General features: G+C 48.1%; 2 protein-coding genes across 5 annotated transcripts; both read left to right on the forward strand.

The window, feature by feature from the left end:
• The first annotated feature begins 35,535 nt into the window (after positions 1-35,535).
• Positions 35,536-91,210, forward strand: LOC119955266 (transcription factor Spi-C-like). Of its 4 annotated transcripts, none has more exons than XM_038781319.1 (6): positions 35,536-35,554; positions 85,053-85,085; positions 85,215-85,338; positions 85,436-85,533; positions 89,838-89,949; positions 90,613-91,210. In XM_038781319.1, the coding sequence occupies exons 2-6, from the start codon at positions 85,083-85,085 to the stop codon at positions 91,005-91,007; spliced, it is 732 nt and encodes a 243-aa protein (XP_038637247.1). In that variant the 5' UTR covers positions 35,536-35,554; positions 85,053-85,082; the 3' UTR covers positions 91,008-91,210. The 4 variants fall into 4 exon arrangements, with proteins under 4 accessions (XP_038637247.1, XP_038637246.1, XP_038637245.1 ...); XM_038781318.1 differs by lacking the exon at positions 35,536-35,554 and adding an exon at positions 61,339-61,356; XM_038781317.1 differs by lacking the exon at positions 35,536-35,554 and adding an exon at positions 84,666-84,894.
• Positions 91,211-95,900: 4,690 nt separating this feature from the next.
• On the forward strand, positions 95,901-121,038 carry LOC119955171 (transcription factor Spi-C-like). The gene is made up of 5 exons (XM_038781145.1): positions 95,901-95,969; positions 99,332-99,425; positions 113,271-113,383; positions 120,403-120,517; positions 120,624-121,038. The coding sequence occupies exons 2-5, from the start codon at positions 99,362-99,364 to the stop codon at positions 120,935-120,937; spliced, it is 606 nt and encodes a 201-aa protein (XP_038637073.1). The 5' UTR covers positions 95,901-95,969; positions 99,332-99,361; the 3' UTR covers positions 120,938-121,038.
• Positions 121,039-121,896: the final 858 nt, after the last annotated feature.

The following is a 121,896-nucleotide window of genomic DNA, read 5'->3' on the forward strand; positions in this document are numbered from 1 at the left end:
GAGTTTGAATTTGAGAAAGGCAGCCCCAGCAGCCGTTGTGGGCAGTGCTGGAATTGGACTGGTGCACCTGTAAATCCCAGCCTTGCGTGGTGGGAACCAGGATCACAACTGCTTAACCAACCCAACCCCTCTCCCTCATCCCTACTCCCCACTCCCTAACCCCACTCTCCCTCCCTCACCCCCTAAATACCCCCTCCCTGACCCCACTCCCCCTCTCTCCCCCCTCCTCCCTCGCTCTGCATACGTCACCCCCATCCACTCTCTCTTGCACCCCATCTCCATCACCTCCAATCCTCCACTCAGCATCCCTAATCCCCTTACCTCTCCCCATGCCCACTCCCTCACCCACCTCATTACCCCCACATCCTCTATCCCTCACTCTCCTCATTCCCCCTCCTTAACCCCTATTCCCCCTCCGTCACCAGGGCTGTGACCACTTTAGGCTTCCCAAACTACCAAATCTTTGATAAGGATCAAGAGATTGGTCATGCAAAGCTAAATTCTTTAAGAATATCTTAGAGTAAAGGGCACATGAGAAGAGGGAGAGGGCACATTTTGAGTGAGACTCTGTCCAAGTGAGTATATTTGGACATTTGGATCAAAGTGGGAATTTAGTGCAGAGGGGTTCTTTTGCTTTTTGCTTTCTAACTTTTTCACTCTTCAGAAAGTGGTCTTGCTCGAGCTGCAGGAGTAACTAGTTGTTTGCTTCGTATCTGGTGAGTGTCTCGTAAGTGTTTAAGGTTTATTCTGTTCCTAAGCCTTAAGAAATATAGGGAATCTTCTTCTGTAAGTTGAAAATATATTTTAAAAACCTTAAATTAGAAACAAATTTAATTAAGTAATTATTTAAAATGTATAACAGGACATGTGATGTGTCAAGAGTGCAGCATGTGGGGGTTCCAGGATAACATCATGATCCAGGGCAAACAGGTCTGCAGTCAGTATTTGCAGCTTGAGGAACTTTGACTCAGAGCCATTGACTGGAGGCTGATCAGCAGACTCTGCGACACATCAGTGAGGGAGATACTTACCTGGACGCTTTGTTTCAAGTGGCAGTCACATCCCTTAGTATGAGATTTTATGGTTTGAAAAGTGGTCAGAGATAGGAGGCTGTGACTGTGAGTGAGGCAGATGTAGTCGTAATTGATAGTGCATCAGCAAGTGAACCCAGAAGGCAGGAGTGCAGTAGTGTCAGCCTTTGCAATTTTCCAACAGGTTTAATGTTCTCTCAGTTGTTGGATGAGAGTAGGGTATGCAGGGTGGATGAGCTGATTGGCCATGGTGCCGTGATACAGGAAGCCATTCAAGTAGTGCGGGCACATAAGAATGTAATGGTAGTAGGGTACAGTATAGTGAGAGGGATAGACACTAATCTTTGCAGCTAAGAGGCAGAGTCCAGATGACTGTGTGGCCTGCCCGATGCCAGGGATTCTGGACATCTCTGGGCTGGAGAGGAACTTGCAGTGGAAGAGGGAGGATCTCGTCATGATTCATCTAGGTACCGATGACATAGGTAGAATGAGGAAAGCTGTTTTGAATAGAGAGTTTGAAGAGCTTGGCATGAAATTAAACAACAGAATCTCCAAGGTTATAACTCTGGATTATTACCTGAGCCGCGTGCAAATTAGCATAGGAAATATACAAGATGGAATAAGGACAATAGCAAGAAACGATCTTGGATCAGAAGATGCAGAATCCATACAGTAGCTGTAATGTGGGACGGAGAATAATGAGGGCATGTAAAAAAGGCAGTACTTTAATCATAGGGGGCTTTAACCTTTGGTGGGTTGGGGAAATCAAATTGGGAAAGGTATCCGCGTGTATTCAGGATGGTTTTCTAGAATAATATGCTGTGGGTCAAGTAGGCAATTTTTGATCTACTAATGTGTAATGAGGCAGGTCTAATAAACAATCTCAGAGTAAAAGAACCTTAGAAAAAAGTGACCATAACTTGGTACAATTTAGCATTCAGTTTGAGAGTGAGAAACCTGGGCCAGGAACAACTGTGCTAAACTCAAATAAGGGTAAAAATAAAGGAATGAGGGTAGAATTAGCAAAAGTGGACTGGGAAAGGAGTTTAGTAGAAAAGACAGTTGATCGGCAGTGGCAAAGGTTTATGAAAATAGTGCATGACTCATAGAAAAAATATATCTCAATGAGGAAGAAGTATTCTAAGAATGGGATAAATCAACCATGGTTAACCAAAGATTAAACTGAAAGAGAAAAATCATACAATGTGGAAAAAGATTAGTGGTAAGCCAGAGGATTGGGAAAGTTTTAAAAACCAACAAATGATGAGCAAAGCAAAGATGGAGCAAATAATCTAGGAGGGTAAACTGGCAAGCAATATAAAATCAGCCAGTAAGAGCTTCTTTAAATATATAAAAAGGAAGAGGGAGGCCAAAGTGAACATAGGCCCCTTTAGAGAATGAGACTGGAAATAATAATGGTGAACCAGGAAATGACAGATGGGTTAAATAATTACTTTGCACCAGTTTTGAAGGTAGAAGACACTAGTAGCATTCCAAAAATACAAATTAATCAAGAGGCAAAAGGGGGAGGGAGGAAATAAATAGAATAACTATCACTAGAGGAGAGGTACGAGGGAAAAATGAATGGGGCTAAAGGCTGATAAGTCCCCTGGACCTGATGAGATGTATCCTAGGAATTAGCTAGAGAGATAGTGGATGCACTTGTTGTAACCTTCCAAGAATCCTTAACTTCTGGAAAAGTCCCTGAGATTGGAAACCTGCTAATGTTACACCCTTAATCAAAAAGGGAGGGAGACAAAAAAAATTAACTATCGGCTAGTTAGCTTACCGGTAAGTGGAAAGATTTTAAGAGTCCAATATAAAGGAGGTAATAGCAGAACATTAAGAAGTGCATAATATAATCAAGCAGAGCATTATGAATGAGAAATCACGTCTGACAAATTTATTACAATTTTTTGAGATGGTAATGAGCAGGATAGATGAAGGGGAATCAGTAGATGTGATCTACATGGACAAAAGGCTAGTGGTAGTATATTTATAAGAAGTTTGATTTATTTGAACTTAGACTGTCTGTAATAACCCCTCCAATCAAATATCACACCAGGTTCTAGAGACACAACCATACAGCAAAAAGAACACTTCAAAAGATGAACTCAGACAGTTTATTAACCTTTAAAAAGGAAGCAAGTCAGAAAGATAAAAATCAAAGTATCAATTAGCAGTAGTTAGTAGTCATGAACAGTAAAAGGAAAAATATTTAACTTTAACAATTGAACAGACCATCCTCTCAGACCAGATTATGAATTGATGGATCTGAAAACATCGATAACATCTAACACCAACAGCTCTCAACACCTCTTCTCTGTGAACAATGTTCTCTCCACCTTTCTCTATCCAAAATGGCTTCTTGAGACATCATTTCGATACCATAAAAATGTTGAAAGCCCACCTTAGCCAATTATTGGAAAAAGCCATTTGAATTGAATTGAATTGCATTTGACTTATTGTCACGTGTACTGAGGTAGTGAAAAGTATTGTTCTGCGTACAGCCAAGGCAGATTGTTCCATACATGAAAAAACATAGGATATACATCAATACACAATGTAAATACATAGACACAGGCATCGGGTGAAGCATACAGTGTAGTACTACTCAGTAGAGAAGATGTATGAAGAGATTAATTCAGTCTATAAGAGTGTCATTCAGGAGTCTGGTAACAGCAGGGAAAAATGTTTTTGAATCTGTTAGTGTGTGTTCTTAGTCCTTTGAATCTCCTGCCTGATGGAAAAAGTTGGAAGACAGAATAACCTGGGTGGAAGGGGTCTTTGATTATACTGCCTAAGGCAGCGGGAGGTGCAGACAGAGTCAGTGGATGGGAGGCGGGCTCACATAATGTACTGGGCTGTGTTCACGACTCTCTGTAGTTTCTTACAGTCTTGGACCGAGCAGTTGCCAAGTAGGCTGTGATGCAGCCAGATAGGCGGCTGCATTGTCCGTTCCTGAGACCAAGGGAGTGGTTCTCTTGCTGCGTTTTGCTGAAGTGAGAGCACACCACGGCCGGAGGATCCCAGGATAACCCTCCAGCAGGCCTCCCAGCAGCTTCAGTGCCTCGCAGGATTCACCCAAGTCCCGCGTGATGTCAGAGTTAGAACTCCGCCCGAATGGGGGCAGGACCAAACTGCGCTCCCAGAAGTAGATCGTAAATCTACTTATGATCTACCTGCTCGATATCCACTGTCCTCCCTCAATTCTCTGGCCTCCACTGGGAGGCTGTAGTCTGGGGCCATTTAGCACTGGTCCACACGTGGACTAGGCGGAACAGCCTAGGGTGGGGGTCCTGGAAGGGAGAGGCTGTAAGGGTGCTTGGGGGGTGTGGTGATAGGAGTGGGAGCACTGCCATTGGTGCAGAGCATTGGTTTCCCATTGGCTCTGGCTGGTCATGTGCCTCTCATCTGATTGGCTGAGACTAGTCATGTGACTTCTCACCAATTGGTCGAGAGGCAAGTAGACCCCGCCGCCGAGGCGGGGTATAAGTACCCAGGTTTCCAAGCGGTCGGCCTTTCTCTGTAGTCGACCACCGGGCTAACAACTAGCTGATTAAAGCCACAGTTTGGATCTTCATCGTGTCTCGCGTCCAATTGATGGTACATCAGGGGGGTCTGTTGAGGGGGCAGCCCGGGGACCCCATTGTGGGGTGTCCTCACTTGAGGGGTTTGGGGCAGTGTCCATGTGTGTGGGGTGTGACCTTGCTCATGGGTGGGGATGTGGGGGACCCACAGGTCACTTAGAGATCCCGCACCCAATCTCTAAGTTCAGCTCCCCAGTGCTAAAAAAAATTCTAAGGCTGGATCCTTCCACCCCACCCGCTACAGGATCGTCATGGGCGGGACAAGGAACATGTAACGGTCCATTGACCTCAGGCGGGAATTTCTGGTCGCCGGACAGGCGGGGCCGGAGAATCCCATCCTAAGTGTGGGCTAAACCAGCGAGAAACTCCCCTGAACCCAATAAAAGTGACTAAGTGTCGCACGTCCGGTGGCGCTCGCGAATGGAGCGGGCATGTCAAGAAGAGGCTCCTGCCGGCCCGCACTATTTCAGGCATTTCCGGGGGTTCCCCATTGTTTTATCTACGCCAAATTCCTTTGACCTTTGGGGCCTGAGGGACAGGCACCGGGTCAGGCCGGTTTGGAGCCGTTGAGGAGCCCCACGGGAGTGGCAGGCAGCCAGAGCGGAGGCATCGAACCTAAAGTGAGAGGCGTGGGAAGAGCTTAACACGAGGCGAGGCAGTCAAGGCGGCAGGCCCAAACCCAGGACGCAGAATGTAGAGGGGGAGTAGAGCACATAGGGTGGCTCCTGCTGAAAATGGATTTTTGAGAAGTTTGATGTCCGGTCCCAGGAAGAAATTTGTTGATTTTTAAAAAATTATTATTTATTTATTTTAGTATTGAAGAAAGAAGGAAAAAAATAATAAGTTGTTAAATGATGCGAAAAGCAGCTGGGAAGAAGGGGGGGGAAATTATGCGGGTTCGCCGTCGAATGAGAGGACCAGCAAAAGCGCTGACCAGATGGCGGATGTCGGACCACTTGGTGGGGCTGGACTGCTTCCGGTGGAAAAGATGACCGAGGTGATGTCTGTGATGGCTGTGGAGCTGGAGAAGCGGTTTGCGAGGCACATGGAGCCGTTGAAGAAGGAGATGGTGGTCGCACTGAAATCATTGGTGGAGGAGGCAATCGCCTCGGCGAGGGGTAGCTGTGGCAAAGACATCGACTGAGGCGAGAGAACAAGATGAAAAGCTGAAGGAAGTGGAGGAAGCCATGTCGCAGCACAGCGACCAGCCCATCTCGATGGGGGAGCTGGCTGCGGAGGGTGGTGGAGGTCAACAGAGGGCTCCGAGCAAAGCTTGAAGATTTGGAGAACCGCTCGACACGGCAAAATCTGAGAATTGTGGGCTTGCCCGAAGGGACAGAGGGCTCAATGCCAACAGAGCACTTTGCTAAGATGCTGAAGGGTGGGAATTTACTGAGAATCCCTGAGAATCCTCGCAGTTCTCTTTCAGAGAAGATGTCAAACCAGGGCCCTATCTGTCATCGCAGATGGATTCCTGCTCAAAATATCCCACTATACCAGTGGAAGTAGAGTATGGCAGTTATCCCGGAGTCTGAGTCAATATTTATCCCACAACCAGTAGCACTAAAAGCAAATAACTTTTAATAATCTTTATTATCACAAGTAGGCTTACTTAACACTGCAATGAAGTTACTGTGAAAAACCCCTATTCACCACATTCCGGTGCCTGTTTGGGTGCACCGAGGGAGAATTTAGAATGTCCAAATTACCCAGCAGCACGTCTTTCGGGGCTTGTGGGAGGAAACCAGAGCACCCGGAGGAAACCTGCGCAGACACGAGGAGAACGTGCAGACTCCACACAGACAGTGACCCAAGCCGGGAATCAAACCTGGGACCCTGGAGCTGTGAAGAAACAGTGCTACCCACTGTGCTACCTGTTATTTATGGTAGCTTCTTGTGCACAAATTGCCAGTCACATTTCTATATTGCAAAAGAGGGTTAGGTACGTTTTGGCGCAGCCATTTGGGCGCGGCCGTTGTGGCGCCGGACGTTTTGGCGCCGGACGTTTTGGCCATAATAACATTTCTTCATTTGTAAATTAGCCTCAGTTGAGTTGGCTGCTGGTGCGGGTCCGCTGTCACAAGTGTTTCGTTCTATCACCATCTTTTTATATATTTTTTAACTAAACCAATTCACGCCAAATTCGCTGCGCCCAATTGTCCCATGGCGTCCAAACGACTGCGTCCAAAACGGCCGCGCCCAATTGTCCCATACCGTGCAAAAGATACCACACTTCAAAACTATTTCATTGTCATAACAAGGCCAGTGAAAAGAGCAATGCGATAATGAATAGATAAATTGCTTTTGGTGATGTTAGACCAGGGATAATTTGTAGGCCACCCTGAGGCAGTGAAACTATCTCAGTGCAAGTGTTTCTTTTCTATTTTGTTAATTTTGATGCTGGTTGTAGTAACTTGGCTTCATCAGTTAGGTACAAACAACAAATGTTTATTTACATAACATGCTATATAACTAATGAGGCCTCGATGCTGCCAGTCTGCCTCATGGATCGACCTGAGCAGTAGCCTGTGCTCTGCTTGATGGTTCCGTGCGCTAACTACCGATTAAATGAGCGGGTAAATAGATTTTAAAACACAGCAGACAAATATTGTGCCCCAGATGTTGCCCAGTGTAAGGTGAGTCAAGGGTTACATGATTCAGCAACTCCTAAAACAGAAAAGATAAAAACTGAGAAAATGAGTTCTTCAATTTGAGCAGGAAATGAAACTTGTTAACTCAGCGAAGGAACCTGCATGTGCTGGCATGAGTGGAATACATGACTGTGCATTTATTCACTTAATAAGCATACACTGATATTATGAAGACATTTTATTTGCCCTTGCACTTGTCGATAGCACAGAAGAACAGCAAGAAGAATGTGGCTCTCTGGTTCAGCTAGACCCTGACTCTCTTTACCAAGCCAATTCAATCTTGCTCTCCCAATTCCCAGCATAGAATCATTCCTCTGAGGAGCCATTATTTTGAAGAAGGTGTCCTGGACCAATGTTTATCCTTCAATCAACATCACCATTGCTCTTTGTGGAATTTTGCTATTCCAATTAAGTGCTTTTGAAGTGTTTTAATGTACGAAGTACATCAGCCAATTTATGTTCCCTCAAACAGCAAAACAATGATCACTGGATAATCTGGATTATTCCAACGGGAGTCCAAGTGCCGACGCCGGAGTGAAAACCGGAGTGTTTTACTCCGGCGTCGGCGCCCGTTCCCAGACCCCTATTCTCCCCCCTCCATGGGGCTAGCAGGGGCGTTGCATGATTTATGGGGCAGGGCCTTGGTGTGGCCTCAGAGACCTGGCGCCGCATAAAAGACGCAGTGCCTTGGGTCCCGTGCATGTGCAGTTGGGCCGGCGCCAACTAGTGCATGCGTGGTAACCTCAAGGAGTGCTCTGGCCCCTCACCAATATGGTGCCGGGGTTCTGGGGCCGGCCGTGGAAGGAAGTAGGTCCTGGGGGGGGAGAGGCTGGCCCGCCGATCGGTGAACCCCAATTGCGGGCTAGGCCCCATCGGAGCCCCCCCTTGGAACAGAGCACCCCCCCCCCAACAGGCCACCCCCCAAGCCTTCGCGACGAGTACCCGCCGGCAGTGACCAGGTGTCTACTTCAATAATGCTCACATTATTGGAACTTAGAACATAGAACAGCACAGAACAGGCCTTTCGGCCCTCGATGTTGTGCCGAGCAATGATCACCCTACTCAAACCCACGTATCCACCCGTAACCCAACAACCCCCCCCCCCCCCCCCCCCCCCCCCCCCCCCTTAACCTTACTTTTTAGGACACTACGGGCAATTTAGCATGGCCAATCCACCTAACCCGCACATCTTTGGAGTGGGACTTGAATCCAAAAGTTTCAGGCCCCTGGTGAGTACAGTACCCACTGAGCCATGACAAAGAGCCTCAATGAATTAGAATTCCACAGGAGTGCTTGAGCTCTGAGCCAGCGAGGTGGGGTACAGCCTTGGCAAATAATCAATCACTTAGACACCCACATTCCACCTCTGAACAGGGCTGGATTGCGGCATCCTTTAAAATGAAGTAATATGTGGCAGGTATTTGGACCAGGAACATTCATAGAAACAGAAGTATAGGAGGGGGCCATTCAGCCACTCGAGACTGTTCCACCATTCAGTTAAATCATGGATAATATGTATATTAGTCCCATTTATCTGTCTTGGCTCCACTTCCCTTAACACCCTTAACGAACAAAACATTATCAAGGTCAGATTAAGGTTCTGCTCCTTTATTCTGGACTCTCTCCCCCCCCCACCCCTACTCCCCCCCCCCCCCCCCCCCACATCTCCACCCTGCCACACTGACCAGAGACAAGTTTCTCTCTAGCTCTCCAATCAAATTGTTAAATTATCATAGAGTCACAGAGCCATAGAAATGGACCCAGGAAACTGAAGCCTCCATCCTGCACCATCTCTTCAGCCACACACTCATCTCTATCCTTATATTCCTATACTCACAATTAGGCCACACCAGGAGTAATCCAGAGATTACAATCTTTGAGGGCCTGCTTTTCAATCTGTTACCTAGCTCCTTAAATTCTTGTTGAAGGACTTCATCCCTCTTTCCACCTATGTCGTTGATACCAATGTGAACTACGACCTCTGACTGTTTACCCTCCCCCTTCAGAGTGCCCTGCAGCTGTTCAGTGACATCCTTGACTCTCACACCAGGGAGGCAACACACCATCCTGGAATCACATCTGTGACTGCAGAAACACCTGCATCCCCTTACTCTTGGGTCTCGTACTACTATTGCTCTTCCACTCTTACTCCTCCTCCCTTGTGCAGCTGAGCCACCCACAGTGCCGTGAACTTGGCTCTGGCTGCACTGTCCAGCAGAACCATCTCTCTCACTGTTTTCCAACACAGAAAAAATGGTTTTTGAGTGAGAGGCTTTTCTGACCACCTGTCTGTCTCCCTTCTTCTGACTAGTGATCAAGCATTCCCTCGCTGACTACACTTCCTTAAGCTGTAGGATGACCAATTCTAAAAATATGCAATCTACGAGCCACTCAGCATTGTGAATGCATCGCTGTGCCTCCAGCCGATGCTCAAGCTCCGAAACCCTGCTCTTACGTTCGGCAAAATGGTGGCACTTCCTGCAAATGTAGTCTTCCAGACTGCAAGAAGTGCCTAAGAGTTTCCACATAATGCAAGTTGTGTAGGACACGGGACTGAGCTCCCCAGTCATACTTTTTAGTAGAAAAGACTCTTACGTTAAATTTATGCCAAGTAGAAAATAATTTAAGTTGCCTTTTTTTAAAGGCTACAACTCTTACTTTTCTGTAATGCAGCTTTAAAGTTCAGTAAACAACTTACCAATCAGTGCTCGCCCTTGTGCTGATGGTACTTTTGAAAAATTGACGTTAGGCTTTTGAAATCCGGTGCCACCGAGTGTCTGGAGTCTGGATTGCTCTGCTCAGCCCCGCTGCTCCCTCACAGGTCAGCTACGGAGTGCTGCTGCCTCACAGCAGCTGAAATACACACCAAATAACTAGCCTCTACCCCTGTATCAGGGCAAGACCACTTTCCAAAGATGAAAACATTAGGTAACAAAGAAGCCAAAGAGCACCTTTTCCACTCTGCACCAAATTCCCAGTTTGCTCCAAATTCCCAAAGTAATCACTCGGACTGTGTCTCACTCAGGATGTGCTCTCTCTCAATTTCTCAAGTACCTCTTACTCTGCTCAATAAACATCCTAATTAGACAACCCCTTAATATTTGATATCCAGTGGAATGCAAGCCTAGTCATTGTAATCTGTCCTCATAATTGAACCCATTTCTCCTCAGTATTATTCTGGTGAACTTGCGGTGCACCCCCTCCAAGCTGATGGAACAAAATCTTTTCCTGTTTGGAAATAGAAAGCTTCATTAGGAACTATATGGCCACATAGGTCCTGACAATGAATGGTGCTTTGGAACTGAGTACAGTCAAACGTGCTGTAAAAGCCTTCTGGGGTTGATGAACAGGTCTGATGAACTGGTCCTAAATCCCTTCCTTGATATGTTGGTGCACGCCCAATTAGCTAATATTTTAAAAGTCCTCTGATGCTGCCTGAAAGGAGCCAGTGGTATGCATTCAGGAGAGTGACATTGCATTGTCTCTGGAATAGAGGTGGACTGCAGGTCTGGAGCAGGCATTTTGAACAGCTCCCTTCTTCACCCCTTTGAGGACTGCCTCATTTGTATTTACAGAGCTGGGGGCCAAATGCAGACTTTAGACTCTGGTCAGCTTGACCGCCTCATGTAGCTCCTCTTCATTCTCCACTTCTTTTTATCCTCGACTGAGGAACAGGGTATATCCCACACTACAACATCCCTGGTTTCCAATTCAAAAAGTTTTGCTAAAACTGTACCAGGCACTATTTAAACCAGTGTTCTTCAAACTTTTTTTCCAGCGACCTCCACCCCCATTTTTACCAACCGGGCAACCTTCACGACCCAATCCGGCCGACCTTCACGACCCAAGCAGGCTGACCTTCGCGACCCACGCTGGCTGATCTGCCTGATCCACCATTTTCTCTTACCTTGTTTGCTGCTGACAAAAATGGAGGAAATGTTTTTGGCTTCCTTTGGCCCTCGTACACGCTCCTCCAATGAAACCTGTTGGATGAAGGTGAAGCCTTCCTGTATCGGAAATTATGGAGTCTCCATCTGTCCAAAGTTCTGCACTTTTTTCCGGTAAAATTTTATCAAATAAACCCCCCCCCCCCGGAACTTGTAAAAAAAATAAATAAAATGAATGAAAAAAATAAAAATTGAATGAATAAAATAAATGAATAAAATTAATAAAACCTCCCCGAACTTGTAAAACAAAAAGCTGCGACCGTTTTTAAAAAAAGCGGCTGCACTGCGCATGCGTGCCTGATCATCGGTGTGCATAGCTTTGTGCATGCGTGCCGATGATCCGGCACGCTTGCGCAGTGCAGCTGCATTTTTTTTTTACATGTTTGCGGCCGTTTTGAAGGCCGCTTGCAGCTGCCGTTATTAACAGCTGGCTGCTGCGCACAGATTTGCGCAATCGGGAGCGCCGCGACAGACGGCTCCGTGACCCTCCCACGGGTCGCGGCCCCGAGTTTGACAATGCCTGATTTAAACCTTACCTGGAATACTGTGAACAGTTTTGGTCCCCTTATCTATGGAAAGATATATTGACATTGGAGGCAGTCCAGAGAAATTCCATTCGGTTAATCCCGGGTGTGGAGGAATTTTCTTATGAGGAGGGGTTAAGTAGGTTGGGTCTGTACTCATTGGAGTTTAGAAGAATAAGTGGTGAGACATATGGAATTCTCAGGGGGTTTGATAAGGTAGATGCTGAGAGGTTGTTTCCTCTTATGGGAGAGTCTAGGGCCAGAGGTCCTCATCTCAGAGTAAGAGTCAGAGATGAGGAGGATTTTCTTATCTCAGAGGGTGGTGAATATGTGGAAATTGTTACCACAAATGGCCTTACAGGTTAGGTCATGAAGTATGTTCAAGGCTGAGATAGACAGATTTTTAATAAATAAAGGGAATCAAGAGTTCTGGGAATAAGGTTGGAAAGTGGAGTTGAGGATTATATCAGATCAATCATGATTTCAATGAATGGTGAAGCAGACTTGATGGACCAAGTGACCTACTTCTGCTCCTATGCCTTATGGTCTTATGATAAAAACCCTGGCACCATGAATAATGCTGAACCCAGTGAGCTGAGCTAAGTTAAGATGGCAGAAACCAAAAAACAAATACCATGACTCTTCAGTATAAAATTAGGAAGTAACAGATAAAGGTCACCATTAACTCCATTTTTATCTGTGGTGAATCATCAAGCAACTCTGATGCTCTTTTAAATGTCAGCTGTGTTTCGGTAGATAGTTCGCACTCTTGCCTCCGAGTCAGAATGTTGTGGGTTCAAATCCCTCTCCAGTGACTTGGGCACAAAATCCAGGCTGGCATTCCCAGTGCAGTATAAAAGCAAATTACTGCGGATGCTGGAATCTGAAACCAAAAGAGAAAATGCTGGAAATTCTCAGCAGGTCTGGCAGCATCTGTAGGGAGAGAAAGGAGCCAACGTTTTGAGTCCAGATGACCCTTTGTCAAAGCTAAAAGACATAGAAAGTGAGAGATATGTATAATGTGGGGTGAGGGAATGAAAGATGAGTCCTAGCCACAGAAACCAAGGGAAAATAGTGCTAATGCCAGTCCCCAGAGAGAATAAATAGTGTGAATGCCCAAACAGCAGAGAAACTAAAAGCAGAGGGTAAACTGTGACAGGTGGGGGGGGGGGGGGAAGCAAAGGAGAGGAAAGATAAGGAGAAGGGGGATAAAATAGGGGGGGATTATATATAAAGAAAGACAAGAAAGGAATAAAAAGGTAAAAGACCGTTAAAATGAAATGGAATGAAAACAAAGGGGTCGAGATGGGGTAGAGCTAATCATCTGAAGTTGTTGAATTCAATGTTGAGACTCGGAAAGCTGTAGCGTGCCTAACTGGAAGATCAGATGCTGTCCCTCCAGTTGAGCTTCACTTGGACATTGCAGCAGGCCAAGGGCAGACATGTGGGCATAGGAGCAGGGTCTTGTGTTAAAATGGCAAGCAACGGGAAAGTCAAGGTCCTGAATCCGCACAGACCAAAGGTGCTCAGCAAAGCGATCACCCAGTCTACGTTTGGTCTCTCCGATATAGAGGAGACCATATTGGGAGCAGCGAATGCAATAGACCAAATTGAAAGAGGTGCAAGTGAAACACTGCTTAACCTGGAATGAGTGTTTTAGACCTGGGATGTTATGCATGGAAGAGGTAAAAGGGCAGGTGTTACACCTTCTGTGATTGCATGGGAAGGTGCCATGGGTGATGGGAGAGGTGTTGGGTATGGTGGAGGAATGGACTAGATTATCTCAGAGGGAACAGTCTCTTCAGAATGCTGACGGAGAGAGTGAGGGGAAGTTTCCCAGTGCAGTACTGTAGGAGTACAACATTGTCTGTGGTTCCATCTTTCAGATAAAATCAAGGCCCCATCTGCCCTCTCAGCTGGGCGTAAAAGATCTCATGGCACTATTTCAAAGACGAGGAGTGTTCTTCCTTTTTTTTTGCCCAATATTTATCCCTCAATCAACATCACCAAAATGATGATCTGGTCATTATCACAGTTCTGTTTGTGGGATCTTGCTGTGTGCAAATTGGCTGCCAAGTTTCCTACGTTACAATAGCAACTGTGCCCCAAATAAAGTACCTTTCCTTGACTGTGAGGAACCTTGTGATGATCTGAGATGTGAATGGTTCTCTTTAATGCAAGACTTTTTTATTCCTTTGATGCCAGATGTTAGAGAGCAGATTGTGTTTTCCATGCACTTGGGGGCAATCAGGTTGCTTCTGGTTATGCCCATGCAATGGTCTCTTCAGATACATGGTGTATGACTAATACACAGGGGGTGGACTGAGGTAAAGAGAGAGGACAGTCATATCCTTCCATGTGGTGATACAATAGCCGAGTGACTATAGAGCTAGAACAGCAACTAAGAACTCATGACTTCATATCACACCATGATAAGAAATGATTTATAACCCACTGATGTGGCATCTATGGGTTTTAACACTGCATTTGGTAAAATGTCTCATAATAGGCTTACCAGTAAAGTCACAGCCCATGGAATGAAAGGGATAGTTGCACTAAATTCAATAAATCCAGTGATTTATGCACTTGGGCCATGAGTATTGCCAGATTATTGTAAACAAAAACCCTTACAGAGTCATTAAGATCCTTCAGAAAAGGCCAGCCATTACCAAGTTTGATGTCTTGTGGCTAGGACTACTTAATGTCTGAAGAGACAAATGGTAAGGTAGGGATGGCCAGAAAGGATAAATTGTTCTTTGTCTCCCATCCTGCCTTTAGCTCTACAGGTCATTTGAAGGGTGCTTTCCAACACCCAGAAAGCTCTCTGGCCACCAACAAGACACATTGCAACAAAACTCTGTTCCAACTTACATATCCCTGTGCCAGACCCTGTTGTGGACAGAAATGCAACAGAGGTTGCAACAGCATTGTACTAACACTGTACTGTGGGTATATACTGGATGGTGTTTCGCTAACACGGTACCGTGGGTATAGTACTGGACTATATTAAACTAACACTGTACTTTGGGTGTGGTACTGGACAATGTTATACTAACACTCTACTGTGGGCATAGTACTGGACTGAGTTACACGAACACTATGCTGTGGGTATAGTACTGGACTGTGTTACACTAACACTGTGGTGTGGGTAAGGTACTGGACTGTGTTAAACTAACACTGTACTGTGTGTGGTATTGCACTGAGTTATACTAACACTGTACTGGGTAAGGTCCTGGATTGTGTTAGACAAACACTACTGTGTGCACGGCCCTGGACTGTGTTAGACTAATACTGTACTGTGGGTGTGTAACTGGACTGTATTATATTAACACTGCTATGGGTAAGGTACTGGAATTTGTTATACTATCACTACTGTGGATACGGCACTGAACTATGCTACACTAATACTGTATCGTGGGTGTGGTACTGGACTGCGTTATACTAACACTGTAAAATGGGTGTGGTACTGGACTGTGAAATACTAACACTGTAATGTGGGTAAAGTACTGGACTTGGTTAACTAATACTGCATTGTTGCTATGGTACTGGGCTGTATTATACAAACACTGTATTGTGGGTATGGTACTGGATTGTGTCATATTAACACACTACTGTGGGTATGGTACTGGGCTGTGTTATACTAACACTGTATTGTTGGCATGGTACTGGATTTTGTTACACTAACACTACTGTGGGTGTGGTTCTGGACTGTATTATATGAACACTGTACTGTGGGTACAGGACTGGACTGTGTTATACTGTTAGTATAACTACTAACACTACTGTGGTTATAGTGCTGGACCTTGTTACAGTAACACTGTGGTGTTGGTGTGGTACTGGACTGTGTTCCACTAACACTGTATTGTGGGTATAGTGCTGGACTGTGTTACACTAACACTGCTGCTGTGGGTATGGTGTTGACTGTGTTACTCTAATACTGTATTGTGGGTAAGGTACTGGACTGTGTTGTATTAACACTGTTCTGGGTAAGGTACTGCACTGTGTTAGACTAACACTACTGTGGGTATTGTATTGGACTGAGTTACAATACACTATGCTGTGGGTATAGTACTGGACTGTGTTACAAAACACTGTGCTGTGGGTATAGTACTGGACTGTGTTACACAAACACTATGCTGTGGGTATAGTACTGGACTGTGTTACACAAACACTATGCTGTGGTTGTGGCACTGACTTTGTTACTCTAATATTGTATTGTGGGTAAGGTACTGGACTATGTTATACTAACACTGTACTGGGTAAGGTCCGGACTGTGTTCGACACTGTACTGTGAGCATGGTACAGGACTGTGTTAGACTAATACTGTACTGTGGGTGTGAGACAGTACCGTGTTATACTGACACTGTGCTGTGGGTAAGGTACTAGAATGTGTTATACTAACACTATTGTGGGTACAGTATTGGACTGTGTTACACTAACACTATGCTGTGGTTATAATACTGGACTGTGTTACACTAACACTGTACTGTGGTTGGGTACTGCACTGTGTTAGACTAACACTGTACTGTGGGTATTGTACTGCACTGTGTTAGACTAACACTGTACTGTGGGTATTGTACTGCACTGTGTTAGACGAACACTGCACTGTGGTTATGGTACTGGATAGTGTTACAATAACAGTGTTGTGGGTATTGTACTGGACTGAGTTACACTAATACTGTACTGTGGTTGGGTACTGCACTGTGTTAGACTAACACTGTACTGTGGGTATTGTACTGGACTGTGTTACACTAACACTGTACTGTGGTTGGGTACTGCACTGTGTTAGACTAACACTGTACTGTGAGTATTGTACTGGACTGAGTTACACTAACACTGTACTGTGGTTATGGTGCTGGATAGTGTTACAATAACACAGTGTTGTGGGTATTGTACTGGACTGAGTTACACTAACACTATACTTTGAGTATAGTACTGGACTGCGTTAGACTAACACTATTCTGTGTGTGGTACTGGACTGTGTTACACTAACACTGTGCTGTGGGTGTGGTGCTGACTGTTACTCTAATACTGTATTGTGGATAAGGTACTACACTGTGTTATACTAACACTGGACTGGGTAAGGTCCTGGACTGTGTTAGACTAACACTGTACTGTGGGCATGGTACTGGAATTTGTTAGACTAATACTGAACTGTGGGTGTGCAATTGTACCGTGTTATAAAAACACTGCTGTGGGTAAGGTACTGGAATGTATCATACTAACACTATGCTGTGGTGCTGGACTGTATTATACAAACACTGTATTGTGGGTATGGTACTGGATTATGTTATAAGAACATAAAAACTAGGAGCAGGAGTAGGCCATCTGGCCCCTCGAGCCTGCTCCGCCTTTCAATGAGATCATGGCTGATCTTTTGTGGACTCAGCTCCACTTTCTGGCCCGAACACCATAACCCTTAATCCCTTCATTCTTCAAAAAACTATCTATCTTTATCTTAAAAACATTTAATGAAGGAGCCTCAACTGCTTCACTGGGCAAAGATTTCCATAGATTCACAACCCTTTGGGTGAAGAAGTTCCTCCTAACCTCAGTCCTAAATCTACTTCCCCTTATTTTGAGACTATGCCCCCTAGCTCTGCATTCACCTGCCAGTGGAAACAACCTGCCTGCATCTATCCTATCTATTCCCTTCATAATTTTATATGTTTCTGTAAGATCCCCCTCATCCTTCTAAATTCCAATGAGTACAGTCCCAGTCTACTCAACCTCTCCTAGTAATCCAACCCCTTCAGCTCTGGGATTAACCTAGTGAATCTCCTCTGCACACCCTCCAGTGCCAGTAAGTCCTTTCTCAGGTAAGGAGACCAAAACTGAACATAATACTCCAGGTGTGGCCTCACTAACACCTTATACAATTGCAGCATAACCTCCCTAGTCTTAAACTCCATCCCTCTAGCAATGAAGGACAAAATTCCATTCGCCTTCTTAATCACCTGTTGCACCTGTGAACCAACTTTTTGCGACTCATGCACTAGCACACCCAGGTCTCTCTGCACAGCAGCATGTTTTAATATTTTATCATTTAAATAATAATCCCTTTTGCTGTTATTCCTACCAAAATAGATAACCTCACATTTGTCAACATTGTATTCCATCTGCCGGACCCTAGCCCATTCACTTAACCTATCCAAATCTCTCTGCAGACTTCCAGTATCCTCTGCACTTTTTGCTTTACCACTCATCTTAGTGTCGTCTGCAAACTTGGACCATTGCCCTTGGTCCCCAACTCCAAATCATCCATGTAAATTATGAACAGTTGTGGGCCCAACACTGATTCCTGAGGGACACCACTAGCTACTGATTGCCAACCAGAGAAACACCCATTAATCCCCACTCTTTGCTTTCTATTAATTAACCAATCCTCTATCCATGCTACTACTTTATCCTTAATGCCATGTATCTTTATCTTATGCAGTAACCTTTTGCGTGGCACCTTGTCAAAGGCTTTCTGGAAATCCAGATATACCACATCCATTGGTTCCCCATTATCTACCGCACTGGTAATGTCCTCAAAAAATTCCACTAAATTAGTTAGGCACGACCTGCCCTTTATGAACCCATGCTGCGTCTGCTCAATGGGACAATTTCCATCCAGATGCCTCGCTATTTCTTCCTTGATGATAGATTCCAGCATCTTCCCTACTACCGAAGTTAAGCTCACTGGCCTATAATTACCCGCTTTCTGCCTACCTTCTTTTTTAAAGTGGTGTCATGTTTGCTAATTTCCAATCCGCTGGGACCACCCCAGAGTCGAGTGAATTTTGGTAAATTATCACTAGTGCATTTGCAATTTCCCTAGCCATCTCTTTTAGCACTTTGGGATGCATTCCATCAGGGTCAGGAGACTTGTCTACCTTTAGCCCCATTAACTTATATTAACACACTACTGTGGGTATGGTACTGGACTGTGTTGTACTAACACTATACCATGGTTATGGTACTGGACTTTGTTACACTAACTCTGTGCTGTGGGTAAGGTACTGGACTGTGTTATACTAACTGTATTGTGGGAATGGTACTGGATTGTGTTACACTATCATTGCATTGTGGGTATGATACTGAACTGTGTTATGCTAAATCTGTATTGTGGTAGGGTATTGGACTGTGTTACACTAACACTTTGTTAAGAACATAAGAACTAGGAGCAGGAGTAGGTCATATGGCCCCCCAAGCCTGTCCCACCATTCAATGAGATCATGGCTGATCTTTTGTGGACTCAGCTCCACTTTCCGGCCTGAACACCATAACCCTTAATCCATTTATTCATCAAAAAACTATCTATAAGATAGGATATGAGGATATGCTACTTGACTGTGCCATACTAACACTACTGTGGATATGATACTGGACTGTGTTGCACTAAAACTGGGTTGTGGTATGGTACTGGATAGTGTTTTACTAACACTGTATTGTGAGTATGGTGCTTGACTGTGTAACACTAAGACTATGCTGTTGGTGGGGTACTGGACTGTGTTAAACTAATACTGTATTGTGGGTATGGTACTGGACTGTGTTATACTAACACTGTACTGTGTGTATGGAACTGGAACTAACAATGAAAGGAGGGTACTGTACTGGACTGTTTTATGCTAACATTATGCTTTGGGTAAGGTACTGGACTATGTTATACTAACGCTATACTGTGGGTATTGTACTGGACTGTGTTACACTAACATGTATGGTGGGTATTGTAGTGTTACAGTAACACTGTGCTGTAGGTGTGGTGCTCACTGTTACACTAATACTGTATTTTGGGAAAGTACTGGACTGTGTTATATTAACACTATACTGGTATGGTACTGTACTGTGTTAGACTAACACTGTACTGTGGGTAAAGCACTGGACTGTGTTGTACTAACACTGTATACTGGTATGGTACTGTACTGTGTTAGACTAACACTGTACTGTGGGTAAAGCACTGGACTGTGTTGTACTAACACTGTATAGTAGTATGGTACTGGACTGTGATAGACTAACACTGTACTGTGGGTAAAGCACTGGACTGTGTTGTACTAACACTGTATACTGGTATGGTACTGTACTGTGTTAGACTAACATTGTACTGTGGGTAAAGCACTGGACTGTGTTGTACTAACACTGTATAGTAGTATGGTACTGGACTGTGTTAGACTAACACTGTACTGTGGGTAAAGCACTGGACTGTGTTGTACTAACACTGTATACTGGTATGGTACTGGACTGTGATAGACTAACACTGTACTGTGGGTAAAGCACTGGACTGTGTTGTACTAACACTGTATAGTAGTATGGTACTGTACTGTGATAGACTAACACTGTACTGTGGGTAAAGCACTGGACTGTGTTGTACTAACACTGTATAGTAGTATGGTACTGTACTGTGATAGACTAACACTGTACTGTGGGTATGGTACTGGACTGTGATAGACTAACACTGTACTGTGGGTAAAGCACTGGACTGTGTTGTACTAACACTGTATAGTAGTATGGTACTGTACTGTGATAGACTAACACTGTACTGTGGGTAAAGCACTGGACTGTGTTGTACTAACACTGTATAGTAGTATGGTACTGTACTGTGATAGACTAACACTGTACTGTGGGTATGGTACTGGACTGTGATAGACTAACAGTCTATCATCGGAGGCCCCTCCCGTGAAGGAGTGCTTTTCCCTGCCCCACAGGCCGCTCCCCGACCCTTCGTGCAGAGTTCCCGCCGGCAGTGACCAGGTGTGAACGGCGCGGCGGGACTCTGCCATTTCCGTGCGGCCACTCGGCCCATACGGGCCGGAGAATCGGTGGCCCCACGACCAGCGGTGCGCCAAACGCGCTGGCGCAAATGGCGCCGATTCTCCACATCTCGGAGAATCGCACGCTGGTGTCGGGGCGGCGAGGCACGGTTGCGGCGATTCTCCAGCCCAGTACGGGGCTGGGAGAATCGCACCCCTATAGTTTTGTGTCGGGAAATATATTAGTTAAGACAAAGGTAGGTCCCTCACAGTTAGAAACAGGGGATTTTATAATGGGGGGCAAAGAAATAGCAGACCAAGTAAATACATACTTTCGTCCACAAAGGAGGACACAAATTACATACCAGAAATGTTGTGTAACACAGGGTTTAGTGAGAGGGATGAACTGAAGGAAATCCATATTAGTTGTGTAGAAAATGGTGTTGGGGAAATTGATGGGATTGAAGGCCGATAAATCCCCTGGACCTGATAATTTACATCCTGGAGTACTTAGAAATAGTGAATGCATTGGTAGTCATCTTCAAGATTCTATAGACTCTAGAACAGTTCCTCCAGATTGGAGGGTAGCTAATGTAACTCCACTATTTTAAAAAGGGGTAGAGGGAAACTGGGAATTACAGACAATCTGTCATTGGTAGTGGGGAAAATGCTAGAATCCCTTATAAAAGATTTAACAGCAGAGGACTCGGAAAACAGTATCGGACAGAGTCAACATGGATTTATGAATTGGAAATCATGCTTGATAAATCTACTGGAATTATTTGACAATGTAACTAGTAGAGGTGACGAAGGGGAGCCAGTGGATGTTGTTTACTTAGACTTTCAGAAGGCTTTTGACAAAGTCCCACGTAAGAGATTAGCATGTAAAATTGAAGAGCATGGGATTGGGGGAAATGTACTAAGATGCATAGAAAACTGGTTGGCAGACAGGAAACAAAAATTAAGAACAAATGGGTCTTTTTCCAAATGGCAAGCAGTGACTATTGTGTTTGTTTCTTTATACCTTACAAAGGAATCCACCAAACACTTGGACTTGTCCAAAGGAGAATCTTTTTTTGAGTCTCGTGTGGTAAGATAGCAATCTGATACAGAGCACGTTATCGTGGAGTCTGCTAACTACTCATCTGGAACTTGCACCTCAAACTGACCATTCACATGTATGTCTTATTACCCTCTCATCTTCTGAAGATGGCCGGGTGTGTTTCCCCTTATATGGGAGTCACAGGTTACATGCCCTTGGTCCAGAGACCGCATGGTGTGTCTCACCACCACCTGCTGGTTGGAGGTCGCACACCATCCATCTATGATCTAATCCAAAGGCATATTACCTATTACTGCACTAGTACTGCCCGGATCAGTAGATAGCAGAAGAATAACAGGAAAAGGCAGGGTGGTTGAAGATTCTAAAACTAGGAGAAATAGCCTATAAATTAGGGCTAGACCGTTCAGGAGAGATGTTAGGAAATATTTCTTCATGCAAAGGGTCTTAGAGGTTTGGAAGTCTCTTCCACAAACAGCAATTGTTAATTTTAAACCTGGGATGGATAAGCTGTAGGATTCTCCATCAGCAGGATCCTCCGCTTTGCTGGCAGCACACTCATACCTGTGGATTTCCCGACAATTTGGGGTGGCCACAATGGGAAACAACATTGGCCGGCTGTTGGGCCGGAGGATCTCGCTGCTGGCGGGGGCACCCTGTGCCAGAAAATGGGTCTGGTGGGATGGAGCATCCCGCCCAAGAGTTTTGTTAAACAAAGATATTTTTATTTATTTTTTCATTTTTAAAAATAAATTTAGTGTACACAATTCTTTTTTTTTCATTTAAGGGGCAATTTAGCATGGCCAAACCACCTACAAAGACCAAAGAACAAATAAAAGTACAACACAGGAACAGGCCCTTCGGCCCTCCAAGCCTGTGCCGACCATGCTGCCCATCTAAACTAAAATCCTGTACACTTCCTGGGTCTGTATCCCTCTATTACCATCCTATTCATGTATTTGTCAAGATGCCCCTGAAATGTCATTATCGTCCCTGCTTCCACCACCCCCTCTGGCAGCGAGTTCTAGGCACCCACTACCCTCTGTGTAAAAAACTTGCCTCGTACATCTCCTCTAAACCTTGCCCCTCGCACCTTAAACCTATTGTTAAACCTTCAACCTACCCTGCACATCTTTGGGTTGTGGGGGTGAGACTCACGCAGGCACTGGGAGAATGTGCAAACTCCACACGGACTGTGATTCAGGGCCAGGATCGAACGTGCGTCCTCGGCGCCATGAGGCAGCAGTGCTAACCACTGTGCCACCCTTGTTAAACAAAGATATTAAGGGATATGGGCCAAAGGGAGGTATATGGTTAGGCTACAGATCAGCCATGATCTCATTGAGTACTGCACGGATCAGTAGATAGCAGAAGAAGAAAGGGCAGGGTAGATCAGGATAAACTATTTCCATTGGTTGAAGATTCTAAAACTAGGGTTAGGGTTACCCCTGTTCCAATGTAAGAAGGAAAGACCATCACCTCCCTCCACCCAGCCTGGCCTACACATAATTGCAGTCCCATGTACTAGGGGTTGACATTTGATGCAATAACTGTAGCTTTAGTAACAGGCCCTGTGCCCGAGAAAAAAATACAGGAGAAAATAAAAGAACAATGGAATTGCTGTAACCATCAGAGCAGAGGTAGCACCTGTCACTCTTTGAACAACTGTTAATTCATGTTAAAAAAACTTCCACTTCTAAAACAAGAAGTATATTCCAATTGTCCAGCCTTCTTTTTTTTTTGTTCTGTTAGAGATAACTGTGTTTTACCACAATACATTTCACTTCTGCATTTTGAAAAATACCCTTCACTTTTTAACTGCCAAAATATCTTATCAATTGCAGTCTGAGTCCTCTGAGGGCCCATGCAAAAAGGGCCATTAAAGACACATTTTCTTACATTGTTCATTGTTATGGGGGGCAGGCAGGAAAGTGGAGTTAAGGCCACAGGTCAAATTAACCACAATATTGTTGAATGGCACAGCAGGCTTGAGGGGCGATAAGGCTTCGTTGTTCCTGATGCACTTATGCTCATCGAATTATAGAGCACTGGAGGCCATCTAGCCCATTGCACCTGTCCTGTCTCATTCCCCTGCTCTTTCCCCACAGTATTGGAGTTTTGGTTTCCTTTTTGAACATTTATCCAATTCCTTTTTGAAAGTTACTATTGGATCTGTGTGCACTGCCATTTCATTCAACGCATACCAGATCGTACCAACCCACTGTATGCAAAACTATCTCCTCATCCTCCAGCACCCTTCCCCTCAGTTTCTATTTCCAATTGCCTGTGTCCTGGTATACTCTCATTATTATTCATTCCTTGGTTATTTTTCACCAAAGCAGTTATTCATGTTATAGTTCCGTCAGCAACAAATCTTGTTTTTTCTTCTTTTTTTAAAATAAATTTAGAGTACCCAATTATTTTTCTTTCCAATTAAGGGGCAATTTAGCATGGCACATCTTTGGGTTGCAGGGATTAAACCCATGCATGCATGGGGAGAATTTTCAAACCATCAGACAGTGACCAGGGGCCAGGATCGAACCCGGGTCCTCAGCGCCGTAGGCAGCAGTGCTAACCACTGAACCACCGTGCCGCCTGTCAGCAACAACTCTTATCACAGAACAGCAGTGGCAAAGAATTGCGATAAGAGACTACAGCGTTCCTCATCTCTGCATTCCTCCAATTCTGACCTCTACGTAGGGATTGAGGATTCTGATGTCTGGCACCCCGCCACCCATCTGAGACCTCTCCTGTCTGTTTTGGGCCAACGTCTCCTGCGTGGACACAGAAAGGGCATTGTGAGCTGCGTGCTTCATTCATCGCAGGCGGGGGGGGGGGGGGGGGGGGGGGTGAGGGAATGGGGGGATGGGGGAGCAGGCGTGGGCAGCACTGCTGGACATGGATGGGCCAAGACACGGTATGGTGCTGGGCGAGGGTGCCAGGCATTGGAGAGGGGGGTGGGCAGGGATGGCGGGCAGGGCTGGTGCCACGGGGCCGATGCAAACCCAACCACGAGGCCCAGTGGAGGTCGTTGATCTTCTTACGGCACTGGGTGCCAGTCCTCCTGGTGATGCTCCATGAGTTGACGGCTGCTACCACCCAGGCGACACTGGCTGCCCTGTGGCTGATCCTCCGAGCCCCTCAGGAGAATAGGGCATCACGTCGGCACTCAACCCCATCCTACAATCTGGCCAGGTCGGCAGCCCCGAATCGTGGGGCTGGTCTCCTCGGTGACAGAGCTGTGTGGAGTCTGCTCTGCAGGATCAGTACAAGTCCAGCTCCCGCTTGTTGGCGGGGCATGGCGGGTGCGTTCCTGGTAATTCAGCCAGCAGGACCATCATTTTCGGAGAGAAGCCTGTGGGGCCTTGTTAAGCGGCCCAATTAATGTTTGATACTTGTGAAGGCTTCACCGGGTTGAGCGTTGGGAAGCTCACGTCAGTTCCCGCTCACTACTACATTTTGAAACTTTCCCATTAAGTCACATCCATAGTCTTCACTGTACAGCAAATCCAAGAAAAATGCAGAACCAAGCACTGTACATGGTCCTTTTTCAATTTCACAACAGCCTTTGATCTCTGTCAACATGAAGGATTATTCTCCACAAACTTGGCTTCCCTCAGAAATTTGTCACCATCCTCTGCCTACTCCACACTGACATACAAGCCATGATCCTCAGCAAATGAGCCATCACAGACTCTCACAGTGAAGAATGGAGCCAAGCAAGATTGTGTCATCACGCCAACCCAGCCAAACATCACGCCAACACACTTCTCCACCTTTCTCACTGTAATATTGCACCTCACCTCCAGCAAACTACCCACAGACATGGAGATAACCTACAGAACAGACAGGAAACTGTCCACCTATGCCACATGCAAACCATAGAGTCATAGAATCATTGAAACTCGATGGTTTGAAGCTGGTGTAGGTTTAACAGTTTTCTGTTTCCAACTGTCGTAATTAAATTTCAGAATGCAGGTCATTCTCAATTCATTCTTCGAAGCATTTATGAAAATGGACCTTTCGCGAAACACTTTGAAAATTAAGGTCCTCTTCCAACCAGCTCGTACAAGCAAACAGCTCCCCTCATTGATTAAGATCAATTTTGAGACACTGACCCATTTTTCGTATCTTGGGAGCCTTTTCTCGATGAAGGCAGACATAGATGACTAAATGCATCATCATCTCCCATGTGCCAGTTCAGCCTTCAGTCAACTGAGGACCAGGATCTCAAACTCAAGAAACGTCAAGCGATTCATTTTGGTAGGAAGAACGAGGAGAGTGAATGGATGGGATTTTCCAGCCTCCCATTGGTGGGATCTTCCAATCCTACCGAAGGCAACACCTCTCAGCGGGTAACCCAGAGGCAATAACGGCGAGCCAAGCAAAATGCCGTAGATATCGGCGGGACTGGAAAATCCCGCTGGTGGCCAATAGTGAGCCCCGTCCGTCACCGGAAAACAGGGGGCTGAAAAATCCAGCCCTTTAATATGAAATAAAGACTGCAATTCTAAAGGTGGTGCAGAAACATGAGGAACCTGGGTTAGATATGCATAAGTCATTAATGGTAGCCATGATGTGGAGATGCCGGCGTTGGACTGGGGTGAGCGCAGTAAGAAGTCTTACAACACCAGGTTAAAGTCCAACTGGTTTGTTTCAAACACAAGCTTTCGGAGCACTGCACCTTCCTCAGGTGAAATGAGGTTCACCTGAGGAAGGAGCAGTGCTCCGAAAGCTCATGTTTGAAACAAACCTGTTGGACTTTAACCTGGTGTTGTAAGACTTCTTACTGTCATTAATGGTGACAGGGCAGATTGAGAATGTGGCTAATAAAGCATACAGTATCCTCGCTTCATTAATAGGCGTTTAGAGTATTAAGGCTAAGAAGGGTGCTGTTGTGGTACACTTAGCTTTGATCACCACCATTTACATTCCCGTTGTCTTTTTGTCCACAACATCCTTGTCAATCTCCACCTACTGCTGACCCTCTATCCAGCCCCATTGCTCCACCCCAACCCCCCAACCCCCACAACAGTATAAATCTGACCCTATTTCCAGTTCGCTCTAGCTTTGACAAAGAATCGTCCCAGACTCAAAACGTTAGCTCCCTTCTCTCTCCACAGGTGGTGTCAGACCTGCTAAGAATGTCCGTTTGTCTGTTTTTGTTTCAGATCCCTTGCATCCGCAGTAATTTGCTTTTAATTTTGCTCCATAGGGATCTTGGTAGAAGCAGGAGATTCCCAGGATGAAATGGAAATGATTTAGGAATGTCTTCCAAGGAAGACTTCCTAAATGCATGTTGGGCAGTTTGCCGATCTGTTCCAAAACCTGTTCCAGCAGCAACGAATAAGATGCAGAAACGGGAAAGATAGAAAGAAAAGGGAGAGGAAAAAGAAAAATCAAGACACGGGGGGAACCATAGGAACGCGCAACCGGTGGGGGGGGAGAGGAGAAAAAGCTGTGAGACACAAAAAGGACAACGTGGGAGGGAGGGGAGAGAACCCCCCGCCCCGATCACAGAGGAGACACAGCCGAAGTTGACGGGGGAAGAAAAGAAAGGGGGGAGGAAGGGGAGAGAAAGGGGAAACCCCCCCACCCCCAGAAACTGACTAGTGGGCACACAGGAGGGGAGGAGGGGGTCAAGGAGGGGCAGGCTGGGGTGGGGAGCGTGAGGGACCACATGGCAAGCCAGAGGGCGGCAGAATGTAAATAGGGGAAATTAAGGGAAGGACACGACAAACCTTACTGTATAATACAGTAAATAAACACGGCCAACAATGTACATAACTTTATAAATTTTGAAAATGCTAATAAAAAGATTTAAAAAAAAAAAAATGTCCTCCAAGCATCCCTCAAGAAGTCAAACATCCCCTTCGACTCATGGGAGTCCCACTGGCTTGTGACTGACCAAAATGGAGGATTTCATTTGGGAAGGCAGAGAGCACATTGAGAGTCTTTGTCAGGAGCAGACAGAGGTGAATTTGGAACATTTAAAGGAGCGCACAAGCTCCAAAGTCATCATCTACACAACCCTTGAAGCACCATATTGCCTCACGTGTGGCAGAGGCTGCAGGTCACACATTGGTTATCAGCCATCTCAGAACCCGTCAAACCAGAGTGGAAGCAAGTCATCCTCAATCCCGAGGGACTGCTTAAGAAGAAGAAAAGGTAACCTCCAAACTTGACCAAAGTGACAATAATCCTTACTGCTCAAATCTCTCTTTAATGACAATAATCCTTCATTCCTGGGCACTTCCTAATGAATCTACACAACAGCTTTCCCCTGTCTTTGAATCTTTCTTTATTGTCCAGAGAGGAGTCCAAAATGAGAGGCATAAAGAAATATATTTTATTACATAAACTATAGACACAGCGCATTTCAGCTCCCAGCCGGGACTACTCATACTCGGCTCCCATCTGGGCCGGTTTTTATGCTGGAATCCATTTACACCACTGATGGGCCCCTGCCCACCCAGTGGGGAAAATCATATTCTACGAGGCTCACGGGAAGGCTAATTGGTCCACCCCCGTAGGTCTTGTGCAGGTTGCATGTGGCGAAAGTGCGAAAAGCACAGGGTCTTCAGGCTGTGGTTCCGCATTCCAAGTGTCCGCTTCGTGTTTTTGTCCCCGAGGATGAGATTTATGTCCTTAATTATGTTCAGGGTGACCGCTGGATTAAGGGTGCTGTTCTGTGGCAGGCCGGGCTGCCTTTGTATCGCGTGCAAGTGCGACGCCAACAGGTGAAGCACCACCGTAGACGACAAACTGGGAGCTGGCCCCTGTGGTAGAGTAGCTGCTCTGTACTCTTGTTCTGTTGCATTAAACCTTTTTCCTTTGATTCAACCTGTTTGGCTCGGTGTGGACTACTTTCCAGACCTTATAATAATAAGGTCCATAAACGCCAAGTCATCCAAAATTTTATGTGCTCTCTGCCTTCCCAAATGAAATCCTCCATTTTGGTCAGTCACAAGCCAGCGGGACTCCCATGAGGGATGCTTGGAGGACATTCTTTTATAAAAATCTTTTTATCTTGGTGCCAATTATGGAATAAATAAAATTGGAGATGGCCAAAAGGCAGAGATGGAGAAGCGTAGTGATCTCGGAGGGTTGTGGAGCTGGAGGCGATTACAGGGCTAGGGAGAGGCGAGGTAATGGAGGGGTTTGGAAACATTCTGAAAGCAAAACATTACCTAACTAGAAGCTAGTGTATGCCCGTGTATGCATAGGTTGACCAATAGGACACGGGCAGTTGAATTTTGGATGACTTGGTGTTTATGGACAACAGAGAGTAGAAGGCTGGCCAGGCAAGCATTGGAATAGTCAAGTCTGGAGCTGTCAGAGGGTTTCATGACCATACTGGCACGGTGTAAAGCAGCTGTCTTCAAAGCAGCAGTAAGATATTCCAGTGTTAATCTAGAATCAATGTCTGACTGGATTCTGGGTTTAAGTTAAATTTTCTACTCCAGAAATTTGAATTGTCACCTGACTCCTTTTGAATCAAAAGTGCTGTGCATCAACAGTGATGTGAATGCAGCTGCTGTGTACAATATGTGGTATTTGCCTACCCAGTTGGGCATCGATGTTAAATAAATCAGCAATGTTGCTTTTTAAGTGTCAGTGATAACGCTGTTGGTTGTAAATCAGAATATTTTGGGTCCAAGGCCCACTCTAGAGACATAAGCACAAGGTTAGGGCTGAAATTTCTATACGGTACTGTCGGAGTGCTGCTCTGTGGATGAGAGGATGTGGATGAGAGGTTAAACTGAGGCCCTGCCTGACCTTGCAGATCAATGTAAAAGATCCCAAAGCCCCATTCAAAGAAGGGCTTGGGAGTTCTCCTTGGTGTCCTATGTGTATTTCATCAACATCATTAAAACAAAATAGATAATCTGGCATTGTTGTTCATGGGAGCTTGCTGTGCGTAAACTGGCTGTCGCATTGCTTACCTTACACCAGTGATCACACTTCGAAAGGACTTCATTGACTTTAAAGTGCTTTGAAATTATTTGAGGTCTTGAAAGTTCTTTCTTAAATTCTGCAAGGGAAATAGCCCAGAACATTAGAAAAGAAACCATACAAACTCTTGCTGAATAATCAAAAGTGCTGCAGGTTTTGATTAAACGGTCTGAGTGTTGACAGCTTTAGTTAAATGCCTGAGGCTGTTGACAAGGAACAGCAATCCTTCAGTAAAAGAGGAAGCTGTTTAAAGAGAAGGGTTTGTACTTACTTGCTAATGTTCCAAAAACATACTGTGGGATTGTTTGGGAAGGTGAGCATTTATTGGGATGAACAGGTGTGGGGATTTCCATTAAACACCCCTACCTTTTGTTTGGTACTGTTAAAAAGGTGAAGCAGGAGAATCCCCTTCTGCCTAACTACTTCATCAGAATTGTTATGTCAAGAAAATCCACAACACATGATTACTATTTTGCCATTGTATTATTTTGCATTCTCACCCACCATCCTACACTGGTTCCTGTCTCAGTAATACCTTGATATTAAAATTCTTGCCTTGTCTTCAAATCCCTAGTGACTCGCCCCCTCCCAATCTCTGTGATCTCCTGCAGCCTAGCAACAGCCCCTTCCTCCCCACCGTCCCCACACTGGGTTGTCTGATTTAATTTTGCAACTTCTGTACCTTTGATCAGGTGCAACATCAAAGGTTAGCACACAAAATAAGAGCTTATGGTATAGAGGGTAACATATCAATCATGGCTGGAGAGCTCGCAGGAAGCAGAAAGTAGGGATGAATGGATCATTACCAGGTTGGCAGGACGTGATGACTGGTGTGCCACAGTGCTGGGGTCTATTTACAATTTATATCAATGATTTGGATGAAGGGGCTGAAGGATTTGCTGATGACACAAAGATAGGTAGGAAAGTAAATTGTGAAGAGGATATAAAGGGTCTATGAAGAGATTTAAATAGTTTAAATGAGTGGGGGAAAAGTTGGCAGGTGGAGTATAACGTGGAAAAACGTGAACTTGTTCACTTTGACAGGAAGTATAGAAAAGTAGTGCACCATTTAGATGGAGAGAGATTGCAGAACTCGGTGTAGAGAGGGATCTGAGTGCTTTGGTACACAAGTCACAAACATCAGAATGCAGTTTCAGCTGGTGATTAGGAAGACAAAGTTATGTGCTTAGCTACAATCGTACAGAATATTAGTGAGACCACGGGCGGAATTCTTCGTAGTGTTGCTGCCGGGATTGAATTGCGTGAGTATCGCCTTCCTGTTGGGGACGCTAATTCTGGAGCAATTCAGGACATGCTAACAGGCCGGAATTCTGCCCACGTGAAACTAGTGCAATTATTATTACTGCCAGCGTTGGATTGGCTGGGGCTGAATTTGTACTTGACAAGCTGAAGCTGCTTATAAGCACACCACTCCCCACACACTCTCTTCCAGCCAAGAAGATGGCACTGAGGAGAGCAGACCCGAGGTTCGCTGATGCAGGGTGGGCAGGAGGCTACCGTCCGTCGATGTTAACCATGCCTGGGCGGAGGTGGCAGAGGTACCGCGCACCATGGGTCCCAAGTGCATGGTTATACAGTGCCTGAAAAAGATGAACGACCTCCTTGGGTCAGTTCGGGTGAATCACCACCTCTGTACCCCTGGCATCACTCCATCCTTCACTCCTCAACATTACTTAGCTGTCTACTATGTACGTACTGTATACATTCCCTTTGCTGCAGAAAAATACTTTTCACTGTACTTTGGTACCCGTGCCAATAAATATCTATCAATATAACCCTACCCCCCCACTCCCCACATCACCTCCCTAGAGGCCAATCAAAACCCATTTGCCGGCATCTCCCTCACATCCCATCCTGCACCAAACCCCAACATCTGTATTGTTCTCTCTGGCCAGGTGCCTTGCCAAATACTCATGTAACTCGCATCCAAGTGTCTCATAATGTCCATTATCTGTCCCCCAGGAGAAGACGGCTCATAACCGACAGGAGTGGGAGAAGACTGGAAGGGAACCTCCGGACCTACGAATCTTGATTGCCGCCGAGCAGAAGGTGATAGAGTTAGCCAGGGAGGTGGGAGAGAGGACCATCTCCCAGGCAGAGGTCGGCATGGGTCAACAAAGTGAACCCCGAATGCATAGCAATGTGCCTATAGCAAGTGAGTCACACCTCTTTCCCACGCCATTCTTTCCCAAGATCTCACTATGTACCTTGCTTTGTTTTGCAAAATTGCCGTCAGAACATGCCGGCCTGTCCAAGGTACCCCGCCCCAAGCCACAACCCCAGCATACCCTGAAGGACCAGTCCGGTGACGACACTGACTTTTCAGCACTGCATTCACCTACATCCTCCACCATCACCGGGATTATCACCTCCGTGAGTCATATTAGTGAAGAGGCCCCAGGGACACTTCCTGGTGTGCATATTATACATGCTGAGATAGGAACCCCCAAGGGAGCGGGCAGTCAGAGGGCTGCCTGATCCCAGGAATTAGCTGTAGTCCAGACCGCTTTCTGATTCAGGAGATTATGCCGACAATGCACCATCATCACTGGATACCCAGGACAAAACCGACCTGGTGATGTCTGCAGTGGAAGCCTTGGTGAGAAAGTCACAGCCTTGGGTCAAGATGACCAAGGCTTGGGGCACACTGTGATGGCTCAGGCTCAGGACAGAGGAGCCTAGTCACAGGCAGCTATGTACTGGGCCCACATGACATTGTTGCGGCGCACCAGAGCTTGGCCAGACATAACGAGTGATGGCTGAGCGCATCAAGAGCATTGGCTCGGTGCTGACTGAGGGACATGACTGAGGTGCAGAGGGACATGACCCAGTCTCAGAGGGACATGACCGAGGTGCAGAGGGACATGACCCAGTCTCAGAGGGACATGACCGAGGTGCAGAGGGACATGACCCAGTCGCAGAGGGACATGACCGAGGTGCAGAGGGACATGACCCAGTTGCAGAGGAACATGACCGAGGTGCAGAGGGACATGATTCAGTCGCAGAGGGACATGACCGAGGTGCAGAGGGACATGACCGAGGCGCTAAGGGGCATGACTGAGGTGCAGAGGGACATGTTGCATTCGCTGAGGGACGTGTTCCAGTCTATGTGCTCCATGGCAGAGGGCATCGAGACCCTGATTGAGATGAGAACGGGCCTCTAGGACTGGTAGCAGCAGGTGATGGTGGAGCCTCCGGAGCTCACTCCAGCCTCACCTCCATTCAATGGAGTAGCCTGGGGGCTATCGAGCACCCTGAGGGAGGAGAAAGTGATGAGGCTCGGCCGGTGCCGCCTGCAGGGAAAGTGCTGGAACACCCCAGTTTTTCTGAATCCCCTCCCCATCTGACACTGGTGCATCTGGTGGGCAGCGGGCAGAACAGGATGGCATCTCTGCACCTTTGACACCCAACAGGCAACCAGGCAAGAAACACAGCAGGCCACCTCCACATCTGATGTGCTGTCTGGGGAAACACGTAGAAGGAGTGGTAGGCCATGTATGTTTAATAAGTTAGACACCAGTTAAGTTGGCATAGGTGCAGTGCATAGGTTAGAGGTAGGGGTCAGGGCACAATACTGTATATAGTCACAATTAAATCCATTTGCATTGAAATTTTGATCTGCCTCAATCCTCTGTCTGGTGTGAGGAACGGGCTGTGCTGGGTGTAGTGGGTGTGCCACGTGGGGGGGTGTGGTAAATTGGTGGTGCGGGATGTGGGTGTTGGAGGATGGAATGGGGCAGGGCCCCCTGGACAATCTGACATTCCACTGGGGGTCACCCTCAGAGGTGGCAGAGAATGGGGCCAGAGGTGTGAGGGCGCCATGTACGGTATCTTACCCAGTGACCCATCACTGCTCACCATCTCGATTACACGCAGTTAAATGCGCTCGCAATGGGACTTTGTTCCCAATTAGTTGAATCACGCCCATTACTTACAAAAGAATATAATTGCTTTGGAAACAGTTCAGAGAAGGTTCACTCAACTGATTCCTAGGATGAAGGGCTTAACTTGGAAATAAAGTTAGGACATATTGGGTGTATATTCGTTGGAGTTTAAAATAATGGGAGATGGGTGGCACGTGGTGCAGTGGTTAGCAGTGGGACTGCGGCGCTGAGCCTGCCCGCAGATCGGCTCTCCCCAGATTGGGGCGCTGACTGGGTCCGCTGCCGCCATGTTGAGTTCCCAACAAATAATAGCATGAGAGACCCACACCATAGGGAACTCGGCCGCTCAGGGATGGAGCATCGGGGAGAGGGCCTCAGGCAACATCCTGAGGTTGTCGATATGGCGTGTGGTGTACTCCTAGAGTACGCCACATTGGAGGGGGCGAAGCATCGTGAAAGCAGTGCCGCCCCTGAATTTGGCGTGAAAGTTGATTCTCTGGCTGATCACCTAACGCAATTTTGGCATCGGCGACTGGAGAATTCCTCTCATAAGATCCTGAGGGATCTTGACAGGGCTATGGGAGAGACTAGAGGTGCGATTTAATGGAAAAAAACAGAGACCTGTTTAGACATGTTTAGCAAGGTGTTTCCGACCCTTGCAGTGCCGAGAACGACACCCTATTAAATGGGACTCTGCTACATTTTCAGGCCTCGGTGAGGAACGCCTCGCCAAGAGCGCACTTAGACATGTTCAAGTGAGACTAACTACTCACTTGAAAATGCAAATCTGGATTGAGGGCACAATCCAGGTAGTAATGCATCACAAAGTCCTATTAGAGGCCTTTTGCGAGATTTAACGTCGATGCCGCGCCCCTGTCAGGCGCAATGAGGCCAGTAGATCACTCCCTAGAACTAGGAGGACACAGTTTAAAAATAAGGGGCCTTCTATTTAAGATGGATCAGAGGGTCATTAGTCTGTGGAATTCTCTTCCCCAGAGAACAGTGGAGGCTGGGTAATTGAACATTTTTAAGGATAAGTTAGATCACTGTCAGTGTGGAGTTTGCACATTCTCCCCGTGTCTGCATGGGTTTCACCCCCACAACCCAAAGATGTGCAGGTTAGGTGGATTGGCCACGCTAAATTGCCCCTTAATTGAAAAAAAAAAACCAATTGGGTACTAAATTTATTTTTTTTAAAGGATACGTTAGACAAATTAAGTGAGTCAAAGATTATTGGGGTAGATGGAAAGTGGAGTTGAGGCCCCCAATCAATAACCTGGGAGTTACCATTGATCAGGAACTGAACTGGACCAGCCATATTAATACTGTGACAACCAGGGCAGGTCAAAGGCTAGGAACCCAAAGGCAAGTCACTCATCTCCTGAACACCCCCCCGCCCCCCAAAGCCTGTCACCCATCTACAAGGCACAAGTCAGGAGTGTAATGGAATGCTCTCCACTTGCCTGGATAAGTGCAGCTCAAACAATACTCAAGAAGCTCAACACCATCCAGGACAAAGCAGCCTGCTTGATTGTTCCTCCTTCCACAAAGATTCAAACCCTCCACCACCGACGAACAGCTGCAGCCATGTGTACCATCTACAAGATGCACTGTAGTAACTCACCAAGGTTCCTTAGACAGCACCATCCAAACCCACGACCACTACCACCTAGAAGGACAAGAGCAGCAGATACCTGGGAACCCCACCACCTGAAGGTTTCCCTCCAAGTCACTCACCACCCTGACTTGGAAATATATCGCCATTCCTTCACGGTCGCTGGGGCAAACTCCTGGAACCCCTTCCCTTACAGCACTGTGAGTGTACCTACACCTCAGGGACTGAGCAATTCAAGAAGACAACTCATCACCATCTTCTGAAGGGCAATGGGCAATAAATGCTGACCTAACCAGCGATGCCCAAATCCCGTAAATGAATTTAAACATAGGCCAGCTGTGGCTTCCAGTTCCACTCCAGAAGCTTGAGCACAGATTCTAGACAGATGCACTCAGTATACTACTGGGTAAGTGCTGCTCTGTCAGATGTTCCGTCTTTTCAATGAGAAGTTAAATGGAGGCCCCAGCTGGGCCTGTCCGCCAGCAGTGGAATCTTCCAAAAACTGGAATCTCTTGTAACTATTGAATGTAAGATCTTTGAGAGGTATGTTTGTGAGAACTGAATTATTTGATTGAATGTTTTTTCTTTCATTATTACAATGTGGCATCATTGGCAAGGTGACATTTATTGCCCATCCCCTGAGAAAGGGGGTGGTGAGCTGCCTTCTTGAACTGCTGCAGTCCATGTGGTGTCGGTACACACATTGTGCTGCTAGGGAGGGAGTTCCAGGATTTTGACCCAGTGACAGTGAAGGAACGGCGATATATTTCCAAGACAGAATGGTGAGTGGCTTGGAGGGGAACCTCCAGGTGGTGATATTCCCATATGTCTGCTGCCCTTGTATTTTGAAGTGGTAGAGGTCACGAGTTTGGAATGTTCTGTCAACATGTAAAACAGACCTGCTGAGGCCTCACTCTCTGATGGGTTAGTTCACCAGTTGGGTTTTATAATAATCTGGCTGCTTTAATAGCCATTTTCCAGCACGGCCCAGAAATGAATTGAATATAATCTCACAATAGAGTTAAATGTGTAACATTGTCTAATAAGACAAATGTTGACAAGCTGAGTCGGGATACTGCTGGACGTGTGTTCAGGTTACTGCTCGCTCACCCACACCATGTCCCATACACTCACCACCCCCAGTGCTCACTGACTTACATTGGCCACCACTCCGGCAACATCTTGATTTTAAAATTCTCTTCCTCGTTTCTAAATCCCTCCATAGTCCTGCCCCACCCTATCCCTATAATTTCCTCCTCCCCCACAAGCCTCCAACATCTCTACACTGCTCCGATTCTGGCCTCCCAGATTTTAATGGTTCCACCTGTGGTGGCCGTGCCTTCAGTCGCCTGGGTCCGAGATTTGAAATTTCCTCCATAAACTTCTCCACCTCTCTTTCTTCATTTCAGTTGCTCCTTAAAACCGATCTCTTTGACCCAAGCTTTTGGTCACCTGAACTAATATCACCTTGTGTAACTTGGTTTCAAATTCTGTTTGATAACTCCTGCGACGTGCTTGGAGATGTTTTGCCAAGTCAAAGGTGCTCAATAGATGTAAGTAGTTGTTAATGTGATCGAACTGATTCCGTAACCTGCAATATTTACTCTTCTACCTATAATAATGTAGACTGTTAATAAAACCCACCATTGTGATTGGTTGCACAGCAACTACTGTGAAGTATGATACGCCCATGAGGGTCACAGAAAAATTCCCCATTCTCAAGACTCATCACCAGCAAATCCAATTGGCAATCTAAGAATAAACATTCGATTCTGCTCCGTCAGCAGAATGAAGCAGAACAAGAAACCAACATTCTTAGTACAAACTCAGAATTATCAGCCGTCAACAAAATAAAGCAGAAGAAAAGGGGTTACCTAAAAATAATATTTTGAGTGGACCCCTCCCAAACCAGCTCCAATGGCTGCGGTAAGGTTCAGCTGTGGCTCTGTGGGCAGCAACATTCATCCCCCCCCCACCCCGTGGATTTAAGTTCCATTCCGGACACTAGTGCGCAAAAACAGGTTCCAGTCATGTGAAACGGCAGCTCAATTTCCCTCTCCACAGATGTTGACTGACCTGCTGAGTATTTTTGGTCTTGATACCAGGTCCAGGGTCAGTATTGAGGGAGTGCTGCACTGTTAACAGTCATTGGTGCCATTTTTCAAAGGAGACATTGAATAATTCTTGTCTGCTCGTTCAAGTGGATGTAAAAGTCCCATGGCACTATTTGGCAAAGAATGCTGGAGTTCTCACTGGCCAATATTTGCCCCTCAATTAATGCCATCATCACATTACTGTGTGTGGGAGAAAATTGGCTACTGTGTATGGCAGCAAATTGGCTACTGTGTGTGGGATCAAATTGGCTACTGTGTGTGGCAGCAAATTGGCTACTGTGTGTGGGATCAAATTGGCTACTGTGTGTGGGATCAAATTGGCTACTGTGTGTGGCAGCAAATTGGCTACTGTGTGTGGGAGCAAATTGGCTACTGTGTGTGGGAGCAAATTGGCTACTGTGTGTGGGAGCAAATTGGCTACTGTGTGTGGGAGCAAATTGGCTACTGTGTGTGGGAGCAAATTGGCTACTGTGTGTGGCAGCAAATTGGCTACTGTGTGTGGGAGCAAATTGGCTACTGTGTGTGGGAGCAAATTGGCTACTGTGTGTGGGAGCAAATTGGCTACTGTGTGTGGGAGCAAATTGGCTACTGTGTGTGGGAGCAAATTGGCTACTGTGTGTGGGAGCAAATTGGCTACTGTGTGTGGCAGCAAATTGGCTACTGTGTGTGGCAGCAAATTGGCTACTGTGTGTGGGAGCAAATTGGCTACTGTGTGTGGCAGCAAATTGGCTACTGTGTGTGGCAGCAAATTGGCTACTGTGTGTGGCAGCAAATTGGCTACTGTGTGTGGCAGCAAATTGGCTACTGTGTGTGGGAGCAAATTGGCTACTGTGTGTGGCAGCAAATTGGCTACTGTGTGTGGGAGCAAATTGGCTACTGTGTGTGGGAGCAAATTGGCTACTGTGTGTGGGAGCAAATTGGCTACTGTGTGTGGGAGCAAATTGGCTACTGTGTGTGGGAGCAAGTTGGCTACTGTGTGTGGCAGCAAATTGGCTACTGTGTGTGGCAGCAAGTTGGCTGCTGTGTGGGAGCAAATTGGCTACTGTGTGTGGCAGCAAATTGGCTACTGTGTGTGGCAGCAAATTGGCTACTGTGTGTGGCAGCAAATTGGCTACTGTGTGTGGGAGCAAATTGGCTACTGTGTGTGGGAGCAAATTGGCTACTGTGTGTGGGATCAAATTGGCTACTGTGTGTGGCAGCAAATTGGCTACTGTGTGTGGCAGCAAATTGGCTGCTGTGTGTGGGAGAAAATTGGCTACTGTGTGTGGGAGAAAATTGGCTACTGTGTGTGGCAGCAAATTGGCTACTGTGTGTGGCAGCAAATTGGCTACTGTGTGTGGGAGCAAATTGGCTACTGTGTGTGGGAGCAAATTGGCTACTGTGTGTGAGAGCAAATTGGCTACTGTGTGTGGGAGCAAATTGGCTACTGTGTGTGGGAGCAAATTGGCTACTGTGTGTGGGAGTAAATTGGCTACTGTGTGTGGGAGCAAATTGGCTACTGTGTGTGGGAGCAAATTGGCTACTGTGTGTGGCAGCAAATTGGCTACTGTGTGTGGCAGGAAATTGGCTACTGTGTGTGGGAACAAATTGGCTACTGTGTGTGGCAGCAAATTGGCTACTGTGTGTGGGAGTAAATTGGCTACTGTGTGTGGGAGCAAATTGGCTACTGTGTGTGGGAGCAAATTGGCTACTGTGTGTGGGAGCAAATTGGCTACTGTGTGTGGGAGTAAATTGGCTACTGTGTGTGGGAGCAAATTGGCTGCTGCATTTCCGATATTACAATGACAACAATCCCAACAGAACACTGCCATGTTCTGAGGTTGTGGAAAGGTGCGATAGAAATATAAATCTGTCTGCCATTATGTGGTCATTTCTTTTTAAGGCAAACTTAAAAACCATTGAGATTTGACCTCTAATAACTCTTGGGTAGGTTTAAGTTATCATTGACCTGAAATGTTGAGGTGTCTGCATGATTTTACTCCTTCTCCATATTTTATACCCTAAATATTTACATATCATAGATTATCTACAGTGCTGAAGGAGGCCATTTGGCCCATCAAGTCTGCACCGATCCTTTGAAAGGCCAATCTACCTAGGCCCAATCCCCTGCGCTATTCCTACAACCCCACACTAAGGGGCAATTGATCATGGTCAATCCACCTAAACTGCGCATCTTTGGACTGGTGGAGGAAACCGGAGAACCCAGAGGAAACCCAAGCAGGCATGGGGAGAACGTGCAAACTCCACACAGTCACCCGAGGCCGGAATTTAACCCCTGTCCCTGGCGCTGTGAGGCAGCAGAACTAACCGCTGTGCCACCGTTCCGCCCAAATAATTCAAATAATACAGTGGGAGCAATTCCCACAGAATAGCAGGAGAGCCCCTAAATGAGGTTCACAGGGTGTGAACCAAATGAGCATATTTAAATAAGCAGTTAAAGATGCTCAGCCCGGTTCAAGAAGGCATCTTGCGGCTCCCAGGAATTCTCCACCCCCGCCGATACAGCATGAAGCCAGCAGGAATCATCAGCGATCTCCATCAATGGAGACCAGATATGATGACCATGTTGGGGGACGTGGATGACATGGTGCCCCAGGAGGCCTGGGCAGTGACTGGCACCCTGGCAGTTTGGCACTATCAGGGAGCCAAGGGGTACTGCCAAGGGACACTGTCACTGTGCCAAGCAGTACTGCCAAGGTGCCAAGAGACAATTCCATGGTGCCAAGAGACACTACCATGGTGCCAAGGGGTACTGCCAAGATGCCAAGAGACACTTGCAAGGTGTAAGGGGTATCGCCAAGGTGCCTAGAGACACTGCTGTGGTGCCAAGATATCAAGGGGCACTGCCAAGTTTTGGAACCTGAAAGGGGCATGGCCATGAAAGGATGAAATTGATGGGGGCCATGATTGAGGGAGAGCACGAGGGGTCTCAAGTAGGCTTACATTAACACTGTGATTAAGTTACTGTGAAACGCCCCTAGTCACCACATTCCTGTGGGTGGGGGGGGGGGCTTTACCAGGTGAAGGGGGTTGAGGGGGCATTCATGGGGGCACCCAAGGTTGGGGGGGAGGAGGGTTGAAAATGGGATGGGGGGCTGAAAAGGGAGGCAGTAAAGATTTGTGCCCTGATCTGCTCACCAGCAGGAACTGACTCAAATGTAACCTCAATGGAGCGAAACTCCCCACGGCCAAAAGAAATGTCAAATTGCTGCAGCCGGCAAGAAACACCCAGCTAAATGCGGCCAAAACGGACATAGATTGTTTTCCAGTTGAATCATGCCCCTACCATCACAATCATTGTACTGGACTACAACAATGTGTATGTAAAAGTGAATGTTGCCACAGCAACTTGGACTCTTTCGATCCCTGTTGGCTGGACAGCTAATATGGATCAGACTGGTGCTGACGGCTTTGGATTTGATCCCCTTTTTAGCGGGGGGGGGGGGGGGGGGGGGGGGAGGGGGGGAGGGGGGGGAGGGGGGGGGGGATTTGGAACCTGGCTCCTTGCCCTTCCTGTGGTGGGGTTTGTGGCATTGTGGAGCAAACCTGCCTTTGGGCAGAGAATTGAAGCAGATATGGGTATCTGATCCCTAACACCAGGTTCAGAACCTGGCGACAAGTTCAAAACCCACCTCATTATTAAAGATTCCTGGTGCTTGCATTTTCCTACATTTAAAAAAGAAATATTGGACGGTGAGTACCACTGGCAAGGACAACATTTGTTACCTATCCTAGCTGACCTTGAGAAGAATGGTGATGGGCCACCTTCTTGAAGAGTGGTAGTGTGTGTGTGGTAGAGTGTGTATGTTAGTGTGTGTTTGGTAGTGTGTGTGTGTGTGTGTGGAAGAGTGTGTGTGGTCATGTGTGTGTGTCAGTGTGTGTGTGGTAGAATGTGTGTGTGGTAGTAAGTGTGTGTTTTAGTGTGTGTGTGTGGTAGTGTGTGTGGTAGTGTGTGTGTGTGGTACTGTGTATGTGTGGGAGAGTGTGTGTGGTACAGTGTGTTTGTGGTACAGTGTGTGTGATACAGTGTGTGTGTGGTACAGTGTGTGTGATACAGTGTGTGTGATACAGTGTGTGTGTGGTACAGTGTGTGATACAGTGTGTGTGTGGTACAGTGTGTGTGATACAGTGTGTGCGTGGTACAGTGTGTGTGATACAGTGTGTGTGTGGTACAGTGTGTGTGATACAGAGTGTGTGTGGTAGAGTGTGTGCGGTAGTGTGTGTGTGTGGTAGAGTGTGTGTGTGTGGTAGAGTGTGTGTGTGTGTGGTAGAGTGTGTGTGTGTGGTACAGTGTGTGTGTGGTACAGTGTGTGTGTGGTACAGTGTTTGTGTGGTAGTGTGTGTGTGTGGTACAGTGTGTGTGTGTGGTAGTGTGTGTGTGTGGTAGAGTGAATGTGATGGCGCGGTGGCATGGTGGTTGGCGCTGTTGCTTCGCGACACTGGGGTCCCGGGTTTGGTTCCCGGCTTGGGTCGCTGTCTGTATGGGGTATGTGCGCTGTCCCCGTTTCCTCCATGGGTTTCCTCCGGCTGCTCCGGTTTCCTCCCGCGGGGGTGTGGGTTGGGGTGGATTGGCCATGCTGGGTTGTCCTTGCTGTCCGGAAGAGTTAGGGGTTGCGGTAAGGAAGGCTAATGGTATGTTGGCCTTCATTGCAAGAGGTTTCAAGCACAGGAGCAGGGCTGTATTGTTGCATTTATACAGTGCCTTGGTGAGGCCACACCTGGAATATGAGCCGCGATTCTCTGGTCTGGCGCCAGAGTGACGGCGCCGGCGCCAAAACGGGAGTACTTTACTCTGGCGCTGGTGCCGGATCCGAGACCCGATTCTCGAGTCCTGGGTGGTCCAGCACGGCATTGGAGCGGTCCACGCCGCTCCAGCTGCCGGTCTTGGCGTCGACCCGGCGCCACAGTGTCCGCACATGCGCAATTGGGCCGGCGCCAACTAGCGCATGCGCACTGGCCGTCATCCCCACGCCTGCCCCAACGCCAAATGGCGCAGGGATCCAGGAGTCCGCAGCCAGAGAGACCGGCTCGCCGATCGGTGGGCCCCGATCGCGGGCCAGGACACTACGGAGAGCCTCCCCAGGGTTGGACCCCTCCTCTTCCCCCCACAGGCCGCCCCCCGACCCTTCAACCCCGAGGTCCTGCCGGCCCAGAGCATGTAAGAACGGCACTGGCGGCACTCCGATTTTTTTGGACTGCCCATTTGCGGAGAATCGCTGCTCATATTCCAGGTGTGGCCTGGATCGCCCAGCACCATTCGCTCACGGCCGTTTTCACAGCGGGGGGAGAATCTCATCCCGGCGTCGGGGCAGCGTGGCGCGATTCGCACGCCGCCACGCCGATTCTCCCACCCGACGGAGGTCGGAGAATCCCGCCCATGGTGTATTTTTCTGAGGAAGGAGGTTCTTGTTCTCGAGGGAGTGCAGTGAAGGTTTACCAGACTGATTCCAGGGATGGCGAACTGTCATATGAGGAGATATTGACTAGGTTAGGATTGTTCTCGCTGGAGTTCAGAAGAATGAGAGGGGATCTCACAGAGACTTATAAAATTCTAACAGGGCTAGACAGGGTGGATGTAGGGAAGATATTCCCAATGGTGGGCGTGTCCAGAACCAGGGGTACAGCCTGAGGATTCAGGGTGAACCATTTTGGACAGAGATGAGGAGACATTCCTGCACCCAAAGAGTGGTGAGCCTGTGGAATTCATTACCACAGAAAGTAGTTGATGCTAAAACATTGAATATATTCAGGAGGTGGTTAGATATAGCACTTGGGGGGAATGAGATCAAAGGTTATGGGGAGAAAGCCGGATTAGGCTATTGAAGTGGATGAACAGCCATGATCATGATAAATGACGGAGCAGGCTCGAAGGGCCAAAAGGCCTCCTGCTCCAATCTTCTATGTATCTATGTACATGAGAGATTTGGCTATTCATTGTGTAAGGGATTTGATTATTCATTGTGTGAGGGATTCGGTTATTGATTGTGTGAGGGATTAGGCTATTGATTATGTGAGGGATTGGGTTATTTTTTTTTAAATTTAGAGTATCCAATTCATTTTGCCAATTAAGGGGCAATTTAGTGTGGCCAATCCATCTAGCCTGCACATCTTTGGGTTGTGGGGGCGAAACCCACGCAAACACGGGGAGAATGTGTAAACTCCACACAGACAGTGACCCAGAGCCGGGATCGAACTTGGGACCTCGGCGCCGTGAGGCAACAGGGCTAACCAACTGCGCCACCGTACTGCCCTAGGGGATTGGGTTATTGATTGTGTGAGGAATTTGGTTATTGATTGTGTGAGGGATTAGGCTATTGATTATGTGAGGATTGGGTTATTAATTGTATAAGGGGTTGGGTTATTGATAATGTGAGGGATTTGGTTAGTGATTGGGTGGGGGATTTGTTTAATCATTGTGTGAGAGATTTAGTATTGATTTTGAGAGGGATTTGATTTTTCATTATGTGAGGTATTTGGTTATTCATTGTGTATGGGATTTGTTTGTTCATTATGTGAGGGATTTAGTTTTGTTTGTGTGAGGTCTTTAGCCATTGATTGTGTGAGGGACTTGGCTATTCATTGCGCGTACAATTTGTTTTTTGATTGTGTGAGGGATTTGGTTATTGATTATGTGAAGGACTGGGATATTGATTATATAAGGGATTGTGTTATTGATTGTATAAGGGATTGGGTTATTGATTGTGTAAGGATGTGGGTTATTGATTAAGTGAGGGATTGGATTATTGATTATGTCAAGGATTTGGTTCGTGATTGGGTGAGGGATTTGATTATTCATGTGTGAAGGATTTGTCTCTTCATTGTATGAGGGATTGAGTTATTGATTCTGTGAGGGGTTTGTCTATTGATTATCTGAGGGATTGGGTTATTGATTATGTAAGAGACTGGGTTAGTGATTGTGTAAGGACTTGGGTTATTAAGTGAGTGATTGGATCATTGATTATGTAAGGGATTTGGTTATTGATTGTGTGAGGAAGGCATACTTCTCATTTTCCTCCTCCAAACTTTGACAATGTTTCCTTCTTCTAACAACCCATTCGTCTGTTCCACATCATTGCCTCAACTTTCAAGGTGCATGCCTTGTGCTGGGAATTGTAACATTTGCCAAATGATATGCGCACGACAGCTAATTTCCTGCCTCCTGAAATTGATAGGTGACTGATGCAAACTGACATTTAGTATGACAAAAGAGTATCCAGTTCTTGTGGTCACAGCACGCAAGAAATTTCATGGAAATAACAGGGTTTCTCCTAACTTTTCAGGCAACCAAGTTGTGAAGCGGGGTCTGTGGTAACAAAACATTTATCAGTTCTAGCTGTACAGGAACTGTGGAATGACAGCATTGGAATTACTAACTGAGTAAAGGCCTGAGAGCTTTTATCACTGAACTGTCGAAGACAAACGCTCCAGCTCCAACTCACATTTCAGTCCATAACTCTGGCTTTCTGCTCAGGAAACATTTGGCAACAGGAAATTACTTCTTATTCTGCTAGTCGCTCTGCATTTATCCCATACAAAATAGATAGCACTAATTAGGCGAAAGGGATCTATTTCTTGGCTTTAGGAGCAAGGAAATGTTTTTATTGATCTTTTATGTTACTCTAGCCTTAATATTGTTCATTACAGGTTATCTGATAGGTGGGAGCTTGCTCTGCTCGAATTGGCTATTGCTTTTCTCTATATCGCCACAGTACCTACTGTTTGAAAGGTATTCAACGGTTGTAGCATGCTGTGGGATGTCCTGAAATCCAGAAAGATGCTATAGAAATGTAGATATTTCTTCCAGTGGGAAGCAGAGGTCTTGGGACTGCAAATTGAAGGTACAGCAGCCCAGTACAGCAGAATGAAGCAGGCTCAAGAGGACAGGAGGGGCAGCACGGTAGCCTTGTGGATAGCACAATTGCTTCACAGCTCCAGGGTCCCAGGTTCGATTCCGGCTTGGGTCACTGTCTGTGTGGAGTCGGCACATCCTCCCCGTGTGTGCGTGGGTTTCCTCCGGGTGCTCCGGTTTCCTCCCACAGTCCAAAGATGTGCAGGTTAGGTGGATTGGCCATGATAAATTGCCCTTAGTGTCCAAAATTGCCCTTAGTGTTGGGTGGGGTTACTGGGTTGTGGGGATAGGGTGGAGGTGTTGACCTTGGATGGGGTGCTCTTTCCAAGAGCCAGTGCAGACTCGATGGGCCGAATGGCCTCCTTCTGCACTGTAAATTCTAAATTCTATGATGACCCCCATCCAATCCTTACTGCGAGTGCACCCTCTAATTCCTGCGCTTCCCTTTACACCTTGAGGAATGCTGAGATGCAGCTCCCACACAAAGTCACACGGCAGTCTGAAGGAGATCTTGTGGCAAAGTGGTAGAGTCCCTACCTCTGGGCCAGAAGCTCTGGATTCAAGTCCAATGCCAGGGACCTTTGGCCACAGGAGTGTTCATAATGTGGTTCAATGGACTGGGCTGATAATCAGCTCAGGAATCCTCCCTCCACTTCTCCACTCTTTCCTGATGTGGCGATGCCGGTGTTGGACTGGGGTGAGCACAGTAAGAAGTCTTACAATACCAGATTAAAGTCCAATATGTTTGTTTCAAACAAACATATTGGACTTTAACCTAGTGTTGTAAGACTTCTTACTGTGCCCACTCTTTCCCAAAAGAGGGAAAAAAATATGTGTGTGAAGATACGCTGAAAGAAAAGTTGCACTGTGCAAAAAAGGTAAATTGCCATGTTCCTGAAGTTTGGTGGGGGGGGGGGGGGGGGGGGGGGGGAATGTGAAAAGTAACAATAGTGGGAACACCTTAAATTCACAGTAAAATGAAAGGAGTAAATGCTTGATCAATGGAGCTGTCTTAGGGTGTCAGCCTGAACTGTAACAATTGGCTTGCACTTCACTAAGACTTGGTGAGGCTGGGTCAAAGCCACAATTATTTTAACATTCAAATCTGTCCCAAGCAGGAGAGCTCAACACCTGTAAGACTCACCCATGGAAACAGCTTCAGGCTGGAGTAATCCTGGTCCAGAAATTCCCAAAGCCCCACTCTGTCACTGGAAGTGTGGCTGAGTGAGTGAAACCTCTGCCCCTCCATCTGACCTCATCCTGACCCAGTTCTAATTCCCAGGGACAAGTTATTTCAGATATAATGGGGAGGGGTTTAGACTATCTGCCCAGCGGGGGCAAAGGGATTTCAGAATGACGAATTCACACCAGAAGCTGGTGGGTGGGTTTTCCTGCAGAACCACTGCAGTCTGTGCAATGAAAATGTGGGCTAACTCTAGAGGTCAATCTCTTGGTATTTGGCTACAAGGGGTATAAATCCAGTGCGGTGTTAGAAGTGGTTTTGAAAAACAGTAAGTAGGAGGTCGCATGGTGCTTTTGGTGGCCTTTGAATGCCTAAGTTAAGTTCCATTTGATGTTTATACACTGTCGGCTAATTTTAATCTTCTATTCCTTTAGTGTGAACAGCTTTGCGGGGGTTGATGTGTGTGTGTGGGTGTGCGTCTCCTGAACTTGTAGTCAGGCAGTACGAACAAATTACCCTCCCAGCCTGACACAGTTTAGCTGCAATGCAAAGGTTGAGAATCAAACAACCTTTTCACTGATTCCAAGTGGCGCGTGTCCATTGTTACAGAGAGAACAAGCTCAGGGCTGAGAGAAAGTCAGCCGCTGGCATATTGACGTTTACGATCGCTACTGATTGATTTGTTCCAAGGTTTTCCTCACTTTTTCTGGCTGGTGTCTGTCGGAGATAGTGGAATCAATTTTCCTACATGGTAACAGTCCTAACTGCCAACCCACAGCCCACATCCTTACACAGCAAATAAACATGGATTATCATGGTTGACTGGTCACTCATTATAAAAACAAAAACTCAATGAATATCAGATAAAATGAAACTTTGTTTTAATTGAAATGGAATGTGTCTTCAAATTGCTGGATAAACTCAGCAGGTCTTTTCTTCAGAGTTCATGTGAAATTCTGTTTCTCTCTCCACAGATGCTGCCAGACCTGCTGAGTTTATTCAGCATTTCCTCATTTATTTCCAACAGCCACAGTATTTTACTTTGTCTTCAAACTGGTTAAGAGCCCTTTTTTTGGGAAAGGTAAAGAAAGAAGGTCTGCTTTCGTGTGGCACCCTTCAAGACATTGGGATGTCCCAAAACATTTTACAGCTACTGAAGAACGTTTTGAAGTTTAGTTGCTGTTGTCTATAAGAAATGTGGCAGACAATTTGTGCACAGCAAACTCCACAAACAATAAAGTGAAAATGACCAGATCATCTTACTTTGGTTAAGAGGCACCGGAGAGAACTTGTCTGTCCTCCTTCCAAATAGTTCCACGCGATTTCTTACATCCACACAATTTCTTACATCCACACGATCTTTTATATCCACACGATCTTTTACATCTCAAGAGGTTTCTTGTCTCAGCCAAAAGATGGCACCTCTGAAAATGCAGCATGTCCTTGGAACCACACTGGGACTTTCAAACTGGATTTTAAACTGAGGTCTCTGGAGTCGGGCTCAAATCCACAATCTGACCCAGAGGTGATTGTTCTACCTAAAGAACAATGGCTAACACTTACATATTTATTTATATTAATATGTTCTGTCATTGAATTAATTGATTCAGAGTAGAAAGGACAGTCAGCATTATTCTTGCATTGACACTTAACACTGTCCGTGTGGTGTTTGCACATTCTCCCCGTGTCTGACCCCCACAACCCAAAGATGTGCAGGTGGATTGGCCACGTTAAATTGTCCCTTAAAAATAATTGGATACTTTAAATGTTTTTTTAAAAGCAATGTGAAAGATGAGCTGAACCAATTGGTTTGCAAAGAGGAGTTTCCTTGGTAAGTGTTGGCGCTATTCCAAGAGTTCGTCTGAGGATTCAATCCATTCTGCATATTTGGCAGATGGCTCACTTGCAATTGCGTTATCAAAGTGGGTGAGTTTGCAGCCTCGGAAGAATAAGGAACAATTTTCCTTCTCAATCCTGGATTTAAAGGACCTCATTCCACTGGATAAAGAAGAACAAGCATTTTCTTTAAAAAAAACAATAATGCTGGGAGTACTCAGCTGGGCAGGCAGCATCTATGAAGCGAGAAACAGAGTCAATGGGAATTTTCTGAAAGAAAATGGCATAGCGTCATTTTCGGAAAGAAAATCAGTGCGAAGGCCACGGGCTCCGGCAACGCAATCTGCTTCCCTGTTTTCAGGCACTTTGAAAAAATGTTTTCCCCACATAGAAAACACCGCACCAGAGGTGCAAAGCATCTGATTCGCCCTCCTGGGGGGGGTTTATCTGATCACTTAAATCAAGGGAGCAATGCATTGAAACAGATCCACAGCACTTGCTACCATTCATGCCAAGAGGATGGCAGCGAGGAAACCTGCACCTTGATTCTTGGCGGGAGTCCTCAGCTATTCGTTGGATGCTGTAGTGGAGAGGTGGGCAACATACCCTTGTTCTGGCAGGAGCTCCTCCAACAAGATGGCAAATCCTGTCTGGGAGATGATGGCAACACTGGTCAATGTCAGCAGCCCGACCAATAGTACAGGTGATCAATACTGAAAAAAAGTGAAGGACCCAATCCGATCAGCCGGTCTCCTCTCTGCATTCCACCTTCCATTACCCCCTGGAATGTCACCTCGATCCCACATGGTGCAGCCTCGCAAAGTCCCAGCACCCGACCTCCCACCAGCATCCTCAAACCCGTCTGGCAGTATTCATCACAAACACTCCATGCAGTGCCAACACATGCCAGGTGACATCAACCTCTGACCCACCAGGCATCCAGCTCACATTATCCCCATTTGAATCCCTGCAGGAGAAGCTTGCCCACAACCACAGTGAGCAAGAGGAAATGGGCGGTGGGATGCCCGAGCTAAGGATGCTTCCTCCATATGAGGTGAGAGCCATGGAGCTCTCGGAGGAGGCCTGTGCTGAGCGTGAGGTAGACCTGGACACAAAACTGAGGAGCTACTGAACCTTCATCCAGATAACCAGCCTGAAGAGAATTCTGGGTAGTGCAACCCTTGACCAGGCCATGTATTAAAACCATGTCCCTTGCCTTCCTCTGAAACCGAAGAGCCTGGACCATTCAACAGCAGTGCCCCACAATCCACCCTCCACACCACCTCAGAGGAGACTTCAGAGGGGGACACGGCAGATGAATCACAACTATCATCTGAAGCATCCACCAACGTAGAGACACAGACCTTGGTGGGTGAACCTCACAGGCAGGCTTCTGGGTCACTATCTGGTGAGCACCACACAGGTTTTGATGCACATCAGGTGGAGACAGGAATTTCTCATGGATCAAGCAGGCAGGGGTCTGTGGGATCCCAGGACTCAGCTGTGCCCCAGAGGTGCCATGCCTCTGGATATGCAGGGGCAGAGTTGGGAATACCCAGAGAGGTTGTCACTGACAACCTGCAACTGCAAGGCCAAATGGAGGAGTCCCAAAGCCATCTGTCACAGGGTATAATGCCGGCAATGCGTGGCACCCAGGCCAACACTGCAAGAAGTGCCAGAAATGCCGAGTGGATGATACGTCTTGGTCTCCTCCCGAGGTCCCCAACATCACAGATGTCAGTCTTCAGCCAATACGATTCACTCCACGTGATTCAAAAAAAAATGGCTGACGGCGCTGGATACTGCAAAGACTATGGGCCCTGACAATATCCCAGAAATATTACTGAAGACTTGTGTTCCAGAACGTGCCGCCCCTACCCAAGCCGTTCCAGTACAGCTATAACTACTGTCATCTACCCGGCAATATGGAAAATTGCCCAGGTGTGTCTTGTACACAAGAAACAGGACAAATACAACCCAGCCAATTACACCCTATCAGTCTACTCTCCATCACCAGAAAAGTGATGGAAGGAGTCATCAACAATGCTATCAATCGGCACTTACTCAGCAATAACCTGCTCACAGATGGCAGTTTGGGTTCTGCCAAGGTCACTCAGCTGCTGACCTCATTACAGCCTTGGTACAACATGGATAAAAGAGCTGAATACAAGAGGTAAGGTGAGAGCAACTGCCCTTGCCATCAAGGCAGCATTTGACCAAGCTCTAGCAAAACTGGAGTCAATGGGAATTAGGGGAAAGATCACCGCTGGTTGGAATCATATTAGGCAGAAAGGAAGATGGTTTTGGTACTTGGAGGTCAATAATCTCAGCTCAAGAACATCACTGCAGGAGTTCCTTAGAGTGTCTTAGGTCCAAACATCTTCACCTGCTTCATCAATGACCTCCCTTCCGCCATTAGGTCAGACGTGGGGGTGTTTGCGGATGACTGCACAATGTTCAGCTTGAGACCCCTCAGGTATGAAGCAGTCCATGTCCAAATACAGCAAGACCTGGACAGTATCCAGGCTTGAGCTGACAAGTGGCAAGTTACAATCATGCCACACAAGAGAGGATCTAACCATCTCCCCTTGACATTAAATGACCTAGTTGAATGCCACAATCAACATCCTGGGGGTTACCATTGATCAGAAACTGAACTGCATTAGCCATATTAATACTGTAGCTACCAGGGCAGGTCAAAGGCTAGGAATCCTATGGTGAGTAGCTCACCTCCTGACCCTCACCTCCTCACTCACCACGCTGACTTGGAAATATATCACCATTCCTTCAAAATTCTGGAACTTCCTCCGTAATACAGGTGGTGCACCTACACCTCAGGGACTGCAGCAGTTCAAGAAGCCAAATCACCACCACCTTCTGAAGGGCAACTAGGGATGGGCAATAAATGTTGGTGAAACCAGCAAAGCCCACATCCTGTAAATTAATTTTAAGAGGTGGCATTCAGCAGTGGAATGCTTGGGGAAAGAGGTCAGGTCCATGGTGGGAAAACTCCAGCACATGGCTCAGTCCCTGTGGACCACGGCTGAGGGGTTGAACTGCATTGTGCAGACTGGTAGGCATCCAGGATTGGCAGTGCCACATGATTTTGATGATTCTGGAGCTCACTCCAGCTGCCCCTCCGTCCCACGAAGCAAACCAGGGGCCCACAATCACCTGAGGGATGACGATCCACTGGAGCACCTCCCGGGGCCTTCCACCCAGGAGACCCTGGGAGAGATCAGCCAATCTGAAACCTCTCTTTCTGAGACCAGCATAACTCAGGCACAGCAAGCTGAACAGGGAGATCCAACAACATCAGTGTCACCTGAAAGGAAACTGAGCCCTCCAGCTTCCAGCCCTCAATAGGACACCTTCCAAGGACATCTCAGGCAACAGCTCATGGAAAACAACAGGCCACCACCACCTCTGACGTGTATCCTGGGGACAAACCTGGACGTAAAGGGAGGGTTCGCAAGGCTAAAGAGTTGTAGGTGTATGACGTGGGCACAAGTGAAGTTAGGTGCAGGTAGTTGGGTTAATCATAACTGGTTACATCTTTGCTTGTCACTTAATTAAATAGTATTGCTGCTCATCATCTTAACGCCTCATATTCTCGAAGCCTCCTCCTAGTGGCATAGCGCATCTTTCCATCTGCATACAGTTCTTCTCATTGGCCCTGAATGTCAGTGTTGGAACCAACAATTCTACGGACAGAGCCAGCCTGTTAGCCGTTGAACTTTTGGTGAACTGGCCGGCTGACCCTGCGGCACTGATCTTTATACAGCAGCTCCCGGGGAGGAGTCCTGGGCGGAGCCAAGGGAGAAGCCCCGTACAACTCTCGAGTGCTCGTGGGTCGCACGTGGTGAGCGGCGAGGAAGATGGCTGCCCCCATGGATCGCACGTGGCAGGAGGGGGCGGAGTCGGGGCGTAGGCTGCAGCGTTTCGGGCCCCGCAGGCCCGCTGGTGTTGGGAGCGATTTGTTCTCTCTGCAGGGGAGTTAAAAACTGGGGCCCTTTTCGCGAGGCACACTCTGGCATAGTGGCCTTTCTTCCCACAGCTGCTGCAGGTCGCGGATCAGGCTGGGCAGTGCTGCCGCGGGTGCTGGCTTTGGCCACAGAAATGGCAGGCTGGGGCAGCTGAGTAGCTGGCTGGAGCAGCTGAGTAGTTGGCTGGGGCAGCAGAGTAACTGGCTTTGGCAGCGCGGTAGCTTGGGGGCCGTGCGGCACAGGCCTGGGGGGATTGTTGGTCGGGGGTCCACGATGAGGTCGCGGGGTCCGTGGGAAATGACGTGAGGCTGCGGAAGGAGACTTCCATAGTGGTAGCAGCCTCCACAGTAGTATCTAAGTCCTGGGCCCCCTTTTCTAGCAGTCTTTGGTGCACATAGTTAGATCTAAGGCCCGCTACGAAAACGTCCCGCACAGCAAGCTCCCTATGTTCAGCCGCGGTAACGGCTTGATAATTAGTCATTGGAAAGATTGTTCAGTTCCCGTACAAACTCAACAAGCGTTTCTGTAGGCCACTGACAGCGAGTCGTAAACACGTGGCGTGCATAAACCTCGTTAATGGGCCTAACGTACATTTTGTCCAATATCGCCAGCGCTGTGGTGTAAGAACCGGCCGGATTTAGCTGTGTGGAGATTCTGTGGCTTACCCTCGCGTGCAGTAGGCTGAGTTTTTGTTCCTCCGTTGTTCCGGCGGTGCTGGCTTCTGCCAGGTAGGCTTTAAAACATCTCAGCCAGTGGGAAAAAATGTCCTTAGCCTCTGCATCCTGTGGGTCGAGCTGTAGGCGTCCGGGCTTGAGGGTTGCTTCCATGATTTTCTTCGACTGTTTCCTAAGTATATTAAATTGTTGGAACCAACAATTCTACGGACACGTGCTTGTAGGATTAGAATAGCGGTTTTAATATACTTACAACAGAGCCAGCCTGTTAGCCATTGAACTTTCGGTGAACTGGCCGGCTGACCCTGTGGCACTGATCTTTATACAGCAGCTCCCGGTGGAGGAGTCCTGGGCGGAGCCAAGGGAGAAGCCCAGTACAACTCTCGAGTATTCCCAGAGCTACTCCCCCTGGTGGTCAGGTAGTGCAACTGCACTTACAATATAGACACATATATATACAGATTATAATCCCGTGTGAATCACATTCACCACAGTCAGGCAGATTGTTTGGCCGACTCACGGGACTGAGAGGCACTGGGCTTGCTTATGTGCTAGACCCTAACAGCTGCCAGTGAGGATCTATTAGTCTTCAATGCAGACGAATCATCCATTAGGCGTGTGCGAGCATATAAACCCCCCGTCAGAACCACTAGAGAGTGAGAGAATAATAGAGAATAAGGGACAGGAGAACCAGAAGGGAGGCCAAAAGGCAACTCTGACTGCGGAAGAGCATAGGCTGAGGACAGAGATGCTATGGAGATAGGAGGCCACCTGAGATGTGAGTGAGTGATTGTTGCTGGATAAACTGTGGAACAGGCTGCTTCCGGGTCCGGAAGCCAAAGGTCAGTGAAGGTACTGATGTTATGAGGCTGTGACACCAACCTGACCATTGCTCCCCGCTTTTGCTCAGTGCGGACTAAACACCGCAAGGTCAGAAGGTCAGTACCGAGGGAGTACTGCACTGTCAGAGGGTCAGTACTGAGGGAGTCCTCCACTGTCAGAGTATCAGTACTGAGGGAGTGCTGCACTGTCAGAGGCCCAGTACTGAGGGAGTGCTGCACTGTCAGAGGGTTAGTACTGAGGGAGTGCTCCACTGTCAGAGTATCAGTACTGAGGGAGTGCTGCACTGTCAGAGGGTCAGTACTGAGGGAGTGCTGCACTGTCAGAGGGTCAGTACTGAGGGACTGCTGCACTGTCAGAGGGTCAGTACTGAGGAAGTGCTGCACTGTCAGAGGGTCAGCACTGAGGAAGTGCTGCACTGTCAGAGGGTCAGTAATGAGGGAGTGCTGCACTGTCAGAGGGTCAGTAATGAGGGAGTGCAGCATTGTCAGAGGGTCAGTACCGAGGAAGTGCTGCACTGTCAGAGGGTCAGCACTGAGGAAGTGCTGCACTGTCAGAGGGTCAGTAATGAGGGAGTGCTGCACTGTCAGAAGGTCACTACAGAGGGAGTGCTGCACTGTCGGAGAGTCAGTACTGAGGGCGCACTGCAATGCCCGGGGGTCATCACAGAGGGAGTGCTGCATTGTCCAAGGATCAGTACCAAAAAAGTGCTGCACTGTCCAAATGTCAGTCCTGAGGGAGTGTTGCACTCTCAGAGGTACAGTATTGAGGGAGTGTTGCACTGTCGGAGGATCAGTACAAAGGAAGCATTGCACTGTCAGAGGGTTAGTCCTGAGGGTGTGGTGCACTCGGATGATCAGAAATGAGAGAATGCTACACTGCGAGAGGGTTAGTGCTGAGGACGTGCCGCACTGCTGGAGGGTCACGACTGAGGGAGCACTGCATTAACACGATCAGTAATGAGTTAATGCTGCACTGTCAGAGGGTCAGTACTGAGGGAGCACTGTACTGTCAGGGGATCAATACTGAATGAGTGCTGCACTGTCAGAGGATCAGTACTGAGGAAATTCTGAGCTGTCAGAGGGTCAATACTGAGAGATTGCTGCACTATCGGAGGGTCACTACGGAGGGAGCACTGCATTGTCAGAATCAGTACTAAGGGAGTGCTGCACTATTGATGATCAGTAGTGATGGAATGCTGCACTGTCAGAGGGTTAGTATTGAGGGAATGCTGCACTGCTAGAGGGTCAGTACCGAGGGAGTACTGCACTTTCAGAGGGTCAGTACTGAGGGAGCACTGCACTGTCAGAGGATCATTACTGAATGAGTACTGCTCTGTCAGAGGATCAGTACTGAGAGAATACTGCGCTGTCAGAGGATCAGTACTGAGGGAGTGCTGCAGTGCCAGAGGGTCAGCACTGAGGGAGTGCCGCACTGTCAGAGGATCAGTACTGAGGGAGTGCTGCACTGCCAGAGGGTCAGTACTGAGGAAGCGCTTCATTGTCAGAGGGTCAGTATTGAGGGAGCAGTGCAATGTCAGGGCGTCAGTACAAAGGGAGTGCTGCACTGTCTAAGGGTCAGTACCATGGGAGTGCTGCACTGTCAAAGTTTCAGTACTAAGCGAGCATTGCTCTGTCCAAGGGTCAGTACTGAGGAAGTGCTGTACTGTCAGAGGAGCAATATTGAGGGACCACTTCACTGTCAGAGGATCAGTACTGTGAGAGCGCGGCAGAGGTTCAGTAAAGAGGGAGCAGCACTGTTGGAAGGTCAGGCAGAGAAAACACTGCATTGTTAGAGGGCCAGTACTGAGGGGGTGCTGCACTGTCGGAGGGTCAGTGCTGAGGGAGCACAGCATTGTCAGAGGCTCAGTGCTAAAGAAGCACTGCACTATTCGAAGATCCGTACCGAGGGGGTGCTGCACTGTCAGAGGGTCAGTAGTGAGAAAGTGCTGCACTGTCGGAGGATCAGTACTGAGAAAGCGCTGCACTGTCGGAGGATCAGTGCTGAAGGAGTACCGCATTGTTAGGCTGTCAATTCTGAGAGGGCACTGCATTGTCAGAGGGTCAATACAGAGGCAATGTTTCACTGTCAGAGTGCCAGTACAGATAGAGTGCTGCACCATCTGAGACAGTGTCAGTACTGAGAGGACTGCATTGTCAGAAGGTCAGTACTGAGGGAGCCCGACACAAATTCCGCTACCTGAGGATCCAAATATCCCATGACTGGAAAAGGATCCACAAATGGAACCTCACCAGTCTAAGATGGAACACACTCCCACTCTCCCTCGCGGGGAGAGTCCAGACGATCAAAATGAACGTGCTGCCCAAGCACTGATGTGTTGGGTAAGCTGGGTCTGCGAAGACTGTGTTTACTGCAGCAGTGAGAGAGACGGGCTTCCAACATTTGAAGAAATGCAACTTGATTTTATTGAACTCTTAACGATCATGCATACTTTATCTATTGGTTGACACTATGCTGACTTGACTGGAGACCTGAGACTAACCTGACCAGACTATCTTACTACCACATGGTGTATGTTCTCATTGTTGCTCACGGGCTCTGACTGTCTCAGAGGCTGCATCCCGAGAGAGCAGGAAAAGTGCCCTCTGGCTTTATAGTGGTCGTGTCCTGTCTAGTGATTGGCTGCTGTGTTCTGTGTGTTCATTGGTCATCCTGTGTGTCAATCACTGCCTGTCTGTGCACCATCATATACTTGTATGTATATTATGACAGGTACCTCTTCCTACTTCGATCTATCTCGATCTACATCCCCAAGGCCTTTTTCAAAGCACTAGACAAACAAATCATGGTGTTCGTATGGGGTGGCGGGGGGGGGGGGGGGGGGGGGGGGGGGAGAGAATGCTGAGATCCCAAAGAAGGTCTGAAAAAAACTAAATCCAGGGGGGGCTGGCCCTCCCAAACCTACAATTCTACCACTGAGTGGCGACAGCCAAGCGAATAAGGGGACGGATCAAGGAGCCAGAAGCCGAGTGGGTGCGGAGGAGGAGCCCTCCTACATAGGGACCTCCCTCCGGGCCCTTGCCATGGCGGCACTCCCATCCCCACCCAAAAAACACTCCAGCAGCCCGGTGGTGACAGCCACTCTCCAATCCTGGAACCAACTGCGGCAGCAATTTGGCCTGACCAGAATGTCGGACAAGGCTCCCATCTGCAACAACCATTGGTTCACACCAGCGCTGACTGACGCCACCTTTAAAAAGTGGGGACAGGACGGAGGGACACTGACAGTTAGGGACCTATACACGGACGGCAGGATCGCAACACTGGACGAACTGACGGAAAAACTCCAGCTAGCCAGGGTGAGCAAGCTAAGGTACCTGCAACTCAAAAACTTCCTACGAAAGGAGACAAGGACGTCCCCACAACCGCCACAACAGACAGTACTGGAAGACCTACTGGACGCAAGGATCCTAGATAAAGGGAACTGTAGCGACATGTATCAACGACTGGTAGAAAGGGCCAACACCGTACTGGACGCAACACAAAAGAAACGGGAGGAAGACCTGGGGATTGAGATAGGGTGGGGACTGCATAGCGACGTACTGCATAGGGTCAACTCCACCTCCACGTGCGCAAGGCTCAGCCTGACGCAGCTAAAAGTGGTACACAGAGCCCACTTAACAAGAACCCGTATGAGTAGGTTCTTCCCGGAGGTGGAGGACAGATGTGAACGGTGCCAAGGAGGCCCGGCCAACCACGCCCACATGTTCTGGTCTTGCCCCAGACTTGTGGGGTACTGGACAGCCTTCTTCGAGGCAAAGTGCTGGGGATGAGGGTGGAGCCATGCCCGAAAGTGTCGGTCTTCGGGGTATCAGACCAGCCAGATCTATTCCTGGGGAGGAGGGTGGACATCCTTGTCTTTGTCTCCCTGATCACCCGCCATAGAATCCCGTTCAGCTGGCGGTCAGCAGCACCGCCCAGAGCTGCAGACTGGCTGTTCGAGCTCTCAGAATCTCTCCAAATGGAGAAAATCAAATTCGTCATCCGAGGGTCAGACGACGGCTTCCACAGAAAGTGGGAGCCATTCACCCAATTGTTCCGGGACCTGTTTGTGGCCAACGAACAAGCAGAAGAATAGCCAAGTACCCAAGAATCAGGGGAAAGTCACCAAGGCGTGAGAGGGAGGGATAGACCCAGGGGGGGGAGGGGGGGGGGGGGGACACACCGCTAAACCTAAGAGAAAAGAAAGGTGAACAACGGGAGAAGGGGAGGGGGGAGGAGGGGGAGGGGGGGGAAGAGGGAGGAGACAGGGAACAAAAGAGGGGAACCAGAGAGGGGGAGGAGGCGAGGGAATGATAGCTGGAAGGAGAGCACGGGAAACGACAACAAACTGGGCAAATACAGTAACAGAGAGCAAGGAAAATACAGGCGAAAGATGGGACGAACGGCTGAAGCGGAGGAGAATGCACAACGACAACGGCAGTGAAAACCGCCCAGGAGAAGCAAGGAACAACACCAACACCAGATCCATTCCCGTATTGCCCTCTCTGTACTGGACATAACTACTGTAAAGGTTTCTCCGGCATGTATATTTACCTCCCCAGTTTCCCCACCCCCACAAACAGGTGCCTACTTATTTGTTAAAAATAAAATTGGTAACTGTACAGAGTTGCTGTTGTTGAGCTAGTGCACAATATCATCCCATTTTATTTTTCTTGTTTTGTTTTTTTTTCTCTTCTATATATACATATTTTTTAGTCTGTGCACATAACTGTAAATATACTTTGTTCAATACTGAGGGAGTGCTGTACTGTCAGAGGGTCAGTATTGAGGGAGTGCTGCACTGTCAGAGGGTCAGTACTGAGGGTGCTGCACTGTCAGAGGGTCAGCACTGAGGGAGTGCTGAACTGTCAGAGGGTCAGTACTGAGGAAGTGCTGCACTGTCAGAGGGTCAGCACTGAGGGAGTGCTGCACTGTCAGAGGACCAGTACTGAGTGAGTGCTGCACTGTCAGAGGACCAGTACTGAGGGAGTGCTGCACTGTCAGAGGGTCAGCACTAAGGGAGTGCTGCACTGTCAGAGGGTCAGTATTGAGGGAGTGCTGCACTGTCAGAGGGTCAGCACTGAGGGAATGCTGAACTGTCAGAGGGTCAGTACTGAGGAAGTGCTGCACTGTCAGAGGGTCAGCACTGAGGGAGTGCTGCACTGTCAGAGGACCAGTACTGAGTGAGTGCTGCACTGTCAGAGGGTCAGTACTGAGTGAGTGGTGCACTGTCAGAGGGTCAGCACTAAGGGAGTGCTGCACTGTCAGAGGGTCAGTATTGAGGGAGTGCTGCACTGTCAGAGGGTCAGTACTGAGGGAGTGCTGCACTGTCAGAGGGTCAGCACTAAGGGAGTGCTGCACTGTCAGAGGGTCAGTATTGAGGGAGTGCTGCACTGTCAGATGGTCAGTACTGAGGGTGCTGCACTGTCAGAGGGTCAGCACTGAGGGAGTGCTGCACTGTCAGAGGGTCAGCACTGAGGGAGTGCTGCACTGTCAGAGGGTCAGCACTGAGGGAGTGCTGCACTGTCAGAGGGTCAGTACTGAGGGAGTGCTGCACTGTCAGAGGGTCAGTACTGAGGGAGTGCTGCACTGTCAGAGGGTCAGCATTAAGGGAGTGCTGCACTGTCAGAGGGTCAGTACTGAGGGAGTGCTGCACTGTCAGAGGGTCAGCACTGAGGGAGTGCTGCACTGTCAGAGGGTCAGCACTGAGGGAGTGCTGCACTGTCAGAGGGTCAGCACTGAGGGAGTGCTGCACTGTCAGAGGGTCAGCACTGAGGGAGTGCTGCACTATCAGAGGGTCAGTACTGAGGGAGTGCTGCACTGTTGGAGGATCAGTACTGAGGGAGTGCTGCACTGTCAGAGGGTCAGAACTGAGCGAGTGCTGCACTGTCAGAGGGTCAGAACTGAGCGAGTGCTGCACTGTCAGAGAGTCAGTACTGAGGGATCGCTGCACTGTCCAAGGGTCAGTACTGAGGGAGCATAGCATTATTAGAGGTTCAGTACTGAGGGAGCACAGTGCTGTCAGAGGGTCAGTATTGAGGTGCTCTAAACGGCCATAGGATCAGTACAAGAGGCGTGCTGCTGTGTCGGAGGCGCGGTTCAGAGGGAGTGCTGCATTGTCAGATGGTCGGCACTGAGGGTGCGATGCACTGTCAGAGGGTCAGTACTGAGGGAGCACTGCATTTTCAGAGTGTCAGTACGAAGAAAGCGCTGCACTGTCAGTGGGTCAGCACTGAGGGAGTGCTGCCCTGTCGGAGATTCAGTACTGAGAGAGTGCTGCACTATCAGAGGATCAGTACTGAGGGAGTGCTGCACTGTCAGAGGAGGATCAGTACTGAGGGAGTGCTGCACTGTCAGAGGAGGATCAGTACTGAGGGAGTGCTGCGCTGTCAGAGGATCAGTACTGAGGGAGTGCTGCACTGTCAGAGGAGGATCAGTACTGAGAGAGTGCTGCACTGTCAGAGGATCAGTACTGAGGCAGTGCTGCACTGTCAGTCTGAACTGAGGGAGCACTGGAGGTATTTCAAAGGAGCTTTAGCCAGTTGCTGCTGTCCTGGACAGAGAACAGGCTGCAAGATTTATCATTTCACAAGATTATAAAATAATACAGCACAATTGAAGACATTCGGCCCATCAAGTCTATGCCAGCTCTTTCATAAAGCAAACCATGCTGTCATGTATCCCTTTATGAATCACACATCTTTGTGCTTTCATCTATATCTCCACAATTACTTCTGCTTCACATAATTATCCAATTCCCTTTTGAAGGCTACTAGTGAATCTGTAACACCCTACCACTGTGCTCCAAATCCTAGTCATTCAGATAGGAAAAAATGATTTTCCTCAAGTTGTCACTGGTTCTTCTACCATTTCCCAATGCAAAACTTTCTCCACAAGGGAAAGGTCCAGATTGGGCCATAGGTCAAAATGCCCCTAAATATTGGTGCATTCCCGAATGCTTCATTTAAGTGTGGAGGCTGCAGAGTGATCAATAGGAATTTTTGGCAGGGGTGTCACAGCAGACACACCTGATCATTGTGCATCTTGTGTCTGTGCATTCCAGTTTTATCTTGTGATTGTTTCAAATGGCGAAAGGGGAATTTCAGAGCCTTTGCAGTAGTAACATTACTAGTTTCAGCCGCCTCACTAACTTCTCCAAATCGCGTGGCAAGTCACATGACATTGCAGAGCATCTTGCAGCATCATGCTGGTATGGACCTCTATGTTTCCACTTCTAAACACCAGAAATAATGTCCTAGTGGTGTTGTGTTATGCTGCTTCAGATAACACAGGCTGCTACTTGATGCAGTCTTAACGAAATGCTGCTCCAGACTCTGAAATGAGTTTATTGAACTATTAACACAGTTCTCAAATGAGTTTGACTCTCTGCTAATCTAACTGTAGTAACTCAGTCTAACTGTACCAGCTTGCTTTAAGCCACGTGCTGGGGTGTGATGCTGCTGATCTACCCTGTCTAACTCTCTAGATGTCTGTCTGTGGAAAGAGGCAGGGTGTGAGTGCCTCATCCCTTTTATAGTGTTTATGTCATGCCACCTTGTGGTAATGCCACCTCTGAGTGTCCTGACTGCCCATTGGTTGTGACCTATTCTGAGTGTTCATTGGTTGCATGTTTGCATATCATGACAAGTGGATTGCCTCGGATGCTAATGTCTTGCTGAAGGAAATCTCAGCTGTGATTGAAGTTACATTTTTCTCGGTGGTACTTTTCATAACAGAAACAACTCCTTAAATCTCCGACAGAAAAGCCAAATAGTCTGGATGCTGAAAAACAGAAAACGCTGGAAACAGTCAGCAGATCTGGCGGTATCTGGGGAGAGAGAAATCCTGTTCTGTTGAAAGGTAATCAACCTGAAACTTTGAACTATGCCAAGTAGGTTGCATTTGGTCTCTATCGGGGGTGGAAGGATTAATTACAATAACAGTGTGCATTTACACAGGGCAGCACGGTAGCATTGTGGATAGCACAATCGCTTCACAGCTCCAGGGTCCCAGGTTCGATTCCCGGCTTCCGGCTTGGGTCACTGTCTGTGCGGAGTCTGCACATCCTCCCCGTGTGTGCGTGGGTTTCCTCCGGGTGCTCCGGTTTCCACCCACAGTCCAAAGTTGTGCAGGTTAGGTGGATTGGCCATGATAAATTGCCCTTAGTGTCCAAAATTGCCCTTAGTGTTGGGTGGGGTTACTGGGTTATGGGGATAGGGTGGAGGTGTTGACCTTGGGTAGGGTGCTCTTTCCAAGAGCTGGTGCAGACTCGATGGGCTGAATGGCCTCCTTCTGCACTGTAAATTCTATGCCTATATCTGCTTTTTCATAGACAGTCTTTTGGATTGAGAATGACTTGCTTCCACTCTGGGTCAATACGTTCTGAGATAGCAGATAGGTCCAATGCACAATCAGCAGACTCTGCCACATGCAGGGCAGGTGATATTTGAACGATTGGGTAATAGAGTCATCCTGTGAGTCTCGAGGTTTGGGCGCTCTTTCTGATGCCTTAACTTCGCCTCTGTATATTCCTGACAAAGCCTGTCAATATGTGGGTGGAACGGCAGCACAGTGGTTAGCATTGTTGCTCCACAACTCCATGGTCCCAGGTTCGATTCCCGGCTTGGGTCACTGTCTGTGCGGAGTCTACACGTTCTCCCTGTGTCTGCGTGGGTTTCCACTCGGTACTCAGGTTTCCTCCAACAGTCCAAAGATGTGCAGGATAGATGGATTGGTCATGCTAAATTGCCCTTAGTGTCCAAAAGAAGGTCAGGTGGGGTTGCTGGAATGGGGTGGAGGTGTGGGCTTAAGTAGGGTGCTCTTTACAGGGGCTGGTGCAGACTTGATGGGCCGAATGGCCTCTTTCTGCACTGTAAATTCTATGATTTTATGTTCACTGCCTTCCCAAATTACCCTTTGGTTGGATACAAGCCAGGGACTCCCATGAATCTGTGAGATTGTTTGATCTCTTCAGGGATGCTATGAAATCCCGAAAGAATTTCTGCTGTCATCCCTTGTGTTTCCTGCTATGACTGAGTTCCAAATAGAGCAGTTGCAACAGGAGTCTGATGTATGAATGACATGTCCTGCCCAGCAGAGCTGGTTTTGAGCAATTAACGCCTTGATGTTGGGCAAGATAGCTTGGGAGATGATGCTGCTGTTGGACCCCATTTCTTTTGTGGTTTGGAGAATTTTGCAAAGACATTGTTGGTGATATTTCTCCACTGCTTTAATATGCCTCCAATAAGTTGTTCAGGTTTCCAAAACATTTAGGGGGGGGGGGGGGGGGGGGGAGTCACTGCTCTCTGATAGTCTATGACCTTAACCTCAAGTTTGAGATCCTGGTCCTCAAATACTCTTTTCCTCAGTCAAGTGTTGTTGGAGGCGATGATGAATTTCATTGTCTATTTCTGCCTTCGTTGAGAGAAGACTCCCAAAATACAGAAAATGATCCATATTCACTAATGTGAATGGAATTTATATACCACCTTTAATACGGAAAATATAGGGGCGGCATGAGGCGCAGTGGTTAGCACTGGGACTGCGACGCTGAGGACCTGTTTTCGAATCCCGGCCCTGGGTCACTGTCCGTGTGGAGTTTGCACATTCTCCCCACGTCTGCATGGGTCTCGCCCCCACAACCCAAAGATGTGCAGGTTAGGTGGATTGGCCATGCTAATTGCCCCTTAATTGGAAAAAAAAATAATTGGGTACTCAAAATTTCTTTTAAAAAATGTAGGAAAATATCCTCAATCACTTTACGTAATAACATAAGAACAGGAAGTGGCCATTCAGCCACTGATGGCCCTGATCTGCCATTCAACAAGATCAAGAAGATCCACCCATCCTATCCTTGAAGAGCAAAAAATCTATCAATCTCAGATTTAAGGCTATTAATTGAGTTTAACATCCATTCTATTTTGTGGGAGGGAGTTCCAACCTTCTAGCATCTTTTGCATGAATAATAATAATAATAATAATAATAATAGCTTATTGTCACAAGTAGGCTTCAATGAAGTTACTGTGAAAAGCCCCTTGCCGCCACATTCCGGCACCTGTTCGGGGAGGCAGGTACGGGAGTTGAACCCGCGCTGCTGGCATTGTTCTGCATTACAAGCCAGCTGTTTAGTCCACTGTGCTAAAAGAAGTGTCTCATGACTTGGCCATGCTCCTATTTTACTTTTATGTCTTAGCTTCCTCCATGAGTAGAAACAGCTTATATCTACCTTATTAACTCCTTTCAATACCCGAAGAAACCCAAACATACCACCCTTTAACATTCTCTATTCCTGGGAAAACAACCCCAGTTTATGTAGTCTCTCCTCATAATCTAATTCTTAGAGCACAGACAAATCTGCACTTTCCAAGGCCAATATATCTTTCTGAGGTGCAGTGCCCAGGATTGTATGTAATACTCCAAAGGTGATCTAACCAGATCTTTGTGCAGCTGTATTTGAAACATTTGCTTCTTTTCACATGCTAGTTCTCTCACATTTCATCAGCCCTGTTGATTATTATCTGTACCCATCTAATGAATTGTAAAATGCCCCAATATACCTCATACATTGGAGTAAGGAACCGGGCCCTGAGGCAGGAAAGGAAAGACCAGGAGGAGTGATCAGGATTTGAGATGGTTCTTATAAGTGATGAGATGGAGAAGAAAAGTGGGAGAGTCGAATGAGCAGGATCCGAGCTGGGGGAAGGCATTATTAAATCCCTCAGAAGCCAGACGCCAACTTTTTATTTAATACAAGCTTTATTTACAGAATGCAGCATTACCTGTCTGCCTCCTCCCCCACCAACACCCAGTGTCCTGGCAGATTTTCTTTCTATTCTTTCAGTTGAAAATAAATCAATAGACTTCCGGTTGCGGCTATGCGGAGCTAAGGCGCACGTTCGGCAGCTCCCGCTATTTAGGGACTTTTGGGCCGTTTCGAGGGCCCCAAACGGCGCTGTTTTAACGCATCTCGGTGGGGGAAGGTGCATGGAGGAACTTGCCCCACACTATATGGTGCTCACCCGGAGTGGGACGAAGAAAGAAGATGCAGCAGCTCCCCAAAAAAAACGGGGGAAGGAAAACAAAATGGCGGCCGGCGCAACACCCGAGGACTGGTGGAAGTGGGCACAGGAGCAGTAGGCCTCTCTCCTGCGTTGTTTTGCGGAGCTGAAGGCTGAGCTGCTGGACTCCATGAATGCAACTACGAACAAGCTGCTTGGGACCCAGGCGGTGTCTATTCGGGAGTTGCAGCAGCAGGCCGTTGAAAGGGAGGAGGAGGCCGTGATCCTCGTGGGGATAGTGGAGTTGCACGAGGCACTTCATAAAAAGTGGCAGGACCGCTTGGAGAAGCTGGACGTTCGCACGAGGCGAAAGAATCTGAGGATCCTGGGCCTGGCGGAGAGGCTGGAGGGGTCGGATCTCCCGGCGTATGTGACCACGATGCTGAGCTCATTGATGGGAGCGGGGTCCTTCCATTTGCCCCTGGAGCTTGAGGGAGCTCACAGAGTGATGGCCAGGAGGCCCAAGGCAAATGAGCCCACGAGGGCGGTGCTGGTGCGGTTCCATCGATTCAGTGACCGGGAGTGTGTGCTGCGCTGGGCCAAGAAAGAGAGGAGCAGTAAATGGGAGAATTCGGTAGTGAGGATCTACCAGGACTGGAGTGCGGAGGTGGCTAAGCGGCGGGCCGCGTTCAACCGGACGAAGGCAGTGCTTCATGCCAAGCAGGTCAGGTTTGGAATGGTGCAGCCTGCGCGCCTGTGGGTGACATACAAGGACCGACACCATTACTTCGAGTCCCCGGAGGAGGCGTGGGCCTTTGTACAGGCGGAGAAGCTGGACTCGAACTAGGTTCTGGGGACATACTTTGGCCGTTGTTGTTTCCGCTGTTGCTGTTTTGTTTCAACTTTTTTAACTTCGACATGTGTGTTATGTATGCTGGTTTTCTGTTTGCCCTGTTTATGGGTGGGTTTGTTTATTGGGTATGGTTGTGGGTTATGTGGAGAATGTTGGGGGTTCGTGTTTTATATGTTCTCTTCTGTACGGGGCTGGGGATTGAGGTGAAACTGGATTTTGGGGAACTGCGTCAGATGGGTGGGGTGGGGCAGTGTGAAAGCGCGAGCTTCCCTCTGGTTTCCCGCGCTGCGGGGCAGGGGGTGGAGCTGGTGGTGGGGGCGGGGCCTCTACTGGTCTTCTTTCCCGCGCTGAAGCAGTGCCAAGGAGGTGTGGGAAGAGGGGGATGACCCCATGCCGGGAGGGGATAGGTTTTGGCGGGAGCTGCCGGGGTCAGCAGAAGTCAGCTGACTCACGGAAGTACCATGGAGGGTGCGTCGCGGCTAGGAGGGGTCCTAGCCTGAGGGTGGGTGGGGGGGATACCGGGTTGCTGCTGGAATGACTAGGAAGGAGCCGGTGGGGGCCGGGGGGGGGGGGGGGGGAAAGAGGAGAGGCGTTATCGCCATGGGGAACGGGTCGGGCGGGGTGTGCTGGCCTGGGGCGAACATCTGATAAGCTATGGCTAGTCGGCGGGGGAGGGGGGCGGGTTGCCCTCTGATCCGGCTGATTACCTGGAACGTGAGGGGGCTGAACGGGCCGGCTAAGAGAACCAGGGTATTTTCCCATCTGAGGGGGTTGAAGGCGGACGTGGCTATGCTCCAGGAGACCCACCTGAAGGTGGCGGACCAGGTTCGTCTGAGGAAGGGGTGGGTGGGGCAGGTTTATCACTCAGGATTGGACGCGAAGAACCGGGGGGTGGCGATTCTGGTGGGGAAGAGGGTGGCGTTTGAGGCGGCTGAGGTGGTGTCGGACAAGGAGGGCAGACATATCATGGTGAAGGGTAGGCTGCAGGGAGAGAAGGTGGTGCTGGTGAACGTATATGCCCCGAATTGGGATGATGCTGGCTTCATGAGGCGATTGTTGGGCCGCATCCCGGACCTGGAGGCGGGGGGCCTGATCATGGGGGGAGATTTTAACACAGTGCTGGATCCCACACTGGACCGGTCCAGTTCAAGGACGGGTAGGAGACCGGCGGCGGCCAAAGTACTGAGGGGATACATGGACCAGATGGGAGGGGTAGATCCCTGGAGGTTTGGGAGGCCGAGAGCGCGGGAGTATTCCTTTTTCACTCATGTCCATAGGGTTTATTCCCGGATAGATTTTTTTGTCCTGAGCAGAGGATTGATCCCGAAGGTGCAGGATGCCGAGTATTTGGCCATAGCGATTTCGGACTATGCCCCGCACTGGGTTAATCTGGAGATGGGAGAGGCGCGGGACCAGCGCCCACTTTGGCGCCTGGATGTGGGGATGCTGGCGGAGGAGGAGGAATGTAAGAGGGTTCGGAGAAGCATTGAGGGGTATCTGGATACCAATGACACGGGGGAGGTCCGGGTGGGGATGGTCTGGGAGGCTCTGAAAGCAGTGATCCGCGGGGAGCTGATCTCCATCCGGGCCCATAGGGAAAGGAGGGAGAGGAGGGAGAGGGAGAGACTGGTGGGAGAGCTCCTGGATGTGGACAGGAGATATGCGGAGGCACCGGAGGAAGGGTTGCTGGGAGAACGGCGCAGTTTGCAGGCCAAATTTGACTTGTTGACCACCAGAAAGGCGGAGACACAGTGGAGGAGGGCGCAGGGCGCGGTATACGAGTATGGCGAGAAGGCGAGCAGGATGTTGGGGCATCAGCTCCGTAGGCGAGATGTGGCTAGGGAAATTGGTGGAGTGAAGGATGGGGGTGGAAATGTAGTGCAGAAGGGGACAGAAAAACGGGGTCTTAAGGGACTTTTACGAAGAACTGTACCGGTCGGAACCTCCGAGGGGGAGAGAGGGGATGGAGAGCTTCATGAATAGGCTATGTTGCCCAAGGGTTCAAGAGAGGCTGGTAGAGGGGCTGGGGGCGCCGATAGAGCCGGAGGAGCTAGTCAGGGGGATCGGACAAATGCAGTCAGGTAAGGCCCCGGGGCCGGACGGGTTCCCGGCGTAATTTTACAAAAAGTATGCGGACCTGGTGGGTCCCCTGCTGGTGCGAACCTTCAATGAGGCATGGGGGGGGGGGGGGGGGGGCTTTGCCCCCGACGATGTCGCGGGCACAGATCTCTTTGATCCTAAAGCGGGATAAGGACCCCTTGCAGTGTGGATCATACGGGCCTATCTCGCTCCTTAACGTAGACGCTAAGTTGCTGGCGAAGATCCTGGCTACCAGGATAGAGGATTGTGTTCCAGAGGTGATTCACGAAGATCAGACAGGATTTGTCAAGGGGCGGCAGCTCAACACGAGTGTGCGGAGACTGCTCAATGTTATCATGATGCCGGCAGTGGAGGGGGAGGCGGAGATAGTGGTGGCGCTGGACGCAGAGAAAGCGTTTGATAGAGTTGAGTGGGGGTACCTGTGGGAGGTGCTGGAGAGGTTTGAATTTGGGGTGGGATTCATCAAATGGGTGAGGCTGCTTTACGTGGCTATGATGGCGAGTGTAGTCACAAATGGAAGGAGATCGGAGTACTTTAGGCTCTATCATGGGACCAGGCAGAGGTGACCCCTGTCCCCCCAGCTCTTTGCACTGGCGATTCAACCGCTGGCTATGGCGTTGAGGGAGTCAGGGAGATGGAGGGGTCTGGTGCAGGGTGGGGAGGAGCACCGGGTATTGCTGTATGCGGACAACCTGCTGTTATATGTGGCGGACCCAGAGGGGGGAATGCCAGGGGTGATGGAGCTGTTAGCGGAATTTGGGGGCTTTTCGGGCTATAAGCTAAATTTAGGAAAGAGCGAGGTATTTGTAGTGCACCTGGGAGATCAAGAGGAGGGAATTGGGAGGCTCCCTTTCAGGAGGACAGTGAAGAGTTTCAGGTACCTGGGCGTGCAGGTGGCCAGGAGTTGGGGGACTCTCCATAAGCTTAACTTCACCAGACTAGTGGAGCAGATGGAGGAGGAATTTAAAAGGTGGGACATGGTGCCGCTGTCGTTGGTGGGCAGAGTGCAATCCGTCAAAATGACAGTTCTCCCGAGGTTCTTGTTCCTCTTCCAGTGCTTGCCCATCTTTATCCCTAGGGCCTTTTTTAAAAGGGTAACCAGCAGCATCATGGGATTTGTTTGGGCGCATGGCCCCGAGGGTGAAAAGGGTCTTCTTGGAGCGGGGTAGAGATGGGGGGGGGGGCTGGAGTTGCCCAATCTCTCGGGGTACTACTGGGCGGCCAACGTGTCGATGGTACGCAAGTGGGTGATGGAGGGGGAGGGGGCACCATGGAAACGGATGGAGAGAGCGTCCTGTGGGGATACAAGCCTGGGGGCCCTGGTAACAGCACCGTGGCCGCTCCCTCCCACGAGGTATACCACGAGTCCGGTGGTGGCAGCTACCCTCAAGATTTGGGGGCAGTGGAGGCGACATAGGGGAGAAGTGGGGGGCTCGATGGAGGCTCCGTTAAGGGGGAACCATAGGTTCGTCCCGGGGAACATGGATGGGGAATTTCAGGGATGGTACAGAGTGGGCATTAGACAGCTGAGGGACCTGTTTATCGACGGGAGGTTTGCGAGCCTGGGGGAATTGGAGGAGAAATTTGGGCTCCCCCCGGGAAACATGTTTAGGTATCTGCAGGTAAAGGCATTTGCTAGACGGCAGGTGGAGGGATTCCCTGCGCTCCCCGCGAGGGGGGTGAGTGACAGGGTGCTTTCGGGGGTCTGGGTCGGGGAGGGGAAGATATCCGATATCTACAAGCTTATGCAGGAGGTGGAAGAGGCATCAGTAGAGGAGCTGAAAACTAAGTGGGAGGGGGAACTGGAGGAACAGATCGAAGACGGGACATGGGCTGATGCCGTGGAGAGGGTTAATTCTTCCTCCTCGTGTGCGCGGCTTAGCCTCATTCAATTCAAGGTGCTGCATAGGGCCCACATGACTGGGACGAGGATGAGTAGGTTCTTTGGGGGTGAAGATAGGTGTGTCAGGTGCTCGGGGAGTCCAGCGAACCATGCCCATATGTTCTGGGCATGCCTGGCATTGGAGGAGTTCTGGAAGGGGGTGGCGAGGACGGTGTCAAGGGTGGTGGGATCCAGGGTCAAGCCAGGATGGGGACTCGCGATCTTTGGGGTTGGGGTAGAGCCGGGAGTGCAGGAGGCGAAAGAGGCCGGTGTGCTGGCCTTTGCATCCCTAGTAGCCCGGCGAAGGATTTTGCTACAATGGAAGGATGCGAGGCCCCCAAGCGTGGAGACCTGGATCAATGACATGGCGGTTTTTATTAAGCTAGAGAAGGTCAAATTCGCCCGAGAGGATCGGTGCAAGGGTTCTTTAAGCGGTGGCAACCTTTCCTCGACTTTCTGGCTCAACGATAGGGTACTGGGACAGTAGCAGCAGCAACCCGGGGGGGTGGGGGGAAACGATGACTATGTTTGTTTATTTTATTTAAATTTGATTTATTTAATTTTAATTTATGGTTAGGTTCTCTTGTTGGGGTGGGGGGGGGGATACATGTGTTGTTACGGTTTGGGGGGAGTTGCGGGTGTTATGGGGCAGTTTGTTGCATATTATTACTTGTTGTTATATTTTTATATTTTCTGTAAAAAATTCCAATAAAAATTATTTAAAAAAAAAGAAAATAAATCAATAAATTAAACACAAATCAATAAATGAGAAAAGGTGACAGCCCCTGATGGGGTACTGTAACTAAAACAAAACGTGAAAGGGAACCTAACTATCTAAACTAAAATATAATTCTCAGCGTCCTGATATGCTTCAGCACAGCCTTTAATTGGACAAAAGATCAGTAAAATATACAAATTAAGGTGGGAATCAACAAATTAAAGAGAGTAGTCTTTTTTTATACTATACTAAATAAAAAAAACAATAATCAACAAATTAAACAAGAATGACAGGGATGAAAGCCCCTTGGTAGGACTCTGTCACTAAAGTAAAAGATCAAAGGAAACTTACCTAATTAAACCAAAATGTCATTACCAGCGGTGATGATGCACCTCAACCCATGACACCCACCAGTTACAGAAGGCTGGAAGTGTGGTCTTTTGTCATATTCTTTTAATAAACAATAATCAATAAAGTAAACAAAAATAAGTGTGAGTCTTTCTTTATATGTGCTCAAGGTACTTAATCAACCAATACTCTTCACCTGTGCAACTGTAAACTTGAAAATGCAATTAACAATTCATTGACACTGTCATCAGAAGTGGGTCAAGTAAAGAGAAAGCACCAAACATTGGAAGCAGAGGAACTGATTGTTCACGAAGAACTTTAGGCCTGGAGAATTGGACACAGACAGGGTGGGATGAGATCAAGCAGTAATTTAAAACGGCAAACAAAGATTTGGGACATGAAGAACAAACATAAGTCAGTGAGGACTAGTCAGGATATATGCAGCAGAGCTTTGGAGAGATTAAAGTTTATTTAGCCTCTTGTGTGGAAGTATAGCATATCCAGCAATAGCTCAATTTCAAAATTCTCAACCTTGATTTCAAATCCTTCCATGGCCTCAATGCCCACCCTCCCCCCATCCTTCCCAAAATCCTTCTGTCTATATTATCTCCTTCAGTCCCGCAACCCTCTGAGATCTCTGTGCACATCGCTGATTTTAATCACCTCATCACTGGCATCCAAGCCTTCAACTTCCTAAGTTTTGCAAATCCCTCTCTAAATCTCTCTTCCTACTATTTAAAATCTACCTCTTTAAACAAATTTGAGGTTACCTGTCATAATATGCCTTTTTTTTTGTCTGGCAATGTAATTGTGAGCATCTTAGGAATGATTTTCCACATTAAAGGTGCTATATAAATATGTGTTGTTATTAGTGTACACCATGCAGTGCACTAGAGAAGTTGAGTATAGAAGTGACAAAGTAAGGTTAAACTTAAGGTAGGAGTGGATGTGGGTAATGTTATGAAAGTGGAAGTAAATAGTCTTGGTGATGGGGGAGGAAATGAGCTCAATATCAAACATGACAAGCAAAATTTAGAAATATTCTGCTTCAGCTTGAGAGATTTTCTGCAGAAGCATGTTAAATATATTTTAATTGTATGTAGGTGGTGAGCATGAGCTGGTAATTCACTGGTGTCTTCAGAAATAGGAGCAGACCAAAACTTGTGGCAAGAAAAAGGAGCTAACGTTTTGAGTCTGGATGACTCTTTGTCAAAGCGCTTTGCAAAGCCATCCAGAATCAACACATTAGCTCCCTTCTCTCGCTACAGATGCTATCAGACCTCCTCAGATTGTCCAGCATTTTCTGTTTTTCAGATTCCAGCATCCGCAGTAATTTGGTTTTAGCAGACTGAATCTTGTTGGGTTAGGAGGTGCACGCTTGTAATGTGTATTTCTGTAAATAAATGCCTATAAAAGTGCTTAAAGATTTCCTTCAGGGCAGCACGGTAGCGCAAAGGGTTAGTCCTGCTTCATCACGGCGCCGAGGTCCCAGGTTCGATCCCAGCTCTGGATCACTGTCTGTGTGGAGATTGCACATTCTCCCCGTGTATGCGTGGGTTTCGCCCCCACAACTCAAAGATGTGCAGGCTAGGTGGATTCGCCACACTAAATTGCCCCTTAATTGGAAAAAAATGAATTGGGTACTCTAAAAAAAAATGTTTAAAAGAAGAAAAAAAAGATTTCCTTCAGTTCTATCCTACTCTACCTGACTTTCTGGAGCAGAACAGAGATGGAATTAATATCATGGATGTGGACTTTGTGGCAGAGACAGGGATAACAGATTCTTGAAGGGCTCTGGGGACAATGGTGCAGGAAGGAATGTCATTGCTGTAGATCTGCCCTTGTGTTCCCATCAATTTGAGTGGTCCGACAAAGATGGGTAATGAAAATTGATGGCACAGTCAATGAAGTCAACTATACACTGAGGTCACTGAGGACACAGGAGAATCTATCAATCTCAGATTTAAAATTAATAATTGATCATGCATCAATTGCCATGGGCCTCACGGTAGCATGGTGGTTAGCATCAATGCTTCACAGCTCCAGGGTCCCAGGTTCGATTCCCGGCTGGGTCACTGTCTGTGTGGAGTCTGCACGTCCTCCCCGTGTGTGCGTGGGTTTCCTCCGGGTGCTCCGGTTTCCTCCCACAGTCCAAAGATGTGCTGGTTAGGTGGATTGGCCATGCTAAATTGCCCGTAGTGTAAGGTTAATGGGGGGATTGTTGGGTTACGGGTATACGGGTTACGTGGGTTTAAGTAGGGTGATCATTGCTCGGCACAACATCGAGGGCCGAAGGGCCTGTTCTGTGCTGTACTGTTCTATGTTCTATATTTGTGGAAGAGAATTCCAAACTAGTACCACATTTGTGTGAAAAGTGTTTCCTCATTTCATCCCTGAAAGGTCTAGCTCTAATTTTTAAGACTGCGCCTCCTAACTCTAGACTTCCCACCCAGTTTATATCTAACCTATCTGTCACCCTTGGTATCTTAGATGTACCTTAGTCTTCTAAATTCCAAAGAACACAATTCTAGTTTATATAATCTCTCCTTCTAATTTAATTCTTCAATCCAAGTCCCTTTCTGGGAAATCAATATCACGTTCTCTCCAAAATCAATATATCCTTCTTTGGCTCTGGTTCAGCTCACAGTATTATAAGTGTAGTGCCATCAGAGAATTTTATAGAGGTAGCATGACTTCTACCTTGTTCTAAGCTTCGAGATATAAAGGCATTCCATGAGATTTTTAAATATTTTTTGTACATATCGACAACATTTTAATGATCAATGTTCATGGACCCCCAAATCATTTAGGATGTCCACTGCTTCTAGTTTTTCATCATTTGCAAAATGCCCAATTCTATTCTCTTATGTCCAAAGTTGTATTTGCCCTTATTAAAATTAATTTGCCACACATATGCCCTATTGCTTAAATTATTAATATTTATTTGTAGTTTCATGCTTCCATCTACAATGATACATATCTTTGTTTTATTGACATTTGAATATGTAGCTCTTCATCCCACCATTACGTCAATAATAAACACACAGTGAATAGTTGAAACTTGAAGTCAGATCTTTGTGGAATGGCACTAGTCACATGCTGCCAATCAAAGTAGCTTCCCATTATCCCTGCTTCCTGTCTCCTTCTACCTAGAGGGTCAATAATTTGCCCTCAATTCCATGAGCTTCAACTTTAGATTTCAGTCTCCTCTGAGGGAGCTTATTGAATGTCCTCTTGATCATACAGATAACATACAGGTACTCGGGGCTGGTTTAGCTCACTCGGCTAAATCGCTGGCTTTAAAAGGAGACCAAGCAGGCCAGCAGCACGGTTCGATTCCCGTACCAGCCTCCCCGGACAGGCGCCGGAATGTGGCGACTAAGGGCTTTTCACAGTAACTTCATTGAAGCCTACTCGTGACAATAAGCGATTTTCATTTCATTTTGTTTTCATTTCATAACATGCATAGACATTCCCCCATCCATTAAATTAGCCACCTCTTCAAAACTTTCAATCAGATTCATCAGATATGACCTACTCTTTACAAATCCAAGCTAGCTCTCTCAGATCAGCTGAAAACTTTCAAATTGTTCAATCAATAACATTAACTACAGATTTGAGTAGTTTCCTGACAATAGATGTTCGGTCAACTGCTCCCTAATTCCATGCTCTCTCTCGCTAAGCTTCCTTCAATATTAGAGTCATATGTATAATTTTATAATCGAGAGATATTGAGAGAACCTTGGAAGATTATGGTTAGATCATCGGTAAAGACTTACTTTCTTTAAACTCTTGGAATGGTAACTATCTGGTCCTGAAGAGCTGCCACTCTTTAATGCCATTATTTTCTTCAAACTGTTACATTGCTGATGGCATTGAGAGTCATCCAAATAGGTTTAGATGACAATCCAGCAGCTTTGTTGGTTTCCTAGTTCCATAATTTATTGTAAATGCTTAACAGAACTTGGAAAGGAGGGACAACCAAGGTTCCTTAATTTCCAACTCCATAAATCTCTTTCTTTGCTCCCCGGAGAACAACACTGGTTTCTCTAATCTCTCCATGTAACTGAACTCCCCAAAGTATGTAGATTCCCTGGTACATTCTCTTATTGTTGAGTTATGCTAATTGCCCATGAATTACTTTGTGCATGGCTATAAAATTCCTTATTGGCTGTTTTTCCAATGATTCTCCTGACATTTGTTGTAACTGCGTCTTATTCCTTCTGATTTGCTACTGTTTGTAAATGTCACAATTTGAGACGAGTGACAGCAAGACATTTGCAGATATTAAAATAGGTGCCTGGGAACAGTGGGGTCAAAGGGAAAGTTAGACTGGACGATGTACCCTGCAGCAAACTGGGCACAAGAATTTTACATTGATGTAGATTGGTGGAATAAATATGATAAATAATTCTACTTTATGTGTTGATGATACAGTTACAAAATAAAGTGTTAATGGAGTTCTTCTCAAATTTACAAAGCAAAATAAAGTCCCAAATTAGGTAAGAATTATCACCAGAAGCTTTAAGTTTATTGTTATGTTGCTCTCAATTATCTTGATCAATGTTAAAACAGCTCACACAGACACAATGGCCTCCTTCTGTGATTCCCATTCCTAAGGTATAGGAACAGAAGGAGGTCATTTAGTTCTCCAAAGCCTGCTCCATCTTCTATTACATCATTGCTAATCTGTATATTAACCTCATTCACTAACCTTTGCCTCACATTCCTTGATGATGCTGTATTACAGTTCATGTGGCAACATGCACTTTTACATGAATGATGTAGTCTGGCGCTATAGATAATGATGGTTGAGACTCCAGTATTCTTCCAATCACATGGCTAACCAGGATTCTCTATCATTCGGATTACCTGCCAAATTTGCAAGTTGGTATTCGTGCACCTTCCTTGGCCATCAACTTCTGGAGTGGGACTTGAACCCAGAACTTCATCTCCAGAGGCAAGGACACTACCCACTACACCACATGAGCTCTTTCGCTTGATATATTTACCTATCTGTAGTAATCCACGGGAGGCAGGAGTTCCGTCACCACACCAATATTTATTTACAATAACGATATTACAGGAGCAGCTACAAACAGTGCTGCTAGCAGTCCACTCAACTTAAGACTGGCTCACAAAGCCTACACAGGTGATTATATGGGCCCCCTCAATGAGCTATCATTGAGGGAGCTCATACTCCAATTGGCCAACCAATAAAGCCAATTGGAGTTCATTACACTATCTATCAACCTCAGTCCTAAATTTTAATTGACCTCCAGCATCCACACTTTTTTTTTGCAGGTTGGAGGTAGTGTTTGTTCCAGATTACCACTACCCTTTGTGTGAAATAATGTTTCAGGCCTAGCTATAATTTTAGGGTTTTTCCTGAATGTTCCCCATCAGAGTAAATAGCTCCACAGTATCTGCATTATCAAATCGTTTTAACATTTTAATCACCTCCAGCAGATCACTCCTCAATTGCCCAAATTAAATGGAACACAAATCACCTTCACATAACCTGTCCTCATAATCTAATCCTCCAAATTCCTTGATAGCATTCTAGTCAATACGCACTGCATCACCTTCCCAAGGCCATTGTATCCTCTGAGGTGTACTGTCCAGGACTGATGGACAATTTACAAGACCTTAATTATGTCACCTTTCAACCTTCTGAACTCTCTGATAATGGGACCAACCCACTAGTTAAGAGGAGCATCAATGCTGCACTTTGACAAAGAAAGGCCAGGAAGAGTTAATGAGGAGACAGTTTATCAACAGTCCACTGTCCTAGCACACAGCTCTATTATTTTTGGAGTGACATCCTTTAAGTTTCTTTCTGTGAAAGTTTATATAATTCCATAGCAATTTCATATTCTTTCTCAAATTAATCCAGAAAAAAAAAACATGTTACTTCATTGTAGGGTCACAATATATTTACACAATGAGAAAGACCTCAGAATAAGCTTGCATGGTCTCCAGATGTATACAATACTGAGTGACTTTCTACTTGTGTCATACTGGAGTGCATACATATGATTATAAGAGCAGCAACAGGCCATTCAGCTCCTCAAGTCTATTCTCCATTCAATGAGATGATGTGTGATCTGTATCTCAACTGTATCCACCACTTGACTCCATATTCTTCAATATCCTTGACGAGCAAAAAATCTATCACTCCCAGGTTTAAAATGTTTAATTGAGCAAAAGCCTACTGCTTCATATGGGGTAGTGTTCCACTTTTCTGCCATCCTTTGTGGAGAAGTGTTTGCTAACTTCTCTATTGATTAACCGGACATTAATTTTAAGGTTGGTCTTTGATCCTTGACTCCCCCACCAGCAGAAACCTTTCTCTCTATCCACAATCCTTTGCAAAATCTTAAACCAATCACCCCTTAGCCTTCACTATTTTAGGGAACATAAACCTGGTCAATTTTGCCACATAATAGTCCCTGGTAACTTACTGACCATAAGTGACACCACAAATAGGTAGAATTTATAGCAGAATACACCTAAGGAAGTTATGGTTTGTATATCCTAAACCACTTGAGTTACGGTCTGCTGAATTAGTCAATTATCAGAAGTACTTCATATAGTATGGCTTATGTGGTCTCATTACTGTTAAGTAGATAAATGCAATAAACTACCTGCACACTGGAAGCCTCTATAGGATACCGAGACTGGAATGTTAGAAAAAAATTCCTGTGCTTCTAGAGCACTTTTCGCAACTCAGGGCGGCACGGTAGCACTGATTAGCACTGTTGCTTCACAGCGCCGAAGTCCCAGGTTCGATCCCCGGCTTGGGTGACTATCTGTGCAGAGTCTATTCTCCCTGTGTCTGCGTGAGTTTGCTCCAGATGCTCCAGTTTCCTCCCGCAAGTCCCAAAAGATGTGCTGTTAGATTCTGAATTCTCCCTCAGCTTACCCGAACAAGCGCCGGAATGTGGCGACTAGGGGCTTTTCACAGTAACTTCACTGAAATGTTAATGTAAGCCTACTTGTGACAATAAAGATTATTATTATTAGTGGATGAAGTAGTTTTGAAGTCAAGTCACTTTCATAGGCAATGCAGCAATAGATTAGTGCTCAGAAAGCTCTGACAAACAGCAATGAGATAATGACGGAATAATTGGTTTAGAGATTGATTGAGGGATAAATGTTGGCCAGGAAGCCAGGAAACATTTTCCATCTCTTTTTCAAATAGTGCCATGAGATATTTTACATGCAGCCTAAGAGGGCTGAAGGGCATCAGTTTATCATGTCACATAGAAACAACACCTCCAACTATACTATTCAATGGTTTGATTGATTTGAGTTTGATTATGCTCTTCTGTTCACTGATCCTTGTAACTACTTTATTGCTTAAGTTATGCAGGGAGCTAAAGAGTTAAGGGATTTGAGAATGATCCAGAAAGATTGAGACTTCCTGCAGTGACACTGGACAGGATTTTCCAGGCAACTCGCTACATGATTTTCAGTGCGGAAGTGGCCCACCATTGGCTGCTGGTGAGATATTCTGGTCCTGCTGTTGTCAATGAGGTTTCCAGTTGAATGCGCCCTTCGCCACCAGGAAACCCATGGGATGGGTGTGTCATCGGTGAGAACGGAAGATCCTGCCAGCGTAAATTGTCAGAAGGCTCCGGCCAATGTGTGTGTACAAAATCCTGTAAGTTCTGAGATGTTTTAAAGGCCTGTAAATAAACATATTTGGATTGAGACTAGAGTCATCTCTGCATTATTCTGTAATGACAGTATTGATAGGCATGAACACCACACAGTCCTTGTGGAGACCAAGGGCGAAATTCTCCGACCCCCCGCAGGGTCGGAGAATCGCCCGGGGCCGGCGTAGATCCCGCCCCTGCCGTGGCCGGAATTCTCCGCCACCTGGGAATTGGCAGGGGCGGGAATCACGCCGCGTCAATCGGCGTGCCCCCCTCGGCGATTCTACGGCCCGCGATGGGCCGAAGTCCCGCCGCTGAGAGGCCAATCCTGCTGATGTGGTTTCAACCACCTCTGGTGGCGGTGGGATTGGTGGCGCGAGCGAGCCTCCGGGGTCCTGGGGGGGGCGGGGTGATCGGACCCCGGGGGTGCCCCCACGGTGGCCTGACCCGCGATCAGGGCCCACCGATCAGCGGGCGGGCCAGTGCCGTGGGGACACTCTTTTTCTTCCGCCGCCGCCACGGCCTCCACCATGGCGGAGGTGGAAGAGAACCCCCCTACCGCGCATGCGGCACATGTGCGAACCGGCGAAGGCCTTTCGGCCAGCTCCTATGCCGGGCGTCAGGCGTCAAAGGCCATTGGCGCCGGATTTGGCGCCACTCGACATGGCGCCAACCACTCCGGCGCGTGCCTAGCCCCTAAAGGTGCGGAGGATTCTGCACCTTTGGGGAGGCCCGATGCCGGAGTGGTTGGCACCACTCCGCTGTGCCGGGACCCCCGCCCCGCCGGGTAGGGGCGAATCCCAGCCCAAGTCTCACCTTCACATTGAGGACACTTCCACCAGACTAGTTGGGTTACATTTGAAATAAAAGCAAAACACAGCTGATCTGAAATAAAAACTGAAAATGCTGGATAAACTCAGTAGGTCTGGCAGCATCTGTGGAGAGACAAAAAGAGTTAATGTTTCGAAATCACATGACCCTTCAACAGAACTGAAGAGGGATAGAAATGCAATGAATTATATAATTGGAGAAGGGGTGAGCAGAATAGAAGGTCAGGGATCAGGAGCTAAGGAGAGATTGACAAAGATGCAATGGAGATAAGACAAAGAGGGTGTTAATTGTGGCATTGAGGACTGAAGAATTGCTAACAGTGGCATAAAGGTAATAGAGCAGAATGTGTTAATAGGAGAACAGTGGAAGCAAAATTGAAAAACAAAGGTCAGATGGTGGCGTGGGAGAGGGATGGCGTTGTATTGGGCAAGCCAATTGTATACAATCTCAATCTTCAATCTCATAGATTGGTAAATCCCCACTCTACCATTACCATCAAACCGGGAAATCAACTCTGCTTCAATGAAGAATGCCGGACGGCATGCAAGGGGAAGCACCAGGTATACCTAAAAATGAGGTGTGAAGCTACAACACAGGACTACTTGCTTGCCAAACAGCAGAAGCAGCAAGTGATCTTACAATCAACGGATCCGGCCTAGGTGCTGCAGTCCTGCCACATTTAGTCATAAATGGTGGCGGATAATTAAACAACAACAGGAGAAGGCAACTCCACAAAACCCCCACCCTCAATGACAAGAGAGTCCAGTACATCTGTGCAAAAGATAAGGCTGAAGCATTTGCAATAATCTTCAGCAGAAATGCTGGGCGGATGATCCATCACAATCTCCACCTGAGCTCCCCAGCATCACAGATGCCAGTCTTCAGCCAATTTGATTCACTCCATGTGGCATCAAGAAATGATTGAAGGTATTGCACAGTGCAAAGGTTGTGGGTCCTGACAACATTCCAACAATAGTACTGAAGACTTGTGCTCCATAATTTTCTGCACCCCTAGTTAAACTGTTCCAGTACAGCTACAACACTGGTATCTACCCAGCAATGTAGAAAATTGTCCAGGTGTGTCCTGTACACAAGAATCAGGACAAGTCTCAGCTAATTACCACCTCGTCAATCTATTCTCCATCATCAATGATGGAAGGGAGTTGTTAACAATGCTATTAAGCAGCACTGATACAGCAATAGCCAACGCATTGATGTTCAGTTTAGGTTCTACCAGGGCCAGTTGGCTCCTGACCTCATTATAGCCTTGGTCCTAACATGGACAAAAGGGCCACATTTGACTGTGTGTGGCATCAAGGAGTCCTGGCAAAACTGAAGTCAATGGGAATCAGGGAAAAGCTCTCCACTGGTTGCAATCATAACTAACACAAAGGAAGACAGTTGTGATTGTTGGAGGTGAATCATTTCAGTCCCAGAATATCACTGCAGGATTTCCAAAAGGTAGTGCCCGAGGCCCAACCATCTTCAACTGCTGCATCAATAACCTTCCCTCTATCATAAGGTCAGAAGTGGGGATGTTCGTGGATGATTACACAATGTTTTGCATAATTCACATCTCCTAAGATACTTAAGTTGTCTGTGTCTATTTGTAGAAAGATGTGGACAATAGAGCTGATAATTGGCAAGCAACATTCATGTCAGACAAATGCCAGGCAATGACCATCGCTGAATTCCCCACCATCAACATCTTGGGGGTTACCATTGATCAGAAACTGAACTGGACTAGCTATGTACATACTACCACTGCAAGAGCAAGTCAGAGTCAAGGAACTCTGTGGAGAGTTACTTCCTGAGTCGCCAAACTGTCAGCAACTATAGGGCACATGACAGGGTGGAATGCTCTCCACTTGCTTTGGTGAATGATGTTCCAACAACACTCAAGAAGCATGATCCCATCCAGAACAAAGCAGCCCAGTTGACGCCCCATGCATCACTTTCAACATCTATTCCCTTCACCGCAAACGCACAGTGGCAGTAGTGTGTACCAAGATGCACTGCAGCAACTCACCCAGGTTCCTTCCATAGCACCTTCCAAACCCGCAACCTCTACCACCTAGAAGGACAAAGGTAGCAGATGCCACCAGCTAGAGGTTCCCCTCAAAGTCACACACAATCCTGACTTGGAACTACATCACCGTTCCTTCACTGTTGCTGGGTAAAAATCCTGGGATCCCTCCCTAACTTCACTGTGAGTGTACCTACACCAGAGAGACTGTGGAAGTTCATTAAAGCAACTCACCACCTCCTCCTCAAGGTAATAAAGAATGCTGACCAAGCCAACAATGCACACATCCCTTGAAAGAATAAATAAAAGCAAGTTGAAAATAAAGTTGGTGCTATATAATCTTACAGCACAGTAAGTGGTCATTCAGCACATCATGCTTGTGCCAGATCTTTGAAAGAGCTATCCAGTTTAATCCTACAGTTTGGTCCTACTGTCCATTCAATCCTAGTGCTTCCATTTTCTGAACAGATCTGCTATGTAGTACTTAATCAAATGCCTTTTGAAAGTCCCTATAAACAACATCTACACTCACTACATTCATTAATCCTCTGTTATTTTATCAAAGGACTTAATCAGACAAGATTTGCATTTATTAATCCACTGTAGCTCTCCCTTATTAACCTATGCGTCACTAACTGAGAACTAATGTCTTTGGCACTGGTCTCCAGTAGTTTTCACACCAATGATGTTAATCATATTCCCCTTGCTTTAATACTGTGGCTCTATTTAGACTATTAAAGGCAGAACCAGACAATGCCAACTTTCTGCCATATTTGATTCCTAAATGAGTTTCCAACAAAATATCTTATTTCCATCTCTGCAACATCACCCAACTCTGCCAATTCCAACATGTGTCTGGCCGACCTCTCACTTTCTACCACAATAGTCTCCACCCAGATTCGCAGCAAGTGTTCTTCATCCATCACCCTGTCCTCTCTGGCCTGCATTGGCTACCAGTCAAGCAAGTCCACTTTTAAAATTTTCATCCTTGCTTTCAAGCCACTTCATAAGACCATAAGACCATAAGACATAGGAGTGGAAGTAAGGCCATTCGGCCCATCGAGTCCACTCCGCCATTCAATCATGGCTGATGGGCATTTCAACTCCACCTCCCAGCATTCTCCCCATTGCCCTTAATTCCTCGCGACATCATGGCCTCACCCTCTCTGTCCCTAATCTCCTCCAGTCCCACAACCCTTGAGATATCAGCACTCCTCTAATTCTGGGCTCAAGCATCTCCAGTTTTGATCACTTTACCACTGACAGCATGTCATTAGTGATCTCCACCCTAAGCTCTAGAGTTTTCTCCCTAAACCCCTCTGCCTCTCTTTTTCTCCTTTAAGATGCTCCTTAAAACCTATCTCTTTAGCCAATGTGTGGTTTAATGTTTGGCCATGCTCCAGTTCACTGTCTTGGGATATTTTATTATATTTAAGGCACTTTCTAAATGCAAACTGTTGATTCCCTCCTTGTTGTAAATTCCTCCTGTACACATTTTAGAAATGTTCTCCTCCAATGCCCCCCCCCCCCCCCCCGCCTTTATCCTTTACACCATTTTCTCTTCAGTCCCTATTAGGGTAATTGAAGTTCCAACGTTGTAATGTTGACCTTAGTCTGAAATTTGCTGATAGATTTGCTCCTCTATCTGTTTTTCACTATTTACAGTTTATCATCAAAAGCTGAGGAAGACTTGTGGCCCAGTGGGTAGCGTGACTGAGACTGAAGATCTGCGTCCAAGTCTCACTTCAGGATTGTTGGTCACAGGAGATATGTTAAAACATCCTTGAACAGGTTGATTATCAACCATAAGCTCGATGGTCGGAGCAGATGAGATTCCTGGTCAACCACATTGCAGAAGGCACAGCAACCCACTGCAGTTCCTTGGCAAGCATAAACAAAGACTAATCCAGTGGAGGTGTATGGTCCCCAAAGACCCTCTTAGGGCATGGTAGCTGAGGAGGAGTAAAAGGCCAGGAGTGCAACAGTTTATTTTCTGTTCCTCAACTCTGATATGTGGGCAGCACGCTAGCACAAGTGGATAGCACTGTGGCTTCATAGCGCCAGGGTCCCAGGTTCGATTCCGTGCTGGGTCATTGTCTGTGCGAAGTCTGCACGTTCTCCCCGTGTCTGCGTGGGTTTCCTCCGGGTGCTCCGGTTTCCTCCGACAGTCCAAATAATGCAGGTTAGGTGGATTGACTATGATAAATTGCTCTTAGTGACCAAAAAAGGATAGGAGGGGTTATTGAGTTATGGTGATAGGGTGAAAGTGAGGGCTTAAGTGGGTCAGTGTAGACTCGATGGGCCGAATGGCCTCCTTCTGCACTGTATTATATGTATGTTCTAAATAGACTGAGTGTTTGAATATTATCCTCAATCAATAGTGACACAACCCCCCCCCATTTGTTTTCCCTTTCATCTCCCTGCTCAATACCTTGTGATCAGGAGTATTTTGTTCCCATTCCTGCCCATGTTTAAGCCAGGTCCCCATTATAGCCACTAATCATAACTCTGTGGCAGCTTGCTTCTGTAGTGTCAGTGTAATTTGTTACACTCCTCACATTAACACATTCATTCCCACACCGTACTTAGTCTACTTTGCTTCTTTATGGAATTTCTGTATTTGTTTATTTTCTCCGACGTGAATAGTAACAACACTGCAGAAGTAATTCACTGGCCGGAAAGCACTTTGGGATGTCCCCAGGCGCTATATAAATGCAAGTCTTTATTTTCCCTTTTCTGCTGCTACGTGTCCCTCATATGCCCCTTGTTTCACCCTCCTGCACTCTGCCACTATTTCCCATTCTTCCTGTCAAATTACTTCAAAGCCCCCAACTACACTAGTTAATGGCACAATAGCACAGTGATTAGCACTGCTTCTTCACAGCGTCAGGGTCCCAGGTTCGATTCCCAGCTTGGGTCAATGTCTGTGTGGTGTCTGCACGTTCTCCCTGTGTCTGCATGTTTCCTCCGGGTGCTCCGGTTTCCTCCCACAAGTCCCGAAAGACGTGCTTGTTAGGTAATTTAGACATTCTGAATTCTCCCTCCGTGTACCCGAACAGATGCTGGAATGTGGTGACTAGGGGTTTTTCACAACAACTTCATTGCAGTGTTAATGTCACAATTTGTGACAATAAAGATTATAACATCCAAGTGAGGATATTGTTGAACTAATCCCAATGCTCCAACAATCCGCATTCTGCACCATCTCTCCAGCCACTCATTCACCTGCATTACCTTTCTGTTTCATGTTGAACTAACCCAGTGATTCTTACTTTCTGAGGTTCTGTTTTTCATCTTTAATTCCCCCCCAGCCCCCAGATCCCGAAACTGTGGGGTGTCAGCCCTTTCCCCAAACAATGTCAGTGGTTCCAACTATGTCTCTTCCCCTTCCTGTCCTGCACCTGTTTAGGACAATGTGGAATTCTAATTTATAGATGTCTCCATGAAATTGACGTCGTCGCCTGGATGAGAGAACGTGATTCCTCTCCAGCAGTTTTGTCATTGACTTTCCATTGTCAGACAAATGGATATCCTAAATTTGCAAAGAAGCTAGAATTTGCAATGGGACTGCTGACCTTTCAGCCCTGATGGGCTAACTATCCACAGCCAGAGTGGGACAGGAGAAGGTGCTGCTATTGGGAGGGGGGAGGAATTTTCTTTGACTCAGTAAGGGGATGATTTGTAAAAGCGAGCCCGACTCTGCGGTCCATGAATCAAATTCACCATTTCTACAGAGAGGAGGAAGTAACACTCCACCAGAAAAAAATTCCCTACCGCTAGTTAAAAGTATTTAAGGGCCGTCCTAGATTTTTGTTTTCTTAATTCCCTGTCGACATTCAGAGAAAATTGAATCAATGGATGTGTAACACCGAACGGAGGGATCAAATGACAGGCTGACGCAAGGCACGCGGCCAGGGAGCAAAATCCGTCTATTTAAAATGCTTCCAGTCTGCAAAGCTCAGTGTTTGGCAAGTTAGCCAGGTAGGTCACACCTGAAGATGGTTCAAAATAATTCGCATTCAACCCGGGCACCCAATCCTCCTGGTACACTTCAGAATGAATCAGGTCTGATCTTCGCTGGTAACACTTTGTGCGAACGGAATAGTTGAGTTAATAATTTCCTTTCGATTATTTTACAGGTCGACCCCGTTATCGCATATTAATTAAGCATGGTAAGAAAGTTTCAAAACTCTCTGCATGTTTTGCATCGTGTTGATGCTGGACTTACAGAGTCAATCTACATGTTGCTCAACTTTTGACGGTGGAGTCAAGTACAATTATCTTAAACTTTGTTTTGCCAGAGTTGCTGCACGCAAGATAATTACACCCCCCTGTTCAATGATGCCTTTGAGGTGATGCACCATCAGCAACATCAGCATCCCTCGACCCAGTTTAGACAGGACCCGAATCTTCAGTATCTGCCAAGCAAGTATCTTACTCACTCTGCTGCTCCACATTGCATCAGTTCGTGAGTTTATTCACCCCTTTTCTTTTTGTAATGCTATATTCCTTTCTGGTTCAGGTCCTTCACTCTCGATGTACAATTTCCAGCACTATCAGGAGACAGGCCCTGGTCCTTACTGCTCTCTGGAGGTCCAGTCCCAACCTTTTCAGGACTCTGTAAGTTACAAAACTAATGGGCATTGAGGGGCAAACACGTTTGTGATGGGTGTTAACTAATTATTAATTACTCGTTAAAGTAAAACTGAGGGTTTTTTTGGTAAGCAGCGGGGTTGTGATCTGGAATGTGCTGCCTGAAAGGAAGGTGGGAGCGGATTTAATAGGATCTTTCAAAAGGAAATTGGATCAATAATTTGAAGGCCGGCAGAGGGGAGGGGATGTTATTGGGAAAGAATAGAGAAACGGGGTTAATTGGATAGCTCTGAGTGAAAGCCAGCACGGACATAATGGGCTGAATGGTCTCCTTCTGACTTTGTAAAGGAATCATTCAATAAGAGTGTTGGGATTAAGCAGTAAATGGGAATGTGGATAAGAGTAATTAACACTAAATGTTGCCTGATATCTCTGTACCCGTGAATAGCTCATAATCTAAAGATGTCTTTATGTTTCACAAGAATGGTTCTAGGGATGAGGACCTTTAGTTTTGAAGATAAATTGAAGAGGTTAGGACATGTTTTCCTTGGAGAATGATTTGAGAAAATCTTGAGAGGAGGCTGAATAGAGGTGTTCAAAATCATGCGGCATATGGACAGAGTAGAAAGGAAAAAACTGTTCCCGTTGGTGGAAAGATCGAGAATGAGAAGACAAGGAGTTAAAGTAATTGGTGAAGAAAGAAAAGGGGACATGAGGGAAAACCTTTTCACAAAGTCAAGGGTAAGGGTTTGGAAGGCAGGTTCAATTGAAGATTTCAAAAGGGAATTAGATTGTTATCTGAAAAGGAAGAATCTGTAGGATTACGGAGAGAAGGTGGGAGAATGGAACCAGGTGTGTTGCTCACTCTGTGAGGCAGTAGACCCGATGGGTCAAATGACCTCCTTCTGCGCTGTAACAATTTGGTCATTCTGGGCTCTCTGCCCAGGTCTTGATTCACAAACCAGAGTGAAACTCCCCTTGAGGGGGTGGAGTGAAAGGTTTCCTCAAGCAGATTGTAAATCTAATTCATTGTCAAACCCGCTCATTGAATCTGTTGGGCATTTTGTCTGATTTGAAGTATTGAGAAGGTGAGGACTCTTTCCCCCTTCTATGCATTTTACCTTTCGAACTTTGTGGAGAAGGGGATACTCAAGTACATATCTATGCATGGACTGAATCTTTACCCCAATATGACAGGGAGAAAGGAGCTAAGCTCCTGTGTTTGCTTTAGTGAAACCTAATCTGTGGTTTGAGTCTTGGGACCACTTAGGGTACGTGGGTGAGAGAATTGCATTGTCACAAATCTTACTCATTCACACAGACTTTCAAAAAGACCACTGAGACACTGGAGAAGTTACCAATAAAGAGGACGATACCAGAAATGAGAGGATATATTTATCAGGAAAGGTTGAACATGCTAGAGTTATTTTTTTCGAGAATAGAGAAGAGTGAAAGATGGTATGATAGTGGTCTTTTAAGATTATGAAGGCATTTGATAGGATAGATGTAGAGAATATATTTCCACTTATTGGTCTGGGGTGGGGGGAGGAGATCTAAACCAGGAGTCATAATAATAAAATAAAAACAGAAAATGCTTGAAATACTCTGTGGGCCTGGAAGCATCTGTGAGGAGAAAAATAGAGTAACTGTTTCCAATCTGTATGGCTCATCTTCAGAGCTGTCAGTCCTTACCATAAGATATAGGAACAGAATTAGGCCATTCAGCCCATCGAGCCTGCTTCGCCATTCTATCCGAGCTGATATGTTACTCATCCACATCTCCTGCCTTCTCCCCATAACCCCTGATCTCCTTGTTAATCAAGAAATCCCCTTATTAATCAAGAATACCAGATTTGTGCTTGAGGTGCTGTTATCTACAGGTCTACAGACCAAGAGTTGGAAGGCGGAATTAGACAGAATTGTTCTTTCTTAGAACATAAGAACTAGGAGCAGCAGTAGGCAATTTAGCCTCTTGACACTGTTCCACCATTCAATACGATCATGGCTGATCTCATCATGGCCTGAACTCCACCATCCTGCCCATTCTCCGTAACCCTTCAACCCATTACTAATTAAAAATCTGTCTAATGCCTCTTTAAATTTACTCATTGTCTCAGCATCCTCTTACATAGACATAGACATAGAACAGTACAGCACAGGTAGCAAATTCTATAGATTCATGATGCTTTGGGAGAAGTAGTTTCTCTTTATCTCAGTTTTAAATTTGCTACCCCTTATCCTGAGACTATAACCTCTTGGTTTAGAATACCCCACAAGAGGAAGCACCACTCCATCTCTACTTTATCCATACTGTTTATCATCTTATATACCTCAATTTGATCTCCCCTCATTCTTCTAAACTCTAGAGTGTATAGGCCTAAACTGCTCAGTCTCCCTTCAAACTGCAAACTCCACATCTCTGGAATCAATCTTAAGAAGTCATACAAGATTGAAACGTTAACTCTGTTTCTCTCTCCACAGTTGCTGCGAGACCTGCTGAGCTTTTCCAGCATTTTCTCTTTTTATTTCAGATTTCCAGCATCTACAATATTTTGCATTTATTATCTTAAATATAAGAGAGTCGCTAATAAATCTAACAGGAGGTTCAGGAAGAACCCTTGTACCCAGAGAGTGTTGAGAATGTGGAACTCACTACCACAATCAATTGTGGAGGCAAATAGCTTGGATGCGTTTAAGGGAAAGCCAGACAAACACCTGAGGGAGAAATGAATAGAAGGTTAAGTTGAGGGACGTTAGATGAAAAGGATATGGGGGGAGGCTCACTTGAAGAATAAATGCCAGTTGAGGCAAATTACCTGTTTCTGTGCTGGAGAAAGGATGCAACTCTATAATGTAGCAAAGTCCTATGTCTGCCTGTTCCAATAGTTCAGGCGGGATGTTCAAAATCCCATGGCACTTGGGCAATAAATGAATTGGGCAAAGTGACTCCTCGAGCCAATAAATTGCAAACAAACAAAGGGATCATTTTTTTGTATTGTTGTGGGATCCTGCTGTTGGGGTGGCATGGTGGCACAGTGGTTAGCTTCATCTAATCCCTTTAGATCTTATTTGCCCGAATTCAGGTTAGCACTGTTGCTTCGCAGCACCAGGGTCCTGGGTTCGATTTGTGACTTGGGTCACTGTCTGTGCGGAGTCTGTACATTCTCCCCGTATCTGCGGGTTTCCCATTGGTCCCCCGGTTTACTCCCACAAGTCCTGAAAGACGTGCTGTTAGGTGAATTTGACATTCTGAATTCTCCCTCAGTGTACCCGGACAGGCACCGGAGTGTGGCGACTAGGAGATTTTCACAGTAACGTCATTGCCTACTTGTGACAATAAAGATTATTATTATTAAACAAGACGGCTGTTAAGTTTATTTCAATATTGAAGCATTTCAATATTTGTGAAACGCTTTGGATCATTTCCAAAAGTTGTGATTAGGCACGATGGTATTGTGAGTCTTTCATAAACCCACCCCCGAGTCTTTCATAAATCTCACCCCACCAAATTAAAGATTAGACTTTTAGATTACAGTAATTACAAGCTAAAATGACCTAATTGACAGTCCAACAAAGAAGCTAGAGATAATTGTTACAATACTTGCAAACATTGGCATTGCAGTGTTTCCTATTTTAGCACAGATATTGTTCTTCAAACAAAACAAAATACTGGAAGGATTCAACAGGTCAATCAGTATCTGTGGAGTGAGGAATGGAGTTAAGCTTTCAAATATAGTCTTTCACAAATGTTTTCCTTTTTCCGCAGTAATTTTCAATGGTTTTATGAAAAGGACATTCTACCCACAATAATTTCCAAGCTACTGTTGGAGGTGTCATTTCACGATGAAATGATGATAATCTGCATCCCTTTTACCTTCTTGTTAGGAGCAAGTGTATGTCATTTGGCTCCTCAAGTCTGTTCTCAAAGGAGAGCGCTGAAAGTCACCCTGGTGCCCTAGACCAACATCTAACTCTCAACTAACACCCATAAAACAAAGGGGAAAATCAAAGGTTTTGAAATGTGTATCATTGCAGTTTTGGTAACAAATTGGTTGCTGCCTTTGAGCAATGACTGAGTGTTTGAGGTAGTGACAAGTCTACATTTGTGTCGATCTTTTATCATTTGAAATAGTGTAGGTCATTTGATGTATTTAAAGAGATGTTCAGAAAGCAATAATTAATGTTAAGCATGTTTCAGATTCAGCTGACAAAGAACTTCTCCTTTCAATACTCATTGTCCAAGTAAAATCGCAACCACATGAGGAGGAGCAGAAAGGGGAATTTTATCTAACCTCGTGATTCTGACAAGATTTCAACTTTTATATCTCCAGATGGATTTTAACCTCAGTGGCAACAAAGTAATGTATGAGAATGGGCCCCAGAACCCTGGCTATTTTCCAGACAATCACATTCAAGATTTCTTTATCCCAAGGCAAGGAAAAGGTTTGTTATTTCCACTTACCTTATCACTCACCCCCCTGCCCCTCAATTATTTGGATATATTTTCCCAAGGGTGATGTTCTGCTATCAACTCACAGCACTGGAATGAAACATTCCACAATTGTTTAACATTCGTGTGAAGCACAGAGAGCCATTCAGCTCCTCAATCCAGGTATAAGCACAAGCATTAAGCAACTGGGTTAACTCCGGTGTTGAGTAGCGGAACAGTGGCACACTGGTTAGCACTGCTGCCTTACAGCACCAGAGACCAGAGTTCAATTCCAACCTTGGGTGATTGTATCTGTGGAGTTTGCACGTTCTCCCCACGTGTGCGAGGGCTTCCTGCGGGTGCTGCGGTTTCCTCCTACAGTCCAAAGAGGTACAGGTTAGGTGCTTTGGCCATAATAAATTGCCTCTTACTGTCCAGACATGTGAAGGTTAGGTGGGGTTATGAGGAAAGAGCAGGGGAATGGGGCTAGGTAAGGTGCTCTTTTGAAGGGTCAGTGCTGAATGGTCTCCTGCATTGTAGGGATTCTATGGCTAAGAGCAATTTGATACGAGTAAGTATTGTCCTCTCTCTTCTCCACCCCCACCTGTTTTGTTTAAAGGCCTCTGCAGCAGAGCCTCCCATTTTGTTGAACTTCCTCATGCTGGTCTCCATTGCAGGCAGGAAGAGGCTGCGTCTTTACGAATTCTTGAGCGAATCACTCCATGATTCCCAGATGTCCGACTGCATCCAATGGGTGGACAGAAAGAGCGGTGTCTTCCAATTCGTCTCAAAGAACAAGGAAAAAGTAGCGGAGATGTGGGGAAGAAGGAAGGGCAATCGGAAAACCATGACCTATCAGAAAATGGCCCGGGCCCTCAGAAACTACAGCCGGACGGGAGAAATTGTGAAAGTGCGCAGAAAGTTAACCTACCAGTTCGATGCCCAGGTCCTGCAGAGACTGGGAAATGGCTCGAGCTCTCAATATCCACACACTGACCATGAACACTATGATTGTGATCGCTGGCATTTCAGTTACAACTATAATGAACTTTCACATGAGAATTCCATATGAACAGTCTTGGATCAAACCAAAACCATGTTCTTTATAATAAAATATTGGCGAGAAATAGAAAAGGGTTAACACCGCACTTGAAATAACCTGACATTTGAAATCCTGTAAATATAATTTTCTTTATTAGCTCGTGAGTGTCAAGTTTTAGCCTAGTCCAGGTTCTGTACTAAACATATTGGAATAAAAAATTCTTCTTTTGTATAGTCTGTTCTTTGATTGATTATGCGGCCAGACACCTCCGCAAGCACTTGGTCACACACTTACACACCTAAACATTATCAGATAGTCAACCAGGAAAATGCTGGAAACCCTCCAGCAGCAACTCTGTAGAAAAAATTAGTATTTCAGATGAATGGCCTATCATTGGAACTGATGAGTCAGAGGAAGCATTAACATAGAGAAAATAGAGAGAGAGAGTGATGGAGAGATACAGATATAGAAAGACAGAGAGAGCAAGACCTAATCATTAGAAGTGCAGACTCTGACTAATTCCCCTAGACTGGCAAAATATAGCATTGGAACATTCTACAGCACAGAGGTGGTCATTTGGCCCACTCTGCATGTGCCAGCCCTTTGCAACAATGGTCTAATTAGTCCCACTACACCATTCTTTTCCTGAAAGCCCTGTGATTTTTTCTCCTTCACGTATTTATCCAATTCTCATTGGGAAAGTTACTGTTGAATCTCTCCCACCGCTCTTTCCCACAGCACATTCCAGATCACAACAACTCGCTGCATAAAAGATCAAATTTCCACATGTGGCCTCTGGTTCTTTTGCTAGTTATCTCCAAACTGTGTCCTCTCGTTGCAAACATGACTGCCACTGGAAGTATATTTTCATAAACATAACTAAATGATACAACATGCTATGGGGTGTATTCAAATCTTCTTCAGTGAGTCCCTCACTACAAGAATTCTGATAGATACCCCACATAATACACGTCAGTTTAAAAAGTGGAACATGAATTGGAAAAGGCAAAACAGTGTGTAATCTATTTACCCACCACAATAAGTGCTAAACATCTGGGAACTGTGTACCTTCAAACATGGAAGATATAGGATTCTTAATGGGCTTGACAAGTTAAATGCAGAGAGGATGGTTCCCTGCATGAGAGAGTCTAGGACCAGAGGGCATAGTCTCAAAATACAGGGGTGACAATTTAAGATTGAGATGAGGAGGAATTTCTTCTCTCAGAGGGTTGTCAGTCTTTGGAACTCCCTGTCACAAAGAGCAGCGGGGGCAGAGTCCTTGTATATATTTAAGGCTGAGATAGATAGGTTCCTGATCAGTAAGGAAATCAAAGGTTACAAGGAAAGGGCAGGAAAGTGGCATGAGGAATGCCAGTTCACCCACACTGAATGGCATACCAGACTCGAGTGGCTCAACGGCCTACCCCTGTTCCTTTTTCTTATAGTCTTCATATATTGCTGTAAAGCGAGTGCTATGTGAGTCTGCATGGCTGCATATCTCTTAAGACAGGGTTTCCCAAACAGTGGATTGCACCCCCATTGAGGTCGTGAGATGAGGTCATAGAATCATAGAATTTACAGTGCAGAGGAAGGCCATTCGGCCCATCAAGTCTACACCAGCCCTTGGAAAGAGCACCCAACCAAAGCCCACACACCACTCCATCCCAGTAACCCAGAAACCCCACCTAACCCTTTTTGGATATTAAGGGCAATTTAGCGTGGCCAATTCACCTAACCTGCTCATCTTTGGACTGTGGGAGGAAACCAGAGCACCGGGAGGAAGCCCACGCAGAGAACGTGCAGACTCCGCACAGACAGTGACAGAGATTTTGGGGTGATAAACTCCAAGGCAGCAATGGCTGCTGTGGGATTAGGGCTGAGTGCTAATAGCTGTGTGACCTCCTTAATTTTTTTTTCATTGTTGGTCATGGCCTTATTGGACAGATCTTTAAGGCCTTATTGCTGCTGCAAAAAAACCCTGGGATTTTCTTTAAAACATAACTCTGAAGTTTAAACAATTCTGACCAGGCTACAATAACACCCCCCCCCCCCAACCCAATCCCAACCGTCCTCACCACACCCCTCCCCTCTCTCTCTCTCTCTCCCCCCCCCCCCCCCCCCCCCCCCCGCCACCTGCTTGCCACTCTGGCGCTAACCCCCACCCTCACAGCTGAAAGATCCCTCATCAGGGCACACATAATCCGAGGTATTAAAATGGGATCACACTAGGAAGAAGTTTGGGAAGTTCTATCTTAAAGAAGGAGGCTAAAATCAGTCTTTTTAATCCTATTTCAGTTTTGCTGTAAGCTATTGACTGGCTGTCAAACTGGTACGTTTCATAGAATCTTGCAACAGGGGAGAAGGCCACCCGGCTCATCTTAACTTTGCTGGCTCTTTGAAAAACCTATCTAATTAGAATCACTCCCCCAGCTCTTTCCCCTCAGCCCAACATCTTGTTTTTTTTATCTCGTTCAAGTTTTTCTCCAATTTCTTTCGGAAGTTACGATGGAATCTGCTTCCACCGCCCTTTCGGACAATGCCTTGTGCAGAGCTGTGAGAAAATAACCAAACTTCCATGCCAGTTATCAACATGTTCTGCATTAAAGAAAAGAACCATTGAATTAGACAAGTTACGGTGCATCCTGCCTGTTATCGCAATGCCACCTGCCTCTAACCAGAACCTGCAAGATCCGATAATCTAACATGTCTATTTTTACAAGCTGCTTACAGACAGCTCATATCTCCGATCAGAAATCCATATGGCACTAAACAGAATCCACTGGGAACCCAATAGACCAAATAAATATTCGAACCAGATGTTTTAAAAAAAAAACATCCGCATGACAGACACCAATTCCAGTCTTCCTCTTTCCCCCACCCCCCGGTACAGAGCCAGGAGTTTGCCAAGGAGAAAGAAGGAGCAGGGGTCGAAATCCTCCTTGGGCTTGGGAAGAGGAATGAAAGGGAGGGAGGGAACCTGGAGCTGCCAAAACTACCACCGAGAATAGAATCATTTCAGGCCCTTCAGGAAATGTCTTTACAAACAGAGAATCTTGGGGTGAAAATGTAATCCCTTCAAAATTATTTCGAATTCTAGAACTTCTAGTTGCCAAATTCAGATCTGCCTGTCTCCACCACCACCCTGCACCCACCCTGTACATCTACCTATCCTTCACATCTACTTAGTCCCCACACCTGCCTGTCCCTCCACACCCACCTGTCTCTCCACTTACAACTCTTCCCATAGCTACATGTCCCCATATCTACTTCTCCCCACATCTACCTGTCCCCATGTCTACCTCTCCCCACATCTACCTGTCCCCATATCTATCTGTCCCCCACATCTACCTGTCCCCATATCTATCTGTCCCCCACATCTACCTGTCCCCATATTTACCTCTCTCCACAGCTACCTGTCCTCATATCTACCTTTCCCCATACATATCTGCCCCATATCTACCTCTCCCCATCTACCAGTCCCCATATCTACTTCTCCCCATCTACCAGTCCCCATATCTACCTCTCCCCATCTACCTGTCCTCATATCTACCTTTCCCCATACATACCTGCCCCATATCTACCTCTCCCCACATCTACCTGTCCCCATATCTATCTGTCCCCCACATCTACCTGTCCCCCACATCTACCTGTCCCCATATTTACCTCTCTCCACAGCTATCTGTCCTCATATCTACCTTTCCCCATACATACCCGCCCCATATCTACCTCCCCACATCTACCTGTCCCCATATCTATCTGTCCCCCACATCTACCTGTCCCCATATTTACCTCTCTCCACAGCTATCTGTCCTCATATCTACCTTTCCCCATACATACCTGCCCCATATCTACCTCTCCCCATCTACCTGTCCTCATATGTACCTCTCCCCCACATCTACCTGTCCCCATTTCTATCTGTCCCCCACATCTACCTGTCCCCATATCTATTTGTCCCCCACATCTACCTGTCCCCATATCTTCCTCTCCCCATCTACCAGTCCCCATATCTACCTCTCCCCATCTACCAGTCCCCATATCTACCTCTCCCCATCTACCTGTCCTCATATGTACCTCTCCCCCACATCTACCCGTCTCCATATCTACCTCTCCCTCACATCTACCTGTCCCCATATCTACCTCTCCCTCACATCTACCTGTCCCCATATCTACCTCTCCCTCACATCTACCTGTCCCCATATCTACCTCTGCCCACATCTACCTCTCCCCCACATGTACGTGTCTCCCACATCTACTTGTCCCCCATATCTGCCTATCCCCCACATCTACCTGTCCCCCACATCTACCTATCGGCTACATCTACCTGTCCCCCACATCTGCCTGTCCCCCACATCTACCTGTCTCTCACATGTACCTCTCCCCACATCTACCTGTCCGCACATCTGCCTGTCCCCCACATCTACCTGTCTCTCACATGTACCTCTCCCCACATCTACCTGTCCCCCCACATCTGCCTGCCTCCACAGTTGCATCCATGCCTGTCTGCCTCTCCGGCTCCACCCGGCTCAGTTCTCGATGCAACTTTTCTACAGACGGGGTTAGAAGTGAGTTATCAATTTTAAAGGACACTTTTGAAAGAGAAGCGTCCCCACATTCAGTCCCATCAGTAATGTCAGTGAGTTTACCGTCGAGCAGAGCGGTGCTGCCTCTGGAAGTGTCATTAACACGAATAGATTGGGTAAAGTGAATGGGGACAGGTCGATCTCGGAAACTGTCTGACCTGGGGCTATTTCAATTCATCTCCGCACAGTTGGGGGAGGAGTTAGTAAGCAGCATGGAGAGCCCTCCACCGCTCTGTATTATCCACACGGTAAAACTGTACCTTCCAAGGAGGAGCTTGTGCTGATGGGCTGGCCTGGATGTTGTTTATAAACAGGGTTCCGGCACCGCAAGGGTCTCACATGAAGGGGCACATTTACAGAGGTCACAAAGATTGGAACTCCTTCAGATTTTACTGCAAAGAGGCATTTACAGGTGGGAGAGAGGTTATTTTTTTAACTTCCTAACACTGCTGCTAATTATTAATATTCTCAGCTCTCGGTGTTGTCGGCTTTAAAGTGATCTCGATTCGGACGTTTCTTCACTTTAGTGTCTAATGTCCACTTGATGTATTTTCTCTTCGGTCTCACAGTAAACAGTTCTGCGTACAGAAATTAAACAGTTTATCAATAAAAAAAAAACAACGTTCAATGCACACTGATCTGTTACTGGAGTTGAAACCAATTTTCTATCGTTAGAGTGTATTGATTGGCAAACAGCTTCTTGTGTGTGTGGGTGGTGTGTGTGGCGGCACATGAGCATGCCTTGTATGTCTGGGTTTGTACACCGACTGTAGATCTGCATTTCCAGAAGGTATTTGATTAGGTGCCGCACAAAGGTTAATGTGGAAAACAAAACCTCTACATGGGGTAGGGGGTAGCATTTTAGCATGGATTGAAGATTGGTGTGTTGGCAGAAAACAGAGAGTATGCATAAATGGGTATTTTTTTTGATTGGCAGAATGTGGTGAGTGGTGTCCTGTGGGGATCTGTACTGGGCCTCAATTTTTTACAATTTATCCCAATAAGCTAGGTGAGGGAAGCAAAGAAATGGTAGCTAAATTTGTAGGCGACGCAAAGATAGGGCGGCACTGTAGCACAATGGTTATCACTTGCTTCACAGCACCAGGGACCCGAGTTTGATTCCCGGCTTGGGTCACTGTCTGTGCGGAGTCTGCACATTCTCCCCGTGTGTGTATGGGTTTCCTCCGGGTGCTCTGGTTTCCTTCCACAATCCAAAGATGTGTGGGTTAGGTGGTTTGGTCACGCTAAATTGCCCTGTAGTGGCCAAAACATAGGTGGGGTTGCTGGTTTACCGGGATAGGGTGGAGGTGTGGGCTTAAGCAGGGTACTCTTTCAGGGGCTGGTGTAGACTCGATGGGCCGAATGGCCTCCTTCTGCACTGTAAATTCTATGATAGGAAAGTATGTTGTGGAGAGAACGTAAGGAAGTTGCAGACACATATAGATAGGTTGAGTGAGTGGGCAAAAATCTGGAAAATGGAGTATACTTTGGGAAAGTGTGAAGTTGTTCATTTTGGCAGGAAGAATGAAAAAAAGTTGAGTATTACTTAAACGGAGAATTAATGTAGAATTATGAGGTGCAGAGGAATCTAGGGCACAGGTAACAAAAAGTCAATGTGCAGGTACAGTTAGAAATTCAGAAAGCTAAAGGAATGCTATCCTTTATGATGAGAGGAATTGAACACAAAAGTAAGAATGTTGTGCTTCAGTTATACAGGGCATTGGTGAGACTGTGTCTTGTGTATTGTGTGCAGCTTTGGTCTACTTATTTGAGGAAGGATGTAAATGCGTTGAAGGCTTACTAGAGCGGGTTGTCTTTTCTAGTAAGTTCATTGCAGTGTTAATGGAAGCCTACTTGTGACAATAAAAAGATTTTAAAAGATAAAAATGCGGTGGAGGTTTACTCAAGCGGGTTATCTTATGAAGATAGGATAGACAGGCTGGGCTTGTTTCCACTGGAGTTAAGAAATGTGAGGGGTGACCTGATTAAAGTATATGAGATCCTGAACGGTCTTGACAAGGTGGATGTGAAAATTATGTTTCCTCTTTTGGGTGAGTCCAGAACTAGGGAGCACTTTTTAAAATTTGTGTTTGTACTTTTAGGGCAGAGATCAGGAGATTATATTTTCTCTCAGAGGGTTGTGCGACTTTGTAACCCTCTGCCTCAGAAGGCATTAGAGATGGGATCATTGGATATATTTAAGACAGAGGTGGATAGATTCCTGTAAGCCAAGGGGATCAAAAGTTATTGACTAGATGGGAATTTTGAACTCATGATCTTATCGAATGGTGAAGCAGGCGTAAACAGCCAAATGGCCTCCTCCCACTCATATGTTTGTATGTTCATATATATCTAGTGTTTGTATATGTACGTGTGCGTATTCATGTATTTAGATTTGTGTCCAACATGTTTGTGTGCATATTAATGTGTTGCGGGGGTCTATTTACATGAGTGGGTTTGTGTATTTAAATGAGTGGGTTTGTGTATTTACATGAGTGGGTGTGTGTATTTATAATGAATGGGTATATGTATTTATCTGAGTGGTTATGTGTATTTAAATTAATGAGTATGTGTATTTACATGTGTGGGTATATGTATTTATGTGAGTTGGTGTGTGTTTATTTATATGAGTGGTTATGTGTATTTAAATTAGTGAGTATGTGTATTTACATGCATTGTGTGTGTATTTATGGAGTTGATGTGTGTATTTATATGAGTGGGTGCGTGTATTTATATGAGTGAGTGTGTGCATTTACATTTGTGGGTGTGTATATTTATTTGAGTGGGTGTGTGTATTTACATAAGTGGGTGTGTACATTTATTTGAGTGGGTGTTTGTATTTATGTGAGTGAGTGTGTCTATTTATGTGAGTGTGTGTGTATTTATGTGAGTGTGTGTGTATTTATGTGAGTGTGTGTTTATTTATATGAGTAGGTGTGTGTATTTATATGAGTGGGTGTGTACATTTATTTGAGTGGGTGTTTGTATTTATGCGAGTGAGTGTGTCTATTTATGTGAGTGTGTGTGTATTTATGTGAGTGTGTGTGTATTTATGTGAGTGTGTGTTTATTTATATGAGTAGGTGTGTGTATTTATATGAGTGGGTGTGTACTAATGTGAGTGGGGATAAAAGATTCCACTGCCTCCATTTCAAAAAAGGTCAAGAGAGTTCACCTTCGCATCCAGGTCAATATTCATCCCTCAACTAATATAAGTAAAATGGATATAAAAGCAAATTACTGCAGATGCTGGAAATCTGAATAAAAACAGAAAATGCTGGAAAAAAACTCACTTGGCCTGGCTGCATCTGTGGCGAGAGAAATTCATCATGTCCATATGTCTCTTCTTCAGAGATAAACAAATGACCTTATAATTGTCTTACTGTTGCTTGTGGGATCATACACACAAATTAGCTGCTGCAGTGATTGTGCTTCAGAACTCTTCATTAGTTGCAAAAGGCTTTGGAATGTCCTGTGGTCTGAAAGGCTTATATGAATGCATTTTTATTTGTATGTCCACTGATCAGTACATGTTTTATATAAAGTAGGTTTTCTGATGATTAAGGGAGTGATTGTGAAGCTTTGCTGTGGTTGCTTTTAATGCAAGGATTATGTTTGTATCTTAAAGACAGACCCACTTCTGAATGCTGATTGCATAAAGTCTCTGCCTTTAAATTATGGTAAGATCTGTTTACTATTTTCCATATAAAATGTCTGATCTGACACTCACTAGGTGACCCGACCGATAGTTACATTTTGATTTAATTCTCCCCAGAACCCAGTTGTGGAGGATCTGGAAGTGATAATGGAGTTTCTGGATGAGCAGCAACATGCGTTCGTGTTTGAGAAAGAGACCAGTTCAGTGACAGGTAAGTGTCAAACACAGAGAAGGCCCAAACGTATGATGTACCATCAATTGGACTCAAGACACGATTAGGATCCAAACTGTGGCTTTAATCAGCTAGTTGTTAGCCCGGTGGTCGACTACAGAGTAAGGCCGATCGCCGGGAACTCTGGGTACTTATACCCCGCCTCAGAGGCGGGGTCTACTGGCCTCTCGACCAATTGGTGAGCAGTCACATGACTAGTCCCAGCCAATCAGACGAGAGGCACATGACCAGCCAGAGACAATGGGAAACCCATGCTCTGCACCAATGGCAGTGCTCACATTCATACCACCACATTCACCCCCTGTGGAGAAAGAAGGCGGGGGGGGGGGGTGTAAGTGGAATAGAGAAAGAGGGGGGTGGAGGGGGGAAGGGGGGTCCGAGGACTGGTGGTATGAGCAGCGAAAATTGAGAAAGGTGGGCTGCCCACTGGCTCGTGGCAAAAAAACAATACTACTACTACTTAAGGTGCAACAGAATAACAACAAAGTCCAAAATGTCCCATGGCCGCATCAGATGGACACGATCAGCCTGTCGGGTGCCCGTGGTGTTCTAGAGGACCGTCGCAGTGGAGCCGGTGACTTCGGGCCGATGGTCGTCCTTGCCTCCGGGAGCGTTGGTCATAGATGTGTCTCCGTACCCCGGGCCGGTGGTGGAGACGCTGTAATCGGGGGAGAGGGGGCATGTGCGCTGGGTCGTGGGGGCGCGGGGGACGCTGGGGGGGAATTGGGGTTGGGGGGGTTGTTGATGTAGGGGGAGAAGGCCGCACGCCGGCGGGTGACAGGTCCCGAAGAGAGACCGTATCGTGCCGACCGTCGGGATACTCCACATATGCATACTGCGGGTTGGCGTGGAGTAACTGGACTCGCTCAACCAACGGGTCGGACATGTGCACCCGCACATGCTTCCGGAGCAAGATGGGCCCGGGGGTGGCCAGCCAGGTCGGGAGAGGGGATCCTGAGGACGGCTTCCTGGGGAAAACAAGAAGACGTTCATGAGGTGTTTGATTAGTGGTAGTACAGAGGAGAGACCGGATTGAATGCAGGGCGTCGGGGATGACTTCTTGCCAACGGGGAATAGGGAGATCTCTGGACCGTAGGGCCAGCAGGATGGTCTTCCAAATGGTGCCATTCTCCCGCTCAACCTGACCATTACCCCGGGGGTTATAACTGGTCGTCCTGCTAGAGGCTATGCCCCTGCTGAGCAGGAATTGACGCAGTTCGTCACTCATAAAGGAGGACCCCCGGTCGCTGTGGATGTACGCGGGGTAACCGAACAGGGAGAAGATGGATAGGAGGGCCTTTATGACGGTTGTTGTGGTCATGTCGGGACAGGGAATGGCGAAAGGGAAGCGGGAGTATTCGTCGATAACACTCAAGAAATATGTGTTACGGCTGTTGGAGGGGAGGGGACCCTTGAAGTCTATACTGAGAGGTTCAAAGGGGCGGGATGCCTTGATCAGATGCGCTCGTTCGGGGCGGTAGAAGTGCGGTTTGCACTCGGCGCACACGTGGCAGTCCCTGGTGACGGTCCTCACTTCCTCAACGGAGTAGGGAAGGTTGCGGGTCTTAATAAAACGGTAAAAACGGGTGACCCCTGGATGACAGAGGTCCGTGTGGAGGGGGCGGAGGCAGTCAATCTGCGCGCTGGCGCAGGTACCGCGGGATACCGCAGATGCACCCATCGGGCATCGGAAGGCTCGTTGAGCTTCCCAGGACGATACAAGATATCGTAGTTGTACGTGGACAACTCGATCCGCCACCGCAAGATCTTGTCGTTCTTGATCTTGCCCCTCTGTGCATTGTCGAACATGAAAGCTACTGACCATTGGTCTGTGAGGAGGGTAAACCTCCTGCCAGCCAGATAGTACCTCCAATATCGCACAGCTTCGACTATGGCCTGTGCCTCCTTTTCCACCGAGGAATGGCGGATTTCGGAAGCATGGAGGGTTCGTGAAAATAAGGCCACGGGTCTGCCCGCTTGGTTCAGGGTAGCCGCCAGAGCTACGTCAGACACGTCGCTCTCGACCTGGAATGGGAGGGACTCATTGATAGCATGCATCGTGGCCTTTGCGATATCCGCTTTGATGCGGCTAAAGGCCTAGCGGGCCTCCATCGACAGGGGAAAGGAGGTGGACTGGATGAGGGGGCGGGCTTTGTCGGCATAGTTGGGGACCCACTGGGCATAATATGAGAAGCCCAGGCAGCGTTTGAGGGATTTGAGGGAGTTGGGGAGGGGGAGTTCCATCAGGGGGCACATGCGTTCGGGATCGGGGCCTATCACTCCGTTACGCACTACGTAGCCAAGGATGGCTAGACGGTCGGTGCTAAACACGCATTTATCCTTATTGTAAGTTAAATTAAGGAGTTTTGCGGTTCGGAGGAATTTTTGGAGGTTGATGTCGTGGTCCTGCTGGTCGTGGCCACAGATGGTGACGTTATCGAGATACGGGAAGGTGGCCCGTAAACCGTACTTGTCGACCATTCGGTCCATCTCCCGTTGGAAGACCGAGACTCCATTTGTGACACCGAATGGAACCCTGAGGGAGTGGTAGAGGCGCCCATCTGCCTCAAACGCGGTGTATTTTCGGTCACTCGCGCGGATGGGGAGCTGGTGGTAGGCGGACTTAAGGTCCACCGTGGAGAAGACTTTATATTTCGCGATCCTGTTAACCAGGTCGTAAATACGGGGGAGAGGATACGCGTCCAGCTGAGTAAACCTGTTGATGGTCTGACTGTAGTCGATGACCATCCGTTTTTTCTCCCCAGTCCGAACTACCAGCACTTGGGCTCGCCAGGGACTGTTGCTGACTTCGATAACTCCTTCCTTTAGGAGCCTCTGGACCTCGGACCCGATGAAGGTCCGGTCCTGGGCACTGTATCGTCTGCTCCTAGTGGCGACAGGTTTACAATCTGGGGTGAGAGTAGCAAACAAGGAAGGGGGGTCCACTTTGAGGGAACGCGAGGCTGCAAACAGTAAGAGGGGCAATAGGGCCGCTGAATTGAAAGGTCAAGCTCTGCAGGTTGCACTGGAAATCCAGGCCCAAGAGTGCCGGAGCACATAGATGGGGGAGAATGAGGAGTTTGAAATTTTTGAAAACCCTCCCCTGGACCGTGAGGTTCGCTATGCAGCACCCGGTGATTTGGACGGAGTGCGAACCCGAGGCCAATTCAATCTTATGCTTAACTGGATGGATGGGGAGCGCGCAGCATCTTACCGTGTCGGGGTGGACGAAACTTTCCGTGCTCCCGGAGTCCAGCAGGCATCTCGTTTTGTGTCCGTTGAGCTGGACCGTTGTCATAGTCTTGGAGAGCGTGCGTGGTCGCAACTGGTCGAGTTTGATGGAAGCAAGTCGTGGTGAGAGTTCCAGATCATCCTCAGTGGCAGAGTAATCGCTTGCTGGGCCTTCCGTGTTGGCCCAAGATGACGACGCCCAGGACCCGCACGTGGAGTTGGGGTCCCAAGATGGCGGTCCCCAGGACCCGCACGTGGAGCCGGGGCCCCAAGATGGCGGCGCCCATGGCCCGCACATGGCATCTGGGACCCAAGATGGCGGCGCCCGTGCGAACCTCGTGGCAGCTGGGGGGCAGTGTCAGCGGCGTCTGCGGGCCGGTCGGGGCAGCCGGGAGCGGGGGTCGGGAGGACCGTGGGCCTGTTGCGGGGGCCGGGTGGTGGGCCGGAGTGGTTGCTGCGCGGCGCTGGGCCCTAGGGGGGCCCGGGGGGGGGGGGGGGGCGATCTGCGGTCGCTGCGCAGAATAGCAGCGACCGACTTGGTCTGGCAGACCACCGCGTAGTGGCCCTTCTTCCCGCAGCTCTTACACAGAGCGGAGCGGGCCGTGCAGCGCAGGTGGTGGTGCTTGGAGAGACCACAAAAATAGCAACGGGGCCCCGCTAGTTTGTCGGAGCGACCCGCAGCGCAGGCTTGTGGGGGGTCGGGGTCCACGGAGGATGGGGGTGGCGCGTGCCATGAAGTCCAGGGGGTTGCTGCGCGGCCGGGGGAGTAAGCGCGGGCATTCAGGTCAGCAACCTCCAGGGAGGTTGCAAGAGTCTGTGCTTCAGCTAGGCTGAGGGTGTTCTTCTCCAGCAATCGTTGGCGGATGGAAGGGGACTGCATGCCAGCAACGTAAGCGTCTCTGATTAAAAGTTCCATGTGCTCAGTCGCCGAAACTTGGAGACACGCGCACGTTCTCCCTAGAGCTGCGAGGGTCTGGTAAAACTCGTCGAGTGACTCACCAGGGAACTGTTGTCTAGTCGTCAGGAGATGCCGTGCGTATACTTCGTTGACCGGCCAGAGAAAGTGTCCTTTGAGAATCTCCATGGCCGCATCATGATCGCTTTCGTCCTCAATCATTGAGTATATCGCTGTGCCCACGCATGAGTGGAGGATATGGAGTTTCTGCTCCTTGGTGGGCTTGCCGGCTGCAGTTGTCAGGTAACTATTAAAACACGCCTGCCAGTGTTTAAAGATTGCAGACGCATTTGAAGCATGTGGGCTGGTGCGGTGGAAGTCAGACTTGATGCGTCGCTCCATGCCAAAATTCTAGCTGATTAAATTGATGTACCATCAATTGGACTCAAGACACGATTAGGATCCGAACTGTGGCTTTAATCAGCTAGTTATTAGCCCGGTGGTCGACTACAGAGTAAGGCCGACCGCCGGGAACTCTGGGTACTTATACAGGCGGGGTCTACTTGCCTCTCGACCAATTGGTGAGCAGTCACATGACTAGTCCCAGCCAATCGGACGAGAGGCACATGACCAGCCAGAGCCAATGGGAAGCCCATGCTCTGCACCAATGGCAGTGCTCACAATCATACCACCACAACCTGCAATTCTCTCTCCTCCACACGGACACACATACATTCACACCCAGACACACACTCACAGAGACACATTCTCTGGGCGGCATGGTGGTACAGTGGATCACACTGTTGTCTCACAGCGCCAGGGACCCAACGTCAATTCCTGCCTTCAGTGACTGTGTGGAGTTTCCACTTTCTCCTTGTGTCTGCGTGGGTTTCCTCCGGATGCTCCGGTTTCCTCTCACAGCCCAAAGATGTGCAGATTAGGTAGATTGGCCACGCTAAATGGCCCCTTAGTGTCCAAAAGGTCACGGGGATGGGTGGGGGCGTGGGTCCAGGTAGGGTGCTCTTTCAGAGGGTTGGTGCAGACTCAATGGGTCGAATGGCCTTCTGCATTGTGGGGATTCTTTGATTCACACTCAGACACACACACACACACGTGACTCCAAACCCCCATTCACTCTGAAATGGGCTAGCAAGCTACTCAGTTGCAATCAGCTGATACAAAGGAATAGAACTGGACAGACCACCGGCATCGATCTAGGCACCGGAAACGATAATAGCAAACCCAGCCCTACCAACCCTGCGTAGTCCTCCTTACTAACATCTGGGGGCTTGTGGCAAAATTGGGAAAGCTGTCTCACATGCTAGCCAAGCAGCATAGTCACACTCATGGAATCATATCTTATAGATAATGGATGGAATTTCCTATCCGGTGATGCTGGAATCACGAATCATGATCCTTAGACAGCACCTTCCAAACCCATGTCCACTACCATCTAGAAGGAAAGGGTAGCAAATACCTCAGAACACCACCACCTGCAAGTTCCCCTCCAAGCCACTCATCATGCTGACTTGGAAATATATTGCCGTTCCTTCATTCTCACTGGGTCAAAATCCTGGAACGCCCTTCCTAATAGCACTGTGGGTGTACCTACACTTCAGAGACTGCAGCGGTTCAAGAAGGCAGCACACCACTACCTTCTCAAAGCAATTAGGGTTGGGCAATAAATGCTGGTCTCGCCAATGATGCCCCCATCTTGTAAATAGGCACACTCACATTTACACTCAGACACACACTCACAGACACATTCAGGCACACTCATAAACACACAAACACATATGTGCACACCTTTTCACATGTCATTACTTTCACACGCAAACACTCAGACATATTGACATTCACACTGTGGTGATATGCATCACTGTAAATACACAAGGGGTTAATGTAAATACACATAGACTAGCTAGACATTGGAGGGAGCACCAGAGACATGACATTCAGACAGTCAACCAATAAGTCAGTAAGATACTCCGGACGGGGAGCGGCAAGAAAACAAAGCCGATTCAGGTGAACCAGAAAGGGCTCCAGACGGGGAGCATCGACAAGCCAAAGCTGATTCAAGTAAGCCGGACATGACTCCTGACGGGGAGCGCCGCAAACTCAGTGACGGCACGCTCAGGAAACAGCAGATGCCACAAAGCACGCTGACACGAGTAACTATATGAAGGACTCGTATTATCCACAGAGTGTGGTCCTTGAGCGCAACAGACACGACAACAAAACCAACCAACACAACAACAACATCAAAGACGATAAGAAGCGTACCAGAGGCAACAACGTCGACAGCAAGTACGGCAAAAACAACAACTATGGAACAATGACTGGTATGACATGGTACAACTCTGCAAATGCGGGACACTGTTACTGCTCAGCTCAGTACAATGACATGCCAAGGCAGGATGACACAGATTGCATATATCGCTACCACAAGCATCGGAAGAAATAAAGACTCCAAATCAGGCAACAAAGTGATGTGACCACCTCTTGGTTCCTTACGCACAGGGACACTGATGGCGTTCACAAGGACATGCCACCATCAACATCACCAACTCACCAACCAAACAAGAAAGACACTCGACCATAATAATTAATGAATTTTGGGCTCATGCATATGATTTGGACTTATTGTTTAATGATCACTGTTATCATAACTTGTACATATCATCACCTATCTACCTAGTTTGTTCAATTTTCTTTAACACTACAGAAAATATGTAACACGAAAAAGGGGGAATGTGGTGATATGCATCACTGTAAATACACAAGGGGTTAATGTAAATACACGTAGACTAGCTAGACACTAGAGGGAGCACCAGAGACATGACACACAGACAGTCAACCAATAGGTCAGTAAGATAGGACATGACCAATGGGCATTCACGATACACACAGAGGTGACACTACCACAGGAGGGCATTACACCAATCCATATAAAAGGATACAGCATACATGATCTTCCTCTTTCCAGTGGAGACTCTCAGTGAGTACACAGGGTTGATTTGAAACATCACACCCACCACCTGGATTGTAGCAGACTGGTTCGTCAGTCTGAGTAGCTATAGCAGGATTAACAGGAGAGTCAAATCCAAGTAGGAGAATTGTTAACAGTTTAATAAATGTGTTAAAGCTATCTCCAAGTCTGAACCTTCCTTTGTCAGAGTGCACATCAAGGAAGCAGCTTATGCTACGTCAAGAGCGTAACAAAACACACTATTTCACGTCCATATACATACACACAACTTCTTATACCTTCTCATTCTCTTTTTTTTAATAGAATTTACAGTGCAGAAGGAGGCCATTCGGCCCATCAAGTCTGCACTGGCTCTTGGAAAGAGCACCCTACCCAAGGTCAACACCTCCACCCTATCCCCATAACCCAGTAACCCCACCCAACACTAAGGGCAATTTTGGACACTAAGGGCAATTTATCATGGCCAATCCACCTAACCTGCACACCTTTGGACTGTGGGAGGAAACCGGACCCTGGAGCTGTGAAGCAATTGTGCTATCTACAATGCTACCGTGCTGCCCATATTCACATATATCTGAATGGGAAAAGAAGCAGTTCAGTCACATGATGCTGCTGTAATTATATGTTGCCAGTGGAAAGTCCCTTCATTTATTTGCTGATGTGTGATATTTGACACGTGCAGTAAATGCATGGATTAATGGCACTTTCTATTTGAAAGTCAAGCGAGTGACATTTTCAGTGACAAACACTTCCCCCACCAATTACACTGAGCTCACAAGAAATGAGAATTTATACCAGCATTGGGAAAAATGTGTAGGGCACGATTCTCCGCACCCGCGGAAAATCGCGAAGTTGACCGTGAAAACGGCTGAATTTTGCGCCACCCTGCCAGCGTGGTGCGCCAGGCCTGGCGTGAGGTGGCTGCTGCCGTCAGTGCTGTGGGGCAGAGCCCTCGCTCTGCTGACCAATGTCTGAAGAAGATGCACGACCTCACCAGGGCTGCCGGGGTAAGTGCCAAGAGGGTGCCCCCGGGTCACAACCATCCCTCCCCCCCCTTTACTTAATCACCCACCTTCCCCACTGGCACGGGGGGTGGAGGGGGATTGGGGCAGAGTGAGTTGAGGGTGGTTCACAAAGTTGTCACAGACCCAGCGCTCTGGCCCTCGTGGAGAGATGCAATGGTCTTATTACAACTTGACCCCCAAACTGTGCCAGTATCTGAACGGACTGCTGATACCTGCCATATTGTAATGAGCTACCTATGCTCCCTCCCCCAACAGGACAAGACCGCTCACAACACCCGTGAGCAGAACAAGACTGGAGGGGGTTCGCCCATCCTGCGGCCCCTCACCACGTTTGAGCAGAGGGCACTGGACCTTGTTGGGGGATCTGCCACCCGGGAGATCGCGCAATGCGAGGTTGGCGGAGCTGCAACAAGTAAGACAACCCTGCATGACAAACACCCCCCCCCCTCCCCCATCCTCTGTCCCTTCACACACCCTGCCCACTGGGATACCTCCCCCATCCTCTGTCCCTTCACACACCCTGCCCACTGGGATACCTCCCCCATCCTCTGTCCCTTCACACTCTGCTCACTGGGACACCTCCCCCATCCTCTGTCCCTTCACACTCCCTGCCCACTGGGACACCTCCCCCATCCTCTGTCCCTTCACACTCTGCTCACTGGGACACCTCCCCCATCCTCTGTCCCTTCACACTCCCTGCCCACTGGGACACCTCCCCCATCCTCTGTCCCTTCACACACCCTGCCCACTGGGACACCTCCCCCATCCTTTGTCCCTTCACACTCTGCTCACTGGGACACCTCCCCCATCCTCTGTCCCTTCACACACCCTGCCCACTGGGACACCTCCCCCATCCTCTGTCCCTTCACACACCCTGCCCACTGGGACACCTCCCCCATCCTCTGTCCCTTCACACACCCTGCCCACTGGGACACCTCCCCCATCCTCTGTCCCTTCACACCCTTCCCACTGGGACCGTCCAGCGCCCGGCCGAGCGAATCTAAATTCCTAGGACGTGATGCTGAACGACCAGGGCTGTCTGCCTCCAGGCGGACACAGGCATCTGCCCCCACCTCACCCGGGGCCGCACGACAGAGGGTGCCCGGTCAGCAAGGAGACCCATCCTCTCCAACCGAATCTGTGGAGCAGGACGCCCAGAGGGCGGCGACACAGCCAGAGAGAGAAATGGCCTGCGAACGCCCTGCGGCCTCTCAGCGGGCCGATGACATAGAGGAGGCGTCAACCCAAGACGACCTCGAGCTTGCGGCACAGCTATCTCCCACACCATCCACCATCCCAGAGACACTCACCCCGGTTGGCCTATTTAGTGATGAGGCTCCTGGGTCACAGTCTGGTTGGCACATCACAGCTGAGCAAGTACAGCAGGTGGAGGTCGGAGCAGCCGAGGGCCCGGACTAGCGGAGGCCAGGCCAGGCCCAGCATGCAGCTGGCTCCCAGACGTTTTCCGATTTCCTGGACTTTCTCAACCCACCCGCACAGCCGATGCATCAAGAAACCCAGGGAAACAATGACAGGATGAGGGCTGTCTTCCAGACTCTGTAGACGCTGTTAGAGGAGTTGAACAGCGTCCATGAGCAGGGAGTAGTGCCGCTCATGGCAGAAACCCAGGCCGACACTGCACGGGTGGCATCCGCGGTGGAGGCAATGGGTCAGGTTATGCAAGGCGTTGGGCTTAATGTGCACGCGTCATCCTCGGCCCTGGACAGGGTTGCCCTCTCACAGGCAGCAATGCGCCAGAGTCAAAACAACATTACCGGCGCGCTGCAGGCCTTGGCCGAGTCTCAGCAGGTCATGGCCCAGTCGCAGCACGCCATGGCACAGTCCCAGCAGTCAGTCGCGGTGAACATCAACCGCCTGACACATGTGCTGGATGGTGTCGTGCACTCACAGGTTGAGATCGCACAGTACCTGGCGGGAATGTCTAACTCCTTGGACTCCGTCTCTGCAAACCTTCGGATCCTGGTGGATACCGTTGCAGGCCTCCAGGACTGGCAGCGCCAGGTGTCATCTCTCGCACTTCTGTCCCAAAGTGAGGCCCGGGGGCCACCGGGCTCCCCGAGGGAGGAGGAGGTTTCGGGGCCCGTCCCATCAACTCCGTCATGGGATGTCCCGGAATTGTCGGCCTCCCCCCGTCCCATCCATGGTGCATCGGGTGGGCAGCAGGCAGAGCAGCCTGGCCCATCAAGGCCGGATCGCCCCAGGAAACGCTTGCCGAAGGAGAAACTAGTCGAAGGGGGCGATTCGCAGCAGTCCTCCTCCACTCCTGCTGTATCATCTGGGGTATCACTTAGACGTAGTGGTAGGGCCCGTAAGGCAACAAAGAGAGACACTTAGTAAGTTGGCACGGGTGAAGGGCACAGTTTAGTTGTCGGGGCTAGGGCACCTGTAAATGTTTGTTCACATTAAACGCACTGTTCCACCTTACTTGTAATACCGTGTGATTGTTCCACAGCCACAGGAATCGTGATGGTGACCGAGTGTCGCTGGGGTTGACGAGCGGTGAAACTTCGGTGCCGGGTGTGCAGTCCCTTCCCCACCACCCCCTCCCACAGCTAGCTCACGCGGGCATGTGATAGAGTGTCCGTGACGATCTCAGCGGCCACCAAGGTGGATGGTTCAGCTATTGCCATGGGTCAGACTCTCTCTAACGATTCTGAGCTCACAGCTCTTCGCAGAGCGGGCTGTCATCATTCCACATGGCACTGATCACACCCGCTGACACAGCCATCGATGTTGTACCATACCGTCTGGACCCAGTGGTAAGGGTGATGTCAAAGTGGAGCAGTGTACACTGAGAGGGGGTGGGGGGGGGGAGGGGGGGGGGGGTGGTGGCAGTTGTGTGTTGACCCTCTGCACGACTAGCGATGCAAGTGGTGGTTTGGTGTTCAGCGGGGACGTTGCATACGACGCATGAACCGTGCTGCCACCAAGGCATCGCATGCCCGCCGTCCTCGCCGGGTCAGTCGTGCCGCCTCCTGGACATCACCAGCACCTGGGTCGTGTCTGCGTGCTGCGCCCGCCACTCTGCCAGCCTCCTCCACGTCCTCCTCCTCCTCTGTGCTGGCACCACTGCCACTGGCTTCTCCCTCCGCCTCCTGCAGCAGGTCATCTCCCCTCTGCATCGTGATGTTGTGCAGCGCACAGCAGACAACAACAATGCGAGCGACCCTGTCGGGCTGGTACTGCAGGGCCCCTCCGGAGCGGTCCAGGCACCTGAATCTCATCTTCAGGAGGCCAAGGCAGCGCTCCACCACACCCCTGGTTGCTGCATGGGCCTCGTTGTATCGTGTTTCCACATTGGTCTGAGGCCTCCGTATAGGCGTCATCAGCCAAGACCTCAGCGGATAACCCCTGTCGCCTAGCAACCAGCTCCTCAGCCGGGGGGGGACGCCCCTCAAACATCGCAGGGATGTACGACTGCGCCAGTATGTAGGAGTCATGCACACTCCCTGGGAACCTTGCAGAGACGTTCATGATCCTCATGTGGGTCATATTCATGGAGTATGTCCCCTTCCTGTTTGAGAACACCTCCCTGTCCCCTGCAGGCGAGCGCATGGGGACGTGAACACAATCGATTGGCCCCTGCACCATCGGTATCCCGGCCACGCTGGCAAATCCACGAGCTCGTGAGTCTTGAGTTGCTCGGTCCTCGGGAAAGGTGATGTAGCGATCGGCGATGGCAAAGAGGGCGTCGGTCACATCCCGGATACACCTGTGGACCGATGACTGGGAGATCCCGGAGAGGTCCCCGCTCGGAGACTGGAAGGAGCCGGTTGCATAGAAGTTAAGAGCGACCGTCACCTTGATGGCAACCTGGATCGCGTGTCCTCCCCCGTTCCACGTGGGGCGAGGTGCGCCACGAGGTGACAGATATGTATCACCGTCCGCCTACGCAGCCGGTGTCTCCTCCTGCAGGTGATGTCTGTCATTGTGAGGAAAGAGATCCGGGCACGGTACACCCTCGGCCTTGGTCGTCGCCTCTGGTGCCGTGGCTGCACCCTCGCTCTCTCCTCCTCCCCCTCCTCCTCCTCCCCCCCATGCTGCTCGACGACTGGCAACTCCTCGGCCCTTCCCTCTGCTGCTGCAGCTGGCCCTGCATCCACTGCGGGTTGTGGCTGTGGATGCTGCTCCATCTCCAAATGCAGTGCAGCGGCCCCAACCACTGCGCTGAACATAGCCGTTCTGTTCACAAACATTGTGCTAACCTACAGAAGGGTGGTGGGGGGCAGAGAAACGGGACATGTTAGACGGAGGTTAGTCGACACCTCGGCAGCCGCCTGCCACGGGATACCTATGTGTCCAGGTGGCATGGTCGCGCTGCTGACACGCGGGCAGCCTAACCCCAGGTCACTTTCTGCATCCAACGGGCAGTTAACTACGTCCTCTTCACCGGTGCGTCAGTGGCCTGTGGCCATAAGCCACAGGGGAACCAGCGGCCGTGTACTCGTGACCGGCACACCATGGCATGGTGGCAGACATTTTGTAACCGGGCTTGGACGAGTCACTCGCTCACTCTCTCCCTACCCCCCCCCACTCCCACTCCCCCCCCCCGTCTCATCCCCCCCACTCCCACTCCCCCCTCCGTCTCATCCACTCCCCCCTCCGTCTCCCACACTCCCACCCTCAGTCTCCCCCACTCCCCCCTCCGTCTCCCCCACTCCCCCCTCCATCTCCCACACTCCCCCCTCCATCTCCCCCACTCCCCCCTCCATCTCCCCCACTCCCCCTCCATCTCCCCCACTCCCCCTCCATCTCCCCCACTCCCCCCTCCATCTCCCCCACTCCCCCCTCCATCTCCACCACTCCCCCCTCAGTCTCCCCCACTCCCCCCGCTCTGGACCCCCCTCCCGTTCTCGGGGATGCCTGTGGCCAGACTCCAGCAGTTCGCTGAGCGGTGCGCTGAGCGGTGCGCTCACCTCCTCGAAGCTCTCGTCAGCCAGCACGACTGGTTGACGAACTTGAAAAGCAGGTGTGTTGGCCGGCGTGAAAACAGTGCGTAATGACGTCAGGACTTTGGCCCATCCGGGCTGGAGAATAGCGGGGGGCCAATAAGTAGCGATTCTGGTCGTGTCGGGGGCGCGTTCGAGGCCTTTGCCGGGAATCCCGACGTGTAGTTTGTGCGGGGTTCGGAGAATAGCGGGAGGGCGTCGGACCAGCGTCGCCGTGAAAATTTGCGCGGCCCGCTATTCTCCGAACCGGCGTGTGTGCGGAGAATCGCGCCCTGTAATGTTTTGTCACAAATGAATCCACAAATTCTCCATGCTGGTTTGTAAAGAGTGAGATCTTGTGATGCAGTGTCGCTACCTCTGAGCAAGAGGCTCCAGGTTCAAGTCCCACCCCAGCATTTCACGACTGAGGAAGGTGTGTTCATAATGTGGCAGAACACACCTGCAAATCCTCCCAATAAACCTGATGACAGGTGGTAAGGGGAGGAGAGTTTCTTGGTCAACCACACTGGAGAAGGCAATGGTAAACCACCACAATACATTGCCCGGCATAATCATGAACCAACCTAATAGAAGTCTCTGGTCACCAATTGCTTCTTAAGGCATGGTGCCTGGAGGAGAGGATATGAAAAGATTTCAAGCTAGATTGCTTTCTTCCCAATATCTATATGTTCAAAATATTTAATTTATGTCGCTAATTCTTTCTGCATCTTTTAGGAGCCTGTGCTTTTGGAGTCCCCCTAGAAAATTGGCAGCCCAGCTCTGACATGAACAGGAACCTCACGTATCAGGAAATCCACTTGCCATCGCAGTGTTACACCTTCAATCCGGTAAGAGACTTGATAACAAAGATGGTTCTTCAGCTTACGTGTATGAGAGGAAATGTAGACAGGGTGGGGTGAATAGAAAGAGAGAAAGTGAGACATAAGTGAAAGAGGGAAAAACCTGTATTTCTGTAGCATCTTTGATGACCTCAAGTCATCTCATTGCAGCCAATGAAATATTTGTTTGAAGTGTAGTCACTATTGTAATGTAGGAAAATTGGCGGCCAATTTGGGCATAGCAAGCTCCCACAAACTGTAACGTGATGATAACCAGATAATTTGTTTATTAGGAACATAGGAGCCATTCAGCCCAACTCCACCATTTAATATGATCTAATCAGACACCAATGCCTTTTAACCCACACTATCCCCATAACCCTTTATGTTACTGTTAATCAGAAATCTCTCAATCTCTACTTTCAACATGCTCAATGACTGAGCCTCCACAGTGTGGTGAGCCACGTATGGCTACGTAAGGCTGTTGTATATATGTTCACTATTGCTCTGCCGTTCTATTACTATCATTATCTCCACTGTTGTATATACTTACTGTTATTGCTGTTCTGTTATTGGTTGTTGCTGTTGTACTGTTGGAATGTTGTTATTGGTGCTGCTGTTGGCTCCGCCTGTGGCTCCGCCCCTCTGAGGAAGTATAAAGCCCGTCGATCTGGGGCAGTCTTGCAGTGCAGGAGGAGCTATAGGTTGGCACACTGTTAGTCTATTAAAACATCAGTTCACTACTACTCAGTGCCTCGACTGAATTGATATTCATCAATTCAATAGACTAAAAGTTTTTTTGATAATGGATACTGCCCTCAAACCTGAACGTCTCAAACTGGACCCGCAGGCCGCTGAAGCGTCGGCTATCTTTGAGCATTGGCTCAGTTGCTTAGAGGCTTACCTCGACTCCTCGACTGCTGTGGTTCCCCGGCACTCAAACAGCATCTCCTCAACGCCCGGGTGTGCCACCGGATCTTCCAGTTAATCAGGGACGGTGGCTGTAGATGTACTCAAGGGACAGTTTGTGAGGCCGGTCAATGTGGTCCTCGCTCGACAACTCCTGACCACGCGGCGTCAGCGCCAGGGTGAGTCAGTCGCAGAATATCTTTGTGAATTGAGGGTACTCGCCTGCAGTTGTAACTGCCGGGCGGTCTCTGCATCGGAGCATTCGGAGATAATGATTGGGGACACTTATGTGGCTGGAGTCCGGTCTATATCCGGCAGCGCCTCCTCGAAAAAGGGGCTCTCGACCTCGAGGCGACAGTGAAGCTGGCTACCCCATTAGAAGTGGCTTTCCAGAGCCTCGAGGCCTTCCCGTCCGACCACGCGGCATCCTCGGGGATGTCAGAGGCGAAGCCATCACCCGACCCAGGCGTACCTCACTCCTGCGCCGCCCGGCTGCCGGCCAGCTCCGGAGGACCTTGCTGTTATTTCTGCGGCCAGGGCCAGCATCCCCGGCAGCGCTGCCCGGCACGCAGCGCTGTGGGCAGGGCCAGCATCCCCGGCAGTGCTGCCCGGCACGCAGCGCTGTGGGCAGGGCCAGCATCCCCGGCAGCGCTGCCCGGCACGCAGCGCTGTGGGCAGGGCCAGCATTCCCGGCAGTGCTGCCCGGCACGCAGCGCTGTGGGCAGGGCCAGCATTCCCGGCAGTGCTGCCCAGAACGCAGCGATGTGTGTAATGAGTGCGGCAAGAAAGGTCATTTTGCGAAGGTATGTCTGAGCCGCTCATAAGCCCCAAAATCAAAAGCCTGCAGGGCCGGCCTGAGGCTCAGACCTCGCAATGTGGCATCGTACCTGCCAGGACAGCCCCCTTCTGACGCGTCATCCACCACGTGTGACTCGTGGGGGCCGCCATCTTGGCCGACATCGTTGACGCCGCCATGTTGTGATCACGCTGCTGCCACAGATAGTTCTCCGCATTACCTCAGCTCGGTCCAACTCGATCAGTCCCGGCCTTACCATCTGCAAAATTCTATGATGGCCGTCAAACTCAATGGGCAGGAGGCGTCCTGTCTCTTCGACTCCGGGAGCACAGATAGCTTCGCCCCGTTAGGAGCGTAAGGTGCTGCTCCCTCCGGGTCCTCCCCGTCTCGCAGACTATATCCCTTGCCTCCGGTTCGCACTCCATGCAGATCCGGGGATATTGCGTCACAAACCTGTCAATACAAGGCGTGGAGTACACTAACTTTAAGCTCTACATCCTTCCTCATCTCTACGCTCCCCTCCTGCTCGGTTTAGATTTCCAATGCAACCTCAGAAGCCTAACTCTAAAATTCGAGGGACCCCTACCCCCTCTCACGATCTGCAACCTCCCGACCCTGAAGGTCGCCCCTCCCTCGCTCTGTGCTAACCTCACCCCAGACCGTAAGCCCGTCGCCACCCGGAGCAGACGGTACAGTACTCAGGACAGGGCCTTCATCAAGTCAGAGGTTCAGCGGCTCCTGGAGGAAGAGATCTTCGAGGCTAGTAACAGCCCCTGGAGAGCGCAAATGGTGGTCGTCAGGACCGGGGAGAAGAACTGGATGGCAGTCGACCAAAGTCAGACGATCAACCGGTACATGCAGCTCGATGCGTACCCCCTCCCGCACATATCTGACATGGTCAATCAGATTGCGCAGTATCGAGTCTTCTCTACGGTAGACTTGAAGTCCGCGTATCACCAACTCCCTATCCGGCCGGAAGACCGCCAGTACACTGCCTTCGAGGCACATGGCCGCCTCTTCCATTTCCTCCGGGACCTCTTTGGCATCACCAACAGGGTTTCGGTCTTCCAACAAATGATGGACCGAATGGTGGACCAGAACATGCTGCGGGCCACGTTCCCATATTGGGATAATGTCACCATCTGTGGCCATGACCTGCAGGACCATGATGCGAATCTAGACAAATTCCTTCACACCGCCCGACTCCTTAATTTAACCGACAATAAGGAGAAATGCGTTTTCCACACAACCCGGCTAGCCATCCTCGGCTATGTCGTGGAAAACGGTATCCTAGGGCCTGACCCCGACCGCATCCGCTCCCTTCTCCAGCTCCCCCTTCCCCACTGCCACAAGGCCCTGAAACGATGCCTGGGGTTTTTCTCGTATTATGCCCAGTGGGTCCCCAACTACGCGGACAAGGCCCGCTCACTCATTAAGTCCATAGTTTTTCCCCTGACGGCTGAGGCCCGCTTGGCTTTCAACCGCATCAGAGCCGACATTGTCAAAGCCACGATGCATGCTGTGGATGAATCCCTTCCATTCCAGGTGGAGAGCGATGTGTCTGACTTTGCCCTGGATGCTACCCTCAATCAGGCAGGAAGGCGTGTCGCCAATTTTTTCCCGTACCCTCCATGCCTCCAAGATTCGACACTCCTCTGTGGAGAAGGAGGCATAAGCCATTGTGGAAGCTGTGCGACACTGGAGGCATTACCTGGCCGGTAGGAGATTCACTCTCCTCACAGACCAATGGTCAGTTGCCTTCATGTTTAATAACACACAGTGGGGCAAGATTAAGAACAAGATTTTGCGGTGGGGAACCGAGCTCTCCACCTATAACGATGACATTGTGTATCGCCCTGGGAAGCTCAATGAGCCCCCAGACGCCCTGTCCCGCGGTATATGCGCCAGCGCACAAACAGACCGGTTACGGGCCATCCACGATGACCTCTGTCACCCGGGGGTCACCTGGCTTTTTCACTTCGTCAAGGCCCGCAACCTGCCCTCCTCCACTGAGGATGTCAGGGCTGTGACCAGGGATTGCCAAATCTGTGCAAAGTGCAAGCCGCACTTCTATCGGACGGATAAGGCTCACCTGGTGAAGGACTCCTGCCCTTTTGAACGCCTCAGCATGGATTTCAAAGGGCCACTCCCCTCCACTGACCGTAATGTGTACTTTCTCAACATTGTTGATGAGTACTCCCGCTTCCCGTTTGCAATCCTTTGTCCTGATATGTCCTCTGCCACTGTCATCAAGGCCCTGCGCAGCATTTTCAACCTGTTTGGTTTCCCCGCCTATATACATAGTGATCGGGGCTCCTCTTTTATGAGTGATGAGCTGCGTCAGTACCTGCTCAGTAAGGGCATTGCCTCGAGCAGGACTACCAGCTACAACCCCCGGGGTAACGGGCAGGTGGAGAGGGAGAATGCTACCGTCTGGAAGGCCGTCCTTCTGGCCCTACGGTCTAGAAGTCTCCCAGTCTCCCGCTGGTAGGAGGTCCTCCCTGACGCGTCCCACTCTATCCGGTCGCTTCTGTGTACTGCCACAAACGAGACCCCTCACAACCGTCTATTTGTCTTTCCCAGGACGTCGATCTCCGGGTTCTCGCTCCCGTCCTGGTTAACGAAACCTGGGCCTGTCCTCCTATGGAAACTTGCAAGGAGCCATCAGGCCGATCCCCTGGTCGAGCGGGTTCAGCTTCTCCATGCGAACCCTCAGTATGCGTATGTGGCACACCGCGATGGACGACAGGACACAGTCTCCCTCCAGGACCTGGCTCCCGCGGGTACCCCATGCCCATTATCATCGTGCCCCTCCCAGCCACCTCCCCACTCACCTCCCAACCCACACCTTCACCAACATCTCCCACAGGGTCCTTTAACCCTGCCTCTGCGATGTCACCCTATCCGGGACCCTGTTGTGCGGACGATGTGCTCCCGGAGCCGAAGGTCTCGACGCCAGTGTCCACGCATCATCCGGAGCTGAGGCGTTCGCAGTGAACAATTCATCCTCCTGTGAGACTGAACTTGTGAGTCCACTTCACCTCTGCCAGACTTTTTTCTTAATGGGGGGGTGAATGTGGTGAGCCACGTATGGCTATGTAAGGCTGTTGTATATATGTTCACTATTGTTCTACTGTTCTATTACAATCATTATCTCCACTGTTGTATATACTTACTGTTATTTCTGTTCTGTTATTGGTTGTTGCTGTTGTACTGTTGGAATGTTGTTATTGGTGCTGTTGTTGGCTCCGCCTGTGGCTCTGCCCCTCTGCGGAGGTATAAAGCCCATCGATGTGGGGCAGTCTTGCAGTGCAGGAGGAGCTACAGGTTGGCACACTGTTAGTCTATTAAAGCATCGGTTCACTACTACTCAGCGTTTCGACCGAATTGATGTCCGTCACACAGCCCTCTGGGATAAAGATTTCCAAATATTCACAACCCTCTGTGTAAAGAAATTTCTCCTCATCTCAGTCCTAAGTGGCTTTCCTCTTCCTTTGAAATTGCGCCTCCTGGCTCTAGACTCCCCAACCAGGGGAAACATTTACCTGCATCAACCCTGTTTCAATGACATCACCTCTCATCCTTCAAAACTCTAGTGGTTAGCAAGATCTGGGTCGGGATTCTCTCAGCCCATGTCAGGCTGCAGAATCGCCGGGCCGGGCACGAGTCGCGCGACGCCGCCCCGCTGCCGGTTCGCCAATTCTCCGACGAGTGTGGAATCGGCACCAGGCGCCGGTCGGGGGCCGCTCTCCATGCCCCCCCCCCCCACCCCCCCCGGTGATTCTCTGCCCGGGATGGGCTGAGCGACCGCATCCATCCAGGGGCGGCCTGGTGGGGGAGAGGGGGCGTCCGTCCCCGGGGAGGGGGGGGAGGGGCGGGGGGGGGGGGGGGGCCTCCACTTTGGCCTGGCCCACGATCGGGGCCTACCAATCGGCGGGCCAGCCTCTCAGGCTGGGGGCCTCTTTTGCTCCATGCCGACCCCTGCAGCCCTACGCCATGGAGCCTACCAATCGGCGGGCCAGCGCGGAGAAGGGAGCCACCGCGCATGTGTGTAATCGTGACGGTCACACTGCACATGTGCGTATTGGCGCCGGCTGCAATGCGCATGCGCAGACCCGTGGCGTACATCTGACGCTGGTATCGACAGCTGGAGCAGTGTGGGTCGCTCCAGTGCCGTGCTGGCCCCTGTAGGGGTTGGAATCGCTACTCCTGGGAGCATGTTGACGCTGTCGTGAAATGTGACGGCGTTTACGACGGCATCAACACTTAGCCTCAGGATCAGAGCATCCTGCCCCAGTTTCAATTCCAACCTCTGACTGTCTGGTGTCACCTCCAGGTGACTGTCTGGAGTTTTAACTTTCTCCCCATGTCTGTGTAGATTTCCTCCGGGTTCTCCAGGTTCTGCCACAGTCAAGATGTGCAGAATTAGCCATGCTAAATTGCCCCTAAATGTCTAAAAATTGGGTGTGGTTACAGGGATAGGGCAGGAGATTGGGTTTAGGTAGGGTGCTCTTTCGAAGGATTGTGCAGACTCGATTGGCCGAATGGCTTCCTTCTGCACTGTAGGAATTCTAGAAAATAGAAACCCAGTTTCCCCAAACTCCCTTTATAAGACAGTCCCGTCATCCCCAGTACAAGCCTGGTGAACCTTTGTTGTGCTCGCTCTCCATGGCAATAATATATTATCTGAGGTAAGGGAACCAAAACTGCATACAGTACTCCAGGTGGGGTCTAACCATGAGTCTGTATAATTGAAGCAAGACTGCGTCCAATTACTTGCTGCACCTGCACGTTAGCCTTAAGTGACTTACGGACAAGGACACCTAGGTCCCTTTGTACATCTACCCTTTATAATTTCTTACCCTGGGGGATGAAGTTGACGGGTAAATATTAGCCAGGACACTGGTGAGAACCACTTTGAAATGGTAACCTTTAGACCATTTCCTGTGAAGGGTAGAGTACTATAGTATAAGACTTCATCCAAAAAGACAACACCTCTGACAGTGCACCACTCCCTCAGTACTGCCCTGAAGTGTCAAATTTGATTGTATGTTTGAGTCCTTGGAGTGAGGGTTTGAAGCCACAACTTTCTTACTCAGGGGCAAGAGCATTACCCACTGAGCCAAGACTGGCATTACAACAGTGAGTTTCGCTTAAACAAAAAGTACCTTATTGGATGTGAAACACTTTAAGACATCCATCCTATGATCTAGCTAAAGTTTGAATCTCTCTTGGATGAAATGCTTGATGAGATTATACTCTGTTAATTCCATGTTAGGTGAAGTAGTGGTTAAATTACTATTATTACCTATTGTTATTCCAGTGCGGACATTCGATCAGTGCTGACTGTGTGTACTATCCCTGTTACTCTCCGCTGCCAGACTTCAGTCCCACTTTGCCTCCAGACTACATGATCAGAGGTTTCAACAGTGACAAGAGTAAGAATTTATCTATCAAAAACACAACTCCGGCATTACCACATGGCTGGAAATGTCCATGAAACCCTAAATTCAACTTTGCTTTCTCTGTATTTGTGTTTTGCAGGGAAGCGGAAGGTGAGGCTTTTCCAGTTTCTCTTTGAGATGTTGGAAGATCCAGCAATGAGGCACTGCATCTGGTGGATTCAACCATCTCGAGGCCTCTTCCAGTTCTCTTCCCAAAATAAGGAAAAACTGGCCGAGATCTGGGGCAGAAGGAAAGGCAACAGGAAGCAAATGACTTACCAGAAGATGGCTCGAGCATTGAGGAATTATTCCCGCACTGGTGAGATCACCAAGGTGAAACGGAAGCTCACTTACCAGTTCAACCAGCAGGTCATCAACAGGTTACAGGGAGGCAGCAGGAGATCCTTCAATTAATTACTCCTTGACCAACTGAGCTCTTTTGTGAGGGGCTCACTTATCTCAGGGAGTCAGTGCACCCAATAGCCTTCCAACTTACACTGCCACTTTTCCAATGTTGAAAGGCGTTATATAAATGCAACTTCTGCTCCAGGTGTAAAATCCCCCGGGATCTTTGCGCTCTTCCAATTCTGACCTCTTGTGCATGTTAATTGCTCCACCAATGCAGCCGTGCCTTTAGCTGTCTGGGGTTGTAAGCTGCAGAATTCCCTCCCTTAAGTGCTCCACCTTTCTCTGTCCCCCCCCCCCCCCCACCCCCCCACCCTCCCTCCCTCTCTCTCTCTCTCTCATCCTTTAAGACTCTCCTTAATACCTACAGCTTTTGGTTGCTTGTCCTAATGTCTCTTTATGCGGCTCCGTTGTCCAATAGCATTCCTGGAAAGTATCTTGGCATGCTTTACTATGTTGAAGATGTTTAAAAAGAACAACAGCAACTTGTATCTATAAAGATTATCAAATGCTTTAATTCAGTGCATATGGAAACCTATTTCCTTTGATGGTGAGAGAGAACTCAACAAAAGTTGGAAGAAATTGTTTCACATGAAGGATAGCTGAGCGTGGAATGCTCTGTCACAGCATGAGAATAATGTAAAATTGGATAAGTCTTTGAAGCATAAGAAGGTAAACAGCTAAGGAACTTGAAAAGGGAAGTAGGATTGAGTGCTGCACTGTTAGTTGGGCTGTGTATTGGATATGGCATTAAATATCTCTTTCATCTCAGGTGGGTGTAAAAGATCCACAGCAAAGGGGAGTAGTGTTGTGGTAAACACGATAGCATTGTGGATAGCACAATCGCTTCACAGCTCCAGGGTCCCAGGTTCGATTCCGGCTTGGATCACTGTCTGTGCGGAGTCTACACATCCTCCCCTTGTGTGCGTGGGTTTCCTCCGGGTGCTCCGGCTTCCTCCCACAGTCCA

Source organism: Scyliorhinus canicula, chromosome 20 (genome assembly GCF_902713615.1).
Source record: "Scyliorhinus canicula chromosome 20, sScyCan1.1, whole genome shotgun sequence".
In the NCBI taxonomy this organism is placed as follows: domain Eukaryota; kingdom Metazoa; phylum Chordata; class Chondrichthyes; order Carcharhiniformes; family Scyliorhinidae; genus Scyliorhinus; species Scyliorhinus canicula.

Excerpts from the sequence above, each read along its gene's own strand:
- LOC119955266 (XM_038781319.1), top strand. Across the intron at positions 85,339-85,435 it reads GAATCTTCAGTATCTGCCAA|GTCCTTCACTCTCGATGTAC; the intron begins GCAAGTATCTTA and ends TTTCTGGTTCAG. Across the intron at positions 85,534-89,837 it reads CCCAACCTTTTCAGGACTCT|ATGGATTTTAACCTCAGTGG; the intron begins GTAAGTTACAAA and ends TTATATCTCCAG.
- LOC119955171 (XM_038781145.1), top strand. The coding sequence starts at position 99,362 with ATGGAGTTTCTGGATGAGCAGCAACATGCGTTCGTGTTTGAGAAAGAG. Across the intron at positions 99,426-113,270 it reads AGAGACCAGTTCAGTGACAG|GAGCCTGTGCTTTTGGAGTC; the intron begins GTAAGTGTCAAA and ends TGCATCTTTTAG. Across the intron at positions 120,518-120,623 it reads AGGTTTCAACAGTGACAAGA|GGAAGCGGAAGGTGAGGCTT; the intron begins GTAAGAATTTAT and ends TGTGTTTTGCAG.